Below are 131021 nucleotides of genomic sequence, written 5' to 3' on the forward strand. Positions count from 1 at the left end.
TCTCACCTCTCCCCTCCTTCTCCATTTTGGTTAAAATGAATCAACCGAACAACAGGAAAAAAGAGAAGGCTTCCTTATCTTGACTCGCTAATCTCACAGTCCTTTGCCACATGTGGCCCCTAGGCCCAGACAAAAACAGGTCTAGTAAAGCTGCTTTCCGAAATCCGTGTTCCCAACAAGGACCTACTGTATAGCACAGGGAACTATACTCAGTATTTTGTAATAACCTATAAGGGAAAAGAATCGAAATACAACATTGTAAAGCAACTGTACTCCAATAAAAAGAAAAAAATGAAAAACTGAAACACTTTGCTGTACACCTGAAACAAACACAACATTGTAAAACTACAATAAAAACAAATAAATAATAACTATTTTTTTAAAAAAAGAACTTAGAGGAAGCTTCAAAAAAAATGCACCTTCTCTTGCACGCTAGACAGCTTTATTCTATGCTCTGCACATCCCTTGTTGGGACCCTTGGCGTTCCGGTGAGGCAGACATCACTTGTCACCTGCTTCTCCCCCGTGGTAGGCATGCAATTCAGGCTGGCCAAGGCATCCCATCTGCCACACTCAGTGATGGGTCCAGGCTGAACAAGTGACCCAGGACTGATGGGCCTTCAGAGAGGGCAGCCACCTGTTCCGGTTCACCCAGGACAAGACCAGTTTATGCCTGTGGTCCCAGCGTAATTTTACCCCCCAAAGTATTCTGACCTAAACTATGTGGTGTTTCTATGTCTAAGGCAGGGTTTCTCAGCCTTAGTGCAATTAGCTCTGAGCTAGATCGTTCTTGGGAGGTTGCGGGGTGGGGGGTGGGGTGCGGTGTCTGGTCCTGTGCACCGTAGGGTGTTCAGTCACATGGCAACGTTGGCCTCTACCCACTAGATGCCAGCAGCACCTCCCAATTATGACAACCAAAAGTGTCTCCAGGACATCACAAAACCATCTGATTGAGAACAACTGCTCTAAGGAAAAGGAGTCACTGTTCTCTGGAATCCCCAGAGCAATGAGAAAGATGTAAGTAAACTTAAGCTATCGCCACTGTGGAAAGAGTGCCCATCGGGGTCAAGCCAATTGCAGGAAACGCTAGCGATGCAAAAAGAGAGACCTGATGACATCGCTTGAACCCTTGGATGCCAGTGTAGCCAAAGAAACCCCACTCCCAAGACTTCACTCACGCAAGCCAGAAAGTCTCTTTTTTGCTTCAACTAGTTTTAGTTGGGTTTCTCTCACTTGCAACTGAAGGCAATGCATGAGGATATGCAGGATATCTTATGCCAAAATCTGAACTGCCAAAAAAAAAAAAAAAACCCAGAATTAGTCTGAACCCTGTCCTATTGCTTTCCACAAGAACAGGCCACCAACTCTAGCTGTAGCGACACAGGCTATGAACTCCTCTGCTAAGTCCTAGAATCTCTCTCCCAGTGAAGAACTTGAAAGTCTGCATGCTTCCCGTCCTTGAAGGTGCCACGTGCTCACAGCCAGTGCATCCGGAGCCAGAGGGAAGAGGACGGCCATGAATTGTTTCTTAAACTAGTTGGAACCTAACTAAGTAGTTAGCTAGAAAAGAGGAAGAAAAGATATTATATGTTTAGTGCAGGGGTCCCCAACCCTTGGACCATGGACCCGTACTGGTCTGTGGCCTGTTAGGAACCGGGCCACACAGCAAGAAGTGAGCAGCGGGCAAGCGAGTGAAGCTTCATCGTATTTACAGCCGCTCCCCATCGCTCGCATTATCGCCTGAGCTCCGCCTCCTGTCGGCATTATGGTGAATTGTATAATTATTTCATTATATATTACAATATAATAATAGAAAGAAAGCGCACAATAAGTGTAATGTGCTTCAGTCATCCCAAAACCATCCCCGCCCCCGTCGTGGAAAAACTGTCTTCCACGAAACCGGTCCCTGGTGCCAAAAAGGCTGGGGACCTCTGGTTTAGATCACTGATAATGGCTACGCCTTTAACTCTTACAGGTTCTCTTCTGAACCTGAAGTCCTGGAATCTCTTCTCCGATGTTGCCAAGAGAAACTTCTTCTTTACAAACATCCAAAGAGAACCAGCACAATTCCACTGAGAGCAAACCGAAACATCAGCAGGGTCCCTCAGTGAAAAAGAAAAAAAGCCATCTTCATTGAATATTTTTTTTAAACCAAGATTAAAGATTGTTTGAATAAAGCATTCGACCTGAAGTACCAGCAGAACAAACTCTGAAATAGACACATGTCTTGGTGTCTTGAGGACTGCTTTTTGTTTATTGGGTTTTTTTTTTTTAACTGCGGGGGGGCATGCCATGCAGCATGTGGGATCCTAGTTCCCCGACCAGGGATCGAACCTGCGCCCCCTGCAGTGGAAGCGTGGAGTCTTAACCGCTGGACCACCACGGAAGTCCCAAGTCTGTTTTTCCAGACATTTTATTCCTACTTTTTCTCCCCACTCACCTCTCACCACTTCTTCTCTTTCAACATCTATATTCCATCCCACCCGATTCAAACAGACAAAACTTTTACAAGTCATGTATTACTTATTAAGCGGAAAAAGAATGTGGTAAGGGAGAAATTAAAACAGAATTCATTACTGAAAACCACCTTGCTGTCTACCTCACAGACGAAATAAATCCATCGGTTCCTCATTTCCTCAATGTCCTGACACAAAGCTACAAATGGACCCGGGTGTGCACCCATCCTTTCCACCCCTTCAGTTACTGAAGTAGATGTGTCTTGCCCCCCTCCACCTGGAATCTGAATCCCACCTTCTATGCTATTCAGAAGCCCTGTGTATGCTAGAATATTCCCTGAATCTTCCACCTCTTCCTCTCTGTTGGACACTTAAATCGGCGTGTTCAAATCTCACCAATTAGCCAACAGCTTGGGAGAAATGCCTGCACCACAGGCTCATGTATTTTCCAGGCACCCTCTTCTCCACCCTGTGCCATCAGGCTCCCATCCCTGCCGTGCCACAAACTCATCTCCCACTCATTACCCATGACACTGTCTTTTTGTTGTTGTTTCGTTTTGTTTTAATTTTTATTGGCATACAGTTGACTTACAACGTTGTGTTAGTTTCTGCTGTACAGCAAAGTGAATCAGTTATACATATACATATATCCACTCTTTCTTTTTCTTCTTTTCCCATATAGGCCATTACAGAGTATTGAGTAGAGTTCCCCGTGCTATACAGTACTTATTAGTAACCTATTTTATATATAGGAGTGCCAATGACACTGTCTTGCTAACGCAGTGTCATCTGGACTCCTGGGACCTGACTTCTCTGTAGCATGACCTTGTCTGCTCCCTCCTACTTTCTGAAACAATCTTTCTCCTTAACTTGTGAAACCCTCTTGGGGCTTTCCCACCGCCCCCCTCCCTCCCTCTCAATGGCTACCGCTGTCAAATCTCTTTATCAACCTCTTCTTCTACCCATCCCTTAAAAGTTCTGCTCTCCAAGATCTGCCCTGAGCCACCCTGCCTCTTCCTCTACATTTTCTCTCCAGCTGGTTTGCTACCCAGCTGCCTGGTGTCATTTCCTATCTCTGTGCTTTGTCTCCAGAATCTTCAGCTCTGTTCCCTGTTGTGCAGTACACACTCGTAAAAGAAACAAACTCCACCCGTAAAAGAAACAAACTCCCGAACACATCCACTGGGTAGCCCAGAAGCACCTCCGCCTCCACACAGGCCAAACCAAAAACACATCTTCACTCCCATGAAACCCGTTCCTCTGGCTGGACTACCTCAGCGCCCAGCGCTCTCCGCCCAGGCCAGGAACCGTCTTGGACACCTCCTTCGTCGGCCCCTACACCCAAGCACCCACCAAAGCCCGCAGCCTCTGAATCCTGACTCCTGGAGAATCTGCCTTTTCCACCCAAGTCTGTGGCCTGGGTCAGTGAGGACCCACCCTCCAGGCCTGCTGTCCTCAAATCCATTCTCCCAACCGCAGTCTGGGAAGCCTTTCTCAAATGTGACTCACATGATGCCAACCCCCTGCTCAAAATGTCGCCATGGCTTCCCACCGAGCTTTGAATACATTCTGAAGTCCCTGACCCTGAGGTGGGCCTCACCAGGGCTTCCCAACACTGCGCCTGCTCGCTCTGGAGCCCCCTCTTCCCGCCCAGACCCATCTGTGCAGCTCCTGCAACCACACATGTTCTGGCTCTGGTCTCCACAACCTCCCGCGTGCATTTCACTGTGCTCGGGGCATCTTTACCCTCAGCGCGGAGAGCTCCTAGACTTCCTTCTGGTCTCAGATTTTTTTTTTTTTTTGGCCATGCCGCGCGGTACGCAGGATCTTAGCTCCCTGATCAGGGATCGAATTCGCGCCCCCTGCACTGGAAACCCGGAGTCTTAACCACTGGACGGCCAGGGAAGTCCCACAGAAATTACCAATTTCTTGAAGTTGTCCTTGACTCCCTCAACTAATTAGTCCTGTTAACTACCAGCCATAGCATCCCATTCTCCATTCTCACTCAGGGGTGTGAATGACAGTGCTTAATTAATCTGTCTCTCCCCATTAGAACTCTAACTTCTGCACGGAGATATAAAAGGTCTCTTTTCACTGCTAATACTCTAGCAACTCAACAATAGGTCGAGTTCAATGACTTGGGATGACACCTCTCCCCCACTGTCGTACAGGAGATTATCACAGTGAAGACTATATAGTAAACAGATTTTTACAAATTTTTTTCCAAGACTTAACAAACACATATAGGGCTCACTATGGATCAGGCTGTTTTCTTAAGTGCTTTACAAATAACTAATTTAATCTTAGCAACATTCAGGGAGATAAAATTACTATCCACATTTCACAGACAAGGAAATTAAGGCACAAAGAAGTTAAGCAAGTTGCCCAAGGTCACACAGGAAGTAGATGTAACTTCAAAGACCATGATCTTTAATATTTTGGCTGTGCTGCCTTTGACCTGCATTTCACAAAAGAAAAACAAAACTATCCGTCACAGTGACAGAAGTACTATCTACCAGATTCTCAAATACAAGTAACAACACGTCAACGACACTCTGCTCCCTTGTGCTTTTTTTGGCTTTGTTTCCAAAACTTTCAAGCAAAGATCTTCAGTAATATGCTGGATTTCTACAGATGGTTTCTCCTGTTTAATAAATGAGAGGCCTACACCATCCCTGCACTTCAAAATATGGTTCGCTTCAAAGAGAGGCAAGAACACACGTTCACAGATTACTCCTACTGTCACTACGGGTAAAGCCACAGCTGTACCCAAATTCAACCAAAGGAAGCCAGGACAGTGCTCTTCCGACAACGATGATGGTGGTGGTGGTGATGATGATAATTATAGCACCTACCATGGGCCAGGGAGAGTTCTAAGATCTTCTAGTAAGTAACATGAGAATTAAATACCACTACCCCTTGAGACAGAGTTCTAAGTATCTCCATTTTACTAACAAAGAAACAGAAAATTAGCCACTGATGGTTTCAGTAACTTGCCCAAGGTCACCTAATAAGTGAAGCAGCTAACTTTATAGTCAGAGATTAAAAAAAAAAAAAAAAATTTTTTTAAGAGAGTCTTAAATATTCAGACCAGAGGTGACATCTCCCAGCCAAACTGATTTTTCCTTCAGCCACACACCTCATCATGACTCACTACCAGACGATGATGGGACCTCGGGATCCAAGGGCAGACAGTGCCTGCGGTGAACCGGGCAACGAAGAAGAACCCATACTCCCCGTTGAAATATCTAGTGGCATAGGATTAACAGCTTCCTCAGGAAACACAGGGAGGGAATTCTGGTCTGACCAGGGAGGCAGGCCTAGCATCCAGCAGTGGTCCCAGCAGATCTTGGACCTTAGAGAGATGCCTGCCCTTCGAATGTAAAGCGTCAGGGGTTTTTCAGTGTGCCTGCCTGTTTGTTTAAAGAGAAGGGTGTCAAGGCTTTCTCATTACAAAAGCATCCCCTTGGCAAGTCTATAAATTATGTTCCTACATTAGGGTAATGAAATCAACAGGCTGTTTGCATAGAAGCCTATCACAAAATACCAACCAATCCCTGCCTAAAAGTCATGCTCATCTGACCTATCTAGACTGACGGCTTCCAGAGTGCTTCACTAGCACTGTGTCTATGAAGATATCATTTTCTTCTCTATACGCTAACACTGGAAATCTCATTTCAATGAGGCAAAAAGGCCCTTGAAGATTTTTTGTGACTCAGACCACTTATTTCTTCCAATCCTGAAAGTTAAACTCGTTTGGTCTGATTATCCATGCCAAGCTGATAACGTTAAATATCAAACAGAACTTTTATTAAATGTCTTTAAAATTTATGGATTCGTTATCTATAGATTGTTGTCAAAGCTAGTGTTTTAAAGTTTATAAAATTAATTATAAGGCTTTTATATTGAATAAACTCTCTATATTGTTTCACAATCCAAAAATGCATGGAAATAAGGTACATCATAAAACATCTTAAGTTCTTTATATAACATCTACATACCAACAATTAACCAAGTCTTTTCAAATGCCACCTGTAAGAAAAAGAGGTTGAACTCAATGAAATTGAGCTACATGTGTCCACATGGATAAATCTCACAAGTATCTTGAGGGAAGAAAAGAAACTGCAGAAAAACAAATAGTATATGAATCCATTAAAGTCTAAAACCATGCAAAACATACTATCTATTATTCAGGAATGTGTACAGATGTATTAAAATGTCTGGGAATAATATACACCAGATTTGAGACAGTTGCACCTCTTGGGGAAAAGAACAGGTTCTCTATTAGAAAGGGTGCCATTGGGAAGAGGCAGACAGGAAGCTTTTATTTCTAAGCTGAGAGGCAAATACAGAGATGATCATGAGATTCTTTGTATTGGTTTATAGTTCTAAAACAACTCAAATTTTCTGTAGAGGAAAAAGCCTAATACGAAATTACGAAAACAAAATTAAAATTTACTCTTCTAAAGGGTGGGATGAGGGATGGAGAGTAAAAGAGACACTAAGAGAGGGGGAGAGATGAAGATTAAGAGACAGGAAGAGAGGGGACTTCCCTGGCGGTCCAGCAGTTAAGACTCCATGCTTCCACTGCAGGGGGCATGGTTTCATCTGTGGTTGGGGAACTAAAAAAGAAAAAAAAAAAGAGAGAGACTGAAGGAAGGAAATCATACTTTTTTTTTTTTTTTAAATTAATTAATTTTATTTATTTTTGGCTGTGTTGGGTCTTCGTTTCCACTCGAGGGCTTTCTCTAGTTGCAGCGAGCGGGGGCCACTCTTCATCGCGGTGCACAGGCCTCTCACCGTCGTGGCCTCTCTTGTTGCGGAGCACAGGCTCCAGACGCGCAGGCTCAGTAGTGGTGACTCACGGGCCTAGTTGCTGCACGGCATGTGGGATCCTCCCAGACCAGGGCACGAACCCGTGTCCCCTGCATTGGCAGGCAGACGCTCAACCACTGCGCCACCAGGGAAGCCCAGGAAATCATACTTTTTTGAGTGGACGTCTGCATCTAGTAATTCATCCTAAATCAATCCAATCTCTGAATATCTACACTTACTGCACAAATTAATAATCAGTTTTATTTACAGTAACCATCCCAGGTGGCCTTAAATTTTCAATCATGGTCCTTGGGCTGAGCTAACAAGAATAGTCTCCTAACCAGACTGTGAAATGTACACACTTGCCAGATAACCAGGATTTATCGTAATAACATCCCCTAACAGAAGAACGCACTTACACCTCTTTACAGGGACAGCTTACTGTTGTGGTTAAGGGTTTTGCAGTCAGACAAATGTGGGTTTTCGTTCCAGCTCCACCACTGACAAACTGTGTGACTGGAACAAGCTGCTAACCTCTCTAAATTCAGTTTCCAAATCTGTAACATGGGGTAAATGACAACATACCTCAATAAGGAAGTCTTCACATTAAATAATAGAATTTACCACGAAGTAAAGCAAACTGTAAATGCTTAATAAAAGTTAGCTGGGACTTTCTTGGTGGCGCAGTGGTTAAGAATCCACCTGCCAATGCAGGGGACACAGGTTCGAGCCCTGGTCCGGGAAGATCCCACATGCCACAGAGCAACTAAGCCCGTGAGCCACAACTACTGAGCCCACGCGCCTAGAGCCCGTGCTCCGCAATAAGAGAAGCCACCACAATGAGAAGCCCGCCCACCGCAACGAAGAGTAGCCCCCACTCTCCACAACTAGAGAAAGTCTGAGCACAGCAACGAAGAACCAACACAGCCAAAAGTAAATAAATAATTTATTTAAAATAAAAATAAATAAAAGTTAGCTATTATTAAAATCATTAACATATACATTTTAAATAACATTTTTCGATTGTAGTTTGTGATTGCCTATTTGTCTCTGAAATGTAATTCCATTAAAAGTAACCTAGGGCTTCCCTGGTGGCGCAGTGGTTGAGAGTCCGCCTGCCGATGCAGGGTACATGGGTTCGTGCCCCGGTCCGGGAAGATCCCACATGCTGCGGAGTGGCTGGGCCCGTGAGCCATGGCCGCTGAGCCTGCGCGTCCGGAGCCTGTGCTCCGCAACGGGAGAGGCCACAACAGTGAGAGGCCCGTGTACCGCAAAAAAAAAAAAAAAAAAAAAAAAAAAAAAGTAACCTAGTAGGGACTTCCCTGGTGGCGCAGTGGTTAAGAATCCGCCTGCCAGTGCAGGGGACATTGGTTTGATCCCTGGTCCAGGAAGATCCCACATGCCGCAGAGCAACTAAGCCCGTGCACCACAACTACTGAGCCTGCACTCTAGAGCCTGCGAGCCACAACTACTGAGCCCACGTGCCACAACTACTTAGCCTGCGCACCACAACTATTGAAGCCCGCACACCTAGAACCCACAACAAGAGAAGCCACCGCAGTGAGAAGCCCGTGCACCACAACAAAGAGTAGCCCCCGCTCGCTGCAACTAAAGAAAGCTCCCGTGCAGCAACGAAGACCCAACGCAGCCAAAACAAATAAAATTTTAAAATAAAATAAAATACTGATCTGTGCCACGAAGGAAATAAAATATTTTTTTAAAAAGTAACCTAGTAAAACATCCAAGACACCCTTAATCAGAATTATTATCTACAAATTTCTAACCACTCTCCTACAAATCCTGAAGGAAAGCCAACCTGACTAAATGAGTTTTCTCTAAACAAGATGTAGAATCAAAGGCAATGCAAGACCATACTGAGTCCCATAAAGCAATGTGTTCATAGCTACGTTTCTAACATCAAACTTTTAAAAAGTGAGAAAAGACACCAGCTGTTACTATGGTCAGATGTAAACACTTGACCTTTTCACTGCCACATACAGTTAGCAATCACCTTAAGCATGACTTACGGTAACCTAGCTGACTACCCAATATTTTTACCTCCTTCATAATTCTTGCCTCCCAAAAAAACACAAAATCATAAGGTGATAAATAGCTATTGGAGTCAGAATTCAAAACAGCTTCTTTGGGAATCTGTCCAGGAGACTCTGAGTATCGTTTTGCAGAAAATAGGAGGATTACGTAACAACTCTTTTGGGCGGTCTCTGGCTGCCTTGTGTTTCTCCTGGTACATTTCCCACAGCAAATACAAGCACTGTCCAGTAGGTTGTTAGGGTCTCCTGCAAGTTAAACACTTAAGTGAATACCTTCTAAAGGCATCATTGCAATTTTAAGTATCTGCAGGTTCCAGCCTCTGACGACGTCATCCCAGTTCCTTGGTCAGAGCTCTCCCCGCCTTCTTTGGCTTTCTTAGCAATCCCCTGAATGAGAGGCCTGTTCAAGTCTCAGCTGCAGACGGCTGGGCTAGATTTCCAACATTCTTAGTGACACCTTCCACATCATCTTCAGATCTTTGTGACTCAGAAACAAATTCTGGGACGTATTTTCCCAAGATACCACTTAGTTTTGATTCATCCACTTACCTGCCAGATTTTCCAGCATACTAAGCTACATTTAAACTTTCGAAGCCTTACCAGACTTTGACCACTTTGTCTTTCTTCTTGGTCACTGGTCACGATGATTTGGACAAATACATTCTTAGGGGTAATGAGCGCTAAAAAGTTAGACGCTAGCCGCTGGGCCAGAGCAACCCTCTTTCAGGCAAGAAAAGGGCCTGCATATTAAAACATATACCTGCAATTTAGAACATCATGACTGCTCACGTTTGAGGGCGTATTTGAAATGCTTTACACGTATGAACTCATTCAACCCAACTGGCAACCCTACAGGGCAGACAGTATCATTATCTCCATTTTCTGTTGGACAACACAGATACAGAAAAGCTAAGCAACGTGACTGAGGTTTCCAGTGTGAATGAAAGGCAGCGCCTTAGCACGCTCTTAATCTTCTCTACTACACTGTCTCATCAGCCACGTTAAACGTTAAAACACAAAAATGCCCTCCTCCTGGGCCTTCTCCCTCTTCCAGAAGTCCACAATGCTTCTGGTCCCCCCGCCTCAAAAACAGAGTGAAGAGGAGGTGGTCAAAGGAACCCCGGTAGATGGGAGGGCAGGGAAAAGGCAATGTAGCAGGAAAACTCACAACAGCAGATGACTCACAGACCCAGCAAACGTTCCATACAGACAGGGTCGGCTGGTGGAGGGCCCTCAATTGGAACTACTCTAAATGGAGACACGGACCACCTGCAGAGAGTAAAGCAATGAAAGCTTTTAGAGCCCTTCTGGGTCCACAGCCCAGTTCCAGCCAGATAGGAAATCTTTTCACAGCAAATCTACATTAGCTTTAGAGACCAGCCCATTAGTAAGACCCCAAGTGAGAGCTGAAGACTTACCCCCAAGTGATGCCCTGAAATGTAGGGGGTCCACAGTAATTTCTTTGGGGCAAAGAATATAGATGAGTCTTCTTGTCCATCTGGGGTAAAATTATATTTGTAATTTAAATATCATTTCACTTCCATGCCTCTCTAACTTCCACTTAACCGAAGCATCAGCCCAAAATTTACAATTATATCTCTCCATCAAAATTAGGATGTTGGAAATTCCCTGGAAGTCCAGTGGTTAGGACTCTGCGCTTTCACTGCCGAGGACCCGGGTTCAAACCCTGGTGGGGGAACTAAGACCCCACAAGCCACGTGGTGCAGTCAAAAAAACCCCACAAAATTAGGGTGTAAAGTAGCAGAAAACCCAACTCAAACTGGCTTATGTCATTTAACAAGCTATGCAGAGGTAGGCTTCAGGCACAGAACCATCTGTGGCTTCCATGACCGCATCAAAAACCCAGATTCAGTTACCTCTCTGCTCCAATGGTCCTTACCTTGAGCTCCACTCACCGTCCCAAGATGGCAGGAGCAGCTCCAGGCAACACAACCAGACATCACAGAAGAGTCTAGAACCCATTTTACAAGTCTCCTCTCACACAAAAGAAAACCTTTCCCAAAGTCTCCAGCAGACTTCCTATCATGTCTCACTGGTCAGAACTGAGATACATCCTCATTTATCCAATTACCAGCCCAGAAAATAGGTTTACCCTGCTGAGTTGTTAGAGTTCAGTGTTTCTCAATCCCAACTGCATGGTTTTTACAGCTCCCCAGGTGATTCTAACGGTCAGCCATGCTCAGGACTGAGAACGACTGAGTCAGACTAATCAGAATTATACCTAATCACCTTTCTATGAGTCACTTGGGAAAGAGTGTAGACACCTGAACAAAATTTGGATTGTCAGAAAAAAATATCAGCTGGGCAAACAATAAAGCCTACACAACCGCTTCACACTTGTGTTTTAAAAACACTTTGGGGGCTTCCCTGGTGGCGCAGTGGTTGAGAGTCCGCCTGCCGATGCAGGGGACACGGGTTCGTGCCCCGGTCCGGGAAGATCCCACATGCCGCGGAGCGGCTGGGCCCGTGAGCCATGGCCGCTGAGCCTGTGCGTCCGGAGCCTGTGCTCCGCAACGGGAGAGGCCACGACAGTGAGAGGCCCGCGTACCGCAAAAAAAATAAATAAATAAAATAAAAACACTTTGGCACATGTGGTTCAATCCTCAAGGCTATATGCAACAGTCCCATTTCACAGATATGGAGACCAAGGCTGAAGTTTACAAAGTGAAATTCTTTTAAGTCATCCGAATCTCCCTATGTTTCCATGCAAGAGCAACCTGGGAAATTTCTCCAAAAGGAATTACCACGTGAACCATGTTTCTGGAACAATAAATACAAAGACAGAAAAAGGGAATTTTTATGTTGTCCTGAGAAAAACAAGCCAACAATCATTAAACATCAAGGCCTAAAGAAGTATCAAGACTTGAAAGACTCAAGTTCTGGTCCTGGCCACCACTAACATCCTTCTCCTTCTCTAGAACAGAACATATTCTTTCAAGAATGCCTAATTGGGGCTTCCCTGGTGGCGCAATGGTTAAGAATCTGCCTGCCAATGCAGGGGACACGGGTTCGAGCCCTGGTCCGGGAAGATCCCACATGCCGCAGAGCAACTAAGCCACAACTACTGAGCCGCCAGCTCTAGAGCCCACAGGCCACAACTACTGAAGCTCATGCGCCTAGAGCCCGTGCTCTGCAACAAAAGAAGCCACCGCAATGAAGCCCAAGCGCTGCAATGAAGAGTAGCCCCCACTCTCTGCAACTAGAGAAAGCCCACGCGCAGCAACGAAGACTCAACGCAGCCAAAAATTAAAATAAATTAAATAAATTAAAAAAGAAAAAGAACACCTAATTGTAAAATTTATGAGAAAAGTATATATAGCTTATTGCTGTTTCTGGTAAACAGACTATGCATTTCTACGAATCATAAGCATCTGCAACTACATAGACATCCTACGAAAGGCTCACAAAAGTTTAAACTGTATTGAAAGAAGACACTGATTATTCTAGGAAAGGAGTGAAAAAAGAAAAAGGGCTAATAAAACCATTTAAACAAAGACTCCACTGAACTGAGTGAATGATCTCCAAATCCACCACATAAATCAGTGGTCCCAGACTCTGCGCTCCGCAGCCCCTCCCCAGCCCCACCGCTATCTCCAAAAATCACCTGACACACAGACAGATACCATACACAGCCTCTAAACCACCTCTTTCCCATTATGTCAGTGATTCTCCACAGGATAAAGCCCACATTCCAAGCCCACTTTTATGGCTTCCACAATCTGAAACTGACCTTTCCATGAATCTCATTCTACTCCCCCAAATGAAATCATCACCATTCCAGCCAAACTGGTCTTCTCATCCTCTTCAGACACGGTGGCGGGAGTGGGGGAGGGGGGCGGGGGGGGGGGGGGCGCTGGTTTCTTCTCAGCTGTTTCCAATCTGACAAGGTTCTACAAGGTTCTATCCCTTCCTTAAAACACCAATGAGTTCCCAAACTTCCACTCTAACCTACAACATACTCTTGTTTCTGTCAAAGTTAGAAACCTTGCCACTGAATCTTCTGAATCTTTTAATATGTGTGTCTGTGTATCCTTCACTTCTTCAAGAACTTAGCACAATGCATGCAGCAGTTCAAACATGTTCCCTAGATTGAACTGAATTCAACTATAGGACAATAACCTCAAGGACAAGGGCCTCTAACTTCTTTCCTCTTTGTGTCTCAAGCCCAATATTTAACAAACTGTAGATGCTAAATATTTGCTGATCGCTACATAATTGAACTCGGCAATAAACTTTCAGGTCCCACAGAAGTCACCTCCAACTTCTTTAAATATCTGCGGATTAGTCAAAGCATCAAGACATTCTACACGGAAGTAACAATATGGTCATCAGTTGTGTATTTAGAAATGTAGCAGGGATGTTTTCATAATTTTCAGAGACTACGCATTCCCCAACGACTAAGAAATTTTAAAAAAAAACTAAAGCATCAAGACATCAAAGTTATATAAATCCAACATGTATTTAGCGCATGGAGGAGGCATCTTACAGGGCAATTAAAAGCAGAAATCACTTAAACACGCAGATTCTGAAAATGCGCAAAACGCCGTTTTTGCAAAACAAAGCACAAAACATCTGAAAATATAATCAGTCTGACCTAGCTGATTGTTCCTTTCTGTAGCTCCCCCTCGGTCTCAGGTCCCGCCTCGACCTCTTGAGCTTTTCTCAGCTGTTATAGAAAAGCTCGACTGGTTAGGCCAATGACTGACCTAGACTGCAATTTCAAATGACCTAATCACGCCATTTCCAAACACTGCAGAATCTTACTGATGCCTCTGAGAAGTAGGACAAGAAAAACTGAACACAAAAATGACCTGCCCAATTGTCCTGTAGCCAGGCTCTAACAGTGAAGGCTAATTACACCCAGGTGTCCTGACTTACGTCCAGGACTCTTAGTCTTGATAGGAGCTGGACGTCAACTTTACGTACGGGGCAAGCTGGGCAAAGGCCAGGTCCCCCTAACTTGCCACAAGCGTGTGAGCTAAAGCTGTATCTCTGTCCTCCTCTGGAAAAGAATTTAAGGTAATTACACACAATGAGAAAAGATATTTTCTTTGAGCATAAATTATGTTTCCTATGGTAAAGGACAAGAATCAAAAGGAGTAAGGAGCCAATTCGTAAACTCAAGAAAGTCTACATTCTGGAGGGGAAGGCTGACAGCTGGCCCCCCAGATGCACTAGCTGCTGCTGGAACACCGGGCATGTGTCCTGTTGGCAGAAGAGCGAATATGCAGTCACATAAATAGCTTTCTACCAGTGGCCAAACTGGCTTTGCCATCTACCTCTCTCCACACCAAAGCCTCCCTCCTCATGCCCCATGTCCCAGAGGGAGCTGCTACAGCCAGTAAGAGAGAAGGGGCACTCCCCTACCTAGTGACGCTAGTTAAGACCAAACTACAGAGGGAGATGTTCACTACACACACATACCCACACGCATGTGCATGCACGTTCGCACGCGCACACACACACACACACACACACACAGGCACCGCATACCCTTCTCTCCTCCTCCTTTCTCCACTCCTACATATTTACAGCCCTTCCCCACCTCCATCCCAACACACATACCCAATGCCAAGGCACTGGAGAGCCACCAACCAAATATGCCCACCTATCACATGTCCCAAACAAAGTGATTCCCAGTCCTCGTTTTGCAACACCAAAGAGGTCACAGAGGCAAAAGAAACCACGGACAACATCCAGAGAAGTCGTGGGACGTGCTTCCAAAATTACAGAGCTGGCTCACTGAATTCTACCCATGAAGACGTATTTCTTTCAACTCATTCATTCAACAAATAGGCACTGGGCTGGGTACCTGAGACAGTCTGCTCAGTATGTTTTCATCTTCCTTAATGCAAAAGCGGGGGAGGGATGACACGGGGCATTTTTCCCAGTCTGCTATACGGGTAGGTCTTTTTAATTGGGAAAAGGGAGCACTCACAGGCTTCCTCAGAACCGGCTATGGGTTACAGGTGTGGTCAGGCTGCGCAGCTCCTCACTCAAGCAAATGTCTCCCCATTTCCAGCCAACTTAGTGTTTCAACACGAATTTCAGGCCCCCTCCCTCCTAGAAAGACTCTTCAGATAATCAACTAATTAATTGTGTTCTCCTGTGTGGCCACTTCCGAGTTAAAAGATGGAGGAAGAGAGGGGAGGAAAGCATTAAGCTTGACCGGGGTGAAATTCCCTCCTTGCAGGCAGTGCTCGCTCGGGCCGGAGGGCAGGCTGTCTGCACAGCCTCACAAGCCCCAATCTTTGAACCGTCCTCGGCGCAGGAGGAGGGAAGGAATGTGCGGAAGGCAGCACAACGCCAGGTGGACTTTCGGGTTGAGCACAGTAAGGGACCCGGGACGAGACTGTCGCAGGCGATCCGAAAATGACACGGAAAGCGTACGGCTTAAGGGCCTTCTGAACAATTCAACACCCAGCAGGTTTTCAAAGAATTCCCAGTCTCGTGATCTCTCAAAAGAACTTGACAAGACCCGTGAAACTTATGTGTCTGTTTCGGGAGAGACACTGATAAGCTCTAGGGGGTAAAAGAACCTGCCCCGGGGGGGTCCAGCGGGGAACACAAGGAGCCGGGTCGGAGCAGCGGGGCTGGCGGGCGGCGCGCTCGCGCGCACGGCTCCCGGCTCCGGCCGCCGCGCAGGGCAGGGACGGGAAAGAGGACTCGCCCCTGGCTGCTCGGGGAGCCGCGGAGGAACGACCCCGGGGCCTCCGGGTCCCGGATCAATCTCCAAATCCTCCGGCTGCCGGCCCCGGGCACCGGACGGTCGGTCTCCCTCCGGGAGAGGCTCCTCCCGGCCTCGCCACGCCGCAGCCCGCCCGCGCCCCCACTTACTTTTGGTCGCCGCGATGAGGTTCTTGCCGTCCTTGATGAGCTCTTTGATGAACTTGTTGGTCCTCTCCAGCTCTGCTTCGTGGGCGCGGATCCTCTCCCGGAACCACGGGCTATCGAGGTAGCAGTCGCTGAACTCCAGGGGCTGCAGCCCCATGACGGCGGCGGTCCGCGAGCACAGCGCGAGCCGGGCTTCGGTACCAGGTGCGGGGCCCCGCGCGCAGGAAGCGCCGGAGAAGCTAGCAGTCCCAGGCGCGCGGCGAGAGCAGCGCAGACATGCCCTGCGGAGGTGAGCCCGGCCGCGCTGAGCAGCGCCGCCGAGGCGAGCGAGAATGCGGCGCTCAGATCCCGGCGGAGCTCCGATCCCGGCAGCCCCCGCCTAAACTCGGGCGCCGCGGCCCCGCCCCGCCCGGCCCCCGCGCCGCACGCCCTCCCGGAGGCGCGAGCCCGCCCCGCCCCGGCGCCTCCCGCCCAGCCCCCTCCCGCGCTAGCCGCTCGCCCCCTTCTCTTTCCTCCGCCTTCCTCCTTCCTTCTCTCCCTTCCCTCCCTTCCTCCCCCCAGACGCCTCTTCTCTTCCCACGCGCAGTGGCCCCTCCTCTTCCTTCCGAGGCTTCCTCGATCTAGAATTTCGCCCCGCGGCTCTCCTCCGGGCGCGGGCGCCTCCCCTTTTCTTAGCGCCCTTCTTCGGGGTGACTCACTGTCGGCTCCCCGAAGCGGGGAACTTGACCGGGCCCAGGAAGGGGGCGTCTTCAGAGCATCTGTAAATCCCCGCAGCCGGGCGACTTAACTCAGCTCTGGCTTGCTAGGGGAAACGATGGACAACTATCTCATGGAACCGGGACGGACCCTGAGCTGTGAATGGACTCGCATCCATGGCTCTTTCTTCCCCACTCTCGATCCCCATCTAAAGTAAAATGCGTATAAATCTCCGCTTTAGATTGAAAGCTTTTTAAGGGTAGGGTGCATTTTCTTATGGGCCGGGCAGCCTACTCTTCTGTGTATCCACACTGAACGACTTGGGGGGAGGGGAGAAGGTATCTAAACCACGGAAGGGTTCTGTTGTATTCAGCAAATTAAATTTGCCTGGGTAGGTAGAGTCGATCTTTATTATGCTAAGTATAACCACCTGACAACGAATGCCAGGTTCTCTGGTTTTCGCGAGGCGGGGATCAAAGGAGAATTTGTCAGGGCAGATGGAACAAGGGTACTATTCCACGTGTCCTGAAACAACTCAAATGTGTCCCCAAAATGTTAAGACATTTTAAATGATTGAAAGCCTTACCTCAAAGAACCCGATTGTTCATTAGAGTAACTTTTTGTAATTAGCAGCTAACAGTTTATTAAGCAATTATTATGTGCCAGGCACACACCAGGAACTCTACATACATTTTTACAGGCTCACAACATATGTTTACATATATAGGTTCACTAATAATGTCACCAAGCGACTTCAAAGTGATTCTTTAAAACGTTCAAACTCGGAGTAGGGTAATTGAGGCTCTGGATGGCAGGTTGTAGGGCTGTAACCCTCAGAAACAAGTTAAATAAGCCTCCTACTCAATAAGATTTTCGTTACAAAACAGCTCTGTGAGTGGCTAGCCCACAGATAAACATTATTACTTTAATGGCCATCCTCCAGAGAGTTCAAAATGTTTTACAAATAACTTTTACCCGTTGAAAAGCCTGGTTCCGGCTACAATCAGCTGGGGGGCTGGAGTCTACAGAGCAGAAAATAAAAGAGGCAAATAAAAGGGGGAAAGACACTCAGGAACAGGAAGGGTGTAAACAGTGAGGGCCTTGCAAAACAACCAAACACTGACAGGCATGCGACCCTCTGGGCAAAATCCTAGACCTTTCCTCATAAAGAGGGGCCGCTGTCACTTCCCCAAAGTGTTAAACATGAAAATAGCATATGAGCCGGCAACTCCACTCCCTAGGCATATACCCAAGAGAAATGAAAACATATGTCCACACAAATGCTTGTTCTTGGTAGCATTGTTCATAATAGCCAAAAAGTGGGCTCAACCCAAATGTCCACCAGCTGATGAGTGGATAAACAAAATGTGTGTATCCATACAACAGAATAATTCATCTACAATAAAAAGGAATGAAGTACTGATGCATGCTACAACGTGATGAACCTTAAAAACATTATGCTAAGTGAAAGAAGCCAGCCACAAAACACCACATATAATATTCAGTATGAAGTGTCCGAATATAAATTGGGAGTGGGGTTAAGAAGCCCTCATTAGGGCTTCCCTGGTGGCGCAGTGGTTGAGAATCTGCCTGCCAATGCAAGGGACCCGGGTTCGAGTCTGGTCTGGGAAGATCCCACATGCCGCGGAGCAACTGGGCCCGTGAGCCACAACTACTGAGCCTGCGCGTCTGGAGCCTGTGCTCCACAACAAGAGAGGCCGCGACAGTGAGAGGCCCGCGCACCGCGATGAAGAGTGGCCCCCGCTTGCCGCAACTAGAGGAAGCCCTTGCACAGAAACGAAGACCCAACACAGCCAAAAATAATAAATAAATAAATATTTAAAAAAAAGAAGCCCTCATTGAAGGTGTCATTAAACAGTGACCAGAAGAATCAGTAGGGCGTGACCATTAAATAGGCCGGGGGGGGGGGGGGGGGGGGGGGGGCGGGGAGCAGAGGAATCCAGGCAGGGAAGCAGCCTGTGCAAGCCCCTGGGATGGGAAAGAGTCTGGTACATTCCAGAGACTAAAAGAGGAGGTCAGGAGGCTCAAGCCCAGTGAGTGAGAGAAACTATGACAATGCTGGGTGGTGGAGGGTCAGCAGGGGTCAGATCTGGTGGAGCCTCACAGGCCATATATAGTGATGAAAGAAATTTCCACGTATGGAGGTATGGGGAAGTCTTACTGGGTTATACATGAGTTAACTCAAATTTTATGCTAAAATAGCCTGTTTGTAGCTTATCAAACATACATTGTACATCTGCTTTAATTTTTAAAGAAAAGGCTGCATTGACCAGAAGATAAGAATGTCCATGTTAAAAATAAAGATTCAATGCCTCCCCTTCTGGGACACCAGTGCTGGAACTCATTCGATGATAAGACTCCCTTCCCAGGGGCCAAGGCCACACTAACTCACTGCATTCGCGATGATCTGGTTTGTTTGGGTTTTTTTTTTTTTTTTTTAACTTGAAGGAATGTATCCATGATTCATGTGATGTTCTTTGTTCTGACAAGACATAAAACTGCACTGAAAACCATGCTTCTCTGGAGCAGTTCCTCAGAGTTATCTGAGAGACTGTCTTCTGGGCTATAGTCCTCAGTTTGGCTCAAATGAAACTCTTTTCTATTCCTACTGTAGATTGTTTATTGATTGTTTTTGTCAACAGTAGGATTTGGGATTGTATCCTAATGCTATCGGGAGCCTTTGAAGAGGTTTCAGTGTGGTGGTATCGTGATCTGGTTTGTGTTTTCCCTCCAGGTGCTGCATAGGGAATGGGAATCCAGAGGGAAGGCTTTTGGAGTTGTCTGGGCAAAAAATGGTACAGCTTCACCCTCCAAGTGACAGTGGAGACAGAGAGTAATAGATCCAAATGTATTTTAGAGGGAGATTCTGGGACTTGACAGAGACCTGGATATAGAAATGAGGAAGGAGGTGTCAAAGATGGCCCCAGGCTCCTGGCATGATAAGTTAGGTAGACAGCTATGAACTCTACTGAACACTGACTGCAAAGAAAACAGGGGATAAGGAGTCCATGTGGTGGTGACTGGGATGGGCAAGATCAGTTTCAGTTTCAGACTCATTAGGCTTAAGATGCCTGGGAGATATTCAAGTATGCATGTCAGTTTGTCAGGTGGGCACTCATCAGTGCCTGGATGAGTTAAGGATTTGAATCAATAAAAGTTGGTCAGGGCTTCCCTGGTGGCGCAGTGGTTGAGGGTCCGCCTGCCGATGCAGGGGACGCGAGTTCGTGCCCTGGTCTGGGAAGATCCCATGTCCCGCAGAGCGGCTGGGCCCGTGAGCCGTGGCCGCTGAGCCTGTGCGTCCGGAGCCTGTGCTCCACAATGGGAGAGGCCACAACAGTGAGAGGCCCGTGTACCGCATTAAAAAAAAAAAAAAAAAAAAGTTGGTCAGGTTCCAGTCTAGATGTTAACTCAGATGAAACCTTCCCTTTATGTAGGTTCCACTACATACAATATTGTCTTTCCCTGATGGGTCACAAAGTTGCTACCTGTAAAGTCAAATATGGATTCCACTGAACATTATCTTTGGATCTGTTTCAGGCTGTGAGTCAGTTAGAATTAGGTTCAGATACATTATAACAGAAACGTATAAAGAGGGGAGAGCGGAAAAACCTCCTCCCCATACATAACCAATGGTAGCAGTTTGGAGTGTATGTTTTCTTAAAGATAAATTATCACAGAATAAACAGCTGTCCAAGCGTGTTTGACATTTTCATTACATCTATATTTTTAAAAGAAATTTTTTTCCTTCACAGAACCCTATTAAGAGTTCATGAACTAGTAATCTGGGTAATGCAATTTGAGAAATTCTATTCTGAGAGCACCACATTGCATAAGCTCTACTGAGGGTCAAGCCAGAATCTCTGTGTGATGGTTACTCTTGTGTGTCAATTTGATTGGGCTAAGGGGTGCCCAGAGAGCTGGTAAACATTATTTCTGGGTGTGTCTAGGAGGGTGTTTCCAGAAGAGATTAGCATTTGAATCAGTAGACTGAGTGAAAAAGATCACCCTCACCAATGCAGGTGGGCATCAGCCTATCCACTGAGGGCCTGAATAGAAAAGGCAGAGGTAGGATAAGTTCCCTCTGTCTCTTCTTAAGCCGGGACATCCATCTTCCTCTGCCCTTGGACGTTGGTGCTACTTGTTCTCTGGCTTCAGACTTGGACTGGGATTTACACCAATGCTTTCCTGGTTCTTCAGCCTGCAAATGACAGATTGTGAGACTTCTTAACCTCCATAATTATTGCATGAGCCAATTCCTATGGTAAATCTCAATCTCTCTCTCTCTTTCTCTCATATATATCAATATCAATATGATGATATCTAGATAGCTACTGATATACAGATAGAAATATATATTATCTCCTGTTAGTTGATGACGTTTCTCTAGAGAACCCTAATACACTCTGTGTCTCCCAGGATTGCAGAGAGTAAACCCATGTGGTGTAGAGAAATTGTTACTTGTGCCTCTAACAGTAACTGTTCTCCCATTATATACATGCCCGGCGGTGTGCTAGAACCAGGAAGACAACAGCAAACAAAACAAGCACAATTCACGCCCTCATGAAGCAAGAGTCTCCAGTCAGAGAGAAAGCACGTATCAGATAATTACAAACACAAATGTAAATAGTAATTGAAAATCCTGATAAGTGCTGGGGAAGAGCCGCACAGGTGTTAAATGGGAATTTGGCCTATTCTGAGACGTCACTGAGGAACTGACAATTGAGCTGTTATCTGTGGGATGAGGAGTTAATGGGTAGAGGTGAAAAGGATGTGACGTGGAGAGGGAAGACGTGTTCCCAGGGAAAGTGTTGTCAAAGAACTAGAACAGGAAACTGAAAAAGGCTCTGTGGCTGGAGCACCACAGGCTGAGATACAGCCCCCGAAGACGGAGTGAGGGCCCATCCCACCTGCTTCTGCACAAGACTCATTTCTTTGCTGAAGAACACTAAGTGTGAGGGACTTCCCTGATGGTCCAGTGGTTAAGACTCTACGCTTCCAATGCAGGGGGCGTGGGTTCCATCCCTGGTTGGGGAACTAAGATCCTGCAAGCCACACTGTGTGGCCAAAACTAAAAAAACAAAGAAAAAAAAAAAAAAAGAACACTAAGTGTGGGTTTCAGAACCCCTCCAGGGTTCCCTGACTGCTTCTAGGGAGAGCTCCCTTTCCCAACACTCCTAGACATCATAACTTAGAAGAGTTTGGAACCCCAAGGAAGTTCTAGAACTACTCCACTTTCCTAAGGATATTCAGTCAGCAAATACTGATTGTATACCTGGAGTGGGCAAGCTACTGTGGAGAGTCCTGCAGGGAGTACTAAGGTCAGACAGTCCCTAATCTCAAGGCGTTTACCATCTGATATGCTCCAGCCATGGGGAATAAGCTGACACAGGGATAATTACAAAACAAAGTTCACTGCCGCTTGGTCTAGCCACCCTGGTGGTCTGGCTGAGAAGGGGATGTTTCCAGTGAAGCTGGGGTGGGGGAATTGGGAATGAGTGTGTGGGCAGGGAAGCGGGAGGGATTTTCCAATTCTCTCTCATTTAAGTTAAAATCCTCTGAAAAATCTGGGACTCTTATCTTTTCAAGTTTGGAGTTAGAAGAACCTGGCTCAAAATGTAGGTCAAGGCACACAAGCGGTACCCTCCCCAGGTGGTGTGCCCTGTCCTCGTGCAATCACTGCTTCCCCTGCCCTCAGCTTTTGGAGAGACCTGGCGTGGAGAAAAGGGAGCTGGGTGCCCCATCTTATATTTGCTGATGTATATCAGCAGGCACGCCCAGTGCCTATGGGTCCCTCAGGCAAATGCTACCCTCTTTCCTATAACATGTGGATCGACTGACCTAAGCAGTGACACTGCAGTTTATTTTATCCAGATAGCAATGGATATAAAACAAATGTCGAAGGAAAGAGAAGAGCTCTAAAGAGTATGTTTTTCCCAGTAGCCCAGATGCCCCTGGCATGACCCAGAAAGAGGTTTCCGTAGGATGACCTTCAACCAGGCAATTATCCTGTCACTAGAAAGCCCATCTGCCATGACTAGGGACATATTCTCAGAGTCCATAGTCACTTCAGTGAAATAAAAAATGAACACGTATAAATACTCATATCTTTTGATGCAATAATTCCAGACCTGGCAATTTGTCCTAAGAAGCTAATTTTTTTAGAGGTATATGCCTCGGGCTATTCGTTACAGAGGGGAAAAGAAAGAACCAATCTAATAATTGAAAATAGCAAAACAAATCAGCACATATCAACTCAGCAGACTCAGGGGTTCACGGGCTTTGATGCCATTAATATGATCGTGCTTTAGCTCTCAGTGGTGGACACTGGCATTTTACCTTCACTCCCACTTCCCCAGAGCACACTGATTTCCACCTGAGTAATCATTTTCCCGCAAAGCATGGAGTCTCGGTAAAATGCGTGTGCCTGCTTCACACTGGGGAATCCAGAGATCCCTGGAGGTTCCTTCTGTTAATCCCTCCTCTCAGGCCTGCCGCTGCCAAAGGCTGAGCACGTGACCTACCCTCAGCCAACTGGACTCTCCTTCCCTGGACTTTGACTCCTGCGCCCGGTAAAGCACTGACAGGAGAAACAGTTCATCTGTCCAGCCAAGAGTGTCAAAAGAGACCTGCTGCCTGGAAGGCTACCCAGCTTCTAGTTCCCAGGCTGGTTCTTCAGGCTTCCTTTAGCACCCCACATTCTTCCAATGAAATGCCTTTTGGCTTAAGTTGCCAGAATCTTTTTGTTTTTCCTTGCAACCCAAGAAGCAGTAGATACCTAGATCGGTACTAGAAGGCAATGGACCTTCAGGGAAATTGTAGGGCACTTGGAATTGGTTATGTGGCTGAGCTAGAAGAGAAAACAGTTACATACCCTTTTATATTCTGAGAGGGGAACCTAGTAGCCCATGGCACACACTGGAGAAACAAGTCAAGACATGTGTTGTCTCCAGCCTGAGGCATTTAATTGCTGGTACAAGGCTCCACTGCACTTTCTTGCCCTGGCTTAGTAACCGTGAAGTCCTCGTGTTCCAAAAGACGAAGCAATGAAATGATTGGGCCTCTATTAGCCTGAACTTCTGAGAGACTGAGAAGCAGATATACTCACTGACTGGCATAGATTATGTAACTTGAGTGAGAAATAAAGCCTTGTTGGGTAAGCCACAAGATTTTGGAGTTGATTGTTACCACAGTATAGCTTGTCCTATTCTGACTAACACAGAAGAATTCCAAGATCTTAGGAAGGGGGAAGACTATCGCTCATGGGATTGAATAACATATAGCAAAAGAAGGGCAATATTTTTTTAAATTATTTTAAAGTTTTTCTTTGTTTAATGGGTACAAAGATTCCGTTTGGTATGATGACGAAATTCTGGAAATAGATAGTTATGATGGTTATACAACATTGTGAATGTACTCAATGCTACTTGAACTGTACACTTAAAAATGGTGAAAGTGGTAAATTTTATATATTACGTATATTTTGCCACAATTAAAAAATCCCCAGGGACTTCCCTGGTGGCCCAGTGGTTAAGACTTCACCTTCCAATGCAGGGGGTGAGGGTTCAATCCCTGGTCCGGGAGCTAAGATCCCACATGCCTCATGGCCAAAAAACCAAAACATGATACAGAAGCAATACTGTAACAAATTCAACAAAGATCTTAAATCGGTCCACATCAAAAAAATCTTTTAAAAATCACCGAAAACTTTTTTTCTATCAAAATCTTCCAATAATGATAAGGGTTGGAAAAATAGGCATTCATATGTTGTTATTGAGACTATAAATACGTACTCCTTTCTGGAGGCAATTTTGGTACTAAAAAAGGCCTTTGAAATATGAAGCCCTTTGATTCATTTATTCCTTTTCTGGGTATTTGACCTAAAATTTTAAAAATAATTTACAAAATTTTCTGTAAAATTATCATAACCCCAGCATGGTTTTTAAAAGCTAAAAATGTGAAACAGTGGACCATGGCGGATTGGTTATGTAATTTAGGGTATATTCATATAATTGAGCATTATTTAGCTATTTAGAATTATAGTACAGTAGAATGTTTAATGAGGAATACTGGTGAACTGCTCCAATATAATATTAAATGAAAAAAAAATACAAACCTTCGTTCATAAGTTGAGTAGTAAGTTCCTAGATGTAAGGTTAGTTTGACAGTTTTGACTTAATGAATGCAGTTGACTTTCTGTTCATAAAATTATTTTCTAAGATTGTTAACCATGGTTGCATGATTACAATTACAAGTTCTCTAAATATCTCAGGATACAATGTATCTGGGCATAAAAATAAGCTCATTAAAATAACTAACTTTAAAAAATATCTCCTCCTATTTCTTACCTTTCTTGAATTTAGGTTCTGTCGTACCATAACTCGTTTCCCCTTTCCATCTGAAGGTAATTATTGAGAGAATGGAGAAAAAGAGACTTTGGTTAGTTCTGCTTTCTCTGTTATCTTTTTAACATTACATCATCTTTCCCCAGAGTCTTTGTGTTTTTGTTCTTGCTATGAACATGACCTTAAAAGGACCCTTTTTGGTTTTCTACTATTTTTCACATCTCTAAGCTCATTCTGCATCTGCTTTTCCTGATATTGTTACTTAAGGGTCATGCGTAAATAATGTGCTGCTCTCTGGTATTTAGGTAAATATAAACATTATCCATTAGCTCATATTTTGAGCTCAGTAGAGGAATGCCTCTGCAGCTGCTTCTGGTTTTTTAAGATATCGTTCTTTATTTCTTCCCTATTGGAATTAAGACAATCATCTTCAATTCGACTTACAGGAACCCCCAAAAGTATGTCGAAATTTTCCAAGAAGCACTGTTGGCAGGGAAAATTTTATTTCCAGATCCCCAATTTCCATTTGTTCTTCTTCCTAAAATTGATCTGTCTGAAAAGCTATTTTGCAAGTTCTCCTACCCACCTCCCCTTTCACAATAACCCTTTTCCCAGAGAAGAGGAGAAGGTGGAAAAGCACACTGCGAGCTCATTCATCTGCATCCTTGTCCCAAGATGTAAGAATCTCCAGGGTACCAAGGGGACAATTTCAAAGATTTTTTTCCCAAAGCCTTCTGTAATGATTAACCCACCATAGTGCGTTTTGTCTTTCCCTGTCTTTTGTACATTTCTGTTAAGAGTAACTATGGCCTTAGAAACTGTCCCTTTGAGATACTCTGATTATGTTATAGGGTGAGGTGGTAGGAATGATGACAATTTCCCTTTATTAACTTGCCTCTCCCATCTTCAAATATAATTAGAAAATGCATGATTATTGAGGAAGAGACACATGTAAGCAAGAAAAATGTCCTTAAGAAATATCGAACACTAAATATGGCTCTCCTTTTCTCCTTTTTGAACATAAGCTTTTTTTTTATTGGTCTCTCCTCAATATTCCACCCTAGAATGTGTTGTCAGCTGAAAAGAAAAGCACCTTTGAACAGATTAGTCATGCTGATTCTTTAAAGTATAACTAAAATGTATAATTGCGAAGATTTTTGAGACATGATGGGTAAAGTCTGTGCAGAAAAAGTTCACATGATTTATTTCAAAATAAGTTTGCATTATTGAAAAAGAGAGTTAAAACTTATTTCATCAGTTCATAATAGGAAGTAGTTATTGTTTTACTGACAATCTTTCTATGCCTCAGATTCCTTCTCTGTAAAATGGGGATAACAATCGTCCCCTCTCACTGAGTTTATTTGGAGATAAACGAGTCACCCTATAATCTATGCAAAGCACACAGAACAGTGCCTGGTGCAGAGTAAGTGCTTTCATGTTGCCCTACTCCCCCTCTCTAGTCTAGTTCCTCTTCTCTTGGTCTGTACTCACTCCCTTGGTAACCTCACCCAGTCTCCTGGCTTTTAATATCATCTATATGCCAATGATTCCCAAGTGTATATTTCCAACAGCTACTCACCCCAGAACTCGAAAGTCGTATTCAGCAGCCCACTGGACCTCTCCACTTGGATATCTACTAGACGCCTCAAACACTCTCTCCAAATGAAATTCCTGTTCTTCCCTCTCGCCAAGCCTGCTCCACCTACAGCCTTTTTCCCCTGTCACTTGACGTCAGTGTCATCCTTCCAATTGCTCAGGCCTCCAGAACTTGGAGTTAATCTGCACCGCTTTCTTTCTCTCGTACTGCACATCCAGTCTGACTTCCTGCAAAAAAGATATCCAGAATCTGACCTCCATTCACTCCCTCCATGCTGCCCTCTGCTGCAAGCCGCTGGGACCTGTCGACTCCGCCCTGGGCTCTGCCTCTGCTCTTGTTCACTGCAGTCTATCTTTAACAGGGCAGCCAGGGTGATCCTTCTAAAATGAAAATCAGGAATTCCCTGGTGGTCCAGAGATTAGGACTTGGCACCTTCACTGCCGGGACCCAGGTTCGATCCATGGTTGGGAAACTAAGATCCTGCAAGCTGAGTGGCCCGGCAAAACAAACAAACAAAAACAGATCATATCATTCCTCTGCTTACAATTCTTCAGTACATCCCCTCCTATACATAACACAGTAACAACCTCCCCCCCCCAAAAAAATGTATATTCATGCACATACATATTCATTTTTTAAAAGACTAAAGATATGCATCAAATTGTTGGCAGTGGTTTATCTTAGGGTGGTAATAGCACATGTGACTATTTAAAAATATTTGTCTTTTGACCCAATAATATTACTTTTAGGAATTTATCTATAGTAAATAATTAGGATATGCCCAAAGATTTAAGTTCAAGGATGCTAGTCACAACAATATTTACAATAGGTAAAAATTGGAAATAATCTAAGTGTATAACAATAGGAGAGAAGAGTTGACCTTGAATAACTAAGGGGGTTCGGGTCGCTGACCCTCCTCGCAGTAGAAGATTTGAGTATAACATATTGTCAACTCTCCTCAGGAGTGGTTCCTCCACATCCGTTATTTCCTCCACAGCCACGGTTCTGCATCCTTGGTTTCAACAAACAGCGGATCAGGTTGTACTGTAGTATTTCCTGTTTGAAAAAATTCTGCATATAAGTGGACCTGCACAGTTCAAACCTGTGTTATCAAGGGTCAACTGTAGTTTAATAAATTACATTATAGCAAATGATGGATTATCTGACATGGTTAACCATTTTTTTTAATTAATAAGACTGTTAATGAAAAAAGATTACAAACTAGCAAGTATACTATGGGATTAATTTTGCAAATTAAAAAATGTATACGGTGGCACAGTGGTTGAGAGTCTGCCTGCCGATGCAGGGGACACGAGTTCGTGCCCCGGTCCGGGAGGATCCCACGTGCCGCAGAGCGGCTGGGCCCGTGAGCCATGCCCGCTGAGTCTGCGCGTCCGGAGCCTGTGCTCCGCGACGGGAGAGGCCACAACAGTGAGAGGCCCGTGTAACAAGAAAAAAAAAAAAAAAAAAAAGTATATGAAGAGAGGAAAAGACAGGAAGAATATGCACCAAAATATCAGTGGCAGTCGTCCCTAGGAAACAGACCCAGGTGGCCGTGATCTAGAGCTACACAGCCATGGAAGAGCCACTCCTTCCCATTAGCAGACCTGCTTGGAATTCACAAACTCAGAGCAAATGTGCAAAGTCTAACCTGTACTTCCTGCAATGTTTTACAGCATCAGCTTAAGCAACGATCTATTTTATAGGCTGGAAATGCCCTCATAGAGTATATCACATGAATAGGAAGATATTTAAATCTGAATTTACTGTAACACAAATGATTCTTATTCTGCACACAGCGAATAGAAAAAATAAATAAATCCCCTAAAACTTTAAGGAATTTAGGCCTTTTAAATCTTGCCAGATTAGGATGGGTTAAGCTATTTTTTGCAATGACTGATAAGAGTTTCCCAAGCTTCTTATCAGTTTTTAACCTGTTTGAAAAAAGGAGTTACGAGTGCAAGAAATAAGTTGCTTGGCATGCTTGGTGACTAATATCCAGTTTCTAATTTACAAGTTGGTTTTTAAACACGGAGCTTAAAAGTTAGTTTTTAGAATTTTATGTTTCATGGGTTTCTTGTTACTTACGGAATGAAGTGATCAAAAGAAAAAAAGAAACTCTACATTCACAACTGCCTTTCTGTTCCATTCAGCCTCAGTCATCTTCCTCGAGAACACATTAATACGATTAAGAAGTCTAAGAAGTCATCTCTCTTTATTCTTTGCATAACTGAAGCATAGGTGCCATTCAAGCTACCAACTCATTTTCACTGAAAAGTAAAACAAACTACTGAAAAGCAAAATACGAAGCTTGTAAGTAACAACAGAAGAAACCACAAGACTATCAGAAATGACCTGAAAGCCAAGCTTGCAGATTTTTTTCATGAATCAAGTAATAAAGTCAACCACAAAAGGTGTCAGGTATGCAATAAAATAGGCTGGCTTCAGCACATTCCTTTGTTTCATCAGTTGGTTTTGACATAAGGCAAGAAGACTGCCCTTAAAAAGCCACATATTGAATACTGAGAACGTGACAGTTTATCGGACTTTGTTGCAAAACTAGAATTGTGTGAGAACACCACCACTTAGTTCTTCTAGAACATAAAGCAGAATTTACCAAACAACAGTCCCCATGAAAGGCAGGAAGATCTGATTATGTGCTTATGAGCTTAAGGCTTTCTTTCTTTTTCAGACTATTTTGGCATTCTTTGTGAACAAACTAAAATTCCTTTGTTTTCTAGGGAGAGAGAGAGGTAGAAATTACTAATGTAAAACGGGAGCTTCTTACCAGTATCAAAACAAGGAAATCAGCTCCAGGCTTACTTGGATTGGGTGTAAGTAGGCTAGGAGTGCCCATTTTGGTCATCTCCATAGGCGAGCTGAGTCTGTACACCGCATACGTCTAGCAAATTAAAAAACCTGAATGTTAATGACATCAACAAAAAGCCTCCAGTGGTTAAGAATCTGCCTTCCAATGCAGGGGATGTGGGTTCGACCCCTGGTCTGGAAAATCAGATCCCACATGCCACAGGGCAACTAAGCCTGCGTGCTCTAGAGCCTGCGCGCCACAACTGGAGAGAAGCCACCATGTAGATCCTGCCTGCGGCAACTAAGACCCGACACGGCCAAATAAATTAATTAATTAAAAACAAAAACAAAATGTGGTGCTGATGGGGTGAAACTCAGACACTATAGCATTTAAAAAAAAAAAAAGAGTGTGAACAAAGAGAAAATCATTTGCTCCTAGATATTTAGTCAAATCTAAAGTAGAATTTCTCTCTCTCAATTTACACTATGGTTCTCAGTTTAAGGATTGTAATTCTTTGGCGGATGTTTCAAGAAAATCATCCTAAGGTCTAGGTGCTTGTTTTCTTAGTGACAATTTTAAAATTACACTTTGCACAAAATAGGGAGTAAATATTTCATTGATTAAAAAATGGACATATTCCAGCTCAAGTATCTCATCCTTTGATAATGGCAAAATTAACAGATCTGCAGCCTCTATATAGGTAGGGGCTACTTCAGTGATATCTACAATCACAGAGAGGTAAAAGGAGCACTTGTTTGCCAATATACAGTCATGAGAGCCACACAGATAATTAACTCCAAACAAGCTGAATAGCTGTTTTTTGGCACCTAGATACATCCTGCAAATTAAAAGGGCTTCACTAAAGAAGGGTAAATATTCATTAATGTATTAAACATGAATTTCTTGGGCTCTTTATGTCCTTATTACTATACTTAGTTGCTGAGTCCCCTTTCCACTTAAGAGCCTAAGACTTAACTTTTTATGTAAACTTTGCAATTTACAGATTTAAACTCAGTCAGTACAGGGGTTTTCCCCCTCTCCATTTTCCTTCTCTTTTCTGTTGTACTGACCTCAAAGGCCCCTGGCTCAGGATCCGCTGAGCTGGGCAATTCCCTAGTCTGGTTGTCAGCTTCTTTCCCTTGCTGCCCCATGTCTGCACCCACCTCTGCCAGCTTTGTCCTGAACACTAGGCCCTTCCTGTTCTGCCATCCGTCTCTCAGCCACTCCTGTGTGCTTTGGGGGCTGGGGGTGCTCAGGAAAGTGCTGGATGCTCACTAACCTGGAGGGTGAGAAGCAATGTCTCAGTCGCCTAGTGAGGCCTGCTGGAAGCGAGGTGAGGATCCTCTCTGCCCTCAAGTCCTTCCTGTCTTCCCGCAGGGAATTTCTTGTCCTCTCAGCTGACTGAGGAGAGTGGACAGAGGGTACGATCCTTTCTTAAGCATCTAAATTCTGTCATATGCCCTTAGATTTTCTTCCTCTTTTTTCCTTTCCATAGACAACTTCATACCTCCTAACTCTTTGGTTTATGATGTAAACGTCCTGAGTCCTCCAAGCGCTTATTCATTTAGAACTCAAAAAATGTTTCCACTTTCAAGAAACCAGCCCTATAATAAAAAGCCTACTGTTTCAGCTTTTTTTTAAATTAATTTATTTATATTTATTTATTTTTGGCTGTGTTGGGTCCTCGTTGCTGTGTGCGGGCTTTCTCTAGTTGCAGCGAAGGGGGGCTACTCTTCATTGCAGTGCTTGGGCTTCACCGCGGTGGCTTCTCTTGTTGTGGAGCACGGGCTCGAGGTGCGTGGGCTTCAGTAGTTGTGGCGTGTGGGCTCAGTAGTTGTGGCTCGTGGGCTCTAGAGCGCAGGCTCAGTAGTTGTGGTGCACAGGCTTAGTTGCTCTGTGGCCTGTGGGATCTTCCCGGACCAGGGCTGGAACACATGTCCCCTGCATTGGCTGGCAGATTCTTAACCACTGCGCCACCAGGGAAGTCCACTGTTTCAGCTTTGATTTTAAAATTCCATTCAGAAACTTAGTTGTCCTCTTCGTTCTTGGCTATGTTCACCCTCATCCTAGAGCGATGACTGCTATTGATTCAGTGGGTGAAGGGGGAAATGGTAATCAGGGGTGATGCGAGCCCCCTAGTGGGCATTTGGAAACGTGCAGGACATTTTTAGTGGTCACAGTGACTTAGGGATTTACTGGCATTTGGTGGGCGAGAGTAAGGATGGTAAATATCATGCAGTTGCAGGACAATGCCATACAAAATGCCAATAGCTCCCTGCTGAAAAATACCAAAGATGTTCTTCTCTTTGGGGGCTTTTCCAATCTGTGGCCCCATCTGTGTTACTAAACGGTACAGCTCCAGGGTCCTCCTTTCTTACCTCTGAGAAGCTGACTCTTTTCCTCTCCACAGTTCCAAGGGACTAGCTTGTCTCCCCATGCAGTCTTTGCACCTCTCCAGCCTGAGCTGTTTGCGGGAGGAACAAGGTGCTGGACCGAGAGGTACCTTTAGGTGTTCCATCTTTTAACTTCACTTTCCTCTTCCATCCATGGAGTGGTTTGAGTTTTTGCCTCTGAGCTTGCTTGGCCAGTCTCCTACATAAAAAATACACCAAAGTTCATCTCTTGCTTCTCATTCCCATTCCCATCATTGCTATGTGCAAGAGAAAATGTGAAAGAGCCTATATTTTAGCCCTGTCACTAACTATGACTTAGGGTCCATCATTTAACCCCACAGGCAGCTTGGTTTTCTCATTTGTAAAAATGAAGGTATCGGGCTAGATGATCTAACGACATCTCAGTTCTGTGCTTCAACGAAAAAAATGCATTTGTTCTGTGGTTTGGGCACGCTTTACATTTCTTCCTTCACAAAGGTCCTTTAGTCTTTTTTGCTCATAATTTAAAAGTCAGTAGAGTCTTCAGCAGAGGAAATGGCAATAATGAAACTAGATTTCATACCATTTTGTGGCAAGTGTTGGTTGATTATTGAGCTATATGTAGTAAAAAAAAATATACATTTTAAGTTATTCTGTTCTCCACAGAGGATTAATCTCCCATCTGTCCTTGCTTCAGTAATACATTTAGGAAATATTTACTAATAATCTACTGTGTGTCAGGCACTGTTCTAGATACAGCAGTGTTGAAAATATAACAGTGGGACTTCCCTGGTGGCACAGTGGTTAAGAATCCGCTTGCCAATTCAGAGGACATGGGTTCAAGCCCTGGTCCGGGAAGATCCCACATGTCATAGAGCAGCTAAGCCCGTGTGCCACAACTACTGAGCCTGCACTCTAGAGCCCATGAGCCACAACTGCTGAAGCCCGTGCACCTAGAGCCTGTGCTCTGCAACAAGAGAAACCATCGCAATGAGAAGCCTGTGCACACAAGAGTAGCCCCCGCTCACCTCAACTAGAGAAAGACTGCGCACAGCAACAAAGACCCAACGCAGCCAAAAATAAATAAATAAATAAATAAATATTTAAAATACAACAGTGAACAAAATAAACTCAATGCTTTCATAGAGCTCACATTCTAGATCATCAGTTTTCAAAGTGTGGTCCCTGGAAAATATCTCAGAGGGTCCAAGAGGTCAAAAACATTGTATTCATAATACTAAGGTATTATTTGACTTTTTCAGTGTGCTCATATGTGCAGTGACAGTACAAAAACAATGGTGGGTTAAACTGCAAGTGCCTTAGCATGAATCAAGGGAGTGGTACCGGGCTTCCCTGGTGGCGCAGTGGTTGAGAGTCCGCCTGCCGATGCAGGGGACACGGGTTCGTGCCCCGGTCCGGGAAGATCCCGCATGCCGCGGAGTGGCTGGGCCCGTGAGCCATGGCCGCTGAGCCTGCGCGTTCGGAGCCTGTGCTCCGCAACGGGAGAGGCCACAACAGTGAGAAGCCCGTGTACCGCAAAAAAAAAAAAAAAAAAAAAAAGGGAATGGTACCAACTGTATAGTAATTACTGCATTCTCCACCACCACACACCTTCAGGAAAAAAAAAAAAAAAAAGCCAGTTTCATTTAATCAGTCTTTAATGGAGCAATAAAACTGATCAACTTTTATGTTAAATTTCACCCTTTGAGTACACTTTTTTTTTAACATTCTGTGTGACAAAAAGGGAAATACACATTAAGTACCTCTGCTGCATCCAGAAATACAATGGTTGTCTTGAGGAAAAGCACATGTGATGATTTGAATTGCATGCTGAACTAGCCGCTTTTTTAAAATGAAACCTCATCGTTCCTTGAAAGAACAACTGGAAGATAAACTATGGTTTTCTAGACTTGAAAATTTGGCAGACTTTTTTTTTCTTTTTTTGAAAATGAGCCAAGTAATTCTGCAACTTCCAGGAAAATAACTGGCAGTAAAATTCAACCTTTCAGGTAAAACTCAGAATTTTGGAAAATCTGTATCCACCACTGTTAGTTTGACAGCTTCCCAAAACACAAAGAATTCTGATGAGATTGGTGGCAATATTAGCAAATGTGATTTTTTGATATTGTGTAACGAAGTGTGCCAACATTTGGAAGATCCACAGAGTTCAGTGAACTATTTTCCAAATGACAAATGCATAAGGTTACAAAATCATCCATGCGTTAAAGGTCGGTGAAAGGTGTGAGAGAGACATTAAACTTTAATGTAACAGTATGAAACATTCATCGAGAAGGGGAACTGTGCAGTTGAGGTGACCAGGGACTGAGCTTTCCAGATCCTTCTGGGGTTTTCCACCCAGCTTTAACCACGGCCTCCCATGCCGTGAAGAATTTCATTACAAAGGATCAATGGCTCTTAACACCCAGGAGGGAATACACCAACAAGAAAAGAATTGAGAACCATTATAGAAATACTGGCCAAGAATTCAAGGAGGCCTCCCCGGAAGCATCAATGGAAGAAATACATAAAATTGATCAGTTACGGTGACTTCCCTGTTGGTCCATTGGGTAAGACTCCACTTTCCCAATGCAGGGGGCCTGGGGTTGATCCCTGGTTGGGAAATTAGATCCTGCATGCATGCCGCAACTAAGAGTGCACAACCGCAACTAAGAATTCACATGCCACAACTAAGAATTCACATGTCACAACTAAGAAGTCCACATGCCACAACTAAAGATCCTGCATGCTGCAACAAAGATCCCGTGTTCTGCAACTAAGACCCGGCGCAGCCAAAATATAAATAAATAAATAAATAGAAAACACAGACATAGGTGATTCATTCTCCCACTGTTCCTTCTCAGTGCTTTTTTCTTTTTCTTTTTTTTTGCATGCCAATAAACCATTATTCATACAAACAGGCAGAGGCAGGCCACAGTCTGCGGATCTCTGCCCTGGAGACATAGGGGCTCATCCAGGGAGAACGAGAAATGAGGTCCTGCCCCTCCAGTTCTCCAAACAGGAAACAAAGAGTAGCTGGGATGTGGGCCCCAGGGAGCCAGGGAAGGCAGTGAGCGTGCCCTTGCCGTGCGGGCGACCTCGGTGATTATTAATGGCACAGGGACAAGGCTCGTGGCAGAAACCTGGCGTGGGGACAGCGCCGGGGACTGTCAAGCACAACGCTCAAGATGGAGAGGATGATGGAGTAAGTGAGAAGAATGAAACTTTATCCCCTTTTTTTCAGGCCTGTCTGGGTGTAAAAAGCCCTCGGGTGCCGCGCCCCTGATTAAGGGCTTGGCAATTCTTTTGTGGAGTCCCCTAAATATTGTGTAGCCAGTTTTCTTTTTTGGGAGGGGGTGGTTCGCGGGCCTCTTACTGTTGTGGCCTCTCCCGTTGCGGAGCACAGGCTCCAGACGTGCAGGCTCAGCGGCCATGGCTCACGGGCCCAGCCACTCCACAGTATGTGGGATCTTCCCAGACCGGGGCACTCTGTGATTTATGTCACAGAGTGTTCTGCCTATGTTTTCCTGTAAGAGTTTTATAGTGTCTGGCCTTACATTTAGATCTTTAGTCCATTTTGAGTTTATTTTAGTGTATGGTGTTAGCAAGTGTTCTAATTTCATCCTTTTACATGTAGCTATCCAATTTTCCCAGCACCACTTACTGAAGAGGGTGTCTTTTCTCCATTGTATACTCTTGTCTCCTTTATCAAAGATAAGATAACCATATGTGTGTGGGTTTATCTCCGGGCTTTCTATCCTGTCCCATTGATCTATATTTCTGCTTTTGTGCCAGTACCATACTGTCTTGATTACTGTAGCTTTGTAGTATAGTCTGAAGTCAGGTAGCCTGATTCCTCCAGCTCTGTTTTTCTTTCTCAAGATTGCTTTGGCTATTCAAGGTCTTTTGTGTTTCGATACAAATTGTGAACTTTTTTGTTCTAGTTCTGTGAAAAATGCCATTGGTAGTTTGATAGGGATTGCACTGAATCTGTAGATTGCTTTGGGTACTATAGTCATTTTCACAATGTTGATTCTTCCAATCCAAGAACATGGTATATATCTCTCCATCTGTTTGTATCATCTTTAATTTCTTTCATCAGTGTCTTATAGTTTTATGCACACAGGTCTTTTCTTTCCTTAGGTAGGTTTATTCCTAGGTATTTTATTCTTTTTGTTGCAGTGGTAAACAGGAGTGTTTCCTTAGTTCCCCTTTCAGATGTTTCATCATTAGTGTATAGGAATGCAAGAGATTTCTGTGCATTAATTTTGTATCCTGCTACTTTACCAAATTCATTGATTAGCTCTACTAGTTTTCTGGTAGCATCTTTAGGGTTTTCTATGTATAGTATCATGCCATCTGCAAACAGTGAACACTTTACTTCTTTTCCAATTTGGATTCCTTTTATTTCTTTTTCTTCTCTGACTGCTGTGGCTAAAACTTCCACAACTATGTTGAATAACAGTGGTGAGAGTGGGCAACCTTGTCTTGCTCCTGATCTTAGAGGAAATGGTTTCAGTTTCTCACAATTAAGAACGATGTTGGCTGTGGGTCTGTCATATATGGCCTTTATTATGTTGAGGTAAGTTCCCTCTATGCCCACTTTCCGGAGAGTTTTTATCATAAATGGGTGTTGAATTTTGTAGAAAGCTTTTTCTGCATCTGTTGAGATGATCATATGGTTTTTATCCTTCAATTTTTAATATGGTGTATCACATTGATTGATTTGCATATACTGAATAATCCTTGCATTCCTAGGATAAACCCCACTTGATCATCGTGTATGATCCTTTTAATGTGCTGCTGGATTCTGTTTGCTAGTATTTTGTTGAGGATTTTTGCATCTATGTTCATCATTGATACTGGCCTCTAGTTTTCTTTTTTTGTGACATCTTTATCTGGTGTTGGTATCAGGGTGATGGTGGCCTCCTAGAATGAGTTTGGGAGTGTGCCTCCCTCTGCTATATTTTGGAAGAGTTTGAGAAGGACAGGTGTTAACTTTTCTCTAAATGTTTGATAGAATTCACCTGTGAAGCCATCGGGTCCTGGGCTTTTGTTTGTTGGAAGATTTTTAATCACAAATTTCAATTTCAGTGCTTGTGATTGGTCTGTTTATATTTTCTATTTCTTCCTGGTTCAGGCTCAGAAGGTTGTGCTTTTCTGAGAATTTGTCCTTTTCTTCCATGTTGTCCATTTTATTGGCATATAGCTGCTTGTAGTAATCTCTCATCATCCTTTGTATTTCTGCACTGTCAGTTGTTACTTCTCCTTTTTCATTTCTAATTCTATTGATTTGAGTCTTCTCTCTTTTTTTCTTGATGACTGGCTAATGGTTTATCAATTTTGTTTGTCTTCCCAAAGAACCAGCTTTTAGTTTTATTGATCTTTGCTATTGTTTCCTTCCTTTCTTTTTCATTTATTTCTGATCTGATCTTTATGATTTCTTTCTTTCTAGTAACTCTGGGGTTTTTTTTTTCTTCTTACTCTAATTGCTTTATGTGTAAGATTAGGTTGTTTATTTGAGATGTTTCTTGTTTCTCAAGGTACGATTGTATTGCTACCACATCCCTCTTAGAACTGCTTTTGCTGCATCCCATAGGTTTTGGGTCGTCATGTTTTCATTATCACTTATTTCTAGGTATGTTTTGACTCCCTCTTTGATTTCTTCAGTGATCTCTTGGTTATTTAGTAGTGTATTGTTTAGCCTCCATGTGTTGGGTTTTTTTTTTACAGTTTTTTTCCTGTAATTGATATCTAGTCTTTTAGTGGTGTGGTCGGAAAAGATACTTCATATGATTTCAATTTTCTTAAATTTACCAAGGCTTGATTTGTGACCCAAGATATGGTCTATCCTGTAGAATGTTCCATGAGCACTTGAGAAGAAAGTGTATTCTGTTGTTTTTGGATGGAATGTCCTATATATATCAATTAAGTCCATCTTGTTTAATGTGTCATTTCAAGCTTGTGTTTCCTTATTTATTTTCACATTGGATGATCTGTCCATTGGTGAAAGTGGGGTGTTAACATCCACTACTGTGATTGTGTTACGGTCGATTTACCCTTTTATGGCTGTTAGCATTTGCCTTATGTATTGAGGTGCTCCTATGTTGGGTGCATAAATATTTACCATTGTTATATCTTCTTCTTGGATTGATCCCTTGATCATTATGTAGTGTTCTTCTTTGTCTCTTGTAATAGTCTTTATTTTGAAGTCTGTTTTGTCACTTTCTGGGTGGTGGGGACGCAGGTGGGCCTGGAGGGGTCTGCAAGGCCTCAGGGCTGGAGCCCAGGTCCCCGCCCACCCCAGCACCCACCGCCAGCCGAGTCCCGCATCCTGCACCTCCATCCTGGGTCCTGGTGGCCAGAGGTGCACCCAGGTCTGTGGGACAGGCAGGTGCAGAAGTTGCTTGTGTTGCAGGGGGGTGTGGCGAGGTTCCGGTGCCTCCGCGGAGCATCGTGGGTCTGGGGCTGAGGGCGCTGTAGCTCGCTATGCTCTCTGCACTTTCCTGGCTCTGAAGCCTCGAGAACACGTCTAGGCAGCAGTAGCATAATGGGGAGTTTGCCTGCTGGGAACTAGGGCCTGCTGGGGTCTCAGTTCTTGGCTTGCCCTGGAATATGAGGTTGCCAGGCGTGTGAAAGCAGCAGGTAGGAGTCAGCCACTGGTGCAGTGATGAGCAGGAAAGGAAGGATGGTGGCTGTTGGCCTGTGAACCTAGGCAAGAATGATCACCCAACAGAATCCAGACCAAGGACCGTGGGCCCAGCTCGGTCCTGTGCGGCTGGTCAGTGGAATAGACCTGCAGGTGTGGCTCTTGTCACTCTAGGACTGGATTCAGGACAGATCCTGCTGATGAGCCCAGGGCACCGTCCTCAGTGCTCCAGGAGAGTGCGCAGTAGTGGAGCGAGGGTGGTGTGCCCGACTCAGTACAGCGGCCACGCACGGCCAGTCTGCTTAAAAGTGCAGTGGAGAGCCGGAGGAACTCATGGCCTTGGGAATATCCTCTGATGAAAAAGAACCTGCAGGCTTATAAAACAATTTTTGTGTGGAATGTTGGTGTGTTGAAAAGCAGTTCTGTGTGCTTTTCACCTCTTGGTGTGGATCAGCAGTGCTGAGGCAGCAGGAGTGATACAGAAGTGTGAGCAGAGACCGTTTGGAATCCCCAAACTCCAGGGAAACTAAAGGTGACAGCAAGCCTAGTGAAGAGGACAGGAGCTGGGGGCCAGTGGCGGTGGCAGCAGGAAGGTGCCCAAAGGCAGTGGCGTCCCATCTTTGGTGGCAGCAGCCCAGCAGGCACCCCTCGTCTCAGGGTCCTAATCCTGGCTCCAGCCGGGTGGTCAGGGGAGCTGCAAGGTCTTCTGGGAGAGCAGAGCCCACAGTCCTGAGCTGTTCTTCGCTGTGTTTGGGTCATCTCCCCCCACCAAGGGGAGAAATCTAGATGAGGTTTAAGAATTAGTGCTTTAAGAATGTGGATCTCATAGTTGAAACCCTGGAACATGTGTTTTCAGCACAAGGTGTTAAAGTGAACGGAAGGATTTAATGCCTTTTCAAGGAGGGTATCTCCACGTGGGCAGAGCTAGAGAATGGGTCTTGAATTAAAAAATAAATAAGTAAAAAATAAAGTCTATTTTGTCTCATGAGAATTGCTACACCAGCTTTCTTGTGATTTCCGTTTGCATGGAATATCTTTTTCCATTCCCTCACTTTAAGTCTGTATGTGTCCCTAGGTCTGAAGTGGGTCTCTTGTAGACAGCATATACACAGGTCTTGTTTTGGGATCCATTCAGCCAGTCTATGTCATTTGGTTGGAGCATTTAATCCATTTACATTTAAGGTAATTATCGATATGTTCCTATTACTATTTTCTTAATTGTTTTGGGGTTGTTATTGGGGTTCTGTAAAACAGAACCCCAATTTGAAAGAGGAAAAAAGAAAAAAAAGCCTTAGCTATGGGGGTGGAGTTTAGGCGGGGGTGGAACTTGGGCAGGGGCGGGGTTTAGGGTGGGGTGGGACCTAGGCGGGTGGTGGGGTGACGTTTGAGTCTGGGGTGGGGCCTTGGCTCAGGACACAGGCAGCCAGAAAAGGCCCTGGGGGCAGGGCCTAGGCAGGGCGATGTTCAAGCGTGGGGTGGGGCCTCTGTTTAGGACCTGTGTGGAAGGGGAGAGACAGCATGTCCAAAGGAGGGCCTCTGGAGTTTGGAGTTCGGTGAGGGCCGAAGGGGGCCCAAGGGGGCAGGGGAATCCTGGACATGCTCCCTTTTGATGCTCTGCCTTCCCAGTGGTCCCCCAATTTCCCCCTTCGGGTGTAGGATCCCTTCCCCTCCCCCAGCCACCTCTCAGGGGCACCAGTCCCGTCCCGCCTCCACTTCTCGTCCCCCTTCACTTCCCCCATGCCCCACGTCCTACCCGGTTGTTGCGGGTTTCTCCCGTCCCCTTAGGTGTCCGTGGTCCCCCACCGGTGCCTGGTAGGTGTCCTAGTCGTACGGAGACGTGAATTTCGCGTCCTCCTGGTCCGCCATCTTGACTCTGCCCTCCGTGCTCTTTTTACAACACAGATGTGATTATGTTTGGTTTCTCATTGCTTGACATTGTTTGGACAGTCCAGAATGTTAATCATATGGAGAAATCCTGTTGTACATAATATATCCATAATCCCTAACACATAATATATATTATATGTGTGTGTGTATATGTGTGTGTAAATTTCATTTCCGAATCTTCTAGAATAGTCAAACCTTTTCTCAGGATAAAATATTCAAAGCATGAAAATTGTAATTTCAAGTATACAAAGGATACATTTATAGTTGCTGAATTTTTTGAAATACCTTATACAATATATACTTGTATTTCTCATGTCTTTAACTTTGAAGCTTTTATCAAAAGAGCCTATTTGTGGCTTACACTTGAGATTTTGAAAGCAGTTTTTCTCCTAAGACTTGGTTTCTTGTGTTGCTTCTCAGACAAAGCACCAAAAAGGAAGGCAAAGCTAGGATTTCTTCATGAACTGTACCATTCAAAAATGTAATGGGGAAAATGTTTCTTTAGAGCTTTCCCTAGCAGATTTTTCCTTCTCTACTGTGTAGACCATTAGCTAACTCTCTTGTGACATTTGTAAGTTTTTTGATACAGAAGAATTATTTTTGTAAGTACTTTATGAATAAAATAAATGTGTATGATTACTGAGATGACTGTTTCTGACAAATATTTATTACAGTAATCTGACAAGTATTATATTACAGATATAACTATTCTAGCCACCTCAAATTACACAGGATGCTTATTTCTGAAATAATAACGGTTCCAGCCAGATGATTTTTTTTAAAAGTCCATTGATATATTTTCAGATTTCATATTGTAACTAGCCTTTAAGAAACTATTCGCTGTTGAGTATTGTATCAAAGAAAAATATCCTCGATTATGCAAAAATGTTATTAGAATACTCCTCACTTTTACAGCTACATATCTATATCAGGCTGGATTTTCTTTATAAAATTCTACTAAAACAACATATTGCACTCATAGAATGAGAAGATATGAGGATCTTTGTTTAAGTTAGATATTAATCAGATTTGAAAATGTAAAACAATGCCACTGTCCTCACTATTTTTTTGTTTTGGAAAATGTAATTATTCTTCATAAAAATATGTTATGCATGGTAATATTTAATGAATTTATCACTGTTATTTTAAGTGCATTAATAAATAACAGGATTTAATCATGACATATATATATAAAACCTGATTTCCTTTGTTTCAACCATATTATTAAAAATTTTATTATGGGATATACTATTCTTTATGGTATTTATTATTTTCAGGAGAGAAATGGACATGATGTGTTATCAAACAAAGCTTTACCCTTTCTTTTAATTATCTTTATCAGAGAGACAAATGTATATTTGAATACCACATTTACACTTGAAGGTAATTTGCCTATTTACAAATTTGAATATCCAATAAAAATTTGGGTTCGTATATATTTATTATACACCATAGAGAAAGATAAAAATTTGCTATTGGGCTTCCGTGGTGGCGCAGTGGTTGGGAGTCCGCCTGCCGATGCAGGGGACGCGGGTTTGTGCCCCGGCCCAGGAGGATCCTGGGTGCCGCGGAGCGGCTGGGCCTGTGAGCCGTGGCCGCTGGGCCTGCGTGTCCGGAGCCTGTGCTCCGCAGCAGGAGAGGCCACAACAGTGAGAGGCCCGCGTACCACAAAAAAAAAAAAAAAAAAAAAAAAAAAACCAAAATTTGCTATCAAATGATTCTCCTTATATTTCCATTTGCTGCAAAGAACATTCTGGAATTTCTCCTCCTGCCTTCTGCCAATGTCATCAAACATATGGCTTGATACTGAACATCTTGGACTAAGGAGGAAAATTTTGAAATTGAAATTAAACATAATTGATTTCTCTGTCTTTTCCATCTCTTTTTCCTTTATCAAAGAACTAGATAAGGTATCCCATGAAGCTGTATCCCATCCGCTATTCTTTATCTCTATTCCTTGGGACGGTACTAAGTGGTCTTACTCTTTTTTACTGGGATTAAAAACCACTCTACGATAATCTCTCCCTAAGTTTCTAAAGTATACAACTAGAACAACTCAAAGGGGAAAAAAACACTAAAATAATATCAAATAATAATCATTTTCTATGTGCCAGGTGCTTTATATATAGTATTGTTAATCTCACAAGAACATACAAGGTGCGATTTATTATATTATCCATTTTTCAGATGAGGAAACTAAGTTTCAAAATTCTTCTTGAGTTCAGATTGCTAATAAGTGGTAGACCTGGAATTCAAACCCAGGACTCTATATACCTCAGTCAGAGATAATAAATGTGAACAGGACTTGAAATCAAGTCCCCTGATACAGTGCTCTTTCCATTACACCATGTACCTTATGGATAACTTATGTTACTGCAAGTAATAATAATAATCACAATATCAACAGAGTAAAAAAGGCAACCCACACAATGGAAGAAATACTTGTAAATCATTTATCAGATAAGGGATTAATATCCAGAATGTATAGAGAACTCCTAAAACTCATCAACAAAAAAACCATACAGCTCGATTCAAAAATCAGCAAAGGACTTGAATAGACATTTCTCCAAAGAAGATATATAAATGGCCAATAAGCACATGAAAAAAAAGATCAACAACATTAATCATTAGGGAAAAGCAAATTAAAAGTAAAATGAGATACCACCTCCTATCCAGTAGAATAGTTAATATCAAAAAAACCAGAAAATAAAAAGTGTTGGCAAGGATTTGGAGAAAGTGGAACCCTTGTGTACTGTTGGTGGGAAAGTAAAATGGTACAGTGGAAAACAGTATGGTAGTTCCTCAAAAAATTAAAAATAGAATTACCATAAGATCCAGCAATTCCACTTCTGGGTATGTACCCAAAAGAATTGCAAGCTGTGTCTCAAAGAGATGTTTTGTACAACCATGCTCACAGCAGCATTATTCACAGTAGCTAAAACATGGAAGAAACCCAAGTGTCCAGTAATGGATGCATACATTGTATGTAATATATACACACAATAGAATATTATTCAGCCTTAAAAAGGAAGAAAATTCTGACATATGCTACAACATGAATGAACCTGGAGGATATCATGCTAAATGAAATAAGACAGTCACAAAAAAACAAATTCTATATAATTCTACTTCCATGAGGTACTTAGAGTGGTCAAACTCAGAGAAGCAGAGAGTAGAATGGTGGCTGCCAGCAGCTGGGGGGAGGGTGGAATTGGGTGTTATTGTTCAATGGATATAGAGTTTCAAGAAGAAATAGAACTGTCTTTGTTCATAGATGACATGGTTGTTTATACAAAAGGTGTGAAATAATTGCCAAAAACACCTTTCTGGGACTAATAAGCAATTATAGCAAAGTTGCAGCATACAAGGTTAATATACAAAAGTATATGGCTTTCCTGTGTACCAACAATGAACAAGTAGAATTTGAGATTTTAAAAGATAGCACATACATTAGCACCCCTCCCCACAAAATGAAATACTTAGGTATAAATCTAACAAAATATGTGCAAGATCTAGTTGAAGAAAACTACAAATCTCTGATGAAAGAAATCAAGGACCTAAATAAATAGATATTCCATATTCATGGATAAGAAGACTCAATATTGTCAAGATGTCAGTTCTTCCCAACTTGATATACAGATTCAATGCAATCCTAATAATCTTAATAAATTATTTTTTGGATATCAACAACGGTTTCTAAATGTACATGGGGAGATAAAAACCCAGAATAGCCAACACAATATTGAAGGAAAAGAACAAAGTCAGAAGGCTGACACAAGCTTACCTTAAAACTTACTATAAACTACAGTAATCAAGACAGTGTGGTACTGGCAAAAGAACAGACATGTAGATCAATGGAATAGACTATAGAGAGCCCAGAATTATACCCATATAAATATAATCAACTGATCTCTGACAAAGAAGCAAAGGCAACACAATGGAGCAAAGGTAGACTCTTCCACAAATGGTGTTGGAATAACTGCACATTCATATGCAAAAATGTGAATCTAGACACAGACCTTATACCTTTTACAAAAATTAACTAAAAATATATCACAGACCTAAGAGTAAAATGCAAAACTATGAAACTCCTAGAAGATAACATTGGAAAAAATCTATATGACCTTGGGCATGGTGATGACTTTTTAGGTATAACACCAAAGGCAAAATCCAGGAAAGAATTGATAACCTGGGCTTCATTAAAATTAAAAACTTCTCCTCTGCAAAAAGACACTGTCAAGAGAAGGAGAAGACAAGCCACAGAGTGGGAGAAAATATTTGTAAAAGACAGATCTGATAAAGGTCTGTTATCCAAAATATACAAAGAACTCTTACAACCCAACAATAACACACAACCTGACTAAAAGATGGGCTAAAGATATGAATAGACACCTTACTAAAGAAGATACACAGTTATCAAATAATCATATGAAAAGATGCTCAACATCACATTTCATCAGGGACTTGCAAATTAAAACAAGGTATCACCATACATCTATTAGAATAGCTAAAATTCAAACCATTTGGTTACATCAAATGTTGTTGAGGATATGCAGCAACAGGAAGTCTCATACATTGCTTGCAGGGATGCAAAATAGTACAGCCACTCTGGAAGGCATTTGGTGGCTTCTGAAAAATGAAACATAATTTTCCACCCAATCTAGCAATCATGATTTTGGTATTTAGCCAAAGGAGTTAAAAACTCATGCTTACACAAAACCTGCACATGGATGTTTATATCAGCTTTATTCATAATTACCAAAACATGGGAGGAACCAATATGCCCTTTAGTAGGTGAATGGATAAATAAACTGTGGTACATCCAGAAAAAGGAATATTATCACTGAAAAGAAGTAAGTTATCAAGCCATGACAAGACATAGAGGAACATTTATCACATATTACAAAGTGAAAAAAGCTAATCTGGAAAGGGTATATCTTATATGATTGCAACTATATGGCATTCTGGAAAAGGCAAAACTATGGCGACAGTAAAAAGATGAAAGATTGCCTGGGGTTAGAGGGAGAAAAGGATGGATAGGCAGAGCACAGAGGAGTTTTAGGGCTACTATGTACAATACTGTAATTGCAGATACATGTCATTATACATTTGTCAAAACTCATAGAATGTACACCACCAGGAATAAATCTTAATGTAAATTACGGACTTCGGGTGATAATAATTGTATCAACTCTCCATTTCCGAGGATTTGTTGTTGCTGCTTATTGTAGTTGTTATTGTTTAATGACTTTTCTAAACAGACAAATTCTGTAGTCTATTCTTTGTTTTATGTGGCTCCTGAAGTCTCTGTTATATTATCTTAGTGGTCAGCAAATGACTGGGCAGAGTCCTTAAACAAAGGAATACCTCAGAGAGATTGCAGGTTTGGCTCCACATCACTGCAATAAAGCAGGTATCTCAATAGAGTGAGTCACATAAATTTTTTGGCTTCTCAGTACATACAAAAGTCATGTTTACACTGTACTGTAGCCTATTACGTATGCAACAGCATTATGTCTAAAAAAACCAATGTACATACCTTAATTTAAAAACTTTATTGCTAAGAAAATGCTTACCATCATTTGAGCCTTCAGCAAGTTGTAATCTTTTTGCTGGTAGAGGGTCTTGCCTTGATGTTGATGGCTGCTGACAGATCAGAGTGGTCAGCAGGGTGGTCAGCTGAAGGTTGGGGTGGCTGTGGCAATTACTTTTCTTTTTTTTTAATATTTGTTGTTTGCTGCATCACGTTTTAGTTGTGGCACGCGGGATCTTTTTTGCGGCACGCGGGCTCTTTTGTTGCGGCGTGCGCTTCTCTCTAGTTGTGGCCTGCGGGTTTTCTCTCTCTAGTTGTGGCACGCGGGCTCCAGAGCGTGTGGGTCTGTAGTTATGGCGCATGGGCTTAGTTGCCCCGTGGCATGTGGGATCTAAGTACCCTGACCAGGGATCGAACCCGAGTCGCCTGCATTGGAAGGTGGATTCTTTACCACCGGGCCACCAGGGAAGTCCCGCGATTTCTTAAAATAAGACAACAATGAAGTTTGCCGCACTGACTCTTCCTTTCATGAACAATTTCTCTGCAGCATGCAATGCTCTTTGATAGCATTTTACCCACAGTAGAACTTACAAAATTGCAGTCAATCTTCTCAAACCCTGCTATTGCTTTGTCAACGAAGTTTATGTAATATTCTAAATCCTATGTTTTTGTTCAACCAACTTCAGAGCATCTTCACTTGGAGTAGATTTCATTTCAAGAAAACACTTTCTTTGCACATCCTTAGGGAGCAACTCCTCATTCATTAAAGTTTTATCATGAGGTTGCAGCAATTCAGTCACATCTTCATACTCCACTTCTAATTCTGGTTCTCCTGCTATTTCCACCCCATCTGCAGTTACTTCCACCACTGAAGCCTTGAACCTCTCAAAGTCATCCGTGAGGGCTGGAATAAAGTTCTTCCATACTCCTGTTAATGTTGATATTTTGACCTCTTCCTATGAATCACAAAGGCTCTTAATGGCATCTAGAACTGTGAATCCTTCCAGAAGGTTTCCAATTTACTTTGCCCAGATCCATCAGAGGAATCACTATGGCAGCTACACCCTACAAAATGTTTTTTTTTTTTTTTTTTTTGCGGTACGCGGGCCTCTCACTGTTGCGGCCTCTCCCATCGCAGAGCACAGGCTCCGACGCGCAGGCTCAGCGGCCATGGCTCACGGGCCCAGCTGCTCCGCGGCATGTGGGATCTTCCCGGACCGGGGCACGAACCCGTGTCCCCTGCATCGGCAGGCGGACTCTCAACCGCTGCACCACCAGGGAAGGCCCAAAATGTATTTCTTAAATAATAAGACTTGAAAGTCAAAATTACTCCTTGATTCATGGACAGCAGAACAAACGTGTTAGCAGGCACAACATTAATCTCACTGTACATCTCCACCAGAGCTCTTGGATGACCAGGTTCATTGTTGATGAACACTAATATTTTGAAAGAAAACTTTTTTTCTGAGCAGTAGGTCTCAACATTGGGCTTAAACTGTTCAGTAACCTATGTCATAAACAGATAGGCTGTCATCCAGGCTTTGTTGTTCCATTTATAGAGCACAAGCAGAGTAGATTTAGCATAATTCTTAAGGGTCCTAGGATTTTTGGAATAGTAAATGAGCATTGGCTTCAACTTAAAGTCACCAGCTGTGTTGGCACCAGCAAGAGTTAGCCTGTCCTTTGAAGCTTTGAAGCCAGGCATTGACTTCTCCTCTCTAGTTATGAAAGTCCTAGATGGCATTTTCTTCCAATATAAGGTTGTTTCATCTACCCTGAAAATCTGTTGTCTAGTGTAACCACCTTCATTAATGATCTTAGCTAGATCTGGATAACTTGCTGTAGCTTCTACAACAGCACTTGCTGCTTCAGTTTGCACTTTTATGTTATGGAGATGGCTTCCTTTTCAAACCTCATGAACCAACCTCTGCTCACTTCAATCTTTTCTTCTGCAGCTTCCTCACCTCTCTCAACCTTCACAGAGTTGAAGAGAGTTACGGCTTTGCTCTGGATCAGGCTTCGGCTTAAGGGAATGCTGTGGCTGGTTTGATCCACTAAAACTTTCTCCATATTAGCAATAAGGCTGTTTTGCTTTCTTACCATTCATGTGCTCACTGGAGCAGCACTTTTTTTTTTTTTTTTTTTTTTTTTTGCGGTACACGGGCCTCTCACTGTTGTGCCCTCTCCCGTTGCGGAGCACAGGCTCCGGACGCGCAGACTCAGTGGCCATGGCTCACGGGCCTAGCTGCTCCGCGGCATGTGGGATCTTCCCGGACCGGGGCACGAACCCGTGTCCCCTGCATCGGCAGGCGGACTCTCTACCACTGCGCCACCAGGGAAGCCCAGAGCAGCACTTTTAATTTCCTTCAAGAACTTTTCCTTTGCATTCACAACTTGGCTAACTGTTGGTGCAAGAGGTCTAGCTTTCAGCCCAGCATGATTTCCTCACTAAGCTTAATCATTTCTAGTTTTTGATTTAAAGTGAGAGCCATGTGATTCTTCCTTTCACTTGAACACTTAGATGCTAATGAAGCGTTATTAATTGGCCTAATTTCAATATTGTTTTTTCTTAGGGAATAGGGAGGTCCGAGAAGGAGAAAGACAGGGAACAGCTGCTTGATGGAGCAGTCAGAACACACATGGCATTTATCGACTATGTTCTCTGTCTTATATGGGCATGGCTCGTGGTGCCCCAAAACAATTACAATAGTAACATCAAAGATCACCGGTCACAGATCACCATAAGTATAATAATAATGAAAAAGTTTGAAATATGGTGAGAATACTAAAATGTGACACAGAGACATGAAGTAAGCAAATGCTATTGGAAAAATGGTGCTGATAGACTTGCTTGATGTGGGGTTGCCACAAACCTTCAATTTGTAAAGAATGTAGTATCTGCAAAGCACAATAAAGTGAAATTAATAACATGAGGTATGGCTGTACCTGGAAACAAAAAATCTTCCAGTCTTTGCAGAGGGCTCATACGTGTTTGTTTTGGCCCACTTTCAACACTTGCCAAGAACCTTACAATTCTACCTTAGCCTTTATTTCCAGCTTTCTTAGACCCTTAAGGTCAGCGGGAGGTGAAAATTTCTGGTTTTTTTTTGGTTTCTCCTGAACACGCACACAGCCCTATGCATGCATTTGGCTTTCTACATTCTCAGGACTTTGTCAGAGCTTTGTAAGCCCTTACTGGACACTCATTCCCCAGCCTTTCCTCACAAGCTTTTTGTTTAGTCTGTTTGCCCCTGCTGTTAGTGATCACCACAGGCAGTAGTAACCTAAGATTATTAGACTGTAAATATTTTCAACCAATACTCCAGGGAAGGAGATTTAGCACTAGGCTAGTCTGTAGTTAGGCAAAATAAAGACACGCCTTTAAGCCACTATTCTAGGAAGCCACCAGGCAGATGAGAACAAATAACTAACCACAATTCTTTACTCACTCTGGTACCAGGAATGCAGGCTGTTATTCTCATAGCTACCACTGATCTAAGGAGAGGGGGATGGGACTGGAATCACATTAGTACTTATTAAGAATCAGCTATTTTCCTTAAATAAGTATTTTTGCCAGGTTGTTGCAGGCCTTTGGCTAATTTCCAGAGTTCAAAAAATGTTGATTCTGACAGTTGTTTGCCCATTTTTCATTGGGAATTTTGCCTAATAATTTTAAAAAATGTTTGTTGAGATACAACTGATTAGAAAGTTCAGTTTTGTGGCCAGGATTCAATTGTTGGTGGAAACTCTATCTTTGACATCTTGAGGAATCTTAGTTTATGGCAGCTGTGCAGCTAAGAAGATGTCCAAAAGAGGTCGTACAAGTCTAGGCAAGGTCAGATCCTGAGATGGTTTAGCTCTAATATGACCCTCAACTTTTCAGATCCTTAAACTCTAAAGAGTTACCTCTAATTCTCAGAAATGATTCATGCTAACCAAACTAATAAGAAACTAATTTATAAATCATAATGTCAATAAATTATTTCATAATGCAAACTATTTCTGGCAAGATAACCAATATCAGACCATTTTTTGGTCTCTGTTTCCCAGTGTGTTAGTAGCCGTGAAAGAGACCAGGTCAAAAAATTGCATGGGGGCTTCCCTGGTGGTGCAGTGGTTGAGAGTCCGCCTGCCGATGCAGGGGACTCGGGTTCGTGCCCCGGTCCGGGAAGATCCCACATGCCACGGAGCGGCTGGGCCCGTGAGCCATGGCCGCTGAGACTGCACGTCTGGAGCCTGTGCTCCGCAACGGGAGAGGCCACAACAGTGAGAGGCCCGCGTACCGCAAAAAAAAAAAAAAAAATTGCTTGGTGAGCACAGGTTAGAATAATGCAGTTGGGTGTTACTGTAAAATATTTCTTCTAGGCAGGGTACCAGGGAGAATTTCCATCTCTAATTCTGAGCCTCATTTATAAAATGTCAATTACAGTAACTACTTAAAAGTATTGGTTAGGATTAAATGAAATTACACATGTGCATGAATCATGATTTCACTATGACAGAAATCAATTCAACTTTAGACAAAAAGGAAAACTTCATAATTCACAGAATCCAAGGAATGACTGAACAACCAAACCATAGGAAGAGCAGGAATAATGCCTTCCTCTCTGTCCCTGTTTGACTTTACTCTGTGTGTTGGCTCTGTTCCCTGCAACTGCAGCTTAGTTTCCTCCATATGGTGAGGAACATGGTCACTGATAACTCCCACATTTTACCTCTTACAATTTGGCTACCAAGATTCTACTTTTCTTTTCCTTTCGTTCTCAATTCCTGTTAGAAGATGTTTGGGTTACATCCTTAACCCTGAAGAAATCAATTGTGGCCAAAGGAAAGAACATGCAATTTTCCCACAGGTGCTACAGGGTTTAAGCTGACAGAGGAACAGTGTGGTAAATTGTATTATTGCCCCCAATTATTTGCTCCTCACTTTCCATGTATATGTGACTTGAAGCTTCCTTTCCTTGTGGAAAGAGTATATATCCCCTCTCCACTGAGGTTGAGCTTAGCCATATGATGTGACACTCGTGCAGAAGCTTTAAGAGGCACCATGATCCTCTGGCAGCTCCCTGGCTGCCCCACTCTGTCCTGAGATTGGGCAAGTCTCATGTAGGAGTTGTTTCTTCACCCTGGAATCCAGGATGAGACAGCACATGGTGCACAGCCATAGTCTTCCCAAAGCCTGAAGCAGCACTGTAAGCAACTTGTAGTCTACATGTAACATAAGCAAAAATTAGTCCTTTGTTTTCTAAATCACTGAATTTTCAGAGTTGTTTGTTATACAGCATAACCTGGTGAAAGCTAATACAAGCAGTTCCCAGAAAAAGAGAGGGGAGATGCTGGCTGGTGAAACATTAAATTATTTAAAACAGTGCCTACAATACAGAATGCATTCAATATAGACTCCCCTGAGAAACATCAATAAATCCTAACTTTCCAACTCCCATGTCTAGCGAGTCATAAAACATTCTCATCATAAAGGTGAATTATAATATATTGAGAAAACATAATTTATTCATATTTCTTACATATGCTGGTTGCCCTGACTGCATTTAGGAGAGACCCTGGTCCTACTGGCAACTCATTTTTTAACCATTCCTTAGAATGATGATCCACCTTACGCAGTATCTTACTTTCTTCCACTCTCAATATTCAGAAGATTCTCCCAATCAGAGGCTTTGCTGCTTTCTCTCTGGTCTACATTTTTTTCCCCCCAGTCTACATTTTGGTTTGCGTATTTCCTCCCTCTGTATACTTTCCCTGGAGAATTATAATCATTCATACAACTTCAACCTGCCAACGTAATTAAAACCTCCAAATATACTTCTAGGCCAGATCTTGTTCCTGTGCTCTAGACACACCTACCCATCTGCCCACTGGATACCTTCACTTCATGTCCCATTGACACCTCAGACACAGCCACTCTACTCATCACCTTTCTTTTCAAATCTGTTTTCTTCTCCTTCTTCTTTGGGCCTGTACTGCCTATCCTGGTTAATGGCACCGCCATGTACCTAGTTGCTCATGCTCAACATTTTGGCATCACCTTCATTTTCTCCCCTTTCCTCATGCCCTGGCTATTCCAATCATGTAACTGTTTCAACTCCTGTAGAGTCTGGTCTCTACACGTGTGCCAAATCGTCCTTTTCCTCTGGTTCTCCTGCCATGGCCTGCAGCTCAGTTCCATCAGACATTTAATGACTTCTTTAATACTAATTGCTATTCTAAATGCTGCAGATAAAGAATGAATAAGGCATACTCCCTGAGGCCCAGGAACTCACTTTCTAGTCAAGAGGATAAACAGATCATTTCATGTATACAACAGGGTAAATGCTAAAACAGAGTTATGGATAGGGGACTACGGGAAATCAGAGAAAGAATGCTTTACCTAAACTAGCCATTTGGAGAAGTGGAGAATTTTGAACTGAGAAAGGATGACATGGAGTGAGCAGAGCAAACTAAAATGGAACACATTATATACAGGGAGGGAGAACTGCCTTAGCAAAAGTGTGAATGATGATACCGAGAAGGAAATATTGAAGACTGAGGCTAGAGGGAGGGGTTAAGTGGGAGCCAAATCATGTAACATGGACTTACTTAAGGAGCTTAGACTTAACCTTACAGGGCAGTAGTTTCAAACTGGGCTAAACAAAGCTCCTCAGGGTTCACTGAGTGGGCGGGGGCATGGAAGGCCAGCTGGGCTTCACAGCTTTGGTTCTGACACCTACTTCAAGGGGAACAGCTCAGCTAACCTTTATCCCATCATTTGCATAATAGTTCCCTGACCTAAAGGTGTTGGGTGTTTATCAAAATCACACACATAACGGGGTTGGAGAGGGTATCATTAGCTTGGAAAGCATGAGTGCTGAACAGTTTAAGCCAACTGTTCTGCAGACGAATCACAAGATGAGACATTCAGTTATTATTTCCACATAGCTTTCTATGATCTTTCACATCCAATCAGTACCTTGCGCAAAAATTAGGTGACAGGAATCTTCTGTGATCACTTGCTTTCCACCAAGTTCAAAACACCTTCTGTGGGCTTGTTACCACAATTTAAGATCTATTGTACCAAGAAAAACACTGTATTTGCTCCCTTTCCTTAACTCAGCTGTGGGAGAAAAGAATTAAGCACTTATTGTTCAGCTCTGAAGGCAGATGTCAGTTTATTTGGGAGGCAGAGGAGGAAAGACTTCTTGTCTTCTTTCCCCCCAGTTAGAGGTCTCAAAGTCCAAGCATTGTGTAAGGCTTCTGTAACTGGCAGGAGATACGGCTCCTCTTGGGTGGAAGCCTGGCTCCTCTGAGAATCATCAGAGTTCTGCTCCAGGAGGAGCTGGAGTAAGAACGGCAACTCACCGAGGGCTTAATATGTTCTGGGTACCATAACTGCATTAACTTATTTAACCATTACAACGAAGCTAAGAGATAGGTACTGTGTGATCCTCATTTTAAGTATAAGGAAATTCAGGTATAGAAGCTAAGTAACTTGTTCCAGATACCTAGGTGGTAAATGGCAGGGCCAGAATTCAAATTCAGACAGCCTGGCTCCCGTATTTGATCTCACAATCACTGAGCTAAAGCGTCTCCTTAAAAGTGGGTCTTACACAGAGTCCTTCAATGCAAAGGGTGTAAAAGGCCAACCCCAGCAAGCCTAGCCTGGGACCAGGGCTTAGTCTTTTTAAAGTCAATCTATCTCATCTCTACCATTTGAAAAGAAAGCCTGTACAGTAAGTCCCCTACGTACGAACTTTCGGGTTGCAAACTTTCAAAGATGCAAACGTGCATTTGCATGTCCAGTCACGTAAGTTAGTTCACATGCCTGGCATACATTGTCACGCACGTGCATCCTCTGCAAGTGGTTGTGTTTTTGTGTACTTTACTGTACCGTACTGTATACAGTAGTGCAGTATCTTTATTTCAAGCCCAGGATGTCCGGAAGCAAGTGTAAAAGCAGTGGTGATGTAGGTGGTACTAAGAAGCGCCAGGAATTGGAGGCCCAGAGAAAGGACGAAGAGAGACAAGAGGAAGAAGGAACTGAAGAACCAAAGAGATTCACGACACAGGAAATGGCAAGGGGGTTTTCTTTATTTGAGGAGGCACTGTTAGTTTTTGAGGCACAGGACTCAAATGTAGCACGGTACACGAAGTTTGCAGCAGCCGTTGAAAATGCACCCAGTGCTACCGTGTCATCTATGATGAGAGAAAAAGAGCTACTACCCAGACATTATTAGATCGTTTTTTCAAGAGGGTAAATAGAATTGAATCCAGCAAGGAACCAGAAACTGTGCCATCAGCGTCAGGCGTGAGTGAAATTGCAGCTTGCCCTCCACCTCCTATTGCTGATGATCCTTCAGCTCTACCATCTCCCACCTCCGCTCCCTCCTCCAGTCAGTAACTCCTCTTGCCTGTTCACTCGATGCCAGCCCCTGTATGCCAGCTGTTGTACTGTACTACTGTACCTTTCAAGGTACTGTACTGTAAGATTAAAAAATGTTTTCGTTACTTTTTGTTTGTTTTTTATGTGTTATTTGTGTGAAAAGTATTATAAACCTATTACAGTACTATATAGCCGATCGTGTTAGTTGGGTCCCTAGGCTAACTCTGTTGGACTTACGAACAAATTGGACTTACGAACACACTCTTGGAATGGAACTCGTTCGTGTGTAGGGAACTTACTGTACTTTGATGGTCCAGTTCCCCCAAGGTTGCTACAAAAGAAGTTGAGGCTGTGTCCTTATCAACTCGTTTACTAACCACGGGTCAATTCTAATTGGGTCAACTATTTTATTTTGCTCAGGGAGGACACTATAAGTGAAATTCTTGGGTCTTTTAACCACTAAGGAACCCCACATCTTTAATACATTTTTTCAAATGTACATTCTAAACCAAACAACCTCAGTGTGTAAACTTACACATTCAACATGACTCTTGCTTCCCCTTTTCTAAGGGAAATCTTTAATTAGGATTTAGAATTATTCTCCACACAAATAATTTTTTTTAAGTTTATAACACACAGCTATAGGCGTTAGGGAGCCACTGAACGGGAAATTTGCTTTTTAGATTGTTCTAGCTTCAGCATGGAAGGTAAATTTAAGGGGTGCATGACTGAAGGCTCGATGATGAAAAGGCCATTATAACAGACAAGGTGAAAGTTTAAAAGAAGATGAACGCAGGCAGTGGTAATAAGCATGGAGAGGAGAGGGCAGACTTTTCAAAATTTAGTAAGTAAAGAGGTAAAACTTGGTAATTATGTTGGTTATTCTCCATTTGCCCTACAGCACCATTTTTTACCTTTCTTTGCCCAGCCCTGTGCCCTGGAGGGTGGATGACTCTCTGGACTGTATCATCCAAAATCCCTTACTGGCTGGCTTTGGATTGGGTTCTGCTAGTAGGAGGCATTAGTAAGAGACTGGTGGGCAGGGGGAGAAAAAGGTCAGGGAATTCTCTCCTCTGCTTACGGCTATAGTTCCATCTAGGTGGTCCCTCTTCCATAACTACAACTTTCTGGTTCTGGTAATACAGTCCTCTCCTGCTTCTTCAGGTCTGTGGGTACCTCTCAAATCTTGCTGACTCCCTTAACTTCCCTGACCTCTGTAAAGAGTCCTTTGGCTAAACTCTCTTTAATTAATAAGCCCTCTGAGTCTTTTTCCTTCTGGGACCTGGACTAGCAGTGATTGATGGGGAATGGGGAGAGGAGTACAAAGAGTTGAGGTGACTCCCGGGTTTAGATTCTTTCCTCTCAAATGGATTTTTAGCGTTTTCCTGAGTGTCTTGTTAGGACAGGCTCTATTCAGATTACTTGGAATCCATCCCTGGCACCACCACTTTGGTTGGCATTTCCAGCAGGAGATTCAGGCAGGTTCTCCAGAACCAAGCATGGTGCCTGGTGTAGAACGGCACTCCATACATGGATTTTCTCTCTCAGTGTCTCTGAACTTTACTGTCACATTATTATAGGCCCCCATACACTCAGAGTTTGAACTCAGCATTGGTCTGGCCATTCATTGTTAGTTTTATATCTAACTTTGAGTTCTAGATTTTGAAATGTACATGGGACAGTTAGAAAGGGCTATGTAAAACAACAACAACAAAATTCCCAATTATAGTAAAAGCTTTGAAAACATTGAAGAAACTGGGATTATTTAGCAGTGAGAATGCATTAGTGCACATTTTAATACCCAAGCAGTTGGCCTATGGCTGTAGTGTTCTGTTGATTAAATTATAGAATTTTCTCTCCAACAAGTAATTCAGTATGATGAACATTCTATTCTTCATCATATAACAATCACTTCAACTCACAAGAATTTAGTTTTAGTTGACTCTTCATAATGCTTGTTTAAGTCATTAATTGTATCTCTACTCCCTACATTGCCTTTATGCCTATACTGCATACCCTAAATACTTCAAATACCCTAACAACCCCTATAGAAGACTGCCCCATACCCGGCACCCCTCGCATGCACATTAGACTCACCAAGGAGCTCTTTAAAAATACTCATTCCCAGACTCCACCCCATGCCAATTAAATCAGCAATTTGGAAATGAGGCCCAGTTGAGGATATTGTTTTAAAGCTCCCCAGGGCTTCCCTGGTGGCGCAGTGGTGGCGAGTCCGCCTGCCGATGCAGGGGACGCGGGTTCGTAATCCGGGTCCGGGAGGATTCCACATGCCGCGGAGTGGCTGGGCCCGTGAGCCATGGCCGCTGAGCCTGCGCGTCCGGAGCCTGTGCTCCGCAACGGGAGAGGCCACAACAGTGAGAGGCCCGCGTACCGCAAAAAAAAACAAAAAAAACACTCCCCAAATGATCCTAAAATGAACAAAGTTGAGAACAAGACTCCAAACCATAAAATAAAACAACCAAGATCACACAAAAAGATATGACTCTCCACAGAATGTATAAACCCAAGATACCTTGTGTCTGTTCATCCCTTGTTAATGAACTTCCTGTGAGCCTTTTCCCCCCATTAACCTTCAGTTTTTGCACACTGGAAAGCTGATTGAGAGCCCTTCCGTTGGTTTTGCTTCCTTGTTTGACGTGTGTGGTTTGTTGACAAGCTGCCCAGAACATGGTGAAAGACAACCACAATTAAACCTACCTCTGAGTCAGCAGTGGTTTTCTCCATCAGTGAGGTTTTTCTTAGGACCCTAAAAGAGGGTGAAAAAAGAGCATATAAATGAAGGAATCAAATAGACTCTTAACAGTCGTTAAAGGTAACAGTTTGGGTTGGGGAGGGGGAAGGCTATTGTGAACAAAAGAACGATGCTTTCAATATTTTCAAAGAAAGCTTTGACTAAGGATCAAGAAGTAAAATGTGTATTCTGCATTGGTTTTGCATCATGCTTCACGGTTCTTCGTGATCAAATATAGGGTTCTTTCAAAAGTGAAAGGTAATTGCAATAAATAGTTACTTTCAATAAATATACATGATCTTGAATAATTCCAAGTCTTAGTTAGGAATGAGGTAATAAGAAAATAGTTTTTAAAATGTTTTCTGTCTCAGTTTCTTACGGTGAGCAAATGTTCCCTGTTATTTGTGTCAGTTCCATTTTTTCTAAGTGACTTTCCCTATGTAGAGAGTGTCCTGAGTTATAGATAAACTACACAGGAATGCAGAGAACCTGTGATTTCTCTATCTAGGATAATTGCAATGTAACTTAGTGAGGCCTAGTAGCTCACAAAGTTATCTGAAGTATTTCACAAGGGACAGGAAGCATCCCTTGCACTTTTTTAGCAGTAGTCACTGCCCACAGGTTGATACTGTAGATGATGAAACAACCCAAGTTGGCTTCTTTTATTTCTTCTCTGCCCTTTCTCCACTTCCTGTCAAGTTTTCCCTCCATCTCAGCCTATGTTGACTTGGTAATAATATGTCCACTTTCAGTTTCATGCAGTCTAAATGCTTTAGGTAGTTCGGTTATCTCACAAACCAAACAGACCAAAAAACACAACAAGGCAAAACAAGACAAAAGAAACCTTGCCCTGTGGAATGGGAAAGCAGACCCTGGAGTTCAAGATAATCTGTAAAATGAAGTATTGCATAACTCAGAGCAGGGACTCAAAGAGATGACTAGAATGATGAAGTCTAAAGTGATTTCTCCAAACCAAAATCTCTGGAGAGAATGATTGGGAGGTCTCCCTCTGCTTTCTGGAAAGAGATTCCAGCCAATTACATCTGACTCTTAAAGGATATGAGTTGCATAGGGTTCTGATCAAATGCTTAAAGGTGTTAGTGACTTAATTTTTAATAATCCAGCTAAGTTTTAAATGACTCTAGATAATAGTAATAACACATAGCATTACATATGTATATATTATATATAAAATGCTTTTGTATATAGTATCTCATTTGATGGTCGTATCAATCTTGTGTCCAAAGTAGGAAAGGTAGCTTTGTTAGGCCTTCTTACAAATAATGACTCTTAAGGAAATGTTCTTAAATGGGCCAGAAAGGACCAAGCTTGGACTAGAATGCATGTATTTTTTTTTTTAAGTCTTTTCACATTCTACCACATCGCACTGGGACTCTCTAAGTCCTTAGCATTTCAGTTGTGTGAGGTGATGAAGGAAGAAGTTTTCATATACTGAGGTATGGGGAACACATTCTTGCTTACACGTGATTTAACTTAAACTTTATGCTAACCAGAACAGCCTGTTTTGTGGCCTATTAAACATACATTGTACATTTGCTTTAACCATTAAAGAAAAGGGTGCCTTGTCCAGAAGTAGTATGTCCATTTTTAAGATAGAGATAAATGTCTTCCTCTTCCTGGGACGTCAATGGTCAATGCTAGTACTCCTTAGATGACAAAGCTCCCTTCCCAGGCACAAGGCCATACTGACTCGCTGTGTGCGTGATGCTGTCTTTTATGAAACCTTGAAAGAATGTACCTCTCTCGCGTTTGATATTCTTTGTTCCGACAAGATATAAAACTGTGCTGAAACCATGTTTCCTTGGAACAGTTCCTCAGAGCTACCCAAGAGGCTGTTTGTCAGGCTATACTTCTCAGTTTGGCTCAAAACTCTCTTCTATTCTTATTATAGATCAGCTATTGATGACTTCCCTCTACACAGTGAAATAAATACAATTCAATCTTAAATTTAGTAAAGCAGCAATTGAGGTTGAGAAAGAAATAAGGACCTTAAATGGTTGGGAAAGTCTAAGTGCAAAACCTGGGAGTTGGGGGATGTAGTTTCCACTAAAATTTAAACATATGAGTACTTACTTTGAGCCAGACTCTGCTAGGTGCAAAGTTAAAAAATGGTTAAGAACAGATCCTGCCTTCGAGGAACTTTCTGACTAGGGCAGCAGGTCACAATCTAGTGATCTGGACTTTGAAGAATTGATTAGGATTTACATGTGTGCTCAGAGGAAGGGTGGTTCAGATAATCAGGTCAAAAGAGAAGGCAAAAAGGCATATAAATGATGAACTTTTGAGAGTGAAGGAGACCCCAAAGTTTGTCAGTTTGATACGGAAAATTGCTCTATTATTTTGTTTCTTAAGTAAAATACTCACCATCAGCATGTATAAAACCAGGGGCAAAAGAGACTTTTTTCAGCCGTAATTCCTATGCACCACCCCCTCCATTTAAAAGTTCTCAATCTACCCCTTAGGGTCCACACTTGAATGCAAAAAAACTTTTAAAATGTAACCACTATACAGTGGTGATACACCGAACAGTGAGATAAACCCTAAGCTCGTTTGAAAGAAAACTGAACAGGGAGCCAGTGACTCGGGTTTGAGCTGTGCCTATGCTACGAACTGTTCTGTGATCTTGGGCAAGTAACTTCTCAGGATGTCCCTCTCGGTCTGTAAGATGAGTATGACCCAAAGGTCCACCTCACCGAGTTCTGTGAGGATGATTTTTAAAATGCCAGTGAAAGCATTTCCTCTACTCCATTTAGGGTGCTTTTGCTATCTCCGGGGTCCTTCCACTCTTCGCCACTTTGAGATTTGGTGCATCACGACCCAAAGACCTTAAGCATCACCACAATTGCCTGACCGTCTCTCCTCATACACACCCACGTCCCTCGCGGTAACTGAGTCTGCCGAAGGAAGTCTCGTAGCTGAAGTCACACACTCCTAAAGGCCAGGAGAAAGGAACAGAAAGCTCCGATTCCAGCCGGAGAGACGTGAGAGACGCCAGCATAGTAGAAAATCAGGAAAGATCCTCTACGCGCAAGCGCAATGCCCCCCCCCCGCACCTCCCCTCCCACGGGAGGGGGCGGGCCACGACGTGCACACGTCGGACGCACTGCCGTTCGCGAAGCGTGCGTCGGCGGCGTAGGACACGCCCCTTGGGGAGGGGAGGGGTTTCTGCCTGGCAGAGGTGGGAGCTCTTACAGTCGTAGGGGAATAGGTTTCCTGTTCCGGTTCTCGGGCTCTGGTTAGTCACGTGGAAGTGCGATCACCTAGACAGTTTGCGCTTTCCGTTCACCAAAGCATCTTCCTTTTGGAGATACAGGTGCAGATTTCGGCCGGTGACTCTGCCATGCCGAACTTGCGGCCCAGGCCCCGCCGAGGCGCCGAACGGGGCGCCAGGGCAGCCGGGCGGGACGAGCTGGTGTCGCGGTCCTTGCAGAGCGCAGAGCACTGCCTGGGCGCCCAGGACTTCGGCACCGCCTATGCCCACTACCTCCTCGTGCTCAGCCTGGCGCCGGAGCTGAAAGACGATGTGAAGGTGAGAAGGGCCCTTGTTTCTCTCGCTTGCAGGCAGATCCTGTGTTCTTCTCGTATAAATAAATGAATACATAAATAAATTGGAGGGGGGTACTATAAGTGATTGGTGGTGGTTATTAACGTTTACTGTTCACCCTTGACTCTTCTTTTGTTCGTAACCACAACCAGCGTATCAGAAAATATTGTCTGCTGCACCATCGAAATATATATCCAGAATCGTATCCCTTCTTACCACCTTCTTTTTTACTGCCCTGATTCAAGCTTCAGTCATCTCCTTCTGACTTTTGCAATAGGCTCAGGCTCGAAACTAGGCTTTCTCCTGCAGCCTACCGCAACACAGTCAGTATGAGCTTTTCATAATAAAAGCCAGATGATGTCATTTCTCTATTTCAAAACTTCCATTTCATTCAAAATTCCGAAGGTTATATTGCGTGAGGCCTCAGGTGATCTGCCACCTCCTATATCTAATTCTAGCAAGTCCCTGCCCCAGGCCCTTTGCACTTGTCTCTACTGTTACGTGGAACGAATGTTGAATTAAGTTTGGGATTAGCCTAAAGTAATCATTCGATGATGCATTCTTTAAGTTTCAGTTATTGGATCATTTGTCAGTTATTCTGTTGAAATGCTGTACATTTTTTTCCAAGTTATTTCAGAATCTAAATTTCAAAAAGTGATTTAACTTAATTTTGCATTCAACTTTCAGCCTGAAGCTACTTTGCTTTATTTCACCCAGGGTTTCTCAACCTCAGTACTACTCATATTTTGGATGGAATCTTTGTTGTGGAAATCTGTCTTGTGCATGGTAGAATGTTTAGCAGCATCCCTGACTTCTACCCAGTAGATGTCAGTAGCATATAGACATTTAAATTTCAGGATCAGCTGGCCTCAGGGAGGAGAACGTGTTATGCTGAGATACAGTTTGTTCTTTTAGGTAGGCAGAAGTAGAATAATGGATCAATCCAAGTGCTTTTTCCTCAATTCTTTGTTCGTTAGTTTCCTCTTTCGTAAAACAGGGAAAATATCTTTTTTTATATTTAGTGTGTATTAAAAGTATTATCTAAAGTTTGTATTTCTTTGCCTGGTGTTCAGTAGGGTTAAGTAACTAGCTCTGTTTCCTGCAGAACAGAGTCCCATATTTCTTTGCAGGGTCCTCTGCGAAAGACCTATCTCTTTAGTCTTATTTCCTTCTACTCTCCATCCTTACACCTCAGCCATACCAAGTTGCTTAGCTGTAAATTCCCTGATCCATTTAATATAATCTGTGTTTTTTCCCCTCACATCCTAGAGTCTTCTTCCTTTCCTTGACTCTCTAGTAAAATTTATCAAAATTCAGTTTCAGATATACACTCTTCTCTATAAAATATGTGAAGATGATATAAAATGTGTTCCTGACTACAGCCTTCTGTCTTTGCACTGGGTTGCAGTGTGGAGAATGTTTGGTGGAGGTGTAATTAGAGCTAGGGTGACAGTGGGAAGACTCTTCCTGTAGTCCAGCAAGTGGTTACAAGGACCACGTTGTAACAGTGTGGGGGAGAGGAGGTGACAGATTTAACTATAATGAGAGAGAATTGGCTGGGTTTCAAATTAATTGTACTGGAGTTAAGGTGGCGTTCTAAGGTGACTTCTTAGTCTGAGGTTGGGCGGTACCTTAACCTTCTATCCTGTGTGAGAGAATACGATGGGTTCAGTTTAGAACATTTTGAATTTTTTCAAAATCGTATGTTATATTTCTCTCTATGAGGCCTCTCTGAGGATAGGAACAGGATTTATGTTATGTTGTTCTTTGATATTTGCACACCGATCAGGAAATATTTGGGTTGAGCTGAATTTGAGATGACTGAGGGTCCCTGGTTGAGATGACCAATAGGGAGTGGTAACTATGGGTCTGAGGTTCAGGAGAGAGGGTCTCAATTGGAGATGCAGATGTAGCATCCATTAACACATAGGTGATAGTTAATGCACTGGGGATGCGTGAGAAGAGAGAAGCCGGTCAAGGAAGTACCGCTGAAACATAGGAGCCCACAAAAAAGAGGTTGGTGGAGAATATGATATGGCAGCCAAGCACGGACAGATTTTGCAGAGTGGTCAAGCTGTCTTAATTCTGCATGTTACTGCCATGTAGGTGGTAAAATTTATGCATTTATGTATTTATTTAGCAACAGGGCCTATTACAGCTAAATTAAACTTATGGTGATTTTCAGTTATAACTAAGTTTTATTTTCTGTGGAATCTTCAACCAGTGTTGAATATTCTTTCATCTTTTTTTTTTTTTTTTTTAATGGCCGTGCCATGCGGCTTGCGGGATCTTAGTTCTCCGACCAGGGATTGAACCATGCCCTCAGCAGTGAAAGCTCAGAGTCCTAACCACTAGACTGCCAGGGAATTCCCTCTTTCATCATTTATGTTACTGACTAATTTACTGTTTTCTCTTTTGTAAAGGAAACTTTTCAGTATACGCTCTTCAGATGGGCTGAAGAACTTGATGCACTCAGTCGAACACAAGACCTACTTGGTTGCTATGAGCAAGCCTTGGAACTGTTTCCTGATGATGAAGTGATTTGCAATAGTATGGGGGAGCATCTCTTCAGGTAGGTAGTGGTTTCAGTATTACTAGTTAAGGATTATTCTGCATCAGTCCAGATCGGATAAATTGTTGTACACTAATTCGAACACGGGAAGTTTAATATAAACAATTATTAATTATAACAGGGGATCAGAGTAATGAAGGGTTGGCTAGTAAGAAGAGAACTGAAAAGAATATAGGAATAGCAGATATAATATGTAATAATATTATATGTTATACTACGTAATAGCCACTGCCCCTGGGGCTGAGATAGAGCATCCGTGGAAGAGTTCCTCTCACTGGGCTGAGATCCACACCTTGTTGGAGAGGACATAGCCCTCATTCACAGGATGGCAGAGAAGTCACTGTGGTCCCTTGCCAGGGAATTTGTTGTAAATCTGTTCTCTGGAACTTCCTGGAAATTTGCTGTTTCCTTTTGTAAGAGTGCCGTTCCCTGTTTGGGTTCCAGAATGTCTTTTTTGCTTAAACCATACCCAAAATGAATAGTCCAATTCAATCTTTAAAATTGGCAGAATGCTTAGAGGTGCTTGTGAAGAAGTATGAGTGTAAAAGGGTTCTGCTAGCTTAGTTCTCTTCAGTGTGTGGACCACACACTGGTGTGATCCACAGATTACCAGTCAATGACAGAGAAGTATAAAAACTGTGAGTAAACAGTTAGAAATCTATGTAGCAGTTTGACATTGCTGTAAATCCAAGCATGTGGTCAGGGAACTCCCTTGTTGAAGAGAGCATGGACCACTCTGCTGCTGAAATCTGGTGTGGGAGTTGCACACTAACTAATCATGTGCAGTACAAGTATGTTGGTCTACAGATACTTAGATATTTTAAAAGGAAAGGGAGTTCTTTATCATAGATAGTTTAAGAAATACTGTTCCGGATGGTTTGATAGTTTTCTCCCCCTGTCTTTTATTATTGATTTGCTCACATCTAATTTAGTAGTAGTTTTTTGGGTGACTCACCTTTAACTTTTTTCCTTAGACACAATGCCTCTCTTTTTGCAGTCATATTTATTTGGTTTCTTTTGTATTTAATTAAAATATATAATAATAACAAGTGCGACTGGTGTAAACTGGTCTGGCAGCGAATACAACTGACTTTGTTTTTTTTTTTAATTTAGACTTATTTATTTATTTACTTATTTTTTACTGAAATATAGTTGACTTACAATATTATATTACTTTCGGGTATACAACATAGTGATTCTGCATTTTTATAGAATATGCTCAACATAAAGTTAATATAAAATATTAATTAACTATATTCCCTGTGCTGTGCATTAAATTGTTGTGTCTTAATTATTTTATTATTATTTTTTAATAGATCTTTATTGGAGTATAATTGCTTCACAGTACTGTGTTAGTTTCTGTTGTACATCAAAGTGAATCAGCCATATGCATACAGATGTCCCCATATCCCCTCCCTCTTGCGTCTCCCTCCCACCCTCCCTATCCCACCCCTCTAGGTGGTCACAAAGCACCGAGCTGATCTCCCTGTGCTATGCTGCTGCTTCCCACTAGCTATCTATTTTACATTCGGTAGTGTATATATGTCGATGCTACTCTCTCACTTCGTCCCAGCTTACCCTTCCCCCTCCCCGTGTCCTCAAGTCCATTCTCTATGTCTGCATCTTTATTCCTGCTCTACAACTGACTCTTGATGCCCATTCAACTAAATTGCTGAGGGAAAAGGTATGCAGGTACAGCGAAGAGGCACCTCTTAGCCATAGGCGTTAATATCTTTTACAGAGGGAGTGGTTTTTAGAAACCACTGGTGTTCTAGAAAGTTGTTTAAATGGAGGATGGCTAGGAGAGCCTCTACTATACCATAGTAAAGTAGTAATTCATAGTCAGTCAGTTGTTAATGTCCTGGAATGCATAAATATAAAAGCGATTCAGAAAGGAAAGAAGTGAATGAGAATCGCAGTCCTCACAGAAGGCTTCCCAAGGAGATGGCGCTTGGGTTGGGTAGGATCTGGGGTGCTGGTGAGGGGTTCTCAGGCCAGATAAGCAGCACGAACAAAGGCACTGTAATTGATAGTATATAGTTGAATATCTTGTCTGTTATGTTTTACTCTAGAATGGGCTTCAGAGATGAAGCAGCCGGGTATTTTCGTAAAGCAGTGAAGCTAAACCCGGATTTCAGTGATGCAAAGGAGAATTTTTATCGTGTTGCAAACTGGTTGGTGGAGCGCTGGCACTTTCTCATGCTTAATGACACCAGGAGGAATATGATTTATAACGCAGCGATCCAAAAGGCGGTTCGTTTGGGCTCCGGAAGCGTTTTGGACATTGGAGCAGGAACTGGAATACTAAGGTTTGTTGGAATTGTGTTTTAATTATGTATACCTATATACTAATGTAAATTAAGGATTGTACCAAATATGGAAACTTTAACAGCAGAATTTAAAAGTAGAGTTTATTTCTCATAATCTCGTTATGATTATTCATGGAACTATTATTATTATATTTTTCACTATAACTTTTACTTAATTAAGAACTCGACATAACCACCAAGAAAAATTGGGGGTCATCATTGAAATTTTAAATAATGAATTTTAAGAGTACTTTTTACATTAACATTCTGGTTGAATCTGGTTGTTTAAAGTCTGTTAGCATCCTGCATGCCAGTTGTGTTTTAATAAGGTGAATGTCATGATTTATTGTGTGATTTATTGCTTGACAAGAATATTAGTTCATTTCTTAAAATGCAGAACGAATAATGGTTGTGTTAAAAAATAAAAGGAAAACCTCATGTTTAAGCATTATAATTCCACTAAAATTTGAAAGATTACAGTAGATTATTTTTTCCTGATGGAACACTTTTTCCTCTTGTAGCATGTTTGCTAAAAAAGCTGGAGCGCACTTGGTGTATGCCTGTGAGTTATCCAAGACCATGTATGAACTTGCCTGTGATGTAGTGGCAGCAAACGAGATGGAAGCAGGGATCAAACTCTTACATATGAAGTCGCTTGACATAGAAATTCCAAAACACATTCCTGAAAGGTATTATAATATGAACTAATTTTAGTTTTTATAATCCACTATTTTTTTAAAAAAAATTAAGATATTCACATTTCTAGCTTCTAGTCCAAACAAAAATGCTAAAACCCTTATATTGTAAAGATGCAGATATAGGATAGTTTAGCCTAAGATTGATTTCATAGTAAGATCATTTTCTTGGTAAAAAAGATTTAAAGATCTTGAGAAAAATTTGTGGCAAGGGATTTAATACATAAACTTCAGCTTTAGCAAGTTACTTGACCTTTGTTAATTTCAGTGTTCTAGTTGTCCTTCTGTGTGGTCAATAACTATTTAAAAATTGTACTTAAAAATAACGCGTGGGTAGATGAAGCTTGATGGGCTTAATCACATTTGGTGTTAATATCCCTGGCTAATATGAAGGATAGCCTTTGGCTTTGGAAGCGTCAGCTGTCAATGTATTTTGGCTTGGGCCCTTCAAATGCTTTGAATATTATCTCATAAGTCTTAGCTTTTTAGTATGTTATTTCACCTTGATCCATCTCACAAGGGGATGGAATTTTAGAGCTAGAGGGGATTTAAAAATCATCTGGTCCAGTAAACTATCATTTTAGATACAGAGTTTTCTCTGAGTAGCACTTGCTCTACTACCTCTTCTGGGTAGTCTATCTTTTCATCTTACTTAAATTCAGTTTACATTGAAACAGGGCTTTTTTATGCCCTGTCATCATTGAGACTATGATTTTTAAAAGTCTTTTGCCATATATGTATGATAATATTTATATTTACATAATAGTTATGCTTTTCAATGGTCTCTACATATGTTCTCATGAAAGAAGTCCTGTTAGATTGTTGAGGCAGATATTATACCATTTTATAGAAATAAACAGTGTCCTCAATTGTCTTAGTCTGCTCAGACTGCTGTTAACAAAATACCGGACCAGGTAGCTTAAACTACAGACGTTTATTTTCTCACAGCTCTGGAGGCTAGAAGTCCATGATCATGGGTGCTGGCAAATTTGGTTTCTGATGGGAGCTCTCTTTCTAGCTTTGCAGATGGACTTCCTGTGCGTCCTTACATGGCCTGTCCTCTGTGCATGTGAGGAGAGAGGGATCACTGCTGTCTCCTCCACTTTTATAAGGACACATGCCCTATCAGATTAGGACTTCACCTTTATGACCTCACTGAACCTTAATTACCTCGTAAGGATCCTATCTCCAAGTATAGTCACGCTGGGAGTTAGGGCTTCAGCGTGAATTTTGGTGGTACACAATTCAGTCCAGAGCATGAATCAAAGTTATGTTAATTCAATCTACATTTTTGTCACAGATGGTGTTGTAGAAGGATCTATTGGCTTTGAATTAAGAGATACGGTTCAGTAATAATAATTAATAATAATTTATTTTGACCTTGAGCAAATCTAGAGACTTGAAGATCTTGGAATAGATGATTTGAGATACCTTCCATGTTCTAAATATTTGCAATCATAAATATTGAAAATTTTGTGAATATATATAATACTGGGCTTAGGCACTGTAGGGGATACCAAAGTCTGTCCTCAAGGCACCTACAGTCTAGATGGGAAGATAAGGAATATTCATGAAAATATCTTTACCTTCTAATTACACAAATGAATGATACTGGCAGTAAGTAGTAAAGAGGTTCAGAGAAGGGAGAAATTTTTTTGGTGTGTCTTTGAGTGAAATTTTCTAGAAAGAAAGAATGGACAGAAGATCAGAGCTCTGTGGATTAGGCTTTTGTGAAAACTCACAGGTGTGGGTAAAGCAAGAGAAGTAACAGGAGAGGGACACTCAGTGTGTAGAGGTAAACACACCAGAGGTAGAGGAAGGATTTTGAGGGGCAGGCCTCCTCACCCGCACTAAATGTTATTTACAGATCAAGGAAAATTAGAACCGAGAAAGAGTATTCATTTTGGTAAGTCGGGGAGTCACTGATGATAGAGAGTATTTTTATAGAGTGTTGGGGATAGAAGTCCAGTTACTCAGGGTTAAGGAGGGGGACTGGTAAAAAGGTAATGGGTATGAACCACCTCTTAGGATTTAGGCAATGAAAGGATAATCCGAGAGGCAGGGGGTCAAGTGAAGGTTGTGGACTCCCACTACTGTCCCCACCAGGGAGCTGCCGGTGGAGGACAGAGGAGCCTGAATCTTCCTCAAGAGTTCAGGGTAGATATTAAACACAAAATGTATTAGAAAATTTTACATATGAACTGTTTCTATAATAAACTCTTCCTTTCTGCTCTCAGCTTTGACATCTTTTATATAAATAGCATGATATTTTACTTACATATATTTTTAAAAAATCATTCTATAGAGTGTCCCTTGTTGTAACAGAAACTGTCGATGCAGGTTTATTTGGAGAAGGAATTGTGGAGAGTTTGATTCATGCATGGGAACATTTACTTTTGCAGCCAAAGGTAAGCAGCATGAAAACACTTACATCTGATTAAGAATTCATTATTCAGTAGATAATTTATTGAGCCCCTAGCATAATTGCAAATCAGTATGAGATACATCCCACTCTTGAGGTGCATACTGTACTGTTGGAAAGAAATCAGTGTGAAAAAACATTTAATAACATAGTGCAGTGTATACTTGTGTGCCCAAATGGTGTATATAGGCAAAAAACACTCCAGGACAGAATTCTTAGGAATTGAGATTACGTTATGAAGGGATTGACTCTGGAATCCTTGAGTAGGGTTGAGAAAGGGAAGGACTTTCAGTCTCACAGCCTTCACTGCTTGTATTTTTTGGCAGATTATCAAAAGGGAATATAGTGATAACTGGCATGGTATGGTTTTAACGTATCAGTTGGACCCAGGCTACTGCTTGGACAGGACTGATTCTTATAATTGCCAAGTTATAGTTTGCATTGAAATCCTCTACTGTGGCCCAGTAAATTGTAGATTTGGTTTATATATATGTATTATGAATGAAAGGATTTTAACATTTAATAAGAATTTAATACTTACAGAAAATGATTTGGATTTAAAATAGCTAATGAAAGGTTGAAAGAAGAGCAGTTTGTTTTTCAAGTAGGTAATGGTGATTTTGGCCTCTCAGTTAAAGTCATACTGAATAGTCTTTTGTTGTATGCAGACTTAGAGATTTCTAGCTCCCCACCTCCCTCCCTCCCTTCCTTCCTATTTGTACTAGAAAAAAAGAAAAAAAAAATGTATACACACACACACATATAGCAATGAAAATAAAAGAAACTTTTTAAAGGAAAAAAACCCCTTAACCTGCTTATCTTTTTTTTATTTTAATAAACTTCTACCTTTCCCATGATGAGTACTTTATTTTTTAAAAGTTATTTATTTTAATTTATTTATGTTTGGCTGCGTTGGGTCTTTATTGCTGCACGCAGGCTTTCTCTAGTGGCAGCAAGTGGGGGCTACTCTTTGTTGCAGTGCACGGGCTTCTCATCACGGTGGCTTCTCTTGTTGTGGAGCACGGGCTCTAGGCACACGAGCTTCAGTAGCTGTGGCACATAGGCTCAGTAGTTGTGGCTCACGGGCTCTAGAGTGCAGGCTCAGTAGTTGTGGCACACAGGCTTAGTTTTTCTGTGGCATGTGGGATCTTCCTGGACCAGGGCTCGAACCCGTGTTCTCTGCATTGGCAGGCAGATTCTTAACCACTGTGCCACCAGGGAAGTCCTGCTTATCTTAATTATTGTTTTTTTGAGTTCTGATAAATTTTCATAGCTTGCCATCATATACACATATTTTGACATAAATATAACAGAATATAATTTTTATTGTTATATTTTTAGACCAAAGGTGAAAATGGTAATTGTGAAAAATATGGGAAAGTTATACCGGCAAGTGCTGTTATATTTGGGATGGCAGTAGAATGTGCAGAGATAAGAAGACATCATAGGTAAGTGATTATTTAAATAGTAAATATTAAAAAATAGTAATTTTAAGGCATAGACTGTACTCCAGAGGTTATTTAGTGGACATTTATTCAGATGAGAATGTGTAGTTTTCTGACCTTTAAATTCATGATGTTTATTCCAGTCTTAATTTTCTTTTTGCTTTTTTTAAACTTCCTTCGAAAATAGAACTCTAGGATTAAAATCAGCTTTCAGTTTTCTAGTGGAAAATTAATTTTGATACAACTTAGTATCCTTTCGATGTGTGATAGATTCATGAGAAAAATACTAAGTTAAGACTGATTTTAGAGAAAGTGAAGTAAAAATTTCCAATGTGAAAATAATTTTATTTCTCCCATTTTTCTCTTCTTAATAACTATTGACATTATAATGTTTTCTGGTTGGGTGGGATGAAATTTTAGGATCTTTCTACCCTTGAGATTCTGAGATTTATCACATGTGATACAGGTGAAAAATTTTTTTAGTTATAGAAGTTTCTTGGTTACATGTTTTTCTTGAACATTAATGAATTTTTTTAGTTTGCTAAAATATTGATCCATAGTTTTTTGGAACTTTTTAAGGAGGCCCTCCATCTGATAACTTGATAGTGTTAAATGTAACATAATTATATTTTAAGAAATACTGATGAGTATTTGAAGAAAATAAAAATCATCCCAAAGACTCACTAGTAGGCAACTACTGTTCATCCTTGTTGTATGAATACACCACAGTGCATTCCTCCGTTTTGCTGGTGATGGACATTTAGGTCATATCCAGTTTTGGGAGTATTGGAAATAAATAGCACAGCTATAAACATTCTTGAACATTCTTTTGTTGGTGGTATGTATGAATTTCTGTTGGCTATGTTCCTAAAAGTGCAAATGTCAGACACTCTGAGGTTCCCATATTAAGAGTGAATCTAGAATAGTCATGTTCATCTTGAGCAGGAACTACGAAAGTCTTCCAGAGTGGTCTTGTTAATTTTCTATTCCTACCAATAGTGCATGAAACTATTCTTACAACACTTACTTTCCCCATTCTGGTGGTTGTGTAGTATGGCTTTAACTTCATTTCCCTGGTGACTAAATTTTCATATGCTTATTGGTCATTTGGATATGTTCTTTTGTACAGTGTCTAAGTCTTTTGCCTATTTTTGTGTTTCTTTTATTGTGGGAATTTAAAAATATATTTTGGATATTTGCCCTTTGTTGAGTAATGTATTACAAATCTCTTTTCCTACTCAGTGGCTTGCCTTTTTACTTTCTTCCTGGGTATCTTTTGATGAGCAGAGTTCTTAATTTTAAGGTACACTTATTTATCATTTGTTTTCCTTTATAGTTAGTGATTGTGTTTATAACTGCGTTTAAGAAACCTTTGTCTATGAAGCTTTATTGCATTTTTATATTTATTTTTGCTGGATTCAGTATTAGATGGTGTTACTTGATTCTTAAAAAAACAAAAAACCAAACCTGTCTTTCTCCTTTTCCTCTCTTATTCCCCCTCTTACCAGGGTGGGTATTAAGGACATTGCTGGGATCTGTTTGCCAACCAGTGTGAAATTTCAGAGTCCAGCGTATTCTTCTGTAGATGCTGAAGAAACAATTGAACCTTATACAACTGAAAAGATGAGTCGAGTTCCTGGAGGATATTTGGCTTTGACAGAGTGCTTTGAAATTATGACAGTAGATTTCAACAATCTTCAGGTAAAAATGAAAGTTCAATTACTGTTTTTTTTAATATATATAAATTTATTTATTTACTTAGTTTTATTTTTGGCTGTGTTGGGTTTTCGTTGTTGTGCGCGGGCTTTCTCTATTTGTGGCAAGCGGGGGCTACTCTTCCTTGCGGTGTGAGGGCTTCTCATTGTGGTGGCTTCTCTTGTTGCAGAGCATGGGCTCCAGGTGCACGGGCTTCAGTAGTTGTGGCTCGCGGGCTCTAGAGCACAGGCTCAGTAGTTGTGGTGCAGGGACTTAATTGCTCCGCAACATGTGGGATCTTCCCGGACCGGGGCACGAACCCGTGTCCCCTGCATCGGCAGGCGTACTCTCAACCACTGTGCCACCAGGGAAGCCCCAAACACTTTTTTAAAACAAAATAATCTCTATTGCTTTGCCACTCGCTACCTTCATTCAACACTATGTCATGGACTTCTTTCTACATCAGTAATATGTGTCTGCCTCATTGTCTGTAATAACTGTATGGTACTCACTACCATATACCATATATCAGAGCTTCCCATCCAGCATGCCTTAAATGATTGTAGGTGTGCCAAGATACCGATCCCCTAAGGGCGCTGGGCAGGACTGAGAACTTACAGAAATGGGAATTGATATGATATTGGGGCAAGTATATAATGACTGTTAAAATCCTCTTATTCCTTTAACATTTTTTCAGGAATTAAAAAGTCTTGCAACTAAAAAACCTGATAAAATTGGTATCCCTGTTATTAAAGAAGGCATACTCGATGCCATTGTGGTTTGGTTTGTACTCCAGCTTGATGATGAACACAGTTTATCCACAAGTCCTAGTGAGGAAACATGCTGGGAACAGGCTGTCTACCCTGTACATGACCTTGCAGGTATATCTTGTCTAATTTTTGTTGTTGTTGTTTTTTAAAACTTTTTGTTTTAACCCTCTAAGCATTTGAGTCAGTGTCAGAAAATTCACTATGAATATGAAGTTTCTAGTCAAGGGAGATTGGTTAAATCTTTCAGAATTTTCTTTTTCTTTTTTAAAAGTAGTTTTAAATAATTAATATATGTGGTTAAGAAGAGAGACTAAAATTGACATGTACACACTGCTGTATTTAAAATAGATAACCAACAAGGACCTACTGTATAGCACAGGGAACTCTGCTCAATACTCTGTAATAACCTAAATGGGAAAAGAATTTGAAAAAGAGCTAAATACATGTATATGCATAAATGAATCTGTCTGCTGTAAACCTGAAACTAACACAGCTTTGTTAATCAACTATATTCCAATATTAAAAAAAAAGACTAAAACACAACTCTGCTGCATACCACTCAAAAATATCTATCATTAAATCATTTCTTCAGCTCTGATTACTCTAGTTATCAGTAAATAAGAGAAATGCTAGTCCATTTTTTAGGGAACACAGTAGAAAAATACTGCTTTTAGTGCAGGAGTTCTTACCACTTACAGAATCTGATAGCATCTGTGGAGCCCCAGGTCCTAGAAATATGCACACTCATAGAAGTACAGAATTTTGCAGTTTAGAGTTCATGAATCCATGGACTTACTTAGGGATGTCCTATATTAAAGATATTTTTTGTATAGAAATTTTTTACTAGCAATTTTATGGGTTTCAATATAGTTTACAGCAGTTGTATTACATAGAAAAATTCTACCTTTTTAAAACTGGAAGGTAATAAATATTTACTTCTATATAGTCTCTATTTACTTCTATGTAGTCTCTTAATCAGGGATCTAATTTGGCAAGGTCATTAAGTCATGGAATCAATATAGTATTGTGGCCAGTATGGGTTTTGGAGTCAGTCAGGTAGATTTCTTTTTTTTTTTAACATCTTTATTGGGGTATAATTGCTTTACAATAGTGTGTTAGTTTCTGCTTTATAACAAAGTGAATCAGTTATACATATACATATGTTCCCATATCTCTTCCCTCTTGCGTCCCCCTCCCTCCCACCCTCCCTATCCCACCCCTCCAGGCGGTCACAAAGCACTGAGCCCGATATCCCTGTGCTATGCGGCTGCTTCCCACTAGCTATCTACCTTACATTTGTTAGTGTATATATGTCCATGACTCTCTCTCGCCTTGTCACAGCTCACCCTTCCCCCTCCCCATATCCTCAAATCCATTCTCCAGTAGGTCTGTGTCTTTATTCCTGTCTTACCCCTAGGTTTTTCATGACATTTTTTTTTTCTTAAATTCCATATATATGTGTTAGCATACAGTATTTGTCTTTTTCTTTCAGTCAGGTAGATTTGAAATTGGGTCTCGGCTACTTACTGACTTCCTGGCAGGCCTTGCTGGTTATTTCTTAGAGCTTTTGTTATGTGATGTATAAAAATGGGAATGATGCTGGGAATTCTTTGTTGGTCCAGTGGTTAGGACTCTGCGCTTTCACTGCCTAGGGCCTGGGTTCAGTCCCTGGTTGGGGAACTAAGATCTTGCAAGCTGTGCGGCGTGGCCAAAAAAAAAAAAAAGAGAAGATGCTGCCTATGTTGCAGGATTGTTGTAGGAATTACTAGACATACTAGGTATAAAATGCCTACCATAGTGACTGGCACTCAATAAAGAGCACTTACTTGAAAATTTTGTTTATTCTAACTCTCTTTCAGTAACTTAGATGGTATTTTTTTAAAAAGTCCTTCTTTGGGAAAGGATATTTTAAATGTGTAAACACAAGAATAGCAGCTTGTATTTCCAACTGGCTCTGTGGCTAATGAGAAGGAATTGCAATTATACATTTACACTTTAAAGTTTTACCACGTGTGAAAGCTCATGGATAAGAGCATGATACAGTCTTTATTGTAGGACTTAGTTCTTCCTTATATTTTCAAATTCCTAAACATGCAAGAATATCTAAGTACTTACAGTTAAGAGATATTACTGACAAAGTGCTACTGAATGCTGCCTTGTTCTTTGGGAAATTTCTCTTAGAGAAAAGAATGTCCCTTTAAGCTAAAGTGAGGTTTGGTGCTGATCCCTGAGTTTCATCTATCTTTGTTATTGTTGGCTTCATTACCAAAGACTGAGAGTCCCCTGAAGTCCTTCCCCCACCCTCTAATCTCGGGACATTGATGGTATCTAGTGATTACAGTAAAAGCACTATAATACTGATAGTTAAGGTCCAATAATGATCTCTTGAATCTATTATGCTGTAAGTCAATTGGATCTTCTAACCTCAGTTTTTCCCTATATAAAGCTGGAGGGATTTTCCTAGTTTGGTTTTTTGGGTTTTTTGGAAATGAATAGATTAATTCACTTAATTCTTTTAAATCAATAGATGCGATCCTTCCTGTCATGGTTTAAAAAATGACAGGAGGACAGAGGTGTTTGTGTGATCCTCAGACTTATAAACACTCGTATTCATCAACTACAACTTTTTTTCTTTCTTCCTGTTTCATGAAGACTACTGGATAAAGCCTGGGGACCAGGTGATGATGGAAGTGTCTTGTCAAGATTGTTACCTAAGAATCCAGAGTATCAGTGTCTTCAATTCGGAGCATGAAATGGATGTTGGGAAAAGTTTTACCAAGAATAAAGACCTGCTGCCTTTAGGAAATGAGGCTGAGCTCTGTAGTGCCCTGGCCAGTCTTCAGACCAGTAAACCAGATGCTGTGGAGCAGACTTGTGTTTTGGAATCCACAGAAATTGCTTTGCTTAATAACATCCCATACCATGAAGGCTTTAAAATGGCAATGAAGAAAGTGTTGTCTTCACTGACTCTGGAGAAACGGGGTCAGGCCATGGATACCCAGTGTCCGAGTAACGAGATGAGCTGTGAAAGTGGACAGAATAATTCTGAACAGAGCGTCCCTGAACCTTTGTATGTGTTAGATGTGTCTGAGGGCTTCTCTATTCTGCCTATAATTGCTGGCACACTCGGGCAGGTTAAACCTTACAGTTCTGTGGAGAAAGACCAGCATCGTATGACTCTGGACCTCATATCTGAAGCCAATCACTTTCCTAAAGAAACACTTGAGTTTTGGTTGAGACATGTGGAAGATGAATCCGCTGTGTTGCAAAGGCCAAAATCAGACAAGTTGTGGAGTATAATTATACTGGATGTCATTGAGCCATCTGGGCTCCTTCAGCAGGAAATAATGGAAAAAGCGGCAATATCCAGGTAAAACACAAAATACAACCTTTGGTTTATTTGAGCTTAGACTTCATGTAAGTTCCTTTAGTTCTTTAATGGTGTCACTGCACAAATGAGTCGTGATCATCGTGTGTTCCTCAAGCATTGCTTTTCAGGACCTGTGACTTCTTGTCTTTCTCTTTCTGTGCATGTCATTACTGAATTTTTTTTTTTTCTTTAAAGGATCCTCTGCCCTGCAGGTGTGAAGAGAGCCTGCGTTGGGATTGGACTGCCTATGTATAATATAGGGAATTAATTAGAGCTCTGTAAGAACAGATAAGACATTCAAGGATAAATAAGGAAAAATCAAATTTCATCTTTATAAGAAAAACTGATGAGAAACATATAGTATGCATCTGATGGTGTATTGGGAGAGCAGACTGCTGCTTGGGAACAAGTCCTAGTCCTTTTAGGTCCTAAAATCTCTATAGTACAGTTCTGTCCCTAAGGAATTTGTCCTTCAGTTTAGGTTACTGACGACAAACTTGACCCTAGTATTTAAAATTGAAAGCAAATCTGCCTAAGCTTCCAGGTTCTTCAGTTGTGCTGCTCATATCTGAAAAGATGGCAATATTGACTATTTGGGGGCCCAAGTTTAAGTAGAATGAATTTATAGTTTTAAATTTTGTGGTATATGAACAGGGCTGGTTTTGTAGTACAGGAGCAGTGGTGGAAATGCAGACCAAACTGCAATAGCAAAAGGCAAATTGTTCAGGAAAAAAAATTTGCTTATATAGTTAATTATATTTTAGGTTTTATGTGCGTTTTCTTTTGTTAACCACACTTACCTTTTCTTATGAGGTAACTAGTAAAAATCACTGCCATTTTCTAGTCTTTAAAACAATCTTGTACATATCACAAATTATGGGGATATAGAGGTCTGACATATATAAATAGAAACATACACTCTTAAAATTTTAAATAGATGTACTTTAGGTAGAGTATAGAACAAGGAGCTGGAAGGGTGTGTTTGAATCTAGTCTCAGATTTGTCTGTGAATTCCTGAAGTAGTAAAAATTTTTTTAAGTCATTTAATATCTCTTGTCCTCAGCTTCCCTCATCTATAAAATGAGGGATACTGGATTAGATGCCTTTGAAGGCATTTCAGCCCTACGAATTTCTGACACAGATGAGGTTTGACTTATTTGGTAGAATCACCTTGGAAAGGTGTACAATTTACCTAATGGTTTATTTACTTTTAGTTTTGATTTAATTCTTTTTCTAATTTTTTTTATTGTGGTAAAATGCACATAAAATTTTTCGTCTTAACCGACTTGAAGTGGATAGTTCAGTGGTATTAAATATTTTTGTAGTGTGGGGCAGTCGTTTCCCCAGCCATCCTCGGAACTCTTTTCATTTTGTAAAACTGAAACTTTATACCCATTAAACAATAACTCTTCATCCCACCCCCACCCCCCCACCCCACCCCAGGCCCGGGCAACCACTATTCTACTCTCTGCTTCTATGAGTTTGACTCCTGTACCTCATATGACTGGAATCATGCAGTATTTGTTGGTTTTGTGTGTGTGTGTGTGTGTGAGACTCTTACTTCACTTAGCATAATGTCCTTCAGGTTCATCCATGTTGTAGTATATGTCTGAATTTCCTTCCTTTTTCAGGTGGAATAATCTTCCATTGTATGTATATGTCACATTTTGCTTATCCATCCATTGATGGACTGATTGGTTATGTTAGTGGGAAACAACTTATGTAAAGCTGCCTACAGTTCCCCTTCAGTGTTTCTCAGCAGAGGGAGGGGTCCTGTTGGCAGTTTGGGTGGGACGGTCTTTTAGCGGGTGGGGTGGGGTCAGTTCTTAGGTAGGACTATCCTCTATGTGTTGCAGGATGTTTGGCACCTCTGGGAGCTAAATGCTAGTAGCACCCGCGATCACTGTTTCAGCCAGTGTTCTCCCGGTCCCGCAGAACAGCTCCTGAGCAACAGTGGAGAGCCAGTGCTCTGCCCTTCAGCCGAAGCTCCTGCACAGGCCCCTTACCAGGTGCTCCTGGAGGTGTCAGCTTCCCTTGCTTCTGGGGCCAGAGGTGTGCAGCGACTCCCACCCAAGCCTTTTATTATTATCTTTAGCCGCTGACAGTGGGGAGGCCTCATGACTGGTCAAAGAGGATGCACTTAGGGGTTGGGAGGATAGATTGTATTTAGGATAAGGATAAAGGGCATCTGTCTCACTGGATACCAACCCTCCCAAAAAAAGGCAAGGAAAAAAAATAAGCCACTACACAAACTTAAGTATTCCGTTACCTTTGCTAACATTGTTTTAAAATGTTCATTATTAACTTTTATTCAGTCATACTAGATTAAAATACAGGAGAAAGTTTAAAAGCCTGGTGAGCTTTTTTTTTTTTTTTTTAATTTAAACCCATTTTAAAACACTTCATGTTGGATCACAAGGAAACAGCGAAGAGTTTCTTCAGAATTTTTGCCATTTATGGTTAGAGTTTTGAGTTGGAACATATATATATATATTTTTATTTCTGAAGGCACAGATGGTTCAGAGATATTACTTGGCTTTGCAGAGGATTCCGTTGAGGAGTCTGGCAGCTGCAGTGGTGTAAGTGACAACAAACCACTCAGTGTCAGTAAAGCTAAGTGGAGTTGCAAGACGATTACTGTTTTATGACTAAGAAGCATTCTTGTTAGTAACAGTAACATTGAGTTAAGAAGGATTTGAGTTAAGATTTTAGATTAAAATAGTGTGAACACAGCCTTTTAAAATAATTTGCGTACTTGCTTTTGTGTAGTATTTATTTCTGCATGGTTGTTAGTACTTGATTCACCTTTTCTGACTTTACAGGGTTCAGCAGATGGTTTTTGTTTGTTTGTTTTTTTTGCGGTACGCGGGCCTCTCACTGCTGCGGCCTCTCCCGTTGCGGAGCACAGGCTCCGGACACGCAAGCTCAGCGGCCATGGCTCACAGGCCCAGCCGCTCCGCGGCACGTGGCATCTTCCCAGACCGGGACACGAACCCGTGTCCCCTGCATCGGCAGGCGGACTCTCAACCACTGCGCCACCAGGGAAGCCCCAGCAGATGTATTTTTGACATCTTGTTTAGCCTGATTTCTGGTTACCCCCTAAATGACCTAATGGTATTGCCCTCCCTCCCTCCCTTTATGGCTAGAAGTTTGGCTTTTATTAACCTATGTGCTTTTCGTTTGCTGATTTAAGAGAACGCTACCTTTTTGTGGCTATTTGGGGGTGGAGGGAATTAGTCAAGCAACGTAAAGCTCTGTGGCTAGTCTCTCATTTGAGACTTCGTGATCTTAAGAAAAATTAGATGTTTTTATTTAAATGGATCACAATTAGCAGATAACTTCAGTTGTTTAGAAAATTTAATAACATGGGTTGTCAGGATTAAACTTCATCCATTTGAGGAAAATGGGTAAGTTTCTCCACTTATTTAGGAAGATGTTAAAATTTTTCTGTTTTGGTAAAGGTATAGATTGGAAGTTTGATAACAGCTGTGTGGTTTTTGTTGCGGTATGTAATTTTACTAATTGTGGAGATTCAGTTTCTACCAGACTTCACCTAAAATGCTAAAAAGTTGGTAGGAAAGGAATAACAAAAATGAATAAAGCATTGGAGTCAGAGTGGAGTCCACTTTTGGGCTAACCTATATATATATATATATATATATATATATATATATATATATAAGGACTTACTACAACTTAAATGATCATGTACTTATATTTAGTGAGGAGAGATTATCCTGCTTTCGGATCATGACTTGTCTAAGTCAGACTGAGGCCATTACACTCACAGAATCGTCTCTAACTTTCTTTGCTGATTCTGTGCTCATGAAATGACCTGGTTATGATTTGATTACCTAGTCTTTAGGAAGAGCAGCCTGTGTACTTACTGTAAACGTTTCTGTCAGCTTTTTATTTTGAAAGATTGCAAACTTAAAGAAAAAATGCAAGAAAAGTAACAGTGAACAGGAGGCTACTGTTTTATTTGTTGAACCACTTGACAGTTGTTGGCTTCATAACCTCCCCCCTTACTTTAACATTTAGCGTGTATCTCCTGAGAACAAAGGCTTTCCTCTGCGTATCACAATACTATCACACTCAGGAAACTTAACATTGATAAAATACTATTATTTAGTAGGTAGTCTGTATGAAAATTTTCTCAGCTATCCCAGTAATATTCTTTATTGCTTTTTTTTTCTCCCCAGTCTAGGTTCTAATCAAGGGACATGTATTACATTTCGTTACCATGTCCTGTTGTTATAATTCAGTGGTTGTTCTGGTTTTAGACATTTTTAAATGGTTGAGATAATCAGTTTACTAAAAGCAGAATGAAGAATTTGAAACTAACTTAAGAGCAGAAGGGCCAAAGTGGTTTTGAGGAATGGGGTGTTTTAATAGTTTGTCAAGATTTCAGTGATCTATTCAGGGAAACCGCATGGCGTACAATTTTAGAAACTTGCAGGAACTATTTTTTTAGATATGCATTGGTCAAACATTTAGTCCTATATTTTTATAAATAGATCCTTACTGACTAGAAATATTTAAGACTGAAAGCTTACTATGAAAGATACATACGGTAGATAATACAAAGTCCAGCTGTCTGTAGTAGCCTATCCTAGAAGTTCAAGTGGAAACCTACTTGGAATGTTCAGTAAGAATGAGGGATTTAACGTTTGATTGTAAATGTGGCGAACGATGAAAGTGCCTTACAGTATCCTCCACGTCCATTTCCTTTGATGGCAGTAGGTGACCCACCCACCGCTCTCGTGCCTCCCACACAGCTCGGGTGTGTGGAAACAGCCCTGTGCGTGTGGGCATGGGAGCTGCCTTGGCTCAAGAGCCTTACATCTCACATAGGAACTTCTCCCCGGGGCATAGCTTCCAAGTCCCAGCAATAGGAACACGTGGTTACAAGTCATCCCACACTCAGGGAAGCCCAGAGGTGGTGTGGCTTCCCATCAGGCATTTATAGTTTACAGTTCTCTCAATCCAGATGCATCTACCTATTAAGAGGCATTTAAAAATTTTTTAAATCATAAGCAGTGTTGCTGATAACACAGCTGACATTCCACCTTTTTGGGATTTCCAGGGAAACAGAAGGTGAATCCAGGATCAACTGTAGGAGGAGAAAGGGTTTTGTTAGCCCTTTATTCATACTTTTAATAGAGTGTTTGGATTTTTAATCACTTTTTTTTTTTACCCTTTCAGAGTGTTTAACTTTTTATTTTGAAAAAATTTCAAGCTTACAGAGAAGTTAGAGAATAGTACAAAGAACCAAACATGTACCTTACACCCACATTCACAAATTGTTACTGTTTTGCCACATGTGCTTTAGTATTCTCTCTGAACACTTTAGAGTAATTTCCAGATATCGTATTCTTTTACCCCTAAACACCTTGGTGTGTATTTTGTGAGAAAAAGGACACTCATTTATATATTCATCACACACTTAACAAAATTAGGACATCTACATGGACACAGTACTGATATCTAAGGGAAAAATCTTACTCAGATTTCACCATTTGTTGGAGTAATATCCTTTATAGCCTTTTTGTTCCTGGTCCAGAATTCAATCTAGGATCGCACATTGCATTTAGTTTCTTTAGTCTCGTTTATTCTGGAACAGTTCCTCAGTCTTTTTTTTTTTTTAATTTTATTTTTTTATACAGCAGGTTCTTATTAGTTATCTATTTTACACATATTAGTGTTTATACGTCAATCCCAATCTCCCAATTCATCCCCCCCACCCACTTTCCCCCCTTGGTGTCCATATGTTTGTTCTCTACATCTGTGTCTCTGTTTTTCCCTTGCAGACCGGTTCATCTGTACCATTTTTCTAGATTCCACATATATGCGTTAATATACGGTATTTGTTTTTCTCATTCTGACTTGCTTCACTCTGTATGACAGCCTGTAGGTCCATCCATGTCTCTACAAATGACCCAATTTCGTTCCTTTTTATAGTTGAGTAATATTCCATTGTACGTATGCACCACATCTTCTTTATCCATTCGTTTCGTTTGTCGATGGGCATTTAGGTTGTTTCCATGACCTGGCTGTTGTAAATAGTGCTGCAGTGAATATTGGGGTGCATGTGTCTTTTTGAATTAATGGTTTTCTCTGGGTATATGCCCAGAGTTCCTCAGTCTTTCATGAGATTCGCAGTTTTGAAAAGTGCAGGCCTTTTATTTTGTGGAATGCTTCTCATGTTTCTTACTAGAGTCAGATTACCCATTTTACAGAGGAATACCACAGAAGTTTTGTCACAAAGGCAAATGGTGTTGCTTTATCCCATATTGTTGTTGTGAATTTAGATCAGTTAGTTTAAGTTGTATCCATTAGGTTTTTCCACCCTAAGTTGCTATTTTCCCTTTGTAATAAGTAAGTCATTTATGGGGGTAATACTTTGAGACTATGTAAATATCCTTTTCCTAATCAAACTTTCACCCACTAGTTTTTTGGTTTTTTTTTTTTTTTGGCTGCACTGCGTGGCATGCGGGATCTTAATTCCCCAATCAGGGATCGAACCTGTGCCCTCTGCAGTGGAAGTGCAGAGTCCTAACCACTGGACCACCGGGGAAGTCCCTCACCCACTAGTATTTTTTTTAATTTATTCATTTATTAAATTTATTCATTTAATTCATTTCATTTATTCATTTATTTATTTATTTGGTTGCACTGGGTCTCGGTTTTAGCAGGCGGGCTCCTTAGTTGCAGCTCACCAGCTCCTTAGTTGTAGCACGTGGGCTCATTAGTTGTGGCAGGCAGGCTCCTTAGTTGTGGCTCCGAGGCTCCTTAGTTGTGGCATGCGAACTCTTAGTTGTGGCACGCATGTGGGATCTAGTTCCCTGATCAGGGATCGAACCCTGGCCCCCTGCATTGGGAGCGTGGAGTCCTATCCACGGTGCCATCAGTGCCCTTACCCACTAATTTTAATAGCCACTGATGATTCTTCCTTAATGTAAAAACTTGTATCCATCCAGCTGACCCGTTACTTTTCAAGCGGTCTGCCATTCTGAGCTACCAGCCAGCTACCAGTCTAAAGTGTGTTAGATTATATACTATCTGTAGCTCCCCAATTAGTCATGATTTAGTTATTGATACTTATAGAACGTGGAGAATCAGGATGCTTTTTAAAGCACTTTTCCTTCCTCCAGGTGTTTGCTACAGTCTGGAGGTAAGATCTTTCCCCAGTACATGCTGATGTTTGGGTTGCTCGTGGAATCGCAGACACTGGTGGAGGAGAACGCTGTGCAGGGAACAGAACGAACTCTTGGATTTAATATCGCACCTTTTATTAACCAGTTTCGGGTAAGTGTTTTGAAGAGAAGTTCAACCACTTGGCTGTCGCCCACAGTCTGCCTTATCTCTCTGTAGTTTTATAGTCACTATGTTTAGCTGGACTGGGATGGTAATCAGTTTTCTGTAGCAAAGGAACTTACTACTGGTAAAAATCAACCTAGGGGTTAGTATAGCTGAGGAATTCTGTTGTTCCTACTGACAAAAGTCTATAGATTTTGCTCGGAACCACTGTTGTAAATGGAAAATAGGGTACTGGGTTTAGTCTTATGAAAAAGTGTGCTCCTTGCCTATAAAAGCAGCCGCCAGAAGGAGACATCTGTTCTAAACATGAACCCTTAATCACAGTGAGACTTCCGGCTGGCAGGTGACAGGTGTGAGCAGTTAACGTCTGGGCAGTCAGGCTGCAGGGAGCCGGAATGGAGGAGCCTAGGAAAGGGGTTAGTTGCTCTTTGGGAAACAAGGATTTAGTGCTGGCAGAGCTACTAGCAGCAAAATAAAATTTGTGAGTTATAACTGTGGGAGTGGATGGAATGTCTAGGGAAGAGGTGTGGGGTTGGAAATAGGTGGGATCTGCTGTGTAAGCCAAAGCGACATTTTGGGAAGTGGGATGTTGAGTACCGAATTAAAGGAGTGATATCTAAACCTTCTATCAAAAGGCTATAGATGGTAAGCTCTTGAATATGCATTGTTAGATCTTCCATGAACAATACTTGCTAAACAAATATAAATTTGTTGAGTAAATGATTTTTTCAGAGCAGACTAAGGTTTTAGTTTATTTACTTAGTTTTTCTGGAGAGTTTAATAAACAAAATACACTTAGCAGAAGACAGAGAAGTTTAAATTATTTCTTTGTGTGGTCCCAAAATACTACCATCTCCTATCTTTCTAGCTTATTCTCTCCCGATCCTGACATCAGCAATTCTTCGATTCCATCAGAATCTATGATATTTTAATCCTGCCATCTTTTCACCCTGCCTCCCATCTCATAGCCTCCTTTCCTTCACAGCTTATGTTTCATGGTTGATATATTTTTCACATATCATGGAGCTAACATTCAAATTGCCGATAAAGAGACAAGAGATGGACAGTAAACAAAGGAGTAGAAAGATTAGTATGATAGATGGTGAGAAGTGAGAAGGCTAGAGGAGAATGGGAGTTGGAGGGATGGGATATTCTATTTTATTTAGGTAATGCCTAAGGAAAGGACTCAAGGATAAGTGATATTTAAGCAGAGACCAGAGAGAAATAAGGAAGCAAACCATATACAAGTCAAAGGATCAACAAGTGCAAAGACCTGAGGCAAGAGCATGATTGGAGTATTCCGAAACAGCAGGAAACCATGAGGGAGAGTCGGATGAAGGATGCAGTGAGAAAAGTATTAGGAGCCAGATCCTGTAGAGCCTCCTGTAGAGGTCGTGGTGAAGGTTTTGGCTTTTACTCTGAAAGGGGTGGAAAACAACTGGAGGGCATCGACCAGAGGAGTGATAAGGTGTGACTTGTTTTGAAAGGCTTGCTATGGCTGCTGTATTGGGAGTAGACCACCATGGAGAGCCGGCAGAGGCATAAGGTTACTGCAGTAATCCAGGAGAGAGGTGGTAGTGACTTAGACTAGAGTGGTAGCAATGGATGTGTTGCAAAGGGGTCAGATGGTTGATGTATCTTGAAGGTAGGTTTTGTGATAGATGGGACATGGGGTATGAGAAAGCGCCTGGAAGGATAGTTGCCATTTACTGATATGGGGAAAATAACAGGAGGATCAGGTTGTGCTTCACGTTTTTATGGGGTCATTAAGCAGTTGGATAAGAATTCAGAGAAATAGCTAGCCTGGAGATGTAAATCGGGCAGTCAGATTTGGTAGATGATATTTAAAGCCAGAATAATGGGATGCAATCACCTTGGGAATGTGTAGAAAGAGAAGAGGGCTGAGAACTAAATTCTAGAGAATTCACAAAGTTATGAGCTCTACATTGGAAATCTAAGAAGGAATTAGCAAAGATGACAGGAGTGTCCAGTAGGCTAGGTTAAGAAACAAGTGAGGACAGATTATGAGGGATGGGTACAGCTGTGTGGGGATTAGAGTGCAGGTGATGAGAGGTGACACAGGAATCTAGGGCTGTTCTTCTGGTGACTGATACAAATAGGGATACAGGGCAGGAGTCCTGGAAATGGCATGGCATTGCTGTTTTTATGTGGAGGAAAGGTTGGATGCCTTCAAGGATGCCCAGGGAGAGGTTGATATATGTGTCCTTTCTCACCATGAACAGTTGCTCTCTAATATTTAAAGGAAAGAGAACACTTTTTAAACAGTTTCCTTTCTATTTCAAATGAGAAGGCTAAAAGTTATTAGTAGGAAGTGTCCATTGCTACTAAAATTGATGGAACAGTTTATAGCAGTGGTTCTCAACCTTGACTGAACTCAGAAGTTCCGGTATCTGGATCCCAACTCCAGATGGATCTGAGGTGTGGCCTGAGCAGTTGGACTTTTTAAAAGCTCCTCAGGTGATTTTAATTTGCAGTCAAAGTTGAGAACCACTGCCTTCTAGATAAATAACCTATTTTCAAAATGAAATCCACTATTAGCTGTTTGGCTGAATTTGGCATATTTGCTCAAACAGTTCAATAATTAATGTTGTACAGTAAGTCCCCTACATATGAACCTTCAAGTTGCGAACTTTCAAAGATGCGAACGTGCGTTCGCATGTCCAGTCACTTAAGTTAGTTCATGTGTCTGGCGTACGTTGTCACGTGCGTGCATCCTCTACAAGTGGTTGTGCTTTTGTGTACTTTACAGTACTGTATAGAGTACAGTGGTACAGTATCTTTATTTCAAGCCCAGATGTCTGGAAGCAAGCGTAAAAGCAGCGGTGATGTAGCTGGTACTGTTAAGAGGGCACCAAGCGATAACGATGGAAACAAAAGGGAAAACAGTTGAAAGTGGAGTGAGGCGAAAAGATGGTCGACGTCACTCATTCTTATACCGTGAATCGTTCAACCATCAGCATGATTCTAAAGAACAAGGACAAGATCGTGGAACATGTGAGGTCTGCTGTGCCGATGATGTCAATAATATCGAAGCAGCAGCGTGGGAAAGTGATGGAGGAGATGGAGAAACTTCTCAGCGTGTGGAGGCAGGATCGGCATCAGTGTCGAGTCCCGCTCAGCTTAATGCTGATGCAAGAGAAAGTTAGAAGCCTTTATGAAGACTTGAAGAGGAAACATGGCGAAGAATCAGAGGGCACATCTTTTAATGCCAGCCATGGCTGGTTTCGTCGGTTCAAGGCTAGAGCCAACCTTCACGGTGTAAAAGTGGCAAGGCAGTGAGTACGGATACGGTAGCTGCCCGGGAATTTCCTGAATTCTCTTCGACCCAGAGAAAGGACAAAGAGAGACAAGAGGAAGAAGAGACTGAAGAACGGAAGAGATTCACAGTGCAGGAAGTGGCAAGGGGATCTTCTTTATTTGGGGGGGCACTGTTAGTTTTTGAGGCAGAGGACTCGAATGTAGAACGGTACCACGAAGGTTGCAGCAGCCATTCAGAATGCAATCCAGTGCTACTGTTTCATCTGTGATGAGAAAAAAAGAGCTACTACCCAGACATTACTGGATCATTTTTTCAAGGTACTGTACTATAATATTAAAAATGTTCTCTTTATTTTTTGTGCTTGTTTTTTATGCATTATCTGTGTGACAAGTATTATAAACCTATTATAGTACAGTGCTATATAGCTGATTGTGTTAGTGGGGTACCTAGGCTAACTTGGTTGGACTTAACAAATGTGCTTTTGGAACGGAACTTGATCATATGTAGGGGGCTTACTGTACTATCTGCTTATTAGTTCATCTTTCACACATAAGCACATCCTTGGCTTAAACTTTTTGGAGCTGCCTGGTTAAGTAAAAATTTGCTTTCATCCAAGTGAAGAATCTATAGATAATTGAAATCACAGAAAATTATTTAACCAGCCTCAAACCTTGGTTTGTTCATTCTTCCTGTAAAACGGAATCATGGAAGTCCTTATGCCTTAAGGTTGATGTGGGAATTAAATGAGGTAATAGATGTCAAAAGCACTATATCATACTGAGCGAAGTACAAAGCAGGAAACTTAACGAGACTTGGTCAAAAAAAGAATTGAGTAAAAGTGAAAATTTTATACTTTCTTTAGGTACCTATACGTGTATTTTTGGACCTATCCTCGCTGCCCTGTATACCTTTAAGCAAACCAGTGGAACTCTTAAGACTAGACTTAATGACGCCATATTTGAACACCTCTAACAGAGAAGTAAAGGTAATATAAAATGATTACTCTTGTCATATTCAGAATTATCTTAAACTATATACTACTTTACATACATAAAATAGTTTTAGCCACTTCCTTTGAAGACTTAAATTTTCTGAACAATATCCAAACATGGGCTTGGGTAAATATTAGTGAATAAAACAGGTTGGTATTAATTTGAATTGGGTGATTAAATATATTCCTTTATAAAATTTGGATCTAAAGCTACAAAGACTTATCCAAGTCTGCTCTGTTTACTCTGATGAAATTTTCATGATTTCTTAATTTTCCTAGGTATGCATATGTAAATCTGGACAAGTGACTGCCATTCCCTTTTGGTATCATATGTACCTTGACGATGAGATTAGGTTGGATACTTCCAGTGAATCCTCCCACTGGAAACAAGCTGCAGTTGTTTTAGATAATCCCATCCAGGTGGAAATGGGAGACGAACTTGTACTCAACGTCCAGCACCACAAAAGCAACGTCAGCATCACAGTAAAGCAATGAAGAGCAGTTTTCTAATGAAAAAAGGTGGAAGTAGAGCAGCAAGTACACAGTTCTAGTCTGAATTAGTAGTGGGATTGTAATCATAAAATGGAGGTACAAAGATTTAAGTCCTTGTAATGGTCAAATATTTTTTAAAAACTGACATTAATAAAGTGTATTTAAAAGATCCTAAATTAAAGAGTAGCATGATTACAAAAATATTGCAGCAGACTTCCTTACTGGAAAAGGCTGTCATTAATTTTTCAAATTAGGAAACTTTTTATTGCTTGGTTTTACTTACTATAGATTAAATTTTGCCAAACCTGTTAGTTTGTACTCTAGAGCTATAAATATAAGGAATTTTGAGGCTCATTTTCAGTTTTTTCACATCTTGGCTATTTTTCTCAAATCCAAACTTATAGTGGGGATACCTCAAAAAGTTGGCTTCCACTTTAGATTGAGGGTTTATGGTTATCTGTAAATTCCAAGCTTGCTTCTTGTAAATAGTAAAATACTTCTGAACCTCCATCTCAGTTTTTGTGTTTTGGGTATGCAAACCTGAGTAAGAATTTAAGCTCTAGACTAAATGTAATTAAAAGAGTAAAAGAGGGACAAAATAAAATCTTAGGAGGCAGTATTTTTCGTGGTCTACGTTTGGCGAAGAAAAAATTTTAAGCTGATAAATTAAGTTCAAGGAAGAGTTAAACCTAAACCAGTTATTTTTCAAAGTTTTGATTTGAATACACAGAAAGAAAAAAATAATTAGTCCAGATTTTAAAGACTTGAAATAGGGAGATTAATAAGGAAGAAGATTATCATGCCTTGTATATACTGTGTGCTCTCTGTAGGTTAGCCACACAGAAAATAAGATGTACCTTCTCTTCACACTGCCTGTTCTCCTTGCCTCTTATACTGCCCAACTTTATTTTCAATAGAAATGTTTAGTTTATAATAATGGACAGAATAAAAACTTTGTATCTAATGACTGTGAACCAGTAGGTATGTTTGTGTATGTGTGTGTGTGTATGTATATGCGCTTAAATATATAAAGCATAGGTTTTGAGAAATGATACTTATCCTTGCTATTTGCAACATACCGCTCTGGCCCTTTCTGTATTTATTTTCAGTGTAAAATGTTAGACCCAATGGGCTGTGATTAACAATTAGAGGAACTCCATCCTAAGTAATAAATTTCTCCCAAATAGCATCTATAAGCCTTCTGACTGTGGTTTGATAAATAATTAAGACGACTCAGCTGAGACTTACATTTGCTGACACCTTTAGTAGCACTGAGGAAAAGCAGACTCTGTTTCTATCACAAGTTTCTTATTTATTCTTCCACTCTTCCATCCACTTTATTCTTTTCATCTCAAAGTCCTGGATAACGTATTAATCTGTTCACATTGGTGCAAATATGATTTTTAGACAGTAGTTGTTTTAAGATTAATAGATTAGGTCAGATATTTCTCCTAGTAGGAATGTAAGATATAGGCCTCTTTCATTGTAGGTATATGATTTTCAACCCTTTAATTTTTTGGACTTAATTTTTTTCTGCTGTGCCTCTCATCATGAACTTTTTGTGATAACATTAAGGATCTATGTTGAAAGAATGAGAGATATAAAAAGTTGCAGAAAATAAATGATAAATTCTTATTTATTGAAAGACATCCAGTTGAGAAATAGAGAAATAATTGTTAGGTAAGCAGATATGGCACATGATTATGATTAAGTTCCACTAATTCATATTTCTGAATTCACTTTCTGCTAATTCCAGAGCATTATATTCATGCAGCGGTGGTAGAAAGCACTTTTTTTTTTTTAACGTCCTCCTCTTGATAGAGCACTGGAATGTCAAGAACGTTTAGTAGTCATTTCCTCCATTTGAGTACGTGATACTCTATAGTGTTAAGAAGTCAAGTCTAAGTCTAGGATATTTAGACTGGTTATCTGTGATATACAAAACCTAGTTGTATGAATCCAGTAGTTGTACCTGGTTTTCGCCGTTTTGTTGAAATTTTCCATCATTAACGGCTTGTCCCAAGCACAAAATCCTGAGCAATGGGATACCAGGTAATGAAATAACGTGGTAGTAGCACAGCTTCTGCACACTGTTCAGGAGGCCACGGACTTATCTGAAGGGTCTTTTTTCTCTCCTGTAGTATCATTACATATGTCATCAGATACATTAGCTGTAGTAGGTGTAGTCTGGGGAGTCACAGTGTGTCCAAACCCTTGATAGTGACCCATGGGTGAAGGTGGCACAGAAGAGGCAACGGAAATTGCATCTTGTGATGACGATGATAACAGGCTTGTGTGTTCATTTTGATCTTGATCCTCAGGAAAAAACTTTTTCCTAGAATGTCCCATGACTGTCCTTCCTTTAAAGTAACATAAAGGTTTCTGAGTTAGCCAAAAGTTTGGTTATTTTTACCACTATAAACTTGCCATGCTACAAATAAGCTCCCCGCTTCCCTCCTCCCAATTTGGAGAGCCTTACTGTGGTACTGCTTTACACGAAGTCTTTTCACCTCTTAAACAAGACCTGATAGGAGAACTACAATAGCCTATTCGAATGAATTAAATGGCTGGTACTTACCAACATGCCTTACTTGTTCAGAAATATCATCCCTAATATCTGAAACATCCCACATGGCAAGAAAGGAGTCAAAGCATGAGCCCTCTTCTGCTTCTTGGACATACGGTTTATATGAGAAAGTGTAGTGATGAGCAATAGCAGCAAGGAACATCTCAATACAGATAATAAAGTCCTACAACAACAATATCAACAATGTCAGCCATGTTGGAGTTTAAATCTAGTTTTGCAGGTAAAAAGGGAAAGCACTATCTTTCTCTCTTTTCAAAAGTACTTAAGTACCAACAGCTGTTTTTTTCCCACAAGACTGTATTCATTTTTTCATTTTCCAAAATAATTTTTGACCTCTTCAAAAAAAAAAAACAAACACAAAACGCCAAAAGTTTAACTCTATTTTGCACTACCTCAATCAAGTACTTCTTTGCCAAGTACAATGCATTCTCTTCCACTGTCCAAGGACTTAGAGGAGAAATGCATAAAGTGAAATAGAGTAGGAATAACAAAATCTAGGTTCTGTTCCTGGTTCTACTACAAATTAGTAACTGTGACCAATTTTTCTAGGGTTCCCCCATTTCCTCACATGTGAAGTGAGGATAGCAGTAGCTCCATAGCCTGCATGTGGTCAGGCTGAGGAGATAACGTGTAAAAATGCTTAACAAATAGTAAAGTTCTGTTGAATTCAGAGAGAGCATTACTTACCTGGAGTCCTGTGGCCACAGCTTCTACTGTTTGCCATTCCCACGTATGCTTTTCAGAAATAACGCCAACTTTTACCAACAAAGCAATAACTACTGCTTGCCTATATGTTAGGAAAAGGTAAACGCCAAATCTATATCAAGCATAAAATGAGCAGTTGCTTTAAAAATATGCCATTTAAAAAGTTAAACCCCAGCACAACCTGTGGACCACCGCCACCCTGCCTTTACAGTGTATTCGTGAAGGCACTGTGTACCTATATTAAATATACTTGTTTTACAAATTTACTTCTAGTACAGTTTCATCACATGAACTTTGATTATGTATTCTTAGAACTTCAGTACGTGGTTTATAGTCTTTTTATTTTGAAAGTGTGCACAGTAATTAGCTTTTAAGTTCTTCCTACACATAGACAATGCCTAACACCTTGTACAACTGGAATTTAAAATGAAATAAAGAACAGATACTTAAATGTTATTTATGCATGTATCAATTGATTACTCAGATTATTTTAAAGAACATTTTGAAACCAGTCTTGTTTGAAGTCCTGGAACTAGAGACAAACTCAGAAGGGGTCTGACTCCAAGATGGGGAGTCATACTGAGCATTTCAAGCAAATCTAGGGATCTGCCCCTAGGTGAAATTTAAATAGCTAAAATGAGATAGTTAGATAAGCTTTCATAGATCTATATACAAGAATATTCACTTCAATATTGCTTGTAATGGTAAAGAAAAATTAGGAACAACCTAAATGTCAATAGGAGATTGGTTACAAAGTTCTATCCACATATCAGAATACTATATGAGGTGAAAACAAAAGACCCAAATAAAATTATATCCTCACTGTACTTACAAAGAACTATGACTGCAATCTACTAAATGTATCATTGAGTTCTACAAGTTTTTATAGTATGTATTTGTATTTCTGTGGAGTTATATAAAATGATGGGGACCACAATGTCAATCATTCATGCTGGGTGGTAGGATTTCAGGGATTTTTCTTTCCCCCCTTTTTGTATTATTTGTATATTGTTAAATTTGGTGTATTTGTTTCTAGGCCCCTATCACCCACGCCTTTACTAAACTGGGACCATGTATAGTTTTGCCCTCTGTTTTAAACAGTATTTTTACTAATGAACATTTCCTCACATTAAATATTCTACATGATGTTTATCTTCCAAACTGTATTCTCTTATATAAAGAGACCATGATTTTTTTTAATGATTCCCTTAGTGTTGAGACATTCAGTGTCTCAAACTGTTTTCTTTTTATAAATGTTACAGTGACCATCTAATTATTTCTTTATGAAAAACCAAGAAGGGCTAAAAGAATGAACTTCTTGAAAGCTAAGTAGACATTTTAATTCATCTTCCATATTAAGACTTTTAAAAATCCTTACGAATCAACATTTTTATTGCCCTTTAGAAAATGAGAACATTTAAGAGAAAGCAACACTTACCAAAAAGAAACAAAAACCACCAGCTTTACACAAAGAAATTTGCCAACAGGTTGGATTGGACTCAGTTCTTCCTTCAGTACTTTATAAAACAGGAGAAGACAATACATGGCAAACTAGAAACAAACAAAGTTCTTAAATAAGAATAACTAAATATGGTATTAGAGATATTGATATTAAAGTTATAGACCAGAGACCTGGTACAGAGTAATGTTTCAGGCAAAATTTTCTACGCTTTATTTTGCTATTTTTAGATTGACAACAAGCTTTTATATTTTACTGTGGATGAATATATACAGTATGAAATTTCTCAGAAGAGATGTATAACATTTTCCCTGAAAATGGTTTTAAGTGTTCACTTACAGGAGCCCACAAAGAACACAATGAACAAGTGACTGCCATGAGTGGAAGAAAAGGCTCTCATTCAACCAAAATAAAAACATCTATCTGCTTGTTAATGGCTTTTATACACAAATTACCGTTCATTGTATAAGGGCTGAGCTTACTAACTACTAATTGTATGCATATTATTTATAAGTGAACACATTAAATAAGTACTACTTCAATAAAACTGTGACCATGAAATCGGAAAGTAAGGAATCAGGGAAACCATTTTTCTTGAGGGCAGTAAGTTAATCCAGCTGAATTTACTTTTTAAAGATAAATGCTCAAGACATTAACTATTTTTAGAAATCAGTTGTAATTAGCGTAGTGTTGCATAACAATGAACATTTCCCTAAAAGTTTACTTTTTCCTATTATAAAATGCTCATTTAAATTATTTTAGAATATGAAAGCATGGTCCCATCATTCAACCATTTCTTTCTACACATAAGGTGGGTTTTAGCAGGTATAACCAACTATATATGAAATTTTGTTGCCTGATGCTTTTTTCCACTTAAAGTGTCCTTTTCCATATATTTCATTAAATAACTGCCTAGTGTTTTGGCCAATGGAAGGTACATAGTATATTTAACTAGTTGGACTGTTTCCAGGCTTTTGCAATTAACAAACAATAGGCTTTATATACAAACACACTGAAAGCAAAAGTACTTCTGGCCATTTCTTGAGGCATTCCCAGAAGTGGAATTACTGGTTCCAGAGAATATGAACATATTGAAAAGCTTTGAATACACAAGCATTTGATTTTTATTATAAATTTCTAATACCACACATGCATGCCATTGCACCTAAACTATTATTTTGCTGAAAACATTAATGAAAGATTTTCAATAAAATGCACATTCCTGTTTTTTTGGGTTTTTTTTCGGTACATGGGCCTCTCACTGTTGTGGCCCCGCCCGTTGCGGAACACAGGCTCCGGACAGGCAGGCTCAGCAGCCATGGCTCACGGGCCCAACTGCTCCGCGGCATGTGGGATCTTCCCGGACTGGGGCATGAACCTGTGTCCCCTGCATCAGCAGGCAGACTCTCAACCACTGCGCCACCAGGGAAGCCCCACATTCTTAAGTTGAAAGGATCCAATAGTTATATCTTTGGAGCATTTCAGTTTCTAGAACATCATTTTTAAAAACTTGGCACTCTCAATTTTCAATTCCAAATATATGAGAGAATTTTATCCTCCCATTTTAATTCAAACCCTGTACTGTCATATACCAATAAAACATTTTTCTTACTGGATATGCCTAGGATATGTGCTTTTTATTTAAAAGGAGAGCATTGTGTTTTTATTTATGACATATCCATATAACTATGCAATGAATACCAGAATCAAATGAAAAAACATAATCAATGAGTCAGTGTATAAGTCACCAGATAATCAACAAAGATATTATATCTTTATATATGTATAAAGATATATGTTAAAGTTTCAAGTTCTTCCTACAGATGAAGTTCAATATTAAAGTTACAATTAAGCTTTATTCCAGAAGAGACTTTCCCTAAAAAAATTTAGCACTATAGATCTAAATTTAGTACAGTTAAGATGAATATTTACTTACCAACTGTGACATATTATTTATTATAACCAAGTAAGTCCAAGCATTTGAAAAGCTAAAGTTCCCTTCATCATATATACCAAGCAGCTCACAGATTCTAAAAAATGGTAAAAATGAGACAACTTTATGAATAACTAAATCAAAAATACATTTTAAAATACAGCAATGACAGCAATACTTAAATTTAGAAGTCAGTTTATTTCAAAGATCCTGTAGATAGTCACTTGATTTTGGCCATAGAGGTTGTTCAAAAATTAAAAGAAAAACATTTTTCTAGAAATGTTACCATATTACTGTTCCTCCAATTTGAAGGAAATCCAAAAGACATAACATTGAACTAGAAAGGGTAATTATTAGATTCAAAAAAATGATGCTGCCTAATTTTAAAAAGATTGTTAAAAACATATAATGCAGGTCTATAACTACAACTATAATTTTTTCTCCCAAATTGTCTTGGAGGCAACTTTTATGATGACCCAGATCTAAGTATTAACTTGTCTTGATTACCCAATTTCTAAACAGCAGAGAAATAAAGCATGCCTTCATAAATAAGTGAATTAGTTTTAATTCCAAGGCAAATGTCACGAAAGAATTGCTAGCACAGAAGCAGAATAAAGAATTGAATGCTTCTTTCACCTTTCTTTCCATTCTTCCTCTGTTAACAGACAAAATGCTTGAATAGCTAGCAGATAAAATACACACTCTACCTGCTTTAAACTATTTGATGTTCTTAAATTTTTAGGGAATAGTTTTACCAGGTAGCTTAATGATACCCCATTTTACCTGAAGTGCTAAGACTTGACAGAATTTTTTAAAAAGGAAAATATGTTTTCTTCTTTAGAATACAGTACTCATTTAGAAAATAAAAGCATGTAATGAATCTATAGTGGTATACTTTAACTTCATGTACTAGATGTTTCTGTAAAGCTGTGTGAACATTAATACTTGAAAAAGAATATTTGATAATGCTTTCCAGAAATCTCCAGAGAATATTATTTAGAATAATCCTGTGGTGATTCCTTGTCTATACATGGTCACCTTATTTATTATAATATAGTAGGATTTCTATATACTGTTTTTATACCAGACTAGATGTGTTATAAACAAGTAATGCTTTTTACATGCTTTTCTACTCAGTTGTCCCACTAAGTAAAAGCATGAGAATTTTTGAAAAATAAATAATAATATAAGTTCTGTGCACTTACAAAGCAACGATGGTGGTGAATGGTCTGACAACTGTATATTGTAATACACCCAGTTTGCATCTGAACAGCAAGACTCTGCCAAAGAAAAAGAACTTAGCATTTCACCTACTCATTTCACTAGTATCAAGCTTTCTCCAAAGCCCCCAAATTAAAATCACTTTCACAAATGATGCCACATTTATACTTAATTCTTTTAATTTAGTCAATCTAAATGGCTACTTGAGAAGAATGGGGATGGTAGCATACAAATGATCTAAATACTATTTTTTAAATTGTGTAACAACTACATCTTCTGAAAGATCTCCCTTCCTATGTCCAGTCTCAAATTCCTGAATAGTGCAGCACAGAACAGGAACAAAAAGAATGAAAGTGGGTCCATGTGTATTTCTGGAAGAAAAACCAAGTAACAAATAAATTACGTGTAGGGTTGCATATATGAAACCATATTCAGAAAATATTATTTACATTTAGGACTCAGTTTCAAGTTTGGATTTTTATATATATATATATATATATATAATTCCAGAGAGTATCACTGACTAGATTCTCTGAAAGAACAAAACAGAGATCCTATCCTACATAAAACAGTTTTTATCACTGAGGTCACTTAATGTAGGGGAAAATTCACAAGGAGTAACAAACAGAAACAAAGCAAAAAAGTCCCAAAACAACAACTATCAAAAAAAAGGCTCTCTATGTGACCACCTTGTGTAAGCCTCCTTAGGAAACAATGATGCTCTGAGCGCAAATGTTTATTTAGCACTCCTCCGTCAAGTTTATGTATTATAAATCTCCTAATTTAAGAACTACATCTAGACTGAGAAGAATGAGCCTGACATACAGACCCTGAGGCATTGGGTTACTAGGACTGAATGAAAAACTGATCAGGTTCTATGTGCTGAGAGCCTTCTCTGTGCTGAAGCGGCTCACTCGCACTGACAACTAACTGTGCCCTTGTGGAGGTGGGCGTGGCAGCTGCACTTGGGCTTGTTGTAAGACCTTTTCATGAACATGCCTGGGCTACACTGTGCTTCTGGTCCCATACTCTTTACAAAGCTAAATTAAGTAGAAGTTGGGTTAAACCTGTAGTGTTCTATGAGCTGATTGTCAAATCAAACCTGAGACCAGTAGGGTGACTATGCAAATGTATTAAATAGTCAATTAGATACCTTTGAAAGCTGTGGAGAATTAATGAACTGGAAGATGTATCTGAAGAAATTGGCCATAATGTAATAAAGGCTGAGACAAAGAGACAAACATGAAAGAGAGTTACAAAGAATAGAACAGAATCAGAAGGTCTAACATACTTAAAAGTTACAGGAGAGTAGAGGAAGGGCAAAAGCAGAAGTTTATGGCTGAGAACTTTTCAGAACTGATCAAAGACACAAATCAACAGATTGAGGCACCCTGTAAATGAAGCTGGACTAAAAACAAAAAACAACTTGGTAGGGAAACTACAAAACATCAAAGACAGGGAGGGTCTTAAAAAATTCAGTTAGACTCCCTCTTGCGAGAGCACTGGAATCACAACTAACTGCTGAACAATCACCAACAGGAAGACACTGGAACTCAGCAAAAAAGTTACCCCATTTCAAAGACAAAGGAGAAGCCACAATGAGACAGTAGGAGGGGCACAATCACAACAGAATCAAATCCCATAACCTCTGCGTGGGTGACTGACAAACCTGAGAACACTTATACCACAGAAGTCGACCCAATGGAGTGAAGGTTCTGAGCTTCACATCAGGCTTCCCAACCTGGGGGTCTGGCAATGGGAGGAGGAATTCCTAGAGAATCAATCTTTGAAGGCTAGTGGGATTTGACTGCAGGACTTCGACAGGGCTTGGGGAAATGGAGACGCCACTCTTGGAGGGCACACACAAAGTACTCTGTGCATCAGGACCCAGGGGGAAGGAGCAGTGACCCCATAGGAGACTGAACCAGACCTACCTGCTAGTGTTGGAGGGTCTCCTGCAGAGGCGGGGGGCAGCTGGCTCACCGTGAGGACAAGGACACTGGTGGCAGAAGTTCTGGGATGTACTCCTTGGTGTGAGCCCTCCGAGAGCCCTCCATTAGCCCCACCAAAGAGCCAGGTAGGCTCCAGTGTTGGGTCGCCTCAGGGAGGGGACCCAGTCCAACCCATCAACAGCCAAGCAGATTAAAGTTTTACTGAGCTCTGCCCACCAGAGCAACACCCAGCTCTACCCACCACCGGTACCTCCCATCAGGAAATTTGCGCAAGCCTCTTAGATAGCCTCATCCACCAGAGGGCAGACACAGAAGCAAGAACTACAATCCTGCAGCCTGTGGAACAAAAACCACAATCACAGAAAGACACTCAAGATGAAAAGGCAGAGGGCTATGTAACAGATGAGGAACAAGATAAAACCCCAGAAAAACAACTAAATGAAGTGGAGATAGGCAACCTTCCAGAAAAAGAATTCAGAATAATGATAGTGAAGATGATACAGGACCTTGTAAAAAGAATGGAGGCAAAGATCAAGAAGATGCAAGAAATGTTTAACAAAGGCCTAGAAGAATTAAAGAACAAACAAACAGAGATGAACAATACAATAACTGAAATGAAAAATACACTAGAGGGAATCAATAGGAGAATAACTGAGGCAGAAGAATGGATAAGTGACCTGGAAGACAGAATGGTGGAATTCACTGCCACAGAACAGAATAAAGAAAAAAGAATGAAAAAAATGAAGACAGCCTAAGAGACCTCTGGGACAACATTAAATGTAACAACATTCGTATTATAGGGGTCCCAGAAGGAGAAGAGAGAGAGAGAAAGGACCCGAGAAAATATTTGCAGAGATTATAGTCGAAAACTTCCCTAACATGGGAAAGGAAATAGCCACCCAAGTCCAGGAAGCACAGAGAGTCCCAGGCAGGATAAACCCAAGGAGAAACACACCGAGACACATAGTAATCAAATTGACAAAAACTAAAGACAAAGAAAAATTATTGAAAGCAACAAGGGAAACACGACAAATAAAATACAAGGGAACTCCCATAAGGTTAATAGCTGATTTCTCAGCAGAAACTCTACAAGCCAGAAGGGAGTGGCATGATATACTTAAAGTGACGAAAGGGAAGAACCTACAACCAAGATTACTCTACCAGAAAGGATCTCATTCAGATTCAACAGAAAGCTCAAAAGCTTTACAGTTAAGCAAAACCTAAGAGAATTCAGCACCACCAAACCAGCTCTACAACAAATGCTAAAGGAACTTCTCTAAATGGGAAACACAAGAGAAGAAAAGGACCTACAAAAACAAACCCATAACAATTAAGAACATGGTAATAGGAACACACATATCGATAATTACCTTAAGCATGAATGGATTAAATGCTCCAACCAAAAGACACAGGCTTGCTCAATGGATACAAAAACAAGACCCGTATATATGCTGTCTACAAGAAACCTACTTCAGACCTAGGGATACATACAGACTGAAAGTGAGGGAATGGAAAAAGATATTCCATGCCAATGGAGATCAAAAGAAAGCTGGAGTAGCAATACTCATATCAGAAAAAGACTTTAAAATAAAGAATGTTACAAGAGACAAGGAAGGACACTACATAATGATCAAGGGATCAATCCAAGAGGAAGACATAACAATTATAAATATATATGCACCCAACATAGGAGCACCTTGATACATAAGGCAACTGCTAACAGCTATAGAAGAGGAAATCGACAGTAACTCAATAATAGTGGGGGACTCTAACACCTCACTTACACCAATCGACAGATCATCCTGACAGAAAATTAATAAGGAAACACAAGCTTTAAATGACACAATAGACCAGATAGATTTAATTGATATTTGACATTCCATCCAAAAACAGCAGATTACACTTTCCTCTCAAGTCCTCATGGAATATTTCAAAGGTTAGATCATATCCTCGGTCACAAATCAAGCACTGGTAAATTTAAGAAAATTGAAATCATATCAAATATCTTTTCCGACCACAACGCTATGAGACTAGATATTAATTACAGGAAAAAAGTCTGTAAAAAATGCAAACACATGGAGGCTAAACAACACACTACTAAATGACCAAGAGATCACTGAAGAAATCAAAGAGGAAATCAAAAAATACCTAGAGACAAATGACAATGAAAATACGTTGATCGAAAACCTATGGGATGCAGCAAAAGCAGTTCTAAGAGGGAAGTGTATAGCAATACAAGCCTACCTCAAGAAAGAAGAAAAATTTCAAATAAACAATCTAAACTTACACCTAAAGAAACTAGAGAAAGAAGAACAAACAAAACCCAAAGTTAGTAGAAGGAGAGAAATCATAAAGATCAGAGCAGAAATAAATGAAATAGAAACAAAGAAAACAATAGCAAAGATCAATAAGACTAAAAGCTGGTTCTTTGAGAAGATAAACAAAATTGATAAACGATTACCCAGACTCATCAAGAAAAAGAGGGAGAGGACTCAAATCAATAAAATTAGAAATGCAAAAGGAGAAGTTAGAACAGACACCACAGAAATACAAAGCATTCTAAGAGACTACTACAAGCAACTCTATGCCAATAAAATGGACAACCTGGAAGAAATGGACAAATTCTTAGAAAGGTATAACCTTCCAAGATTGAACCAGGAAGAAATAGAAAATATGAACAGACCAATCACAAGTAATGAAATTGAAACTGTGATTAAAAATCTTCCAACAAACAAAAGTCCAGGACCAGATGGCTTCACAGGTGAATTCTATCAAACATTTAGAGAAGAGCTAACACCCATCCTTCTGAAACTCTTCCAAAAAACGGCAGAGGAAGGAACACTCCCAAACTCATTCTATGAGGCCACCATCACCCTGATACGAAAATCAGACAAAGATACTACAAAAAAAGAAAATTACAGACCAATATCTTTGATGAATTTAGATGTAAAAATCCTCAACAAAATACTAGCAAACAGAATCCAACAATATATTGAAAGGATCATACACCATGATCAAGTGGAATTTATCCCAGGGATGGAAGGATTCTTTAATATACACAAACCAATCAATGTGATACACCATATTAACAAACTGAAGAGTAGAAACCATATGATCATCTCAATAGATGCAGAAAAACTTCTGACAAAATTCAACACCCATTTATGATAAAAACTCTCCAGAAAGTGGGCATAGAGGGAGCCTATCAACATAATAAAGGCCATATACAACAAACCCACAGCAAACATCATTCTCAATGGTGATAAACTGAAAGCATTTCCTCTAAGATCAGGAACAAGACAAGGATGTCCACTCTCGCCACTATTATTCAACATAGTTTTGGAAGTCCTAGCCATGGCAATCAGAAAAGAAAAAGAAATAAAAGGAATAAAAATTGGAAAGGAAGAAGTAAAACTGTCACTGTTTGCAGATGACATGATACTATACATAGAGAATCCTAAAGATGCCACCAGAAAACTACTAGAGCTAATCAATGAATGCGGGAAAGGTGCAGAACACAAAATAAATGCACAGAAATCTCTTGCATTCCTATACCCTAATGATGAAAAATCTGAAAGAGAAATTAAGGAAACACTCCCATTCACCATTGCAAAAAAAAGAATAAAATACCTAGGAATAAACCTACTTAGGGAGACAAAAGACCTGTATGCAGATATAAGACACTGATGAAAGAAATTAAAGATGATACAAACATGGAGAGATATACCATGTTCTTGGATTAGAAGAATCAATATTGTGAAAATGACTGTACTACCCAAAGCAATCTACAGATTCCATGCAATCCCTATCAAATTACCAATGGTAGTTTTACAGAACTAGAAAAAAAAATCTTAAAGTTTGTATGGAGACACAAAAGATCCTGAACAGCCAAAGCAGTCTTGAGGGAAAAAAGCGGAGCTGGAAGAATCAGGCTCCCTGACTTCAGACTATACTACAAAGCTACAGTAATCAAGACAGTATGGTACTGGCACAAAAACAGAAATATAGATGAATGGAACAGGATAGAAAGCCCAGAGATAAACCCATGCACCTATGGTCAACTAATCTATGACAAAGGAGGCAAGGATATACAATGGAGAAAAGACAGTCTCTTCAATAAGTGGTGCTGGGAATACTGGACAGCTACATGTAAAAGAATGAAATTAGAACACTCCCTAACACCATACACAAAAATAAACTCAAAATGGATTAAAGACCTAAATGTAAGACCAGACAGTATAAAACTCTTAGAGGAAAACATAGGAAGAACACTCTTTGACATAAATCACAGCAAGATCTCCTTTCTTCCCACCTCCTAGAGTAATGGAAATAAAAACAAAAATAAACAAATGGGACCTAATGAAACTTAAAAGCTTTTGCACAGCAAAGGAAACCATAAACAAGATGAAAAGACAACCCACAGAATGGGAGAAAATATTTGCAAATGAATCAATGGACAAAGGATTAATCTCCAAAATATATAAACAGCTCATGCAGCTTAATATTAAAAAAACAAACAACCCAATCAAAAAATGGGCAGAAGACCTAAGCAGACATTTCTCCGAAGCAGACATACAGATGGCCAAGAGGCATATGAAAAGCTGCTCAACATCACTAATTATTAGAGAAATGCAAATCAAAACTACAATGAGGTAGTACCTCACACCAGTTTGAATGGGCATCATCAGAAAATCTACAAACAACAAATGCTGGAGAGGATGCGGAGAAAAGGGAACCCTCTTGCACTGTTGGTGGGAATGTAAATTGATACAGCCACTATGGAGAACAGTGTGGAGGTTCCTTAAAAAACTAAAAATAGAATTACCATATGACCCAGCAATCCCACTACTGGGCAGATATCCTGAGAAAACCATAATTCAAAAAGACACATGCACCCCAATGTTCACTGCAGCACTGTTTACAATAGCTGGGACATGGAAGTAACCTAAATGCCCATCGATAGATGAATGGATAAAGAAGATGTGATACATATATACAGTGGAATATTACTCAGCCATAAAAAGGAACGAAACTGGGTCATTTGTAGAGACGTGGATGGATGTAGAGACTGTCATACAGAGTGAGGTAAGTCAGAAAGAGAAAAACAAATATTGTATATTAACGCATATATGTGGAACCTAGAAAAATGGTACAGATGAACCAGTTTGCAGAGCAGAAATAGAGACAGAGACATAGAGAACAACGTATGGATACCAAGAGGGGAAAGTGGCCGGTGGGGGGTGGTTGTATGATGAATTGGGATAATGGGATTGACATATATACACTAATATGTATAAAATGGATAACTAACAAGAACCTGCTGTATAAAAACATAAATAAGATTTAAAACTTCCAAAAAAAATGCAGTTGGAGATAGGTCACCTATAATGGAATGACAACTGGATTAACAGTAGAGGCTTAACAGTAACAATTGAAGCCAGAATTAGGTGGAACAAAATCTTCAAAATGTTTGGAGAAAATTCCTGTCAACAAAGGATTATATCTAGCAAAACTATCTTTCAAGAATGAGGGCAAAATAAAGATATTTTTGGTTAAGTATATCTGAGAAAAGTTGCCACTGATACAGTGACACTAAATGAACTTTCAAGGGCCATACTTTAGAAAGAAGGAAATGATCCCAGTCAGAAGATCTGAGATGCAAGAGGAGTAAGGAACAAATAAATTGATGCACTACAGTGCAATCTATAAAAGAATTACCAAAAAAAAAAAAAATTCTATCCAAAAATTGATATCTAATTTTTAAGATTAAAATAGGGCTTTATATAATCACAATAAGACTAGAAATAGAAACTATAACTTCCAAACTAGTAGTGAGGGAAAAAAAAATGGAATAAGAAAAACAGCAACAAAATAATGTAATCAACTATCAGTGAGATTTGGAGTAGCACCTGTAACCCAACATTGATACAGCTGCAGTGTACTCCATAAACAGTAAGATAGTCACATTAAAACTACAAACAGTCAAAGATTATAAATAAAGTTTTATCACTAGATAAGCTATGAAAAAACTTTTGGTGTTCAAGGCTTTATGTACATATATATACATTTTTTAACAATTGCAAATATGGAATCACGGACCTGTAATGTATTAACTTTTGTTCAATGTGGGTGGTATAAAATAGATTTGTCTATTACATTTATTAAATTTGTTTGTATCCCAGAAATGATTGAAAAACTTTAAAATTATTTATTAAATAATTAGAAGGACCTTCTCAAACTTCTTATAGCTTTTTCAAAGTATTAAATGAAAGTTTATATTTTTAAAAAGAGACTAAATGCAATCTGGATTCCTGGATTGGATCCTGGAACAGAAAAAGGACATTAGTGGAAAAACAGGAAATCTGAATAGTCTGCAGTTAATAGTATTGTACCAATGTTATTTCTTACTTTTGACAAATGTACCAGGATTACAAAAGATGTTAATATTAGGGGAAGCTGGATAAAGGGTAATAGCAAATCTCTGTCTTGTCTTTGCAACTTTTCTGTAAATTTAAAATTATTCCAAAATATAAGTTTATTTTAAAAGTGTAATCAATGAAAAAAGGAAACTAGAAAAAGTGAGACAGAACAAAAAGTCCCCAAAATTATAAATGAACATATCAATAATCACAAAAATATAAATAGCATACCTTGTATAAGTGATGTATCATCAGATTAGAATTAAAGAAAACACTAAACTTGAAAAAAAAAGTTATACACCTCATAAGGACACAGAAAAGATGAAAGTGAAAGATAGTGAAAGGTAAGCCAGGCAAATACTAAACAAAGGAAAGATAGGATACCTGTTAACATCAGACAAAGTAACTTTAAGACAAAAAAGACTTTTTGGAATAGAAACTATCTAAACATAAAGCAAAAACTGACATAAGTACACAAAGAAATTGACAAATTATCAGTGGCAGAATTTCAACGTCTCTTTCAGTAACTGATAGAACAAGTAGCCAAAATCAACAGAAATGTAGACAAACTGAATAACATAATAAAATAAGATTGACCTCATGGAGATAAACACTACACAGCCACTCACTAATACAGCATACACATTCTCTTCAAGCGCACCGAGAACCATTATAAAAACTGATCATGTACCAGAGGGCATGAAACAAATCTTAACCAAGTTCAGAGACTGTCTCATACATTCTCTGACTACAATGCAAATAAATAAAATGAAAAAAAAAATCCTCATATTTGGAAGTTTTAAAATACTTCAAAATAACTTGGGTGAAGAAAAAATCCAAACAGAAATTTAAAAACCTTAAACTGGATGATGATGAAAATGTTAAATATGAAAACGGATTCATGGGGCGATAGATGTTAAACAGACTTAATTGTGGTAGTCATTTCATTTATTGTATATACAAATATTGAATAGTTATGTTGGACAACTAAAACTAATATAATGTTGCATGTCAATTATACCCCAACAAAAACGGATTCAGTGAATGCAGAACATGAACGGAATTATATAGTTTTAAATGCAGTATTAAAAAAGAAAGGCTAGAAATTAATGAGCTAAGACTCATGTTAGAATAAGAACAGTGTAAACCAAAGGAAATGGGAGAAATGAAGTAAAAATAGAGTATAAATTAATGAAGTAGAAAACAAACATACAGATAATCAACAAAACCAAGAGTCAGTTCTTAAAAAGACTAGTTAAAAATAGGCAAACTTCCAGCAAGACTGTTCAAGGAAAAAATAGAGATACTAGTAACATTAGAAAGGGAAAAGAAGTCATAATGACAGATTCAAAAGAGATTAAGATATAAATTAATATATGCTTATACATTTTATTTTTATTTTTTATTTTTTGGCTGTGCCATGTGGCACGTGGGATCTTAGTTCCCCGACCAGGGATCGAACCTGCGTCCCGCAGTGGAAGCATGGAGTCATAATCAATGGACCACCAGGGAAGTCCCTACCTATACATTTTTTTGGCTGTGTTGGGTCTTTGTTGCTGTGCACGGGCTTTCTCTAGTTTCAATGAGCAGGGGCTACTCTTCATTGTAGTAGGCGGGTTTCTCATTGTGGTGGCTTCTCTTGTTGCAGAGCATGGGCTCTAGGCACACAGGCTTCAGTAGTTCCAGCACACAATCTCAGTAGTTACAGCATGCGGGCCTTAGAGTGCGTGGGCTTCAGTAGTTGTGGTGCGTGGGCTCAATAGTTGTGGTGCATGGGCTCTAGAGCTCAAGCTCAGTAGTTGTGGCGCACGAGCTTAGCTGCTCTGCGGCATGTGGGATCTTCCCGGACTAGGGATTGAACCCATGTCCCCTGCATTGGCAGGCGGATTCTTAACCACTGTGCCACCAGGGAAATCCCCTAACTATACATTTTTAAACTTTGTCTATTCTGCTTAATTCCTAAATGCTATAGTTAAAAAAAAATTTTTTCCAGAAACAACGGGAAGCCTAAACAGTTCTATAATTGTCCTCCCACAAAGAACAGTCCAGAACTAATCTTTCAAGATATAGTATATAATCTCTTTCTGTGATATATAAATAAAATGCGATAACTCCTATTCAGGCAGTAAAACTTGGATGTGAAAACCAGACAGGGCCAGTATAAGAAAGGAAAATCATAACCCAATCTTTCTCATGAACAAAGTTGTAAAAATTCTATAAAGCTTATGATGTAGAAAAGCTGATGATACATCATAACCACTTAAAATTTATCTTCTAAAAGCAAGGGGATTTTAACATTAGAAAAGCCATTAATCTAATTCACTATATTAACAGGTTAAAAGCAAAAAACTATGATTGTCTCAATAGGTATAGAAAAAGCATTTGATGAAATTCAATACTTATTCATGATTAAGAACTCTTAACAAACTAGGGGTAAAAAGGAGCTTTTTAACCTAATAAAGGATGCCTACAAAACACCTTTAGAAACATTAAATCCAAATGTGAAATTTTATAAGAATTCCCTTTAAAACCAGGAATGATACAAGAAAGTCTAGAGGTACTCATCAGCACAGTGAGAAGGAAGAGAAATGTGTGGTATAAAGACGAGAAAGCAAACAAATCCTTCTTTTGAAGATGACTGGCTACAGAGAACTTATTAACATCTACAGAATAAGAAGACTTAACAAGACTTTTGGATATAGGCTCAATATGCAAAAATCAACTGCCTTTTTACACACTGGCAGCAATTAAACTAATCTTTTAAAAAGATGTCATTTATAATAGCAATAAAATATAAGATGTTAATAAGGTCAACAAAAGATTTACAAGACTTTTATGAGAAAACTATACTTAATCAAAAGATAAATGCAGAGCTAAATAAGTGAGAGTAGACAATATTCATAGATAAGAAGACTCAAAACCATAAAAATGTCAATAAACTGAAGATTGAATTCACTTCCAATCAAAAAACTCCAGGGGCTTCCCTGGTGGCGCAGTGGTTGAGAGTCTGCCTGCCGATGCAGGGGACATGGGTTCGTGCCCCGGTCCGGGAGGATCCCACATGCCGCTGAGTGGCTGGGCCCATGAGCCATGGCCGCTGAGCCTGCGCGTCCAGAGCCTGTGTTCCACAATGGGAGAGGCCACAGCAGTGAGAGGCCCGTGTACCGCAAAAAAACAAACAAACAAAAACTCCAATAGGGCTTTTCAAACAACCTGACGAGCTGATTCTAAAATTTATATGTAAGAGCATTGACCCAAGAATAGCCAAGATAACAGGGGTGGGGCACCTGCCCTTCTATTTTAAGGCTTATTAATAAACTACAGTAGTTAATGTATGGAATTGGTCCGGGGATAGAGAAGTTAACCAATAAAACAGAAAAAACGAAGATCACAAATAGACCCACATATATGGAACCTTTATATACAGCAGAGATGGCTACATAGACCAGTGAGGTAGGAGACAGAATGGTGCTAGGTCAGGAAGGCAATGGAATAAAATGAAACTGCATTCCTACCTCACACAACATATGAAAAAAAAATCAATATGTGTTTATAAGTCTTTTTTTTTTTTTTTTTTGGCCGTGTTGCATGGCACGCGGGATCTTAGTTCCCCAACCAGGGATCGAACCCGCACCCCCTGCAGTGGAAGCGCGGAGTCTTAGCCACTGGATCATCAGGGAAGTCCCTGTTATAAGCTTTAATGAAAAAAATATGAAATGTTTAGAAGAAAAGCAGAGGAGAATGGTTTTATAATCCTGGGGTCAGGAAGAATTTTTTGAACAAGACGCTAAGTACTTACTATAAAATAAGATTGATAAATTCAGCAATATAAAAATTCACAACTTTCATTTATCAAAAGATACAGTAAAAGTGCCAAAGCAGGCCAAAAACTAGAAAAAGATATTTTTAACATGCATTAAATAAAGAATTAGTATCTAAACATATCAAGATCCTGTACAGACAACCCATTAAAAAATGAGAAACAGAAACAATCATTCCTCAGAAAGGAAACACAAGTGGCTAATAAACACATGAAAAGTTGCTCAACCTCACTACTAATCAGGGAAATCCTTTACACCCTCTTAACAGGCAAACATAAAGAAGCCCTGGTAATTCTAAGTATAGGTGAGGCTGTGGTTCAATTAGAAATCTTTTCTACTGTTAATGGGAGAATAATTTGGTACTGCCACTTCAGCAATCAATTTATCACAAAGTTGCACAAAACCTAAAGACCTAGCATATCCACTCCAAGGTACATACCCTAGGGCAATTTTTTTCAAATTGTGTCAAATGTAATTCAGTAGGCTGTGACCCAAATTTTAGAAACAAGAGGGAGGAAGGGAATACATAGTAAGAGTTAGTACTGTTTCATGAAAACATTTGTTTCATAACAGTATTAAATCACTGGGTAAAATGTTCCCCTCCTCTCACAAACTAACATACATAAAATCTAAAATTCATTAAAAGAAAACTCATTGTGCTCACTGCTTATGTCACAGAAATCAGAGTACAAAAAGCAGACTTAATTTTAACATCTAAGGACTAGAAACTTGCCGTGGCATTTGCATCTTAAAACCAAAGCATTATACTGAATTATCCTCAACAGCAATATTCTGAGTCATGATCATATATATAACACCAGTTATCTAATAGAAGGAGACTGGTAACCTAAAATGTACTTATATACGAGAGAATGAGAAGTTTTATATTACTAAAACCATACCCCCAAACGGCATGGATTTGGTAAATGCTTAATGTCTTCAAAGGAAAGAAAACCTGGGTTACAGTTATGGATGCACTGCTGATATTATTCAGGTAGCAGCTGTCAGAACCTAAGCGTCTCAGGGAAAAAAATGAAACCAACACAGAGTCTTAACAAGAATAAATGTAATTGCTTGTGTAGTTAGGAATAAATCAATTGCACAAGCACAGAAAAGGGAAATTCTGACCTATAGCATCATTTGAAAAAGCTCTGGGGTTGACCACCTGCTGTGATGAGCCAGCCTGAAGAGGCAGCTAGAGCCTCATCTCAGGTTCTGTGTTAATAGGAGAGTCCTGCTTGAAGCCAAGCTGCCACTGCCACCACCACCGCCATCATCATCATCATATTAACTGGACCACTGCAATCTCTTGCATCCATGCCCACGTCCAGTTCAGTCTACAAAGAGTACAAGTAATCTTGGAAACCAGACCTCTGCTTAACATCCTATAATGGCTTCTCACTTGACAATCTCTCTCCTTGATCAAACTTTAGACAGGGCTCCTCTGAGCCTTCTTTTCAACTAGGCATCATCCTTAGGCCCTGTCCTTGGCCTGTGAAGTCAGTCTGAGCAAAAAATCCTGCTAAGACACCCATCACCAGCACACCCCACCCCCAGTTTCTGATTACCCTGGAAATGCGATCAAGCTCCTCTCCCCTCACCCTTGATGTTTACTTGGCCTGCCTTTAGTAAGATTCTTATCAGGCCAGTTTAGAGAGAATCCCCCTACCCTTGATGTCTCCTTAGTAATTTTCCATCCAGTGACCACCCCAATCCCTTTGGCTATAAATCCCTATTTGTTTTGTTTTATTTGGAGTTGAGCACAATATCTCTCCCCTGATCCTCAACCTACGTTACTTTTTCCTTACTACCCTCTTTCATAGACTCCTGTTCTTTTTCCTTCATAGCATTTCCTGAAATAAGTAACTATATATTTGTGTCCTAATTTAATTCCTAACCAAGCTGTAAGTGCCATTAAGTTCCACATCTGTTATATGTATTATATCTATATACTAGCACATACTAGGTGCTCCATTTAGTGCTGATGTTGTAGAAATGGTTCCGTACTGCGTGGAAGGCAATGGAGCTAACCTAGGCCATATATCTACACTGATTGCTCCAAGTCATTCCAGTTACACTGGCTTGCAACTTCCACCTACATCCCCTTCTATCGGTGATCAAGTCCTGTTGATTCTCCAGTTGCATTCTCTTATTGTCTCCCTTTCTATTCCAATTTCACACTCCTCTTCAGCTTATCTCACAAACGAACTACTATAATAACCTCCTAATTTATTTCCCCTTCTGGACTCTTCTCCCCCTAACGCATCCTGTATAGTATTGTAAAATTAATCTTTCTAAAATTCTGGCTTCAAATGTTTCCTGCCGAAAAATAAATTCATAGAGTAAATGCAATCTTAGTTTCAACTTAACCTTTTAGGCTTTATTTTCCTTTACTGTCCTACATGAATGTACAATAAGGCCAACTTACATATTACTAGAATAAACATTGCTATTTGTTGCTCTAATTTCATATCAAATGCTGTTTCCCCACCTAGACTATCTTCTCCTTGAGTTTTAGACCTGATTTTGCCATTAATTCACTGTGTGACTTGAATAAGTTAATCTCTGCAGACCCTGGTTCCCAACTGTAAGAGGATGTTGATTAAATGATTTCTAAGGTTTTTTTCCCCACAACATTTTAATTTTCTATTTAGGGTGAATAATGTAAAAGAAACTATCTTATATGTGTGGGTTATAAAAATGTGTTTTCTTAGTCTTCACACTTGACTATGAACTACATGAGGGTACGGACTCTGTCTTATACTTTTCGTCCTGCATATAGTACTTAACACACTACTTTGCAGAGAAATGATAGTTAAACCCGCTTAAATAAAACCCAACATAAAAGAATTAAAACCAAACATACTTACTCTCCCATAGTCCATGGTGGACAGCAACACAAAGGAGGGAAATGTTTCTGCTGATCTTTGGCTTCAAGGATTAATACCAGATTTGGATACCGGTTAGTTAGGTAATTGGTAAGGAATCCCATAAAGTTGTAAATGACATAAGCTTCATAACATTCTCTGCAGGTATCCACATATATTGCAATGCTGGGATATTTCAATGCTATCCACTATGAAGAAGCACAGATGTTAAAAACAGTTGCAACTACGATAAAATGAATTACCACTCCAATTCATGGTACTCACATAATTAGATCAAACTTTCTAAATTTTATCATTACGAGGGCTACCAATCTGTAAAATGAAATTTTAAAAGCAATAAACACCTTGGATATTGGTAAACAAAAACATTTGTGTTGGGGGTAAATAATGGATATGAAGAGAGAAGTTAAATTATGTACTTGAGTTCTTAAATATAATCTGAAACTTCTTGACACAATCACAGAAAATGATGTTAAAGATATTTTCTTTATATTTAATCAAATTAAAGCAGTTATCTGTAACAACTGCATGTACTAGAATCCACTGGGGAAGATTTCTGTTTTGGTCCAAATAAATATTATAATAAATAAAAAGGATGATAATGTAATTTAAGTATTACATTCTTTAAAGGACTAAGAGCTACTAATCTTAAATTTTAAAACATCTGCCTTTTCTATGATTATACTTTATCTTCTCTATTAATATTAAAAACAAGTGAACCTTTTCACTTATTAACCTAACTCCTTATTGCCAAATAATATTCCTTTTATTACCTTAATTACAGTTAGCATCATCAAACAAGTTCTTAGTTAATGACATAAAATGAAGCATACTTACACTATCTAAACTGTATATGGGTACCATCCAAAGAATCCTATTTGGAAAGCAAAACATAAATTTAAAACAGTTTACATCATATTTATGAGATAAGCCAACACAACACTAGTAGAATCAAAACATATAAAGATTTACCTTATTATTGGTTTCTGTAGTTCAGGTTGTGTGTAATGCACTAAATGCTGCAATATCACCCAAAGCGAGATAGGTATAGTCAACAGCAAAAAGATTCCAGCAATAAACCAAGCCTTGGTGTGTATTCCAACCTTAATCAGCAAAGAATATGTTAGTATAAGTTCTCTGATATTAAAAATAAAGAGCTAAATAAAATATTTGTATTTAAAACTTTTTATTTATTTGATTATTATCGAGGCTCAATATTTTCCAAATGACTAGTGGCTATTTTTATTACTTCTTCAATAAACAGCCCATTTATGCTTTTGTGGAAGGAGGGGGTGGATTTTTCCTCATGTGGCCTTTTGTAACAGCACTGTATGCATTAAGAATATTAACATCATGTCATTTCCCCCTAACTTGTTATTTGCCTTTATATTTGATTATTATGATTGAGGATGTACAAAAGTTTTAAAATTTTCTGCAAGTCAAATCTAAAAATCTTCTTCTGGTTTATTCCTCTGCTTTTATGTCTGGATAAAAATCTGCAAATCAATGTTTTCTGCAAATTTTACTGTTACCCAACATGTTAGTAAAACAGTTACTGATTGCTGACTATTTGCCTGATAACTTTGCTGAGTTCTTTACATGCATCATGTCTTTTGACCCTCCCATTTGCTAAGCATTGCCACCAACTCCTGTCCAAGGGACCCGTGCTAATAGAGGCTGCCCCTCTTATATACAACATTATCAACTCAGGACACTACATTTTCAAAAGATCTTTCTTTTTTTTTTTTTTTTTGGCTGAGTTGGGTCTTCGTTGCTGCGTGCAGGCTTTCTCTAGTTGCCGAGAGCGAGGGCTACTCTTCGTTGTGGTGCATGGGCTTCTCATTGCAGCGGCTTCTCTTGTTGTGGAGCACGGGCTCCAGGCACATGGGCTTCAGATGTCGTGCGCTGGCTCGGTAGTTGTGGCTCACAGGCTCTAGAGCGCAGGCTCAGTAGTTGTGGCACACGGGCTTAGTTGCTCTGCAGCATGTGGGATCTTCCCGGACCAGGGCTCGAACCCGTGTCCCCTGCATTGGCAGGCAGATTCTTAACCACTGCGTCACCAGGGAAGTCCCTAATTTCTTTCTTAGGTCAATATCTGATCAACATTTTAATTTCTAAAAATATACTTTGAATTACCTCATCCTAACATAGAGTTGAAGTAATCCACTCGCTTTCTGGTAAAAACAAATTTAGCTGAAACTCCGTTCTATCTGAGGAGCCCTCGGGAATGAATTTTATGCTAACTTGTACTCCTGCCTTGAAGAATGTGAATCCTTTTAATTAAAAAAAAAAAAAGCAAATGCTAACTTTTTAAAGCAAAAAAGGTGGGCATTTATTTTTAGTACTTGAGGAGTTTGAACAGTTAATGGAAAAGGAACTTAAGTCCACAACTTGTAGTTTTTGCTGTTTTAAACAAGATTTTTTTCATAAAGGGTCAAAGATTAAAGAAGTAGAAAACAAATGTATAGAGAACAAACGTATTTTTACAACAATGAATTTCTATATTCAACTGTATGGAAAACTTGAAAAGCAAATAAAAGTCTTGCTGAATGCTGGAGATTAATCAAAGCAGTAAGTCAAAAGCAAATACGCAGAGGTGAAGATTCTGAAAAGAATGTCTGAACAATAATTTTCCAGACATTTTTCCTTGGCTCAGTTTCATTTAAAGTTCAGTAGTCATTTTAATGATGACTTAATAATAATATATTCTAGATCTTCATTATAAGGTGATCATTAAGAACAGTAGTGCCAAGTACTTTTAATGCCCACATTTGTTTTTATGATTGCCTTAGTGCCAAAAGGTAGAACTTGGTGGTAGAGTTGAGAGAAAAATTATGTGCTCATGACTAATGATGGTCAAGTGTCCTCCGTGTGCTATAAGGAAGAAAGTTCTTTTTCAAATGATCATAAAACAAGTGACTGGATAAAGAAGATGTGGCACATATATACAATGGAATATTACTCAGCCATAAAAAGAAATAAAATTGAGTTATTTGTAATGAGGTGGTTGGACCTAGAGTCTGTCATACAGAGTGAAGTAAGTCAGAAAGAGAAAAACAAATACTGTATGCTAACACATATACACATATATATGGAATCTAAAAAAATAAATAAATAAATAAAAATGGTCATGAAGAACCTAGGGGCAAGACAGGAATAAAGATGCAGACCTACTAGAGAATGGACTTGAGGACATGGGGAGGTGGAAGGGTAAGCTGGGACAAAGTGAGAGAGTGGCATGGACATATATACACTACCAAATGTAAAATAGATAGCGAGTGGGAAGCAGCTGCATAGCACAGGGAGATCAGCTCGGTGCTTTGTGACCACCTAGAAGGGTGGGATAGGGAGGGTGGGAGGGAGGGAGACGCAAGAGGGAAGAGATATGGGGATATATGTATACGTATAACTGATTCACTTTGTTATAAAGCAGAAACTAACACCATTGTAAAGCAATTATACTCCAATAAAGACGTTAAAGAAACCAAACCAAAACAAACAAACAAAAAAAGTGACCGGAGAATTGAGTCATTTCACTATAGTGATTCCAAATTTTAAAAATCTTGCATCATAGAGTTAGTACCAGTTTTACATTGCAAGTGATGAACCGGTTTCAGAAAAACATCAGCTGTCCACATTAATGCCACTAATTTGAATCACTGGTCTTATAACTGTTTTGACTTTTAAGCTATTTAAAAAGCTGTGTGTATAAGAACTGAACCTATTTTATGTGTGTACATATCTAGGTGACATTATATATAATAGGTCAACTCTAGGTATCTGTAGAAATTATTTATATGATTATTACATTTATTTTAATTTACATTTATCTCTAAATAAATTATTCACATTTGAGCCACACTGATAGAAGGATATGATTAATGTTAAACTTATCAGCCATAAGTAGGGTTTTTTGGGCTCACAAAACAAGGAAGAGATAAGTAGTGTAGATTTTTTTTTCCTAAGGTAACTTGAAGAAAGCAGAGAGGAAAGAAAAAGACCATTAAAGACCAGCTTCCAGGAGTGAGTTAACTCACTCAGCCAAAGGCTTTCAGAGCAGAGAGTTAAAGAGAAACAGGAGAGTGCTTTCTGGGCCCACTTGTCCTGAGGGCAAGAAGGGAGCACTTCCACAGAGTAGCTACTTGGAACATAGGACCAGCAGGGCAGGGTGAAACGAATGCAGAGCAACGTGACGTCATGTGTGCATTTATTTTTTATTTTATTTTTTTAAAGATTTTTTTGATGCGGACCATTTTTAAAGTCTTTATTGAGTTTGTTACAATATTGCTTCTGTTTTATGTTTTGTTTTCTTGACCCCAAGGCCTGTGGGATCTTAGCTCCCCGACCAGGGATCGAACCTGCACCCCCTGCATTGGAAGGTAAAGTCTTAACCACTGGACCACCAGGGAAGTCCCTGACGTGTGCATTTAACTTACATGACCTCACTTATACATGCCCAACCAAGTAAGAGAATGAGAGAGATGGTTTAAGTAGTGCAGATGGTCACCTGGCCACTCCAGTCATGAGTATATGCCCCATGGACGTGGGATGGGTTAGCCGAACCTCCAGTTTTTTACAACCTTAGTTCCCACTGACTTCTCACAGGGTGAGCATTGTGATTCTGATGTTTAAAAGACAAGTATTTTTCACACGAAACTGTCCCTAAACATGTCAATTACTTTTTCTAGTGATCAATCAGATGCATTATAACTTTGCTTTAGGTGTTCAGCTGTGAAGCTAATCCCAATGAAAATGCTACCTGAAAATGCTATCCCAGGAGAACAGAACTGTTGCCCCACTGCAACAATAGTGATGATATTTTAAAAACAATAGTGATAATTCAGGCTTATTGAGCACCTGTTATGTGCCGGGCACAGTGTTATGCATTTTAGAGACATAAACTCATCCAGTGAATAATGAGAATGATTGTATATTAAGTACTTAGCATAGTGTCACTTTAGCCACTTATCCGTCTCAGTTTTCACATCTGTAAAACGGGGATAGTTCCTATGCTTCAGGACTTTTAAGAATATTAAAGAAAATTATGCCTTATCTTAGGGGCATGCTGTGGTTAGTGTCTCTAACACCTTAACAACAAAACACAATGGTTGGGTGGGGTGGGGGTGGGGGACCCTCCCTTAACCCACACTTCTATCTACGGTGCCACTCATTCTCCTGAGGCAAAAAATACTCAAAACAAACAAAATGAACAAAAACTTGTCTTCATATTTTTTAAATTAATTAATTAATTAATTTTTGGCTGCATTGGGTCTCTGTTGCTGCACGCAGGCTTTCTCTAGTTGTGGCGAGTGGGGGCTACTCTTTGTTGCAGTGCGCGGGCTTCTCATTGCGGCCGCTTCTCTTGTTGCAGAGCACGGGCTCTAAGTGCGTGGGCTTTAGGAGTTGTGGCACGTGGGTTCACTAGCTGTGGTGCACGGGCTTAGTTGCTCTGCGGCATGTGTGATCTTCCCGGACCAGGGCTGGAACCCGTGACCCCTGCATTGGCAGGTGGATTCTTAACCACTGCGCCACCAGGGAAGTCCCTGTCTTCATATTCTGATACCACTTATTCACTCCACATTTATTCTTCAAACAACTCCCATTAGCTTCGGACCTGATACCTCCATAGAAACCATGACGAGGATCACAAATGACCCTCCAATGGATGGCTCAGCAGCAGACTGTTCACTCCTTTGTCCTTCTGTTCTGGCTTCCACGACACCCCTCTCCTGGCATCCTACTTCCCCACTGGCTGCTGCTGCTTTTTAAAGTTCCTATTCTTCCCTGTGACCTATAGATGTTGGTGCCAAATCCTCTGCTTTTTCTTCTTCTTCTTCCCCTTTATAATCTCATCCATTTTTATGGCTTTCAACACCATCTCTGTTCTGACAACTCATATTTATATCTGCAGCTCAAACATTTCTGAGCTCTAGACTTGCATTTCCAACAGCATATTTGATGTGCCCATGTGAATGGAATGTCTCTCATATACCCTGAACTAAGTGTCCCAAACAGAACTCAAATGCTTTCAAATCTGTCCTTATCTATCAAGTTTCCATCTTGGTAATTGGCATCACCATTTACCTTGTTGTTCAAGACATAAAACTCAGAGTGGTTCTTGATTTCCCCCTTTCTCCCACTGCCTCTCTTCCCCAATCCAATCCAGTGTCAAGCCCTGTTTCTTCAATTCCAATGATACTTAAAATTCATTTTTCCATCTCTGTTTCTGCTATCCTGACTTGGGCCATAAGTCATCGTAGCCCAGGCACCCACTAGTTCTGAACTACCTTAAAGAACTTTCTAACTTCTTCCACTTCCACTTAATTTTCCATAGGCTGGTAGAGTTGTCTTTTAAAGATGTGTAATAATGTTGCCCTGCTTGTTCGCTTTTTAGATCTTTTTTAGTTTCCTCAAAGCATTTTACATAATTTTATTTCATTGATTTGTTTTTGCTGGTTGTGTTTGTCTCCACCACCAAGTTCCATGAAAGTAGGTGCCATGTTTCTCTCTCTAACCATACAGAATACCAGCCTGATTTATCACTGGGACTCAAATAATCATTTATTAAGTATCCGATATTTGAGAAGAAGGAGAAAACAAATAAAAAATGTATCCTGTTAGATGGTGGTGAGTCCTAAAAAATATGAAGGGAAGAGGATATGAAGAGTTGAGGAAGTGAAGCTTGCGATTTTTAAACTGGGTAGCTGGGTGACATTGAAGTAAAAACCTGAAGGACACAAAGGAATGAGAATACCGTCTGGAGAAAGGCATATTATGACATGCAAAGGCCCTAAGGAGGGAGCCCGCCCTGCATTTGAGCAAAGCAAGTGTGGAGGAGACCCAGGAACTGAGGACAGAGAGTCAGAGGGCGGTGAGGTGGGGGTGGTCTCAGATCATGTTGGGCTCCAATGCCATAGTCAGGAATACTGGCTTTTAATCCAGGACTAGGAGTGACTGGAAAACTTTCAGAGGACACACATAACGTGACTTCTGTTTTAACTGGACACTCTGGCTGGTATGTTCAGAACAGTCCAGGGAATACATGATGAGAATCTGGCTCAGGATGTTAGCAGTCGAGACTGCAGATTAAAATTGTCCTTAAAAGCCCGTACTGAAAAGTACACTTGACATCAGTGATGAAATAAAAATTTACATTTTAAGGCAAGACAAGAAATATTTACACACAGAACTTTTTCTCTGCCCTTTGGCCTCCTCCCTCCCCTCTAGATGCATCACGCATCTGCATTATGCATTAACCAGACCTCCTCAATGGCAGAAATACCTGCTCAACCATAGTGATCACTTTTTCTCCTTCTGGTACCAGCCACATAATTCCTTGGAAGATAACATTCCTTTTTCAATTCTGAAAGGTGTCACGGTGACCCACCACTAGCCTTGTCAGTGCAGACATCTCTGGTGAGCTTTATGTGCAATGCCAATATATCATTCCCCTTAAAGACAGCGATTGGTGCAGAACAGACTGGTCAGACGACCTAGGGAGATACCGGGCCATACCTAACGAAGTTCGTAGCTTAATACTTACTTATGACGTTATTAATGTTACTAGCTAAATTACTTGTATTCTGCCTGTTTTACAAGATTATTGTTTCTTGCATTACCAAATGTGTGACTGAGACTCAGATAAAATTAATGATGATTAGGCCACTTGAAACAACTGACCAAATATATAGTTCTATAAGATCCATAACCGTAATCGTGTAACTTCTTCTATATGGGAAGAGGGATCAACAAGAAGAGGGAACCGTTTCCTGGACAGTAACAGTAAGATAGGTGGCCCAGAGGCTTTTGGTTATTGTTAACAGAGCCTCGTCCAGTAATAGCACATTGAGTGGCCTATCAACAAAATCCTCACCTGACCTGGGAATTAGCATTCCTAGCCACATGGGACAAACTGGTCGAAATGCCTCCCAAACTTTGGCTGAAATTAAGACCAAAAAGGAAGGGATTGTAAAATAAAGACTGCTGCCCACCATCCAGTTCTACAAGAATCAAATCACTAGCCACTGAGGCTATACACGCTGAAAGGAATAATACACCCTGAAAGGAATTTGGGGTGTGTGTTGGGGCAAGATCAGGATGAGGCACTCTGTGCTCTGGGAAAACTTGTCTTCACGTAGATATTTTCAGGAGAAAATTTTTATGAACCTGGATTCTTGCATCTTCCCATACTTAGAAAAGCACTAAAACCATTAACTTAGATGTCTGTTCCTCATGACCTGTGACCTTCTACCGAGATGTGCGCTTCATTGCACATACCCCCTTTGCCAAAATCACGTATATACTGGCTTCCCCCTTTATCTCTTCAGAACAGTCCTCAGAGCTCTCTGAGAGACTGTCTCCCGGGCTATAATCCTCAGTTTGGCTTGAATAAAATTTTCCATCTCTTTCTTAATTTTTTGTCATTGACACCAACAACTAAGAGAAGTCTTAAATTAGGTTATTATACATTGTATTAATCTTTAAAATAGTTCCTATATTTCAAAGTAAGAAATACTCCAAAGTAAGAAATCCCTATTTGTATTAAGATGTCTATATATGAATTCTGGTAGACAAATTATGGAAGTAACCTATAACAAACTAGAAATACTTAATGTAGTGTAATATTATAGTAATATTAAGAATAACTATATGGACTATGCTAGTTTAGAAAAGTCAACCAAAAAAAATTGAGTGAACACACAGAAAACAAACATATATTAAATGCATTTCATTTAATTACATAAAGATTGTTCCCACACAAAAGGCCTAAAATAGCCATGGTCTTGTCATAACTCTTGTGAAATAGTTGTTTCTAAGTAAAAATACTTCCCTGGATTTTATGAACTTCAAACTTAAAAGTTCATTACAATTTTTATAAAGTACTTAGTTAAATATTTACGTTGGGGTCTTTCAGCTTATAGTACCTTACTGATGTCATAATAAGAATATGACATCAAAAAATATACAAGGGACTTTTTTCAACACCTTTGTTAAGAGTTAATTTCTAAAGTAAAAACGAAGTTAAACCAACTCGAATCCTTTAATTCAGGAAGCTAGTTAAATGCTAATAAAATTCAACACCTGGTCTTTAGATCTAGTTAAGTCTTAATATTTAAACAGATCAGATTTCAGAAGTAAAGTTACCTTACTTTCAGGATATTGATCAATGTTTGCAAAACAGTGCTCTCCGAAGCAGCTATCTTAATATATTTTATTTTCCCGGTCCTACCTTCACGAGTAGCATGGTTTGAAAAACCGTTAACAACCAGAAACCAGACAGGTTATGTCACGGGTTCATTACAGGACATGGTTTTCAGGATATCAGGTCTGGAGCATCCGGGATAAAAATAGGCTACCTTAGCTGGGCAGGACGGTAGAAGAAAGGGTAGAGGCGGATGGTGCGGGACCCTCTTACCTCCAGTTTCTGTAATTCCCACACGCACAGGGGAACCGCAACCACTATGGACACCAGATAAATGACCACCGCTAAAGGTCGAATCCACTGTCTCCAGTTCCTCCAGGTACAAGTGCAAGGCATGTTTCCGCATAAATCAGCTCCGAGTAGCAAGGGAAAATAGCTCGAAGGAGATGGTAATGGGGTCTCTGTTCTTTGGCTGTTCTGTCGACTCGCATACTACGGAAAAACAGCAGTGGAGCGACTTCACCAGCTGGAACCGCCTCCTCGGCCCACGCTGTGCTTTCTGTTGCTGCTACTGCTGCTGCTGCCACAAACGCGGTGGCTCAGGGTACTACTGGGGAGCAGTGCGGTCAGCATTCTTTCTTCCCCACCTTGCATCTACCCAGTTCTTCCGCGGTGGAATCCCCTGCAGAGCCGCTGCTCTCACCTAGGAATCGCCCGGAGCTGCGCCTGCAGCATGGCCTCGAGGGGAGCGGCGCCAAGCCGGACCGGCCTGTAGAGACCCTGCAATCAGTTCGGTTCTGCCCCGCGGCTGCCTGCCCGCTCACTCTTTTCTTGGGCGGTGAAGTTCCCTCCCTCCCGCGCTCGCAGGCGTCTGCTCGGCCGATTCCGCTGATAGATAAGAGATGAAAACTTAACCCACCAGCCCCAGGATTTCTTTACTGGTTCCCACGGGCCAGTCCCCCAAGGCGGAACCAAGGCCAAACCAGGGCTTCCGCTTCCGCCCCCGCTGTCTGAGGTTGGTGATTCGTGGACAGCGCCAAGATAGGCCCTCCCCATCCGGCTCACTTCCCACTCTCTGATTGGTCATTTTCCGGGGCGGGGCTATTGGGATGGATACCAAGGGTACAAGGTTGGATGAAGCCGAGGTGTGTGGAAGTTGTGCCGTTGCTGCCGGGTGGCCCAGTGGCCAAGGAGGATTCTGCAAGCTGTATAGGTCGTTTGAGAACACATGAGGAACTCCTGCTACATTGTTCTGCTGACTATATTCCAGCTTTAAGAAAGCCTGGGTAAGAGGCCATTACCTTAGAGCTGAACCTTTATCTGCACGAACATCTCCGATTCTCCCTGGGAGTGGATAGGGGAGTCAGCTGGACTAAGAAGACAGAAAAAAAAAAAGGGAAACGTCCACCTAGTTTTGTGTCAGTTGCCAGAATCTAGGGGTAGAGCCACTTAGTTATTTTGGGATTGTGCGGAAGGATCATTCTAGGGATAGCTTAATTTTAGAAGCAGTACTGCATTTGGAACTTGTTAAAAACTCGCATACGTTTAAGTTTCAGAGAGTTGACATTACAACTGACAAAGAAATTTTATGTGCTTAAAGCTTTTAGCTGAACCAGAGCAAACAAATGGCAAATGGGATCTTAAAGCCTTCCTAAACCAATAGAGCAAACAGATATGTACCTCTCAATTAGATACACAAATATGTCCTATATCTGTCATTTTCTACGCGCTTTTCTTACATTATATTAGTTGATGTACACAAAAATCCCCAAAGGTAGGCAGTTTTCCATGTTACAGGTGAGAAAACGGATTCAAGTGGTTAAGTAGTTTGCAAAGCTCATTGAGCTAGTTAGTGGTAGAGCTGGGATTCTAACCTTGTTGTCTGACTCCAGCATTGGACGCATCAGTACCTGCCACCTGAGAATTTCTGACTAATGACCATATATGGACAAGAAGGCTTGCAGTATTGAATACACCCAGACTAAGATTCTCACAGAAGCACTGAGGGAATGTTGTCTTCCCCAGGGTCCTAGCCAAAGTTTGGAGCTTGATAACATCTCCTTTTTAAAATTTGGCCTCTTTGAATACAAACTGATTTCTTAAAGGGAAATAGGCCTTTTGTTTGTTCTTTCTAAACTAACCTACAAAATTGAAGTCGTTATTTTAAAAAATTTCCTGATCATTAAATTAACACATACTCCATTGTTGAATTTCAAAAAATAGAAGAATAAAGAAGAGAAAAGTAACTCTTACTCTACAACTAAGTATATCCACTACTTAATTTTTTGGTACACAATATAGTCTTCCTTGGATATACTGCATACATAGATTGTCTCTGTGCTTTCAGCCACAGTCACTGCCATCTATAATAATCTTTCCCATTCTTTCTCATAGGCAAATCTTTTTCACGTAATTTGTGAAAACTTCCTTGGTCCCCTATCCCCCTCCCCCCGACCCGTAACCTTATGGCACTCACATGTTATAATAATTTACTTATTTATCTGTCTTTATTTATTTTTAAAATTATTTATTTATTTATTTTTGGCTGCGTTGGGTCTTCGTTGCTGCACGTGAGCTTTCTCTAGTTGCGGTGAGCAGGGGCTTCTCTTCATTTTGGTGCTCGGGCTTCTCACCGGTGGCTTCTCTTGTTGAGGAGCGCCGGCTCTAGGCACGCGGGCTTCAGTAGTTGTGGTGCGTGGGCTCGGTAGTTGTGGCACACTGGCTTAGTTGCTCCGCGGCACGTGGGTTCTTCCCGGACCAGGGCTCGAACCCATGTCCCCTGCATTGGCAGGCCGATTCTTAACCACTGGGCTGCCAGGGAAGTCCCTGTCTGTCTTTTAGATTGAGTTTCTAGGAGCAAGCTAAAGTTCTAGAACTATTAGAATAAAGCAAGGGAGGGAAGGGACCAGAATGTCAGATGCACAGGTGGTTTCCCACACCAGTGTGTGAACTGGGGTTCATTCATGATGAAGTTTCTACAGGTGAGCAGAGAAATGAGAAAAAAAAATACATAGTGAGTTTTTATTTGGTCAAACTTATTCATTCTAAAGGATTATGCTTTATTTTGAAATTGTCCATTCTATTTTTTTTTTAATGTGATGATAGTTACAGAGTAGTTGTTTTCTAGATGTTCTTATTTTGGAAAATAAAAAGTTGGTGACTTTATTTGCTCCCATTTGTTTTATTCCTGAAATTGTTCTTGGTCCGTGAAATCCTAAAGTCTAGTAATCACTGAGACAAGGATTGGCCGCTGATTTCAGAAGCCATAATGTTGGCATGATCCTGATCTACTTGCTTTACTTGCTCTAGGTGTTCTCTGTATTCTTTCTTAGGTTATGACTTAGCCTAAGTCTGAGAGTGGATCTGAGCTTGATCGTGTTTGAAAAATAAGAAATGGTTATAACTAGCAGATGGTACTGGGGTCAAAAGCAAGCTGTTAGTCTTTCTTGATGCAATTTACATAGATAAAATGAAGTTTCTGTTTATTACTGTATCACATGAAGATAGGTAGGTGAAATTTTGCCATCCATGGAGGATATGTTTGGATTAGTCTGACTTAAAATAATAGCTTAACAAAATTCGCTTTGAGGGATTCTGGGAGGTGGGCACTGTTAACCCCTTGGCATTTATTACCCTATCTCTCTATGGAAATATGTCTGTGATGGTTTTAAAATGTGGCTGCAACTTCTTTACTCTTCCCATAAAAATATATACTCTGTACCCCTTCCCCTTAAATCTGGGAAGGGTGTGACTGATTTGACCAATAGAGTACAGTGAAAGTGATCATCCTCCCCATATGACCTTAGCGGCTAGGTCATAGAAGGCCATGCAACTCCACCTTATCTGTTGGAACAATTGCTTTTGGAACTCTCAGCCATTGTGTAAGAAGTCTAACTGTCTGAGGCTGGTGTGCTGTGAAAAGCCCAAGACACATCAGGAGGGCCCTTGAAGGTATGCTGAGTGACAGTCACAGCTGAGCCCAGCCCTCCAGTTAGCCCAGCCCAGGTGCCTGTCATGTGAGTGAAGAAGCGGATTCTAGCTTCCAGCCATTTGAGTCACCCATCAGCATTTTGAGTCTTCCAAGATGAGGTGCTAGACTTATGGACCAGAGGAAGCCATTCTAGCTCTGCCTTCTCCTAATTCCTGACCTGATGAATCAATGAGCTCAAGAGAACTAGAAGAAAGACACAAACTGAGAAAAAAAATTGGAAAAGACACATCTGTTAAAGGACTGGTATCCAAAATATACAAAGAACTCTTAAAACTCAACAACAAGGAAGCAAAACATGATTAAAAAAGGGACCAAAGACCTTAACAGAACTCATCTAAGAAGATATCCAGATGTCAAATAAGCATATGAAAAGATCCTCCACATCATATGTCATCAGGGAAATGCAAATTAAAATAACCATGACATACTGCTACATACCTGTTAGAATGGCCAAAATTGAAAACTGACAACACCAAATGCTGCTGAGGATTTCACCAGTGATTGAACTCTCATACACTTCTGGTGGGAATGTGAAATGGTATAGCTACTTTGGAAGACAGTTTGATGGTTTCTTACAAAATGAAACACACTCTTACCATAGGATCCAACAATCGCACTTCTTATTGTTTACCCAAAGATAGTTTAAACCTTATGTCCACAAAAAAAATCTTCTGCACATGGATGTTTATAGCACCTTTGTTCATAATTTCCCAAACTTGGAAGCAACCAAGATTAGATAATAAACAGTTTAATAAACAGTGGTACATTCAAACAATGGAGTATTATTCAGCGCTAAAAAAAATTGAACTATCAAGCAATGAAAGGACATGGAGGAATCTTAAATTCATATTACTAAGTGAAAGAAGCCAACCTGGAGAGACTACATACTGTATGATTCCAACTATATGACGTTCTGGAAAAGGCAAAACTATGGAGACAATAAAAAGATCAGTGGTTGCCAGATGGGGGGAGGGGTAAGGTGAATAGGCAGAGCACAGAGGATTTTTAGGGCAGTGAAAATATTCTATATGATATTATAATGATGAATGTATGTCCTTATAATTTTGTCCAAACCCAAGAATGTACAACAACCAAGAGTGAACCCTAAGGTAAACTGTGGACTTTGGGTGATTAGCTATGATCTTTGGGTGATTATGCTGTGTCAGTGTAGATTCATCCTTGATGAAAAATGTACCATTAAGGTGAATAATGCTGATAATGGGGGAGGCTGTGTGTGTGGGGCTCTCGGGGGTGGGGGGGATATGGGAATTCTTTGTACATTTCTGTCGATTTTGTTGTGAGTGTAAAACTGCTCTAAAAAAATAAAGTTAAAAATATCCATGAGCATAATGAAAATTTTTTTTTTTTTTTCTTTACTGGATCCTTCCTTTCCATGGTACCAGCCTGTTGAGCTTTATTTAGTATCTTCATTTTTTAAATGGGGACAAACATACCTGTCTTACCATTCATAGGACTGATTTGTGGGTTTAATGAGATATCATCACCATACTTTATAATCTACAAAGCATACATTTATATAATGATAGCTACTTTGTATTGCGCATCCTCAAATTCTACTACCCTACAATTCTAGGAATAGTAGTGGAAGCTTTACGTATATAATTAATAGTATCTCTTAATCCTCAACACAACCCCCCACTGTTGTTATGATTACATTCAATATATAAATCAGTTAATAATCAGCTCAAAGAGGTTGGTTGGATTGGTTTGCTAAGGTCAAACAAATAGAAAGGGGAAGAGAGGATTCAACTTAATATTACTTACAAATAGAGGCCTTCCTTTCCTTTTAGCATACAGCTAGGAAAACATTTTATGTCCTTCAGTACAGTGGGTGTGATTAAGAAAAGGGGGAAATGGGGTTGGTGGAGGGTGGGTGGGGGTGGGGGAAGAACCACTGAATAACCTGCCGCTATAGCAAAGTTAACAAAGAAAACACCCTGATAAAACTTGTGCTTGCGTTTTACAACAGACCACCTGAAAATCCCTGGACTTCATAATACACTGGTTTTTTTATGTATCAAATATAAGGTGCAAAGTAAAAAATAGATGTTTTCGAAGCTAGAAGTGCCATCCATCCCTGCCAGAGCCAAACTTAGTTATCACGCAAATACACAAATCAAAAATGACACGGAACAGGAAAAACAGGACTTCCTTTGCTTTCAGAAAAGCCAAGAAGCAAAGAAAACTCTTTTTAGAAATACAGAAAAAAAAATTTTTCATAGTAGCTAATATGCCTTCCTTAAGCATTAAGACATATTTCTGTTCATAACCTTGATACAGCCATATTTTTACTCTTTATAAAAATCAAGTCTCCCAGTAAAAATGGTATTTTACCACACTAATCTTTAAATTCCATCACTGAAAACATAATACATACCAATTTCTAACCTCTTGGAACATTCTGCAAAATGGATTTTAGTCACTGGAATGAATAATTGCTAGGAAAAGCAGCACTGCCTCAACTGTGGTACGATTCGGTAGTCAATATTCTTGTTTTCCAATAAAAAGGAGATCGCATAAGCAGAAACACTGGACTCCTTGTGGTTTCATCGATCGAGAGAACGTTTCTGAGCAGCTTCTGAGCAAACATTTCTTAACAGGTTGATCACAGATCTGGGGTCTTCACTCCTCATAATGGCACTGCCAGACACAGTCATGTTAGCTCCTGCCTCTGCACATTTATGGGTGGTGTCAGGACCTACTCCACCATCAACCTCAATGTCCAAAGACGGGAACTGGGTCCTCAACCAGTGAACCTTTGGCATCATACCTTCCATGAATTTCTGCCCTTCAAATCCAGGTTCCACTGTCATAACCAAGGCCATATCTATCTGATTAGCCCATGGTGCCAAATACTCAACTGTAGTTCCTGGTTTGACAGCAAGGCCAACGTTCATTCCATTCTCCTGAATGTCTTTGATCAAAGCCCCCGGATTCTCAGTAGCCTCGAGATGAAAAGTATATTGATTGGCTCCTGCTACAGCCATTGGTTTTACCCACTGTTCCGGCCAGGACACCATCATGTGCATGTCAAAGAAAGGGTCCTGGCCTAGCTGCTTTCGGAGACTTTCTACCACAGGGTGACCAAAGGTGATGTTGGGAACAAAATGCCCGTCCATTACATCCAGGTGCAGATAATCGGCCCCAGAGTCCAGCATCCGAAGGCACTCCGCCCCTAAACTGGCCAGGTCGCTGTTGAGGATGGACGGGCCAATCCTGCAGCCGGACACCATGGTGCTAGTTCTCTCTGAAAATGGTTTTTTTTTTACCTCACTGAGTTTAGGGTTGTTTGTTATGCATTTGTTCCAGTGAATGGATAACTGAAACAGTGTCTTGTGTCTATGTGTGTATATACTGTCTACCTAATCTGAAAGAAGCTTCCTGCTTAGAGTGATTTTTTTCTTTTTTTTTGCTTAGAGCTGACTTTAAGTCTAGATAAATTGCCTCAAGCTTTTCTCCTTTAGGAATATGTTGCCTTCAGAGTCTGAGGTTGTGTCAACCAGTCAAAGAGTTAAGTGAGTTTTAGATTTAAATGTTGCAAGAATGCAGGGTAGAGCTCCTAGCAGATCTTAAACACTATGCTTAACTTTGTAAAGTGTAATCTTTTCTCCTACGCCCAAATGGAAGGAAAATTGTTTACTATGCACCAGATGAGTGGGGAAGAAGATAAAAGTGGTACAAGCTATAATATCAGACTTTCAAATTTGAACTTTGAGTATTTTCACCCATTAAGTTTCAGCTTTACCTACCACATCTTCAGGCTACGTTTTAAGCTTTGTTGAAGATGCCATGGTTTATTGATCTCTCCCTCTCCTATACTTCTCTACATCTGTAACAGATAAAGCTGTAGATTCCTGGGTGTATCACCATATCTCTATGTGTCTAGATGTCTTTATGTACAATCTATCTCGTCTTAAAGAGACTCAAATATGTTTTGGTAGATAAATACTGTAGTTGCATGTATAAGTTTTGGTAAATGTAATAAGTACATTAAATGTGAAACTCTAACATGTTCATGTTAAAATAGAAATAAATTGTAATTTAAAAAATTATTTTATGTCATTTTGTTTATTGGGTCTGATGATTCAGAGCAAACTATGGCCTGCAACCCAGGTGTGGTCCACAGTCTGTTTCTGTATGGCCCATGAGCTAAGAACGGTTTTTACATTTCTTTTTTTATTGTGGTAAAATACACATAACAGAAAATATACCATTTTGACTATTTTAAGTGGTTAAAATTCAGTGGCATTAAGTACATTAACATCGTTGTGCAACTATCACCACTTTCCATCTCTGGAACTTTTTCATCATCCAACTGAAAACTCTACTCATTAAACACTAACTCTCTATTACCCTTTCCCCCCAAGTCCCTGGTAACCACTATTCTGCTTTCTGTCTCTATGAATTTGCCTATTCTAGGTACTCTGTATAAGTGGAGGCATAGAATATTTGTCCTTTATTTGTCTGGCTTATTTCACTTAGCATAATATTTTCAGGGTTCATCCGTGTTGTAGCATGTATCAGGATTTCCTTCTTGTTTAAGGCTGAATTGTATTCCATTGAATGTGTAAACCACATTTTGTTTATCCATTCATCTGTCGATGGACAGTTGGGTTGTTTCCATCTTTTGCCTATTTCAAATAATGCTGCTGTGAACATTGGTTTCCACCTTTTGCTTATTGTGGATAATGCTTCTATGAACATAATTGTATGTACCTGGAGGAGGAGGTATGGATGTGATCCTCCTCTATTGCTGTTGACCTTGACTAGAGCACTCTCCTTCCTGTTCCCTAATGGTGTCCAATGCTGCTATATACACTGGTGTACAGGGGAAATGGGGAATTGTTAATTCAGCGGGGGTAGAGTTTCAGCTTTGTAAGACGTGGAGAGATCTGGAGATTGGTTGGTGACAATGTAAATGTACTCACTTCTTTTCGGCTTTTACATTTTTAGAGTTGTAAAAAAAATTAAAAGAGTATTTTAAAATATTTACTATCAGGCCTTTTATAGAAAAAGTCTGCCAACCCCTAATTTAGAGTAAATGTTTAAAATTTTATAATGGGCTATTATAAAGTTGCTAAATGAATCTCAGTATACAGTTCCCTCATTTCTTTTTCTTTCTTTCTTTCTTTTTTTAAAAAAATTTTGGCCGCACCAAGTGCCTTGTGGGATCTTAGTTCCCTGACTAGGGATGGAACCTGTGCCCTCAGCAGTGAAAGCACGGAGTCCTAACCACTGGACCACCAGGGAATTCCCAAGTTCCCTCATTTCTTCACTAGGAATGTATTTAAATTTCAGCAGACTTTCCCACACTAAGTATTTGGGGAACTCTAGTTCCATCCCAAAATCAACATCGAAAATCTCGGTTTTGTTTTTGTTATTAAGATTTACTGATTTAAAAGCAAGATTCACTGATTTTTTAATACAGGGATCCTGTAGTAAATTCAGAATAACAGGGCACAAGAGTTCTTTTCTTTAGAGCCAGGATCACATGAAAGAAAAGGCCCCACCATGTATATTAACTATGTAGAAACTGGAGATGCTGTCATTTCCACTTTTAATGTGCTTCTCTGATTCTCCTCTGAGCAGTCTCTCAATGTCCTTTGAACCTTAGCTTGTCCCTAAGGCAGAGATTCCCCAACTTTGTTTCACAGCACCCTTAGAATCTCAGTAAGTTTTTCATGGTGTCCTTAGGCCAAAGAAATTTCTAATAGTTCCATTTAGTAAATAATTAAGTCCAAACAACCTAATTGTAGACATTCATATAATGTCTGACAGATGTTTCTGTGTTTCTCTGAAAAATTTAAACTATCCAATCCCTGCGGCCTCTGAATCCACTCCAGTGCTCTGTGGCCCCTCAGCACACAATTTGGGAATTGCAGTCCTAGGGTCTCATGCCTGCGTTTCTGACTTGGACTAGCCTTTGTCCTTGGCTTTGCTTCTTGTTTTCAGATCCTACTCCCCACAATTCCAGGGTTTGCCTAACAATTTATTTTTTATTTATTTATTTTGCCTAACAACTTCTGATGGCTTTCTTTGCTTAACAGATTTAATTTTCACATTCTTGATTCGGGTCTATTCCCTCAGTACATTAACTTTTTTTTTTTAATTTAATTTAATTTATTTTTTGGCTGCATTGCGTCTTTGTTGCTGTGCGCAGGCCCTCTCCAGTTGCAGCAAGTGGGGGCCACTCCTCACTGCGGTGCGTGGGCTTCTCATTGCGGTGGCTTCTCTTGTTGCGGAGCACGGGCTCTAGGTGCACAGGCTTCAGTAGTTGCGGCTCACGGGCCCTAGAGCACGCAGGCTTCAGTAGTTATGGCTCGCAGGCTCTAGAGCACAGGCTCAGTAGTTGTGGCGCACGGGCTTAGCCGCTCCACGGAATGTGGGATCCTCCTGGACCAGGGACCGAATCCGTGTCCCCTGCATTGGCAGGCGTATTCCCAACCACTGCGCCACCAGGGAAGTCCCAGTACATTAACTTTTATATTGGATTTTCTTAATAAAGGCTCTTTATTTAAACTACTGAAATAGTTAAATAGAACATTTGCCCTCCTCTTCAAAAGTGTGTTATTGGCATTACTGGATTAATGACTGTCAGGATCCCCAATTACCTCACAAGAAAGGTGATAAAGTATCTTAAGCCACCTGTAATTCTTAGTAGTGTATGTTATCCTTTGTCACTCGAGTGAAGAGGATCCTGTGAAAGGTGCAAGCGACTCGCATAGTAAATAATAAATTACCTTTTCTATAA

The 131021-nt window shown here is 40.5% G+C and overlaps 4 protein-coding genes and 1 long non-coding RNA gene across 8 annotated transcripts in view; 1 reads left to right on the forward strand and 4 right to left on the reverse strand.

Annotated features, from left to right (window-relative positions):
- ARHGAP10 (Rho GTPase activating protein 10) overlaps nucleotides 1-16559 on the reverse strand; it is a 327164-nt gene extending 310605 nt beyond the window's left edge. For all 3 annotated transcript variants that reach the window (XM_079920745.1, XM_079920746.1, XM_079920744.1), the window contains exon 1: nucleotides 16180-16559. In XM_079920745.1, coding sequence (XP_079776871.1) covers nucleotides 16180-16333 — 154 coding nt within the window. In that variant the 5' untranslated portion in view covers nucleotides 16334-16559. The remainder of the gene's footprint in view (nucleotides 1-16179) is intronic.
- Nucleotides 16560-20332: 3773 nt separating this feature from the next.
- On the reverse strand, nucleotides 20333-40432 carry LOC307186078. The gene is made up of 3 exons (XR_013828244.1): nucleotides 40413-40432; nucleotides 25239-25288; nucleotides 20333-21091 (listed from the first exon to the last, which is right to left on the reverse strand). It is a non-coding gene; the product is annotated as an uncharacterized lncRNA (long non-coding RNA).
- Nucleotides 40433-60386: 19954 nt separating this feature from the next.
- On the forward strand, nucleotides 60387-89543 carry PRMT9 (protein arginine methyltransferase 9). Of its 2 annotated transcripts, XM_079920742.1 has the most exons (12): nucleotides 60387-60755; nucleotides 63194-63342; nucleotides 65415-65651; nucleotides 66173-66340; nucleotides 68652-68754; nucleotides 70110-70216; nucleotides 71722-71914; nucleotides 72606-72789; nucleotides 75331-76048; nucleotides 83203-83356; nucleotides 87511-87633; nucleotides 87919-89543. In XM_079920742.1, exons 1-12 carry the CDS (start codon nucleotides 60567-60569, stop codon nucleotides 88132-88134), a joined length of 2541 nt encoding a protein of 846 aa, XP_079776868.1. In that variant the 5' UTR covers nucleotides 60387-60566; the 3' UTR covers nucleotides 88135-89543. The 2 variants fall into 2 exon arrangements, with proteins under 2 accessions (XP_079776868.1, XP_079776869.1); XM_079920743.1 differs by lacking the exons at nucleotides 60387-60755; nucleotides 63194-63342; nucleotides 65415-65651 and having other exon boundaries at nucleotides 66316-66340; nucleotides 68672-68754.
- A 197-nt stretch (nucleotides 89544-89740) lies between these two features.
- On the reverse strand, nucleotides 89741-121235 carry TMEM184C (transmembrane protein 184C). The gene is made up of 11 exons (XM_079920747.1): nucleotides 120962-121235; nucleotides 120532-120750; nucleotides 112089-112219; nucleotides 111954-111990; nucleotides 111099-111304; nucleotides 96021-96095; nucleotides 94819-94912; nucleotides 92862-92974; nucleotides 91406-91505; nucleotides 90710-90881; nucleotides 89741-90491 (listed from the first exon to the last, which is right to left on the reverse strand). Exons 2-11 carry the CDS (start codon nucleotides 120652-120654, stop codon nucleotides 90226-90228), a joined length of 1317 nt encoding a protein of 438 aa, XP_079776873.1. The 5' UTR covers nucleotides 120655-120750; nucleotides 120962-121235; the 3' UTR covers nucleotides 89741-90225.
- Nucleotides 121236-126816: 5581 nt separating this feature from the next.
- LOC307185903 (ribulose-phosphate 3-epimerase-like) lies at nucleotides 126817-127518 on the reverse strand (the record flags this gene model as incomplete). Its single annotated transcript, XM_079920462.1, has 1 exon — nucleotides 126817-127518. Exon 1 carries the CDS (start codon nucleotides 127501-127503, stop codon nucleotides 126817-126819), a length of 687 nt encoding a protein of 228 aa, XP_079776588.1. The 5' UTR covers nucleotides 127504-127518.
- Nucleotides 127519-131021: the final 3503 nt, after the last annotated feature.

The sequence above is a fragment of the Stenella coeruleoalba genome, assembly GCF_951394435.1.
Source record: "Stenella coeruleoalba genome assembly, chromosome: 4".
NCBI classification, from domain to species: domain Eukaryota; kingdom Metazoa; phylum Chordata; class Mammalia; order Artiodactyla; family Delphinidae; genus Stenella; species Stenella coeruleoalba.

Bases quoted from the DNA above. Each gene is read 5' to 3' on its own strand.
- TMEM184C (XM_079920747.1), bottom strand. From the start codon at position 120,654: ATGCCTTGCACTTGTACCTGGAGGAACTGGAGACAGTGGATTCGACCT. The intron at 94,913-96,020 runs GTAAGTGCACAG...ACCATTTTTTAG, and splicing joins TTCACCACCATCGTTGCTTT to AATCTGTGAGCTGCTTGGTA. The intron at 90,492-90,709 runs GTAAGTACCAGC...GTTACTTTAAAG, and splicing joins TGAACAAGTAAGGCATGTTG to GAAGGACAGTCATGGGACAT.
- PRMT9 (XM_079920742.1), top strand. From the start codon at position 60,567: ATGCCGAACTTGCGGCCCAGGCCCCGCCGAGGCGCCGAACGGGGCGCC. The intron at 66,341-68,651 runs GTATTATAATAT...ATCATTCTATAG, and splicing joins CCAAAACACATTCCTGAAAG to AGTGTCCCTTGTTGTAACAG. The intron at 70,217-71,721 runs GTAAGTGATTAT...CCCTCTTACCAG, and splicing joins GAGATAAGAAGACATCATAG to GGTGGGTATTAAGGACATTG.